General features: G+C 45.2%; 6 protein-coding genes and 1 long non-coding RNA gene across 23 annotated transcripts; 2 read left to right on the top strand and 5 right to left on the bottom strand.

Annotated features, from left to right (window-relative positions):
- Positions 1-20,105: 20,105 nt before the first annotated feature.
- AFMID (arylformamidase) lies at positions 20,106-33,811 on the bottom strand. 2 transcript variants are annotated; one of them, XM_078603389.1, is made up of 11 exons: positions 33,651-33,811; positions 30,720-30,831; positions 29,976-30,080; positions 29,777-29,825; positions 28,874-28,959; positions 26,270-26,342; positions 25,590-25,693; positions 25,084-25,162; positions 22,646-22,781; positions 20,985-21,089; positions 20,106-20,434 (listed from the first exon to the last, which is right to left on the bottom strand). In XM_078603389.1, exons 1-11 carry the CDS (start codon positions 33,699-33,701, stop codon positions 20,396-20,398), a joined length of 939 nt encoding a protein of 312 aa, XP_078459515.1. In that variant the 5' UTR covers positions 33,702-33,811; the 3' UTR covers positions 20,106-20,395. The 2 variants fall into 2 exon arrangements, with proteins under 2 accessions (XP_078459515.1, XP_078459514.1); XM_078603388.1 differs by having other exon boundaries at positions 29,777-30,080; positions 33,651-33,800.
- An 8,986-nt stretch (positions 33,812-42,797) lies between these two features.
- LOC144724337 (dnaJ homolog subfamily B member 14-like) lies at positions 42,798-50,340 on the top strand. The gene is made up of 8 exons (XM_078603382.1): positions 42,798-43,111; positions 43,949-44,162; positions 44,339-44,484; positions 45,758-46,027; positions 46,532-46,608; positions 47,359-47,468; positions 48,344-48,585; positions 49,500-50,340. Exons 1-8 carry the CDS (start codon positions 42,979-42,981, stop codon positions 49,622-49,624), a joined length of 1,317 nt encoding a protein of 438 aa, XP_078459508.1. The 5' UTR covers positions 42,798-42,978; the 3' UTR covers positions 49,625-50,340.
- Positions 50,341-50,412: 72 nt separating this feature from the next.
- On the bottom strand, positions 50,413-69,875 carry LOC144724338 (LIM domain-binding protein 3-like). Of its 4 annotated transcripts, none has more exons than XM_078603385.1 (10): positions 69,783-69,875; positions 67,829-68,022; positions 59,068-59,219; positions 57,415-57,481; positions 57,257-57,273; positions 56,086-56,283; positions 54,531-54,551; positions 53,649-53,812; positions 51,054-51,090; positions 50,413-50,831 (listed from the first exon to the last, which is right to left on the bottom strand). In XM_078603385.1, the coding sequence occupies exons 2-10, from the start codon at positions 67,922-67,924 to the stop codon at positions 50,735-50,737; spliced, it is 849 nt and encodes a 282-aa protein (XP_078459511.1). In that variant the 5' UTR covers positions 67,925-68,022; positions 69,783-69,875; the 3' UTR covers positions 50,413-50,734. The 4 variants fall into 4 exon arrangements, with proteins under 4 accessions (XP_078459511.1, XP_078459509.1, XP_078459512.1 ...); XM_078603383.1 differs by having other exon boundaries at positions 69,690-69,849; XM_078603386.1 differs by lacking the exon at positions 54,531-54,551 and having other exon boundaries at positions 69,690-69,844.
- Positions 69,876-70,850: 975 nt separating this feature from the next.
- Positions 70,851-94,279, bottom strand: LOC144724333 (SWI/SNF-related matrix-associated actin-dependent regulator of chromatin subfamily A containing DEAD/H box 1-like). Of its 6 annotated transcripts, none has more exons than XM_078603371.1 (23): positions 93,608-94,279; positions 89,946-90,277; positions 88,995-89,156; positions 88,649-88,753; positions 88,436-88,523; positions 88,102-88,295; positions 87,830-87,991; positions 86,390-86,635; positions 85,129-85,343; positions 84,366-84,456; positions 83,693-83,792; positions 82,613-82,672; positions 81,647-81,722; positions 80,650-80,785; positions 80,060-80,197; positions 79,835-79,930; positions 78,224-78,338; positions 76,778-76,899; positions 75,695-75,883; positions 75,143-75,261; positions 74,380-74,562; positions 73,543-73,652; positions 70,851-71,476 (listed from the first exon to the last, which is right to left on the bottom strand). In XM_078603371.1, the coding sequence occupies exons 1-23, from the start codon at positions 93,717-93,719 to the stop codon at positions 71,412-71,414; spliced, it is 3,216 nt and encodes a 1,071-aa protein (XP_078459497.1). In that variant the 5' UTR covers positions 93,720-94,279; the 3' UTR covers positions 70,851-71,411. The 6 variants fall into 6 exon arrangements, with proteins under 6 accessions (XP_078459497.1, XP_078459499.1, XP_078459495.1 ...); XM_078603373.1 differs by lacking the exon at positions 93,608-94,279 and adding an exon at positions 92,643-92,663; XM_078603369.1 differs by lacking the exon at positions 93,608-94,279 and adding an exon at positions 92,412-92,602.
- WAPL (WAPL cohesin release factor) lies at positions 91,225-122,538 on the top strand. Of its 3 annotated transcripts, none has more exons than XM_078603367.1 (22): positions 91,225-91,421; positions 97,098-97,795; positions 97,925-98,848; positions 99,515-99,831; positions 100,562-100,694; positions 101,002-101,129; positions 101,574-101,666; positions 101,805-101,993; positions 102,690-102,884; positions 104,719-104,855; positions 106,181-106,292; positions 107,928-108,227; positions 109,555-109,666; positions 109,806-109,909; positions 110,067-110,143; positions 112,309-112,478; positions 114,944-115,059; positions 115,770-115,922; positions 117,743-118,145; positions 118,964-119,052; positions 119,764-119,859; positions 120,327-122,538. In XM_078603367.1, exons 2-22 carry the CDS (start codon positions 97,117-97,119, stop codon positions 120,390-120,392), a joined length of 4,593 nt encoding a protein of 1,530 aa, XP_078459493.1. In that variant the 5' UTR covers positions 91,225-91,421; positions 97,098-97,116; the 3' UTR covers positions 120,393-122,538. The 3 variants fall into 3 exon arrangements, with proteins under 3 accessions (XP_078459493.1, XP_078459492.1, XP_078459494.1); XM_078603366.1 differs by lacking the exon at positions 91,225-91,421 and adding an exon at positions 94,841-95,011; XM_078603368.1 differs by lacking the exons at positions 91,225-91,421; positions 101,574-101,666 and adding an exon at positions 94,841-95,011.
- On the bottom strand, positions 111,617-113,741 carry LOC144724336 (uncharacterized). Its single transcript, XR_013586467.1, has 2 exons — positions 113,195-113,741; positions 111,617-112,606 (listed from the first exon to the last, which is right to left on the bottom strand). It is a non-coding gene; the product is annotated as an uncharacterized LOC144724336 (long non-coding RNA).
- On the bottom strand, positions 115,615-142,997 carry LOC144724334 (deoxycytidine kinase 2-like). Of its 6 annotated transcripts, XM_078603377.1 has the most exons (11): positions 142,843-142,997; positions 139,589-139,673; positions 134,671-134,769; positions 133,507-133,622; positions 133,058-133,230; positions 130,797-130,872; positions 128,861-128,932; positions 127,340-127,455; positions 124,315-124,414; positions 123,958-123,999; positions 115,615-122,923 (listed from the first exon to the last, which is right to left on the bottom strand). In XM_078603377.1, exons 3-11 carry the CDS (start codon positions 134,738-134,740, stop codon positions 122,897-122,899), a joined length of 792 nt encoding a protein of 263 aa, XP_078459503.1. In that variant the 5' UTR covers positions 134,741-134,769; positions 139,589-139,673; positions 142,843-142,997; the 3' UTR covers positions 115,615-122,896. The 6 variants fall into 6 exon arrangements, with proteins under 6 accessions (XP_078459503.1, XP_078459506.1, XP_078459502.1 ...); XM_078603380.1 differs by lacking the exon at positions 123,958-123,999; XM_078603376.1 differs by lacking the exon at positions 139,589-139,673.
- Between the last annotated feature and the right edge of the window lie 379 nt (positions 142,998-143,376).

The raw sequence follows: 143,376 nt of genomic DNA, 5'->3' as shown, positions 1-143,376 counted from the left end.
ATCCCTCACATTAACATAGCCACTTCCGTGCCCTCGTCTAGGAGGCCGCTCTCCTATCTGACAGTTACATGCTAATTTCTCACATTAACATCACTAGCCCCGAACCACTTCTTTATAACCCTTGAGCTACTCCCATTTCAAACCTTTTAAAACAGTCTGACTCAGCAGCAGACCATGCTTTCCCACCTGATGATGGACGCTTGTGTTGCGCCTGAAACGTCGTGATTTATTTTATTTTATACCTACGTGACTTTACCGAAAGAACCAAAGCGTACAGAATGCACTTCTTCAGGAAATGGTGTTTTTGTGTGTGTGTGCACAGAGGCTGAATGCTTTTCATACATTTGTGCATCTTGTTTTGAACTTGTGGTTTTCCAGTTGCACTATTATTCTGTTAGGATGGGGTTTTTGCTCATCATTTACAGATTTTCTCAGAAGATAGGGACAAAAGTTATCATACATTCTTACCAAGTACAATTTTTATATGCTAAACAGGAATTTCTATTGGAACATGGGGATTAAAATAATTAGACATTTTAACATATTATGTTCGCTACACTTATTTAAAATGTTTAAACACATGAGGTAAATAAAAGGGTGACTAAAAAGAGCTTGAAAGAAAAAAATAAAAAAAAAATTGCAAGATGAGTTAAACCGTATCTATGTTCAAATGTGAATTCAGATCAAATATCAGTGACAGGCCAATATCTCGCACTCACGAGTGATGATAGAAATTAGAAATGCGAAGAGCCAGGGATGTGTGGAACTTTATTGGGGCACATTCCTTGGGTCACTAAGTTGAGTGGAGAGTCAGGGATGTGGTTGTCTATTGGGCCACGTCAATGATGATACCTTAATTATCATATAGTCAAAATTTTTACGATACTAATTACTGGATTGGCTTTGTGAAAATAGGGTTTGGAAAACTAACACTCCGGTCATCAGTGTTGTGCTGTTAAATTCATAATAGTGTGCTTCTGTAATATGGTGGCTTAGTTTTAACTGCTGAGCACAGATGGCATGTGCATATGTTAAACCTAAAACGCAACAGCCATGTCCATTAAACGTTAAACCATTTTAACTTCTCATGCAAAGATAATGCCTTTAAATATATCCGCATCCTTTTAAAACTATTTTCCATCAAGTGCCCATCTGGTAATAAAAACGTCGCATCATTATTTTAGCGTTCAGTGGCTAAGATGAAAAACGCATAAAACATTTAAATGTGTACAAAAAACAAGTCTGCCCTCATGGCTTTCACATCATTTACATAAGAGTGGCACATTCACGGAAATAAATAACTACAATAATTTTCCATTCTTTATGAATATGTTATGAGGTTGAGCTGCAATACAGGAGTCTAGGCATAGTTTACACGCCTGCATGGTTTTCATATACAGCCAATGCATCATGTTACGTTATAAAGATATATTGGCACAGAAGATTATATAACTGATGATAAAAAAAAACACAGACATAACAATTTCAAACACACGATGCTATGCGAAAAGGTTCGCATGAATTGTATTTATTATACCTCTGGCCTGGTAGACCGCATAAAAGGGGATGTTTGAGCAAAAAAGCTTGCAACACCACAAAGAGAAATAAATACATCTCGACATCACCGCATTGCCAGGGCTGGGGGAAAATGCAACCTGCATTAATGCACAACAGTTGCATCGAAAACTGTATGCCCATTCCCTTCACCACCCCACATTGGTGGTGGTCATGCAGGTTTAGGATGTGCATAAATAAATATATATAAACAGCTCTTTGATTGGTGGAGACCTACTGCCGGGTACGGAGAGGAGAGGTGCCTAAGGGAGGAGGGTCAGGGGAGGGGCCTAACGGAAGGGGGGTTAGGGGAGGGGCCTAAGGATATGGGGGGTCAGGGGAGGGGCCTAAGGATATGGGGGGGGTGGTCAGGGGAGGGGCCTAAGGATATGGGGGGGTGGTCAGGGGAGGGGCCTAAGGGAGGGGGGGTCAGCAGAGGGGCCTGAGGGAGGGGGAGGTCAGCGGAGGGGCCTAAGGGAGGGGGGTAAGGGGAGGTGCCTAAGCAAGGGGGAGGGGCCGATAGTTAAGGGAGCTGGCTACCTGGCTGTCTGCCTGGCTACCTCAAGTCAAGTGATCTTGTATACAGGTAGGAACACCAGGTCCCACACTGCCCACCAGGGATTTTTTGTCTGTCTGTCGTGCATATTTGTCTGTCGTGCACGAATACGCTGCCCAACCAAGTTCCTACCTGCCCACTCCGAAGGAACGTATTTTTTAAGGCCCTGGTTAAAATCACATTACGTCCCTGAAATTGTCCTACATGGCCTGTCCCTGAGAGGTGACTGTCCCTGCCATGCCTGCGATATGTACTGGGTTAAAATATATATAACTAACTATATATAGAGAGAGAGTGCTGTATATTGCGATTGTTACGTGGGATATCGATAGGATAAATGAAAGTTAGTATGTCCTCCACAAAGACTGAGCATATTCGCAAACAGGGCATATTTGTCTCCGTGCTGTAAATGCATTTGGGATGCTGCCAAAGTGGAATGGTCAGCACACCAGACTTGCAATCGAGGTCGCCCATTCTATTCGATCTCCCGATGCGGCACTTGAGGCAGTGAGGACAAGTTTCTTGAATCCATCCGTCTCTGTCCACCCAGAAGTGTAAATGGATACACCAGTTACTCAATGGGCAGCTTGCATGCGGTGGGGGTAAAGTGCGGGTACTCCCTCCTTTTCCAAGACATCTGGCCAGTGTGGAAGAGTAGGCCAACTGCAAGTTCTTGCTTACGCAGTGGCATTAGCAAGAAATTGCAGGGCTGCACCTTTACCTTTTACGGCTATCGTTGGGATGCTGAAGAAATAACAACGCATGAATCATAGCGCAAGACACCAGAAGAGGCCATGGAAAACAGGTACTCAATTTGGTCTAATACATAGAGGGCTATTTTGGCTTCCATAAATTGTTATTTCTCTCACTTCTTTATGCAAACTAAAGTGAAGGAACATTCTTCTTCTTAAACCCATAATTCACGTGCTGAAACTGTGTTGAGCGGTGCCACAGTGCTTGTTGCAATGCACTCTGACCCCGATGACCTGAGTTTCATTCCTAGCCGTGGCTAACATCAGTGACTACTGACATCTGATCTGGTGCTGGGGCCACCGTTCGCCAACCCACACTGAGCAGCACGGCGAAGTATGGTCAAATGCCCGCGATTGATGTGGCGTGGGGAGGCTTGGATTGACAAAGCGCCATAAATATTCCTTTAAATGAAAACGGTGTTCGAGTAATACACACGCAGCAGTGTAGAAGTAGTCGTGTGTAGAGAACGCTATAAAAGGAGCTCAGCTGAACAAGCTGACGACTGTGATAGAAACATTGAGACACTTAACTGCATCCGATTTTGATGCCACTCATTTGCAGACATGCTGCAGTTTGAAATCGAGCAGAGTGAGCATTAAAGTGTCCTCCGAAAATCCATGGGTGTAATTCACGTTGGCACAAGGCTACACTCTGAGAATAAACCATGAAGAGGCATAAGGATTAGAATTGGGTTTGTATCACCCAGGCAAAAGGAAGCCCAATTAACATAAAGCACGTCACATATCCGACTCGCTAAAGGCAGATATGTGAAAAGGTCAGATGTATAAACATCAGTGATTGCATGCACACAAACTGCTCTCATTGTCGGCAGCTAATTGGTCAGGATGTATGTCTATCAGTCGGATATGCAGCATTGTAGCTGCTTGGATGCGCCAAGAGGGTGTCTTTGCTGAGCCCAATTCACATCTCCCAAGAGTTAAGGCTGGCAGATGTTTGAAAATATTTGAATAGCATTATTGCACCAAAAACAGCGTTCGATTGGTGAATGAATTCCACGACAGTCAAGTCGTCATTCATCATCATCACGATTCATGGGCAGGTAGCCCGTCGGTGTCCACTGCACATTGTCACATTGCGTCATTCAGTCGTAATTCACATTAATTCTAGATTTGAAGCTTTCGTGACTGCAAGGATTCACCTGAAGACGGAAGCTTGTGTTGCCTCCGAAACGTCGTGATTTTTATTTTATTTTACTTTTATTAATTTTAATGTTTTACCTACGTGACTTTACCGAAAAAAACCTAAGAATACGTAATTCACATCTTCGAAATTCATCATATCTAATATTGGAGGTCACACTATGATAGCTATTGGATCCAGGGGCTCAAGCATCAACTTTGGCTTTAAAGAGTGAGGGACGACCTGCAATTCAGACACAGAGTGGCAGATGTAGGCTACTGGCAAACAGCAGCGAGAATAAAATATAGGGGGTAGAGAGAGACAACACACAGAGGATGCAGGAAGAGCCAAAGAAGAGACACACGGAGGTAGAGATTGCAGATGCACACGGAGCATAGCAAAGCAAAAATACATTTTGATACAAGAATAACAACAGCAGCAGCATCATTATGAATAATCGTAGCAATGAAAATGATCATCATTCCTGTACCTCGTAAACAAAGGCACCGTTAGGAAGCACAGAGTACTGTATTATTGGACGGTGGTGGGATGTTGAAATGTCTCATTAGGCACAAGCACGCCCCAGTGGGCATGCCATGCCTCACCGTCTTGGGCTCCTGGCAGCAGGACGTGGCTGAAGACACGATGCAATGCCACCCAGCTCACGACTCTTGATGGGTTTCAGCCACTTTGGTGAATCCAGCATTTGCTTATACGTACATGTATTGTGTAGGATTGTTGCAACGCAAATGTTTAATCTTGGTCGGGGGTTGAATCAGTCCATAATCCCGCCGAGGTCGATAAAATTAGTATCACTTTGTGGAGAGGTCAACAATAGTCATACTATAGATAGACTCGTCCTCGCCATAGGAATGGGGAATTTTCACCACTGGCTCAGGGCTGAACACAGGATATGAGTACCACCTAAATGCTTATTTGAGTAATAAATCACTTTGACTTTAATAAAAATGAGACAAAAAATATATTCGATTCTTGAATCATATCATACCCCTGAACTGACAAATCATTGAATCGCTGGAGGGGAGGCGGGTAATTGGATGCCTCATGCTAAATATAGCATAACTTAACGTATTTAACAAGCTTCTAAGCACAACAGAAGTGGAAATTTCCAGACTCAGATGTCCCAGGCTGATATGTCCGAGCTGCAGGCTGCTCTGCATGGGAGCTATGCGGCTTTCATTTGGGTTTCTATACTGTACACAGATACTGCCTTCAAGGCCTTCGTTAATGGCCCCACCTTGGTGTCAGTTTGACACACAGTGAAGGCACGCCCAAGAGACAGATATTGATGACTATACTGTCCTGACGAGTCTGAATAGGCATGAAGCCAGGCCACAGTTTTTAATCTCTGCATCACCACTACCAGCTAGTCGGTCACATTTGCTCAAATTTACTTTGGAGCCTAGGGGTCGTCCATAAATGACGTCACGCACCTATAGGGGGGAGGGTGTTCAGATATTTGTGACGATGTGTGACGAGGGGGAAAGGGGGTTTGAGAAATGTGACGTCCCATCAAAATGCGCAACTTTAAATACATATTTATTAAATAGAATTGTTATAACAACACTAACTTGGATTCATTTTCATTATTAACTATATGATTATTTAAATTTACTAAGGTCACCTTTATTTATTTCATGACGGAGCATTTTGCTTCTCCATGGGAGAATGGAGAAGCATACATTGTAAATTTTTTGAATGATTGTTATTAAACATTTTTATTCTAATGATTCTACCAAGGCTTTTCATTCTGTGGAATAAATATGTGGTTGTTATAATTGTAGTATCCATTTTGCTTCGTTCTACTACAAAGTTTAATGTATTTTTTATAGTCTTAATTACTTTTAATATTTTATAATTCTAAGAGAATTTCAATATAATATTCTGAACATCTGCAGTTTTAGTTCTTCTTCTTCTTTAGTGCTGCCTAACGGCGTGTGCGACTTCACGATGACATTGGTCCCGGTCTAGCACGGCGTGTAGAGTTTGTGCTGCTGTTGTTAATTGTAGCCATGTTTTGATGTTACTGAGCCATGTCGTTTTTGGCCGTCCTGGTCGGTTTTTCCCTTTGATTTTTCCTTCCAGGATTTGCTTTAATAGCTGGTATTTGTGGTCGTTTCGGGCAATGTGGCCTAGGTAGTAACACTTCCTGCTAATGATGGTCTTCAGCAGTTGCCTGTCAGTGCCCATATCTTGCAGAACTTGTGTATTGGTGGTTTTGGCTGTCCATGGGATTTTCAGCATTCTTCGATACAGCCACATCTCGAAAGCTTCGAGCCTTTTTGTTGCTGTTGTTGTCAGTGTCCACGTCTCTACTCCGTACAGCAAAATTGACCAGATGTAGCATTTCAGTGTGCGCAGTTTCAGTGATGTACTCAAGTTGCGGTCTGCAAGGAGTGTTTTCCATTTAATAAATGCTTGCCTTGCTTGTTCAATTCTGCTCTTGATTTCGACTTCATGGTTCAACTGATCGTCAATGATTACACCAAGGTATTTAAATCGGTGTACTTGTTCCAATTTTTCGCTGCCAAGCTTGATTGTTATTTCGCTTGTAGTTCGGCTGACCTTCATAACCTTTGTTTTCTTTTTATTAATTCGTAAGCCCCATATTTGACTCTCTGTGGCAACCTCGTCCAAGATTTGTTGTAGGTCTTGTTCCGAATCGGCCAGCAGTGCAGTGTCGTCGGCATACCTGATGTTGTTGATGTATTGTCCATTGACTTTAATACCAATGTTTTATCTCCTAGTGTTCGATCAAAAATCTGCTCTGAGTAGATGTTGAAAAGACTGGGTGAAAGTGGGCAGCCTTGTCGTACACCTTTTTGTATTGGTGTTGGGTCTGTCAATTCGTTGTCATATCGGAGTTGGGCTGTTTGCTTCCAATAAAGAGCAATGATGAAGTTGATGTCGTTTTTATCTAGTCCCAGTTGTTTTAATAGAGCTGCTAGTCGGTCGTGGTCGACTGAGTCAAAGGCTTTCTCGTAATCTATGAAGCAGATGTAAACTTCTTTCTGATGTTCGTAGCATCGCTGTAGTAGTATCTGTAGACAGAAGATTGCTTCTCTTGTGCCTAGTCCTTTGCAGAAGCCAAACTGTGTGTTCTTCAATGCATTTTCGCATGTGGAGCGTATGCGCTGTTGGATCACCTTCAGGAAGACTTTCAGCACGTGGCTCATCAAGCTTATCAGTCTGTAGTCCTCGCATTTCCGGCTTGTTGCTTTCTTTGGTATGGCCACAAAGATGGATTGTAGCCAGTCGGATGGAATTGTATTGCCATTGTATATTTGATTGTACCAATTAGTCAGTTGTCGTATGTTGTTACTGTCTAATAGTTTGAGCAATTCTACATGGATTGTGTCGGGCCCGCACGCTTTGCCTGACTTAGCTGTTTTGATTGCATATTCTACTTCTGATGTTAAAATGTGTAGAGCGTCTTTCGACATCTGTAGGTCTTTTTCTGCAGGTGTTCTCGCGGCGCCATAGAGCTTGTGTATATAGTTTGTCCAGGTGTCCATTTTTTCTTGTTTATTTAGGATTGGTTGGTTGTTGTCCGCATACAAGGTAGCTGTTGGGGCTGGTCTGTAGATGTTACCAGCTTCTTTGAGCTTCTTGTGCAGAGTAAAATTGTCATGTTTTTTAATTAGTTCTTCAATCTCGGCACATTGTTCTTCCATCCACTTTTCTTTTGCCTGTCGGATTGCTTCTCTGATCTTCTGTTGCATTTGTTTGTACTTCTCCAAGTTGTTATTTTTGTACATTCTTCGTTTGCTCATTAGATCGAGAATACAATGTGTCATCCATCGTTGTTTCTTTTTCGGTGGCTGATGTCCCAGCATAACTTCTGTTGTTTCTGTGATACATTGTTTGAACGAGCGCCAGTACTCCTGAACATCTGCTGTTTCTGTTGTTATTGAGCGGATGCTATCGTTGAGATGTTGCTGTACTTGTCTTTTATCGGCGCTGTTCTTCAATTTCTCCAGGTCTGCTCGTCTCGTCTTTGTACATTGTATTGATCGCAATTTGAGTGTTATTGTAGCTGTTACTGGGTTATGATCTGACGATATATCGGCTCCAGGGTAGGTTTTTTCTGTAATCACCAGAGGTGTGGACTCGAGTCATGTGACTTGGACTCGAGTCAGACTCGAGTCATGAATTTGATGACTTGCGACTCGACTTGGACTTGCATAACAATGACTTTGTCCCACCTATGAGATGTGGACTCGAGTCATGTGACTTGGACTCGAGTCAGACTCGAGTCATGAATTTGATGACTTGCGACTCGACTTGGACTTGCATAACAATGACTTTGTCCCACCTCTGGTAATCACACTGGACTTAAACCTGATGTTAATTAGGATATAATCGAATTGGTTCCTGACGATGTTGTTGTCGGTAGGGGTCGGCACGGTTTGGCTCAAACCACCAAACCGCGGTTTGAACCGAACCAAATCGGTTTGGTTTGGCTCTGTTTGAACTGGTTCGGTTTGGTTTGGGGCTACGAAAACCGACTCGGTTTGGCTCGGATAGGGTGGAACCGGCTCAAACTAGTTTGGTTCAAGCCAACTTAAGAGGTTTGGTTTAGCTTAGTTTGGTTTGGTTTTGGTTTGGTTTGGTTCAGTCGTCGCTGGTTTGGTTTGGATTGCTCAATTTGAAACCAGTTTGAGTCGGTTCAAACCGTGCCGACCCCTAGTTGTCGGAGTCTTGCGGCGAGGTCCACGTGTACAGTCGTCGAGGTGGTAATTGGAACCACGTGTTAGCAATACTGAAACGTTCTTCTTGGCAGAATTGGACCAGTCTGTCGCCTCGTTCATTCCTTGTTCCTAGTCCGTGTTCTCCGACAATGTTCTGCATTCGACCGTGGCCAACCTTGGCGTTGAAATCGCCGAGGATTATAGTGATGTCTTGCTTCTTCAGCGGCTTCAGCGTGTTGGTTAGTTGCTCATAGAACGATTCGATTTCATGATCTTGTTTATCTGCTGTTGGAGCATAAACCTGTAGAATGTTCACGTTGACTTTGTTGCCTGCTAATTGTAGTAGTGCTATTCGTTTTGATACTGGGGTAAAGTTGTTGACTTTATTCGCTAATTTCTTGTGTACTATAAAGGCGACACCGTATGTTTGTTTGGTGTTTTCTTCTCCTCCGGAGCAGAAGATGTGGTGTTCGCTCGATATAAACTTTTTTGTTCCAGGCCATTTAGTTTCGCTTAGACCGATTATGTTGATTTTAAGTCGATCCATTTCTTGTATGACATTGGCTAGTTGTCCTGCTTGAAGTAAACTTCTAACGTTCCAAGTTGCTACTTTGAAAGGGTTCTTTGACACAAGCTCGGAGATTCTTAGCACCCCTGTCCTATTTAAAGGACGCCGATACTCAGGGCCTTTGTTGATTTTGCTTATTTTCAAGTTAATTTTATGCTGAATATCAGCTTTCCAACGCCTCCTTTTTAATACGTGTTTTCTCCTACAACATCAGAGCGCAGCGCCACATTAAATACGCACTACAATGACAATAGTTTAAAGAGATTTGAAGCATGTTTTATTTTCAAAATAGAAATGTTTTTGGGGGGAAGGGGGGCAAAGCTTTGTGACGTCATATTTGAGGGGGGGTCTGACTTTTTGTGACGCCATGTGACGAGGGGGGAAGGGGGGGTCAAAAATCGGCCAAAATCGCGTGACATCATTTATGGACGGCCCCCTAGGACAAAAATCCCAGAATGCACGTAGCCCTAAAAGGCTTGGGACACATCCCGGCAGACGTTGCTAGATCTGAAATCGCTGCTATCCTCAAAAACGCTCAGAAACCCATTAGCAACATCAGCAAGGACGAGCGTTTTGAACTCTCTAAATAAAAAAAACAGATGACATTGTCATCCTCTCAACCGACAAGGGCAATGCTGCTGTCATCATGGCTAAAACCACTTACAACAACAAAATTCAGGACCTTCTTAATGATGGCAGTCATACCAAAATCAACAGAGATTCCACCAACTGCCTAGCTACTAAACCCAACAATATCATCACTAAATCGACTTCTCTAATCGATCAGACCAAGCAGAGCTCCCTAAAACCTTCGGCTGCAAGACCACCCAGATTTTATGGCCTTCCAAAAATCCACAAAGTAGGTACCCTGCTCCGTCCTATCGTCTCCACCATTAACTCACCCACCTACAAACTGGCCCGATTTCTGTCTGAGACTCTGCTTCCTTTCACTGGCAAGTCCACCTCAGCTGTACTTAGCTCAGCTCACTTGATTTCTCTAATCAAGGAAACTGTCTCCAGATGATTTGCTTGTCAGTTTCGATGTAGTCTCTCTGTTCACCAATGTACCTGTACTTGACACCATTGCAATCATTGAAGACTTAGTCCAACAAGGACTGAATCCAGATGTACCAACTTTGGTAAGGCACTGTCTTACCAACACATACTTCACCTGCAATGGTACATTCTACAGACAAAATGAGGGTACCCCAATGGGTTCTCCCTTATCGCCAGTGGTAGCGAATGTTTTCATGGAAAAATTTGAGACAGATGCCATCCAGACATCCACCCTACGTCCTTCCTTGTGGAAGAGATACGTAGATGACACGTTTGTCATCTGGCCACATGGCCTGCCAGCACTGAACCAATTTTTCAACCACATAAATTCCAGACACCCGTCTATCAAATTCACCATGGAAGTGAAAAAGGATGGCAAGCTACCATTCCTGGATGTTTGATCGAGAAGAGACCTGATGGCTCGTTGGGACATTCGGTCTACAGGAAAGCCACCCACACGGATGCCTATCTAAAGCCTGACTCCCACCACCATCCAGCCCAGAAGAATCCCCTCATCAAAACACGACACCATAGGGCCTCTTGCATCTCCGACCAGCACCACCTAGCCAGTGAGTTGGAGAACGTACATCAAGCCCTCAGGATGAACGGATACTCAGACCGTACAATCCGCAAAGCTGTCTCCCCAGCCATGCGGAGACAACCTTCTGAGGATCCAACCAAAACCATCACTTTACCGTACATAGCAGGGGTTACCAAAATTTTTTTCCAAAATCTTAAACAAACACAAGATCCAGGTTCGTTTCAATACAATACACAAAATCCGTGATCTAATCCCATCTGTGAAGGATGCCATTCCTGGCATGCAATATCCTGGAGTCTACAAACTGAGTTGTACCTGCGGCAGCAGATACATTGGGGAAACGAAACAACGTGTCGGACCGCGTCCGTGAACACAAGGCGGATTTGAAACACGGTAGGACCAATACATCTGCCGTTGCCGATCATTGTTTTAACGCTGTGGTCTCACACGAAATTGATTTTTCCAAGACGGAGGTACTTTGCAAACTTACCGGCTACCTTCAGAGATTTGTTCATGAAGCCATCCAGATATATAAACACAGACACAACTTCAACCGAGAGGATGGGTACAAACTGAGCAATCATTGGAAGGACGTTATTAACCAGGTAAAGTCTTAACTGACTGTGATGTTTCCATTCAACCTGCATATGTCAGCTGTTATTTCGACTCTCTGTGTCTCTCTCTTTATGCCTCTCTCTTAGATCTCTCATGCTCAATGTCCGTTGCATTGCACTCTCATGCCTTTGGGTTGCACTCTCATGCTCACATGTCTTTTGGATCGCACTCTCATACCCACAGGCCCTTCGGATTACACCCGTTGGGTTGCACTCCCTCGTCGAGGAGGCCACTCTTCTTATCCTTATTTTCTACAGTTACATGCTAATTTCTCACATTAACATCACTAGCCCCGAACCACTTCTTTATAACCCTTGAGCTACTCCCATTTCAAACCTTTTAAAACAGTCTGACTCAGCAGCAGACCATGCTTTCCCACCTGATGATGGACGCTTGTGTTGCGCCTGAAACGTCGTGATTTATTTTATTTTATACCTACGTGACTTTACCGAAAGAACCAAAGCGTACAGAATGCACTTCTTCAGGAAATTGTGTTTTTGTGTGTGTGTGCACAGAGGCTGAATGCTTTTCATACATTTGTGCATCTTGTTTTGAACTTGTGGTTTTCCAGTTGCACTATTATTCTGTTAGGATGGGGTTTTTTCTCATCATTTACAGATTTTCTCAGAAGATAGGGACAAAAGTTATCATACATTCTTACCAAGTACAATTTTTATATGCTAAACAGGAATTGCTATTGGAACATGGGGATAAAAATAATTAGACATTTTAACATATTATGTTCGCTACACTTATTTAAAATGTTTAAACACATGAGGTAAATGAAAGGGTGACTAAAAAGAGCTTGAAAGAAAAAAATAAAAAATAAATTGCAAGATGAGTTAAACCGTATCTATGTTCAAATGTGAATTCAGATCAAATATCAGTGACAGGCCAATATCTCGCACTCACGAGTGATGATAGAAATTAGAAATGCGAAGAGCCAGGGATGTGTGGAACTTTATTGGGGCACATTCCTTGGGTCACCAAGTTGAGTGGAGAGCCAGGGATGTGGTTGTCTATTGGGCCACGTCAATGATGATACCTTAATTATCATATAGTCAAAATTTTTACGATACTAATTACTGGATTGGCTTTGTGAAAATAGGGTTTGGAAAACTAACACTCCGGTCATCAGTGTTGTGCTGTTAAATTCATAATAATGTGCTTCTGTAATATGGTGGCTTAGTTTTAACTGCTGAGCACAGATGGCATGTGCATATGTTAAACCTAAAACGCAACAGCCATGTCCATTAAACGTTAAACCATTTTAACTTCTCATGCAAAGATAATGCCTTTAAATATATCCGCATCCTTTTAAAACTATTTTCCATCAAGTGCCCATCTGGTAATAAAAACGTCGCATCATTATTTTAGCGTTCAGTGGCTAAGATGAAAAACGCATAAAACATTTAAATGTGTACAAAAACAAGTCTGCCCTCATGGCTTTCACATCAGTTACATAAGAGTGGCACATTCAAGGAAATAAATAACTACAATAATTTTCCATTCTTTATGAATATTTTATGAGGTTGAGCTGCAATACAGGAGTCTAGGCATAGTTTACACGCCTGCATGGTTTTCATATACAGCCAATGCATCATGTTACGTTATAAAGATATATTGGCACAGAAGATTATATAACTGATGATGAAAAAAAACACAGACATAACAATTTCAAACACACGATGCTATGCGAAAAGGTTCGCATGAATTGTATTTATTATACCTCTGGCCTGGTAGACCGCATAAAAGGGAATGTTTGAGCAAAAAAGCTTGCAACACCGCAAAGAGAAATAAATACATCTCGACATCACCGCATTGCCAGGGCTGGGTGAAAATGCAACCTGCATTAATGCACAACAGTTGCATCGAAAACTGCATGCCCATTCCCTTCACCACCCCACATTGGTGGTGGTCATGCAGGTTTAGGATGTGATGGCATTCTCTGGTCTGACACTGGTGAGAATAGACCATGGGCAAGGCTGTCTCTGATGAAAGCCAATTAGTCTCAAAGACAATGCATATGGTATTAGAGCTTGTTTACATGTTTACCGTGGGTGCGTGTGGTTAATGCAGACTTGATTCCTTGCTAAATGTATCTACCCAGGGAGGGTAAAACCCTATCCTCATTTTCCCCTAGATTTATAATAATTAACCACAAGTCGTGAAGCGAGAGGGAACAAAATCGCATTTTCTGGCAAAAGCCGCTTCTGCAAGCCGCGGATAATCTGCATGGCTCTCAATGAAGGAGCCGCGCAGAACGTAGAATGAGAGGGGATTTAAAGGAATGGAAGCAACACAAAGAAGTGACACGTGGTGTCGTGCCCAAATGCATGTAATTTGTTCCAAAAAAAGAGAGAGCACATGAGTGCCTATAGTGTAATTCAATTAGATGAAGTGGGTTTTTTTTCTGTAGGAGTGTTCTCTCGGATTGGATGTGCAGATGTACGTTTCAAGCAGCCCTTTCCTCAAGGCAACATAGCATTACTTATTCATGTTTTCTGGGAACAGAAAAAATATATAATCCTGACATCGTTTTAACAAAAATAGCCGCACAAAAATAGCCCTTTACCACCTTCAACTGTCGATTTTATAAATGTATCCTCAAAGGCGTTTTAACAGCTGCAAAACGCCAAAATTAGCACCGTCAGTCACACTCAACTTTCAGTGCAATGGTGCTAATATTTTATAGCATCATTTGACTTTACAGGAACTATACAACTTTTAAATGCAGGAAGGTCAAATAATTTCTATACTTGTTTGCTGTTTAGATTTGGCTATATGTTAATATTGAACTAGTGCCATATCGTGTAAAGAAACACGTTTCCAGCCAAGAGCGATAATTAAATATACTATGAGAACTATTGTAACGTATGGTGTTGGAACGAATACAACAACTAATATTCGATATTACTATTGCTAACTTTATTTCACATAATACCGTAGCATAACTGATTCTGGGCTCACGTGGATCATTGTTACGTGGAAAGTATCGTACCAGAATCCAGTGCGTTTTCTGAAATGTATTGCAAACTCGCCAGTTGTCAGCTCACTCTACTTGATTACAGATATCGTATATAAATCCAGTACTGTACTGAAGAAGCATTGAACTGCCCATATAGGACCCACCACTGCGATCTCTACATTGCGTCAAACTTAACATCTCTTCATGATCGACGGCTTGTGCATCAGATCTTATTTATTCACGATGTAGTTACAAAAAAAGCAGCATACTACCTGCTGCATCTCCTCACTGTTTCGAAGAACAAATGTGACCGAAGGTCTTCGCTCATTTACCAGCTTCACATTCCTTATTGCCGTACAAATACTGGAGGAAGGGCCTTTGCTATTGATGCCCCCAGGGTCTGGAATGCTATCGCCAATAAACTGCAACTTGGATCACTACCTGTGAGATCTTCACTCAAAACTGCTCTAGAGGAGTTGTACACCCTTAGCTGCCACTGCTATTCAGTGGCCTCAAATCAAATGTATCGCTCCGGATGACCACTGCAAAGTATGATCTGGAGTTTTGATTATAGTGTGCTGGTCTTTAAAAGGTGCATTGAAAAATGTTGCTACTCCTATTGATACTCCTGCTGTTATGTAGTGACTCATGCCGCCAGCAATGACATGGCAGCAGCTATGGCAGAAAAGTTTGGTTGTAGATATTATGTAAATCGTTTATTGTTAGATTTGAATCACAATTCCTATGATCACTGTTACATTGTTTTATAGCTTTATTTTGATTTCGAAAACGTTTTGGTTTAGCCATTTTTGTTTGTTGTAGTACAGAGTTAGACTGATAACTTAAATCTAAATTGTCTTATGGTTGTTATTGTTTGACTTGCATCCCACTGGGATTTTTGCACACAGCATTGATATACGGTGCTTTTTCTTGAAGGCTTTGTTGTTTTTTCCTGGATTTTTCTGTTGTGCATAGTCACTTTAAGATGTTTCTTGTTCATGTTTTGTTTGTTGCAGTTGCACCCGATTCAATAGCCGCATGGCTCACAGGACTATACCTAATAAATAAAACTGAACCTTGCCACCGAGTCGGTTGACTACTTTGACGGTTCCATTTCCAAAGGTCACTTTGAAGAAGCAGTCCTGTCTGCCTCGTATTCCTTTTGATTACCAACACCACGTGGTGGTTTAAAGAAGTACGGGTAAAAAAACACATCTTTTTGAGTTCATATTAAGTTATAAGTTACATCATTAAACCACTCCTGTGGCACGTGTAGCAATAAGACTCAAAATGAACAGCACTCACCACTTATACCAACGCTCACACATTTTCACTGTTTCTAGGCCCCCATCTGGCCTGAAATCAGTGAACCAAGACTTCCACGCAGATGCTAAATGATCCGTAATCACCGCAACCCACTGGGTTGTACAAATCATCAACGTTTGGCACATTCCGCTCCATTAATTGGACAGATAATCCTGCCGGATCCACTCGCTGAAAGTGTTTTTTTTTTTACCACGATGGAGTTTTCCACTTCCCCATTCGCTTTGACGTCCATTATGCTCGGACACAAGGGATGGCCGCAATAATGAGAAGCATACCGTGGCTGGGCTGGAGGTGGAAGCATTGCTCCCGCGTGTGTGAACGTGAATGTGAATGCACAGCCACGAGAAGAATCCCCCCACAATGCTCCGTCTCCAACCGCCGCCACAAAATGGCGTCGGTCAAGTCTTTCAACTGGCAACAACGCTCATAACACCACGAAGGGGAATATGAACTTTCAAGCACTTTTTTTTTCTTCTTGGTTCTTTCGGTAAAGTCACGTAATAAAATAATAAAAATAAACCACAATAAAATAATTCTCACGACGTTTCGGCCACAACGCAAGCAGCCGTCCTCAGGTGAAAACCAGGTCCGTCGAGGCGACAGAGTCTGAATGAAACAGCACACGAGCTTGGAGCATATATATAAGCTGGGCGCCTTGACAAAGGAATTAACTTTCAAGCACTCTCGCTCGCCATGGAGTACTTGCCATTAACGACACGCTATTTTTACTTCGTTAATTTGCGTCTATACGTTCCAAAGTGTTATCACAATTACGCTCAACGAGAGAATTAATGGCTTATCACTACAGGGTCATCCTTATGCCATCCTAACAAAGACAAGAACGCCTTTCTCTGCGACAGCATCTCGAGATGCAGTTTCGCCGAGAGGCTAAATAAATACAATTTGTATTGTACGGATTAAATGTAAAGCACCCTTGTGTATTCAAACGCATTTTAAATGAACACAATAACACATTGCTGCGGAGCGAGCTGGTAGGAACGTTGGGTTGCTCGGTCAATGGCCAGGGTCAACGGCGGCGTGGTGTATTCCGCATATATGCCCGACTGTGAGGGCGGGCACAAGCCGGCGTGAGTAGGTTAAACGTTGAGTTTTATAAGGGCACCACGGGGTGACCAGCCCCTCCCCACCCAGCCCCACCCCTCCCACGCCCCACCCAGCCCCATCCTCCCCACCCAGCCCCTCCCCACCCTCCCCTCCCCACCCAGCCCCACCCTCCCCACCCAGCCCCTCCCCACCCTCCCCCCCCACCTGTCCCATCCCCACCCAGCCGCTCCCTGCACGACGGACGGACGGACACAATAATCCCATGTGGGCTGGTGTAACTAGGAGGTTCCTACCAGTAAAAGCCTTGCCTTAAAGTCATTATGTATATCGCAACCCAGTAATTCACAAAACGAGTGAAGCAGCGCTGGTACCCTCCCGTGTGTTCTCAAAGCAGTGGGGTCCCAAGAGTTTTCAACACTTGTCTCAAAATATCCCGAGAATAATAAAAAAAAATGTTTGAGGTTAATTTGAGTGAATATGTTGTAAATTACATGACGTGTTAAATTGAATTGGGGAGAGGTGAGGAGGGTGGTTATTCGTGGATTTTCACAATGGTTTATTTTTGTAATTTTATTTCAAGCCCAACAAAACTAGATTATTGATAGATTACGTCTGGAAATGCTTCCTGGTAGACCAAGTGTACTATCCCAATAATTGTGCCACAAAATATTCAAACCGTTCAGTTAATTTTTAGATGTAAAGCTTTCGTGACTGCAGGGATTCACATTCTTGGTTCTTTCAGTAAAGTCACGTAGAAGGGAAATAATACAATAAAAAGAAAACAATAAAATGTGACTTTACCGAAAGAAGCAAGAATACGTTCAGTTAATGTTTATTCTATTTCTGTATATAATTTGTATGTATCACTTAATTTTTTTTTATTATGCACGCTGCACTAATCCAGTAATCATACATTGTAAAATGACATGAAGGGTTGCATAAAGAGTTGGTTTCCTGAGGGGGTGGGGCGCGGGTTGGAACATATATCAAAATTGGAAACCGATTCCAGAATCGACTCCAAAAGTCTTAGACTCAGCCATCTCTACTTGGGGGCCGTTCATAAATGACGTCACGCACCTGGGGGGGGGGGGGTCAGACATTTGTGACGATGTGTGACGAGGGGGGGTGAGAAGTGTGACGTCACATCAAAATGCACAACTTTAAATAAATATAGACAACACGTTCTACTTAATTAAATAGACTTTAAATACATGTTTTCTCCTACAACATCAGAGTGCAGCGCCACATTAAATAAGCACAACAATGACAATAGTTTAAAGCGATTTGAAGCATGTTTTATTTTCAAAATGGAAATATGGTTTTGGGGGGGAGGGGGGCAGAGCTTTGTGACATCATATTTGAGGGGGGGGTCTGACTTTTTGTGACGCCGTGTGACGAGGGGTTGGATCAAAAATCGTCCAAAGTCGCGTGACGTCATTTATGGACGACCCCTTGGTGGTCACCCATGCAAGTTCTTAAAAATGAGACAATCCGGCTTGGTTTCCGAGATTGTGGCACATTTTTTTGAGCGATGTGCTTACACCGAGGAAACTCTCGTGGTAAAATAATAATTTGTGAATAGTTGCAAGCAGAAAGTCCAACAATTCTCGACCACAGTTCACTTTGTTCACAGGCAGAGGTCGCAACCGGGTACCCGATACCCGTACCCTACCCGATACCTGGTGCGGCCGGGTACGGGTAGACCGTGAGTCACTGGTGAGTCACCATTTGTCACTCATTTCCCAACGTCTTGTCTCTTCTTACAATTCAAGTTCCTAGAATCAACCCACCCGCGCCTGCAACATGGCTTCATCCCAGAGGTCGCAATCAGATACCCGTACCCGGCCGGGTACGGGTAGGGTACGGGTACCCGTTTGCGACCCTGGTGCGTCCGAGTACGGGTAAGGAATCAAAACCCGTTTGCAACCTCTGGCAGTGGGTGGCTAAATGCTGCCCTCTGTCGCTGCAGTGTTGTCTCTCAGGACGTGCAGACAATGTACTGGGGCCCTGAGCACCTGCCTGGTATCATGAAGTGTTGTAGCCCTCTGCAATGTGTCCTCATGTGAGTAACCCAGAGTCAGCCACGACACCAGGATACAGTGGCGAAGCGTTCTATTTTCGTTCACAATTCCCCAGAGCCGTTATACCACCGCTTCCCAGCTGCAGGGAGATGACCTTTTGCAAACATTGATACTCTTCAGTTACTTCAGGGGTGGCGTTAACTGCGGAGTACAGCAAGTATCAACCCGTGGGACACCCCACCCCCTGGGGAGGCACCAGAGGTCGCAAACGGGTTTTGATTCCTTACCCGTACCCGGCCGCACCAGGGTCGCATTCGGGTACCTGTACCTGTACCCTACCCGATACCCGGCTACCCGTACCCGGCCGGGTATCGGGTAGGGTACGGGTATCGGGTACCCGATTGCGACCTCTGGGATGAAGCCATGTTGCAGGCGCGGGTGGGTTGATTCTAGGAACTTGAATTGTGAGAAGAGACAAGACGTTGGGAAATGAGTGACAAACGGTGACTCACCAGTGACTCACGGTCTATCCGTATCCGTATCCGGCCGGGTACGGGTAGCCGGGTATCGGGTAGGGTACGGGTATCGGGTACCCGGTTGCGACCTCTGGGAGGCACGAAAGCCTCTTGGGGTGGGGAGGGGGGCGGAGGATGTGGCATGGAGACTGTGCAGGAGAAATGTTGAATGTGCGTGAGTGGGGAACGTCAACGCCATGTTGAAGAACAAAACACCCAAATGCACGTGAAACAAATGCCTTACCAACACCGCGTCGACTAGAAGCGTGGACGTGTGATCTGTCTATTTTGGCCTTTGTAACTTTTGCATGGGGAAGGGGGGATGGGAGTGGGAATCAGTGGACTTGATCGGGGGGGTCAACCATGCCATAAGGGTTTAGTAATGTTTAGCTCACTGCACTTTGAACCAAGATGCCTAAGCTTGATTGCTGGCGATGGCCAATATCTGACCACTGACCAGTGGGAGCTAGTGGTCGAACAAACCCACGACCGACACATCTTGGAGGGGCCTTCATCCAGCAGTAGATTCAGGTCATACATTAACAAAAGGTTACTCCAGCTTTCAATAGAAACAATCCCGTCAATAAGTCATTGACACTTTTGCTATGAACTATAAGCCCACCACATACTGAATACAGGGTGTCTGTAAAAGTGTCTTCCACTCTTGAAGAATTGTAATTAGTTTGAGCTGCATCCAAATAACGACACACACTTGTGAAAATTAAGATTTTATTGAACTAGATTTGTTCAACTAAACCTCTACATGCATACAAAATAACGTAAAACTCGGAGTTGTACATGTCCGATATACTTCGCCTTCAGAAGATTAGCAGTAAGTAATTATATTGTAATGCAAGGCGAACATTGTTCTCTAACGGCTTACAGTATATCATGCAAATACCGCTGTTTTTTTTTTGACAGATGCACATTTATGTTTGCATGCCCTCAATCTGCTGTTCTTTAGAGTAATCATATTTCTGACAAAGCGATTTTAAATCATTCGCCTCATGGTTTCACTCCACCAAACATCACTTCCTTGATGACCTGAAAATAACCAGAGCAAGCCAAAAGATATTTTAATGCAATTCAGAGTGCAATATAATCCATACTTAAGCCACACTTATTAAAATTACCCTTAAAGAGCCATCAGTAAGTGGACAGATGAATATACAGTAATAGGCAGATTGATCAATGATTATCAAGACACATACAGTCCAAAGATCGATACCATTACTTTGCTCAGCATTTGCCATACAAAATTAGAAACATACGAGAACACTTAGGCCAACATACAAAATTGAAGTAAACTAAATGAAGATACTGCCTTAACACTGGTGTGCAAACACAAACCACAAACACCACCTATGTTGGGTGGAGTTGGGTTTACGACACATTTATATTTCCAGGATCTTACCCAAAACTTTTACTTTATTATATAGTCAGTAAAACTATTTTAGTATTTTCCTTTCTTTTGCCCAGGCAATGTTAATGACAAAGTTGGCAAGTGTTTGTTCGTTTTCACAATGAAAATATCCACTTTGCATACTGACAAACATCCACACCATTCGTCGTCATCGTAATCAACATCACCAACCTGAGTGAGTTGGTACTCCTCACCGCAGAGCTTCTCCACCAGGTCAAAGTGATCCACGTTAGGCACATCCAGGTAGGTGACATTGAAGCCGGCGCCCTTTAAAGACTTGACAAATAGAACAATAAGAAAGGCTCCATCAGAGCAGCAATGGGGGCACAACTGATTTGGTTTCCCATTCTCTTGAACCACAGCGAGTTTTTTTCTTCTTGGTTCTTTCGGTAAAGTCACGTAGAAGGGAAGTAATAAAATAATTAAAATAAAACATAATAAAATAATTCTCACGACGTTTCGGCCACAACGCATTTGACAGACCTGTTCTCCACCTGAAGACGGCTGCTTGCGTTGTGGCCGAAACGTCGTGAGAATTATTTTATTATGTTTTATTTTTATTGTTTTATTACTTCCCTTCTACGTGACTTTACCGAAAGAACCAAGAAGATGAATCCCTGCAGTCACGAAAGCTTTCAATCACAGTGAGTTTGTTTAAGGGCATCGAAGCAACCTGATGTAACCAGTGTAAGCAGTGTTGGATCATAAAGGCTGACATTCCATTTAGTGGACCACAGAAATATTCCTTAAAGTGAATTTAGACGCACTGAAAGTTGCTTACTCTTTCCCTTTGAATGATTATCATTCAAAATGTGAGTTATAACTCCCTGAGACGTTACTAGCAGGTGTGAGTACATGTTCAAGAGGGCAGGTTTCGTTCACTCCGTGCACAAAGCATGAACACACACCCACTGAATGCATCATATCACACCATCAAAGACACGTTTCCCAAAAAAATCTTTCGTTTTTTGGGGTCATGAATAAGTTACCGAAAGAACCAAAGAGTATGGATTCCTTTAGGCACGAAAGCTTCAAATCAAGAATCAAGACATATTTATTCATAATTATTCAAAATTATCGACCAAATGCCAACATTAATCCTATCATTTTGAATGAGTGTTACATAAAGTCAAATATTTAATGCAGCCTAATATACAGGGTGATCCATTTATAGAAAGCCCACTGATTTATGACCCTTTTAATGTATTCTCAACAGGTGAGTGAATGTCGTGAAAGCAATGGCTCCATATCTTACAGAGGAACAAATGAAGATAGTAGCACGGATGAGGAGTATCATATCTGGGGCTCACACATATGTCTAATTTGTGTATACGCCACTGCAAAGAAACATTAAATACAGATTGTATCGCAAATTATATAACACAGGTCCGATTAAAAAATAAAATAAAAACAGAACAACAATTGTAAGAACTGATGCGATTGCGCTGACATGCCTTGCAACCTTCAAACACAACCCATAATGAATGCTTTTTCCACGTTGAGTGGATATGTATAATGGGATCACCCTGTTATTGCAGACCCCACGGCCACAGATAATATAATTCAACGTTTTAAAGCTTTCGTGACTGCAGGGATTCATCTTCTTGGTTCTTTCGGTAAAGTCACGTAAAAGGGAAATAATAAAATAGACGCTGTCTCCCCGACAGACCTGGTCTTCACCTGAGGACGGCTGCTTGCGTTGTGGCTGAAACGTCGTGAGAATTATTTTATTAATATTTTTTTATTTATTTTACTTATTTTCCCTTCTATGTGACTTTGCCGAAAGAACCAAGAAGATAATTCAACGTGTGAATGAGAGCAATCAACTCTACCTGCTCAAGCTCTTGGGACTGGCGCTGAAACTCGGGCGTGTCATGCTCCGCCACAGCCAGGACGATGCGACAATTTCCAGCCAACGGGGCCATCGCATCAACTTTTAACATCGGGCTGTTACGTGCCATGTCCTCCCTGTCAGCAAACATGTGTGTAGCGCAGCACGGGCAGCTCAAAGGTCACGTAAATGTGTGTGCAAGTCTTTTTTGGCAAAGGCAAGACTTCACCGTAATCACCAGCCCCTCCGTAATGCGTTTCTATCCTGGACAGAGCGAGGGGCAGGTGCCTGTTAGGTTACTAAGACTGGCGCAGTGCACAGTCGTTTCGTAGAAATAGCAACAAGTCTAGTAGCCATTTTTTTTATCGAGTGCTGCTATTGCACATCCAACCAATGCATTTTTTGCCTTGGTTGACCCATGAGAGGCTCATGACAGGTACAGATATACATTGGCAATGAAAATAAAACTTGGTTTAAAGCAACAAAAACTCGCCCTAAAAATGCAATGTGAACATCACACATTATTGGGCTGATCAACATTAAGTCCGTCAGGCACAAAATACAGCAGTCAATCATGATGGCCAAATCCTCATAAAAATTAAAGCAGTACACAACTGTCTTTGTCTTTTTGATGCCTGAATATTAAAAAAATGCTACAATCTTCGCTCACATGAGCCAAAGTCCATCACAAGACTGTACAGTGCAAAAACACGCTACGATATCTTGATGTGCAAAACATGCCGAAATTATTTAGTTGAAGACAGCAAAATTATATCGGGTAAATGTAGATAAACAGGGTTGGGACACTGTCTATAGGAAAGCCACCTACATAGATTCCTATCTGAAACCGGATTCCCACCACCAAGGCCGTAGCCATGGAGTCAACATTGGGGGGGGCCAAATCTTCCAGGGGGTCTGGGGGTTCCCCCCCCCCCCCCCAAAAAAACTAAAATTTGAAAACGAATTTCCTGCCTAAAATATAAAAAAATTCACTTACACATAGGATGGACTTTTTATTTATTTTTTACAATAATGTCTAATAGTGTCTTGTATTTATTACATTGCTTTGTTTTTTCTTTTTTACCTTTTTTGTTTAATTGTATGTAATGGCAGAGATTAGGGATTAATAAAGCACAAACATAACCACAATCATATAAACAGAAATCTATTTTATACCAATATATTTGGGGGGACATTTTGAGAATATTTGAATATTGGGCACAGAAGAATTCCCTCATCAAAACACTACACCATAGGGCCCACTGCATTTCCGACCAACACCACCTAGCCAGTGAACTGGAACACGTACACCAGGCCCTCAAGATGAATGGGTACTCGGACCGCATTATTCGCAAAGCTGTTTCTCCAACCATGGAGAAACAACCTCCTGAGGAGCCGATCAAAACCATCACGTTACCATACGTAGCAGGTGTTACCAAAAAGATTTCCAAAATCTTAAACAAACACAAGATCCAGGTCCGATTCAATACAGTACACAAAATCCGTGATCTAATCCCATCTGTGAAGGATGTCATTCCTGACATGCAATATCCTGGAGTCTACAAAATGAGTTGTACCTGCGGTAGTAGTTACATTGGGGAAACGAAACGACATGTCTCGGACCGTGTTCGCGAGCACAATGCAGATCTGAAACACGGCAGAACCAATACCTCTGCCGTGGCTGACAATTGTTATAACGCTGTGGGCTCGCATGATATTGTTTTATCCAAGACCAAGATACTCTGCAAACCTTCTGGCTACTATCAAAGGTTTGTTCATGAAGCCATCCAGATATATAAACATAGACATAACTTCAACCGAGAAGATGGATACAAATTGAGCAATCATTGGAAGGATGTTATTAACCAGATAAAACCTTAACTGTTTATGGTTGTTCCATCATATTTGCCGGGTACTAATCTATTTTTCCAAGTTAATTTCCCCCCTCCCGCATCCCCAGCTCTCTCGGCCTCCCACTTCCAGCCCCGCCCGCCTTCCCCTGTCCAGCTTCACGTCCCTCTCCTAGCGTCCACACAACGCTCCCCTCCCCCTACCCCACACCCCCCTCCTCTCTCTCCCCCCTTGCCCCTCCTCCCTCTCTTACCTATATAATCTCTTACCACGGCATCTCTCTCCCACTTCAGCAAAACAAATGTTTCTTGCTGTGGTTTTCCCACCTGATGACGATTGCTTGTGTTGCCATCGAAACGTCGTGATTTGTTTTAATTGTATTTTATTTCTAACTACGTGACTTTACTGAAAGAACCAAAGAGTATGGATTCCTGCAGTCACGAAAGCTTAAAATCAAGATTAGGGTTTACTAACGTCCTATTTAGAGGATATGGCATTGTCCAGTTAGTTTACCCACTCATATTTTAGTACTGCTTTTTGCATATATAGAATTAACATTATTCAAAAACATTATACAATGATACTCACAAAGTCATTTTGAGATGCTCATTCACGTAAGTTTCCACTAGGGGCCGGAGGTCAAACACCCCACTCAGTAGGAAGCCACCTGGGAACAGAAACAAAGTGTGGATATGAGGCACTTGTCTGCTGTGGCCGGATAAGTTGCATGATTATTTCGTATGGCTCATTGCCCACATTCGACACGCCATTTTGAAACAGGCCTCAAACAATGTTAGTCTGTCACTGCAAGCCACTTCACATATAATCAGGTACTAGAGGGAAATATTTTCTACCTGTTTCAAAGTGTTGCATTGTCATTCACCTATTGCTTTTCAAGTAGTGCTGAGTAGACAATCAATGCGGAATTCCTAGCTTGATCAAACTTTAAGTGTCAACTAATGTGTGGCCCGGTATTTAAAAGTTCTAATCGGGCCTCAGAAAAGAAAAGCATGCGCCACCACTGTTGAAGAAAAACGCTCAAACGCCAAAACTAGCAGGTGCCCATTGGTAAGCGAAACCCTGGGTACATACACCTTTGATGTCAGGGGTCACACCATACTCTGGAAGCGACCAATCGGTGGCGAGGACCATGGCAGCCAGGTGAGCACCGGCAGAGTGACCACACAGATACATTCCACTGCATTCCACACAGCAACAGTCATCACCATCATTAAAGCAGTGAAAGCTATAACTATTGTGTTGACATCTCTGTACAGAAGAACCCTTTGAGGGCAGCACATTGTGATGTAAACGGCCCTTTTGTTCATCCAGTGATTGAGGAGGGCCTCCACATTCCGTGCAGGTCGTGGGGGTTATTTTACCATACTTTACCACGCTAGTCAGCGCGGGTTGGTGAAGGCAGGCAGCGTGTATATAGTACAGTACAACAATGTTGTTGCTCTGCCCTCTATTTAAAATGTCACTCTGTAGCAGCCTACAACACCTGTTTTAGTGCAAGGTAGTTGCTGATCCAAGCACTATACAGACTCAAACAGCTTAGCGTCAGAGATCTGATATTGGGCGCATTATAGGTGATTTGGGTAAAGGCATTGTGGTATAAAATTGTAGCATTCCTTGAATCTTACTTTAAACAAATTTCCAAAGGTCAAGAACTCTCATCAATTACTTCAGTTACCACTCGCAGTATGATTACATTTCGTCTTATACATATTTAATTCCATATTTGATAATATCTTGCCATGAGAAAGATTACCTGAAGTGTGAATATTGTCGAGATATGAAGGCAACAGCTCTCCGCATCTGGTCAACCATGAGATCCATGCTTCCTACAAAATATCATAACTCTATCACATCATTAATCAGTGTTTACTGTGTATACTTATTATAACCAATGTATGCTACTTTTTTCAATGTGCCCAATCTCATCATATCTTGGCAGGTAAGAAGGGTTGAGCCTATATAATGCTTGGATGGGCCAACAACCATGCATAAGAGGTGTTACAGGCAACGGGGTCAAAATGTAGGCAGCAGAGGGTGGTACAACAATATCCGATGTACTTCTATACTGTCAAATATATGCTCTGCACCTTTGCCAATCTGCACTAACCAACGTAGTAAAATATGGTAAAATTAACCTCACAACCTGCATGGCATGGGAGGTCTTCATCCAGCAGTAGATTGGCAAAGGTCTGCACATGTAAATGTACATTCTGACAGATACTAATTATAAGCAGTGCTTACTCTATAATATAAAGCCAATGAACAAGTTTGCATCAAAATCTCTGTTCTGTAAACAGTCTGTGTATTTACAGTCTTTGGTGCAAGATGTTATCTCCTTCGCCTGGTATGCAAACTCACCTATATATTTGTGAGTTTGCATGTTATCTCCTTGGTGGTAGTGTGGATTTTCTCCGGGTCCTCCAGTTTTTCCCTCCACATTCAGAAACATATTCTTAGGTTTTTTCGGAAAAAGTCACGTAGGTAAAAACATTATAAAGTAAAATAAAATAAAAATAAAAATCACGACGTTTCGGAGGCAACACAAGCATCCGTCTTCAGGTGGTACCGTCACAGCCACGACAGCTGTATCAAGTAAATGAGAGATTGCAGGAGTTACCACTGCGTTTATATAATGGTTGGAGAAGGTTGTGGGGCAAGGGCCGCATACTTATTATTAATATGGTAAGGTGAGGCTTGAGACTAAGAATAGACTGCATAACAAAGGCTGAGAACAAAGGCTGAGCCTTTGTTATGGAGAGGTGCGGTTTGTGACTCAACCTGTAACAAGAAGACCACCACTAAACATGGTAAAACAGTAATGGTTGTCTGTCAAATAAGATTGGCAAATAAGTGTAGTTAAATCTTTTTTGCATGGTTAATCACATCTTTCCAATGATTACTCAGTTTGTAACCGTCATCACGGTTGAAATTATGTCTGTGTTTGTATATTTGTATGGCTTCGTGTACAAACCTTTGATGGTAGCCAGGAGGTTTGCAGAGAACCTTGGTCTCGGAAAATACAATTTCATGAGAGCCCACCGAGTTGTAGCAATGATCGGCAACGGCCGAAGAATCAGTTCTGCCGTGTTTCAGATCTGACTTGTGCTCGCGGACACTATCAGAAACATGACGTTTCGTTTCTCCAATGTAGCAATCACCACAAATGCAACTCAATTTGTAGACTCCAGGATACTGTAAGTCAGAAACGACATCCTTCACAGATGGAATCAAATCACGGATTTTATGCACTGTACTGAATCTTATGCTTGTTTAGAATTTTGGAGATCTTTTTGGTCACGCCTGCTATGTATGGCAACGTGATAGTTTTGGTCGGCAGAACTGATTCAGAGTCACAAACCGCACCTCTCCATAACAAAGGCTCAGCCTTTGTTATGCAGTCTATTCTTAGTCTCAAGCCTCACCTTACCATATTAATAATAAGTATGCGGCCCTTGCCCCACCACCTTCTCCAACCATTATATAAACGCAGTGGTAACTCCTGAAATCTCTCATTTACTTGATACAACTGTCGTGGCTGTGACGGTACCACCTGAAGACGGAAGCTTGTGTTGCCTCCGAAACGTCGTGATTTTTATTTTTATTTTATTTTACTTTTTAATGTTTTTACCTACGTGACTTTACCGAAAAAACCTAAGAATATGAATCATTGCAGTCACGAAAGCTTCAAATCTAGAATTTTTAGAAACATGTGTCTATAACACATTCCTGCGGAGGGAGCTGGTAGGAACGTTGGGTTACTCGGTCAATGGCCAGGGTCAACGGCGGCGTGGTGTATTCCGCAAATATGCCCAACTGTGAGGGCGGGCACAATCCGGCGTGAGTAGGTTAAACGTTGAGTTTTATAAGGGCACCACAGGGTGACCAGCCCCTCCCCACCCAGCCCCACCCCTCCCACCCCCCACCCAGCCCCACCCTCCCCACCCAGCCCCTCACCACCCTCCCCTCCCCACCCAGCCCTCCCCACCCAGCCCCTCCCCACCCTCCCCTCCCCACCCAGCCCCACCCTCCCCACCCAGCCCCTCCCCACCCTCCCCTCCCCACCCTCCCCTCCCCACCCCGCCCCTCCCTCCCCACCCAGCCCCTCCCTGCACGACGGACGGACACAATAATCCCCTGTGGGCTGGTGGAACCAGTGGGTTCCTACCAGTAGTATTATTTGGCTGCTACTATACATTCCAAAATATGATACGCCACTTTCATGAGGTATCATGTGTGGCCAGTTTGCCTCTGAAATATGTCTCACAGCTGAGTGGACTTTGCCTGCTAAAATAAAATAGTTTAGCTCAGTTTGTAAGGTCATGTTACAGACACGCACACAAACACGACATCTCCTGACCTTTAGGACTAAGAGTGTAGCTCAGAGCCACCACCACAGCTCCAGATTCGACCAGGGGAGGCACCATATATCCAGAAAACTCCTTCCTAAAAAAAGGCACGCACACACACACACCAGTCATCAAAGTGGGGCACTGCAATATTTTTGTGGAAACTTTCTCGACACCGTTGATTCTGCATCAGGATGAATCCATTTCATAGACTGTACTGCAGATAAATGATTCACCAGTGCCTCATAAGAATAATCTAGTGATGGCCATTCAGGGATGTGCTTTCACAAAGATAGACGAGTACTGTTGTCAATGTTTTATTTACACATAATTAAACATGATAAAGTTTGGGGAGCTAGATTTGAAAAAGTGATGAAGATCCATTTATTTTTCGATTTAAAGCTTTCGTGACTGCAGGGATTCATCTTCTTGGTTCTTTCGGTAAAGTCACGTAGAATTGAAATAATAAAATAATAAAAATAAAACATAATGAAATAATTCTCACGACGTTTCGGCCACAACGCAAGTAGCCGTCCTCAGGTGGAGAACAGGTCTGTCGAGGAGACAGAGTCTGAATTAACTCTGTCTGTCATTCAGACTCTGTCTCCTCGACAGACCTGTTCTCCATCTGAGGACGGCTACTTGCGTTGTGGCCGAAACGTCGTGAGAATTATTTTATTATGTTTTATTTTTATTATTTTATTATTTCAATTCTACGTGACTTTACCGAAAGAACCAAGAAGATGAAAATATCCATTTATTTCACCGCCCATAACCTGTATGAGGAGACTGTAATACATTGCTTGTGGGCGTAAACACTCCCCCAAAGGGGGAATTTTGATAATTTCATGAACATGGCTAAAATATATATTTTTTTAATAGTTGCATGCATGTCGTGTGGTCAGCGCTCATACCCAAGGATACGCCAGTAGCCTCCGTGAATGTAAACGAAGACTGGGGGAGCTTGCCGAGGTGACGTGAGGCCATCAGCAGGAATGTGTGGACATGAGAAACGCAGACATAAGATACACAAACATCCACCGATTAAAACATATATACTGTCAAGCGTGTACGTAAATACATAGTGAGAGTGCAGGCTATTTGTAAAAGCACCTGGGTTTGGTTTCAGAGGCATATAAATATCCATCTTTTCGTCATCTCCGGGGCCGTAGGAGACGTCCAGAATTGTTTCTGCGACAGCTTTCCCACGAGCAGTCCCTGATGCACAGTGGAGTCAATGGGGGCAGGTGTAAGTCGCATGGCAGCCCAACTCCACAGAGCTTCGGGTATGGAATGTACAGGGTGAGACAAGGGAGTGGTGGATATTATACACTTTCTGTCTCTCCTCTTAAGCAATTTATATATTTTTTAAATATATATATGGTTTATAGCATTTCAAATGTACAGGGTGAGACAAGGGAGTGGTGGATATTATACACTTTCTGTCTCTCCTCTTAACCCAATTTATATATTTTTTAAATATATATATGGTTTATAGCATTTCACTCCACATCTTCTGGCTAACTCCTAAATGTAAAATTGCTCAACGACAGAAGAGGTGAAAATAACTAAGCACAACTAACCTGAAAAAAGTGTGAATACTCAATGGGCCATTTTACTTTAAATATATTAACCAATTGCATGCAAATTATTTGACAAAAGCATTACAGTATTGTAAAAAAACACATTAAAATGACATGCAGTGTTTCTCCGCCTTTTATTAAAGTGTTGTCAAAATTTGTCCAATGTATTTTTTTTATCAGAGCCCCATTGCAAGTGATGTTTAATATCATTGCACTCAAATTTATTTCAAGGTGACCAACAATGCTTTGGAAATAGCGACTGATTTCTGCATACCTTCCTGCAGGGCTTTGATGTGTGCATCAACCACGGGATGTTCATTGCTGCCTTCAAATGGCTGGATGATCCTCTTAGACCACAGGGTTGGAGAAAATTGCCTGTTGCACTCCTTTGGGGCATGTGCAGAAACGAACATGTTATACGACTCTGTTGCACTCCTTTGGGGCATGTGCAGAAACGAACAGGTTATACGACTCTTCACACACTTTTGCTATTCATAATAAATTTGGCACACATCCAGCCTCTTATTTTTTTATATCACTGCAGCAAATGCATCGTAGTCATCATCAGTGTGAAATTCCACACCACATTAGGCTTGCGCAGGCTTAGAAAACATAAATAACGAAGTGCCGAATGAGGAAATATTCACAGAAAATCACAAGTTTGCATATTATCAATTTGCAGACTCTAAATGTCATCCAAGTAGACTTTAATCATACACTGTATATACAGTGTACAAAAATGTCCAAAGCAGTATGTGTCAATGTGCACGGGGAGCGGTGGCGCAGTGGTTAGGGCACTCCACGACGAACCTATGAAGCTGGCCACCTGGGTTTCATTCCTGGACACGCCGTCAGTGGTGAAATTTAAACAGGTCCTGGGGTCTTTTCCTTAAGCAACCCGCATTGACCAGTCTAGTGAAGTATGGTCAAACAACCACAATGACCAAACACGATGTGGTGAGTTTTCCATTAAGCAACTGATTGACCAAGGGTCTGAAATAATTATGCGTGCACATACTGTATACCCAACACGCGTTACGTTAACATATGGTACACGGTCTATAAAATATGCGCAGTGCACGTATCAAATACACAAATACACGTGCAGAGATACATACAAGTGTAGTGTGTCAATTCAGACAAACTAATAGTAGGAGGCATACACGTTTATTCTACACTTCCCACAGTATAGGGGATAACTATATATGGGTGAGGACAGCCAGCACGCTGCCTGACCCAACACGGACGACGAGTTGAAGACGGGGACGAAGACTTGTGAAGACGACAGGTTCTATTTCCAAACCGCAGCAGCCCCGACCCAGCGCCGAGGCCTCCCTTTTATCCTCCCCAGCGTGGCCTGGCTCCACCCTCGGCCACGTCCCCCTTTGGAACCCACCAGAAGGCTCTGGCTCTACCCCACGTGTTCCCTCTGCTGCCACCTTTACCCTACATTCGTGTCTACCACGTGACCTACTGGCAGACCGGCCGCTGTACCCTAAAATGCCCTTCACTGCCAGCAACCGGCGCTACGTGCTCCAGTGCCACACTTCACCTGCCCTGCTTGTAGACTGGGCTGTTACACCCATTTAGTGCGTACGCATGGAGGGGGTTTAACCCAAATGCGTATGCTTGCGTTTGGGGGGGGTCTACTGACAATGTACATACGCATAGGAAACGGGGGGGGGGTGAAGCCTTGATAAAAATTTGTCTACATTGGCCTTCAAATGAGCCACAGTTCAGTTCCTTTAGCTGTCAGACAAGAAGTGGGACTGTGGGATACGTGTCACTTCGTGTGCCACCGTGCCCCTGCCTGCAGCTATCACGCAGCTCAGCAAAATAAGTGGCCAGGGTACCGCAAACTTAATTGGTTAACGTGTTTGCTTAAACACGTTAATATTATTAATCCTTGATCGTTTCTGCGTGGATTAAATATCGGCCGTTCTATAGGATTCGGGGGGGGGGTAAAAAGTCTGCGAGCGTACAGGGAGGGGGGAAGAGGTCAAGTTTTGACAGATTTTTGCGTACGGACTAAGTGGATGGCCCCTAAACCAGCTCTGCGCACCGGAGTGACCCATTCTATGTCACTACACAAGTACTATATAGTCATCATTATCAGCCATGATCAATACACTGTTGGATTAACCACACTTCCCCCTTCCCATGCTACCATCTTATCGCAGTCCTGCAGTGTAACAAACTATAACATCCGTCGGTTTAATTTGCAGCTGAACGACCCAGGCTGTAGATGTTTAGTGTCTAAATTTAGTTGTTAACAAAAAAAACAAAAGAACCCGCATTCGTTTCGTGATCTACATTCAGTTTTCAGTTTCATTTATTAGGTGTAGCCCTGTGAGCCATTCGGCTCTTGAATCGGGTGCAACAGCAACAAACAAAAAACTAAAACGTGAACAAGTAAACATCTTAAAGTGACTATGCGCAAACAGAAAAATCCAGTGAAAAACAGCAAAATCTTCCAGAAAAGCACCGTACACCAACTCTGTGTGCACAAATCCCAGTGGGATGCAAGTCAAACAACACCAACAACCACAAGACAATGTAGATTAAAGCCATCAGTCTAACTCCGTACTACAACAAACAAACATGGCCAAACCAAAAAACTTTCGAATTCACCAAAATAAAGCCATAAAAACAATGTAACATTGATCATCGGAACTGTGACCAAAATTTCACAATGAACGACATGCACGCGGATTACGCGAGCGTCGGTTGAATCGAGTTCCTTTGCAACATCGTCCAGTCGTCTAAAGTCCGTGTTTCTAATCAGCACCGCTGCGTTTAATTACGGCCGCGTCCTCTTAGGCAATAAAGCAAACAAACACTGAATCAAGAGCCGAATGGCTCACGGGGTTACTCCAAATAAATCTTAAAACTGAAAAACTGAACTGTCAAGTGCGAGCACGAACACACAACGATGGCACGACTACTCCCTATTAGAAGCCGAGTGTTTTACTTATGAACGCCGTTCGTGGACTTTCACTGGACGTTTGGGGATGTGTGTAACAACGACGTCGTAAACCCTCGGGGTCAATCCCCTGCCGCACGAGCTAGAGTGGTGAAGTATGGTCAATGCAATGCACCGCGTGAAGAGCACCCGCACGCAAATGTTGCTGACAGTGGCACGGTACAGTCTTACAATTTGGAACGTTACAATGAAAGTGTTGTTGCTGCTGTTGTTCGCACTTGCCTCCTTGTCCATAGTCTCCCTTGCCTGCGTTGCACCGCTGCGTTGAGCCATGACCACGAGGTTTCTCTCTTGAGAGAAGACTAACAATACCCTGTATACTGCAATTTATATGCTGCTAGCAGCAGTAGCAGCCAACTCAGTGTGGGAGCACAGCGTGTGATGGGGTGGTGGGTGGGCAAGCTCGGATTGTCACGACACGCCCAGTGAACTTTGTTTACAATGTGTCCAGTTTTGCTTTTACATCACTGGATACATCTTCCCCTGCGTGTGGATTGCATCGCTGTGAATCCCTTATCAAGTGCCTTAGCTTATTACACACCAATTCAGACCTTATCGGTCACACCGTGCCCCTTCTAAATCTCAACGTTTATCCTAAAATTTCCATCATAAGGGAGAAACACAAACAAACTAAAATAAATGTGCCCTTATTCAAACGATATCTGCCTACCCCTCCTTATTACACACCAATTCAGACCTTATCGGTCACACCGTGCCCCTTCAAAATATCAACGTTCATCCTAAAATTTCCATCACAAGGAAGAAACACAAACAAATTAAAATAAATGTGCCCTTATTCAAACGATATCTGCCTACCCCTTATCAAGTGCCTTAGCTTATTACAGACCAATTCAGACCGTATCGGTCACCCCGTGCCCCTTCTCAATCTCAACGTTCACCCTACACAAATTGACACACATAAACACGTGTTTGTGTCCATATTTAAACGGCTGTACGCCGCATGGACCTGAAAACTTAATTTCCCTGTACAATATTCATATTTCGATTTAAAGCTTTCGTGACTGCAGGGATTCATCTTCTTGGTTCTTTCGGTAAAGTCACGTAGAAGGGAAATAATAAAATAATAAAAATTAAACATAATAAAATAATTCTCACGACGTGTCGGCCACAACGCAAGCAGCCGCCCTCAGGTGAAGAACAGGTCTGTCTGTCAGACCTGTTCTTCACCTGAGGACTTTACCGAAAGAACCAAGAAGAATATTCATATTCTTGGTGGTTCAACGCGCGCACATTCGAGAACGGCTGCATGTCCCCGCTCGGCATCCAGAAGAAGGTGATTGGTGATCATTATCATCATGGGATCGTCGAGAGCAGCCAGGGTCAGGGTGACCTTTGGGGTAATTCCGTTGGGGTAAATAAGGGAAACGGAATTCAAAAGACCGGTATCTGATAATCATCGAGGGATCTTCTGGAGAATGTTCTGGAAGGGGTCGCGATGGATATATAAGGGGGCCGTCCATAAATGGCGTCATGCGATTTTGGACGATTTTTGACCCCCCCCCCCCCCCTAGTCACACGGCGTCACATGAAGTCAGACCCCCCCTCAAATATGACGTCACAAAGCTCTGCCCCCCCCCCCCGCCAAAATATATAAAACATGCTTCAAATCGCTTTAAACTATTGTCATTGTAGTGCGTATTAAATGTGCCGCTGCACTCTGATGTTGTAGGAGAAAACATTTATTAAAAGTCTATTTAATTAAGTAGAACGTGTTGTCGATATTTATTTAAAGTTGCGCATTTTGATGTGACGTCACATTTCTCAAACCCATCCCCCCCTCGTCACACATCGTCACAAATATCTGACCGCCCCCCCCCCCCAGGTGCGTGACGTCATTTATGGACGGCCCCATAGAGACGCGGCGAGCGAGGGAGCGAACGAGCGACGGACGGCGGATCCTCGGCATAACTAGAACAAGTGTGATATAAACAGACAATAAGTTTCCGTCCGCCTTTATTTACAACACTACACAAGAATACGGGGTAAACCATGTGGGTTGACAGGTATGGGATTGAGTGGTCACTTCGTGTCCGGTTTTGGATTTTAACGAACCAGTCACCCCGTGCCCCTTCTCAATCTCAACGTTCACCCTACACAAATTGACACACGTAAACACGTGTTTGTGTCCATATTTAAACGGCTGTACGCCGCATGGACCTGAAAACTTAATTTCCCTGTACAATATTCATATTTCGATTTAAAGCTTTCGTGACTGCAGGGATTCATCTTCTTGGTTCTTTCGGTAAAGTCACGTAGAAGGGAAATAATAAAATAATAAAAATAAAACATAATAAAATAATTCTCACGACGTGTCGGCCACAACGCAAGCAGCCGCCCTCAGGTGAAGAACAGGTCTGTCTGTCAGACCTGTTCTTCACCTGAGGACTTTACCGAAAGAACCAAGAAGAATATTCATATTCTTGGTGGTTCAACGCGCGCACATTCGAGAACGGCTGCATGTCCCCGCTCGGCATCCAGAAGAAGGTGATTGGTGATCATTATCATCATGGGATCGTCGAGAGCAGCCAGGGTCAGGGTGACCTTTGGGGTAATTCCGTTGGGGTAAATAAGGGAAACGGAATTCAAAAGACCGGTATCTGATAATCATCGAGGGATCTTCTGGAGAATGTTCTGGAAGGGGTCGCGATGGATATATAAGGGGGCCGTCCATAAATGGCGTCATGCGATTTTGGACGATTTTTGACCCCCCCCCCCCCCCTAGTCACACGGCGTCACATGAAGTCAGACCCCCCCTCAAATATGACGTCACAAAGCTCTGCCCCCCCCCCCCCGCCAAAATATATAAAACATGCTTCAAATCGCTTTAAACTATTGTCATTGTAGTGCGTATTAAATGTGCCGCTGCACTCTGATGTTGTAGGAGAAAACATTTATTAAAAGTCTATTTAATTAAGTAGAACGTGTTGTCGATATTTATTTAAAGTTGCGCATTTTGATGTGACGTCACATTTCTCAAACCCATCCCCCCCTCGTCACACATCGTCACAAATATCTGACCGCCCCCCCCCCCCAGGTGCGTGACGTCATTTATGGACGGCCCCATAGAGACGCGGCGAGCGAGGGAGCGAACGAGCGACGGACGGCGGATCCTCGGCATAACTAGAACAAGTGTGATATAAACAGACAATAAGTTTCCGTCCGCCTTTATTTACAACACTACACAAGAATACGGGGTAAACCATGTGGGTTGACAGGTATGGGATTGAGTGGTCACTTCGTGTCCGGTTTTGGATTTTAACGAACCAGTCACCCCGTGCCCCTTCTCAATCTCAACGTTCACCCTACACAAATTGACACACGTAAACACGTTTTTGTGTCCGTATTTAAACGGCTGTACGCCGCATGGACCTGAAAACTCAATTTCCCTGTACAATATTCATATTTCGATTTAAAGCTTTCGTGACTGCAGGGATTCATCTTCTTGGTTCTTTCGGTAAAGTCACGTAGAAGGGAAATAATAAAATAATAAAAAATAAAACATAATTAAATAATTCTCACGACGTTTCGGCCACAACGCAAGCAGCCGTCCTCAGGTGAAAAACAGGTCTGTCTGTCAGACCTGTTCTTCACCTGAGGACTTTACCGAAAGAACCAAGAAGAATATTCATATTCTTGGTGGTTCAACGCGCGAATATTCGAGAACGGCTGCATGTCCGCGCTCGGCAGCCAGAAGAAGGTGATTGGTGATTGGTGATCATTATCATCATGGGATCGTCGAGAGCAGCCAGGATCAGGGTGACCTTTGGGGTAATTCCGTTGAGGTAAACAGGGGGAACGGAATTCAAAAGACCGGTATCTGATAATCATCGAGGGATCTTCTGGAGAATGTTCTGGAAGGGGTCGCGATGGATATATAAGGGGGCCGTCCATAAATGGCGTCATGCGATTTTGGACGATTTTTGACCCCCCCCCCCCCCCTAGTCACACGGCGTCACATGAAGTCAGACCCCCCCTCAAATATGACGTCACAAAGCTCTGCCCCCCCCCCTAAAAATATATAAAACATGCTTCAAATCGCTTTAAACTATTGTCATTGTAGTGCGTATTTAATGTGCCGCTGCACTCTGATGTTGTAGGAGAAAACATTTATAAAAAAAAAAAACTATATTTCATTCAGTAGAACGTGTTTTCTATATTTATTTAAAGTTGCTCATTTTGATGTGACGTCACATTTCTCAAACCCATCCCCCCCTCGTCACACATCGTCACAAATATCTGACCGCCCCCCCCCCCAGGTGCGTGACGTCATTTATGGACGGCCCCATAGGGACGCGGCGAGCGAGGGAGCGAACGAGCGACGGACGGCGGATCCTCGGCATAACTAAAACAAGTGTGATATAAACAGACAAGAAGTTTCCGTCCGCCTTTATTTACAACACTACACAAGAATACGGGGTAAACCATGTGGGTTGACAGGTATGGGATTGAGTGGTCACTTCGTGTCCGGTTTTGTATTTTAACGAACCGGTCACCCCGTGCCCCTTCTCAATCTCAACGTTCACCCTACACAAATTGACACACGTAAACACGTTTTTGTGTCCGTATTTAAACGGCTGTACGCCGCATGGACCTGAAAACTCAATTTCCCTGTACAATATTCATATTTCGATTTAAAGCTTTCGTGACTGCAGGGATTCATCTTCTTGGTTCTTTCGGTAAAGTCACGTAGAAGGGAAATAATAAAATAATAAAAAATAAAACATAATTAAATAATTCTCACGACGTTTCGTCCACAACGCAAGCAGCCGTCCTCAGGTGAAAAACAGGTCTGTCTGTCAGACCTGTTCTTCACCTGAGGACTTTACCGAAAGAACCAAGAAAAATATTCATATTCTTGGTGGTTCAACGCGCGAATATGCGGAGAACGGCTGCATGTCCGCGCTCGGCAGCCAGAAGAAGGTGATTGGTGATTGGTGATCATTATCATCATGGGATCGTCGAGAGCAGCCAGGGTCAGGGTGACCTTTGGGGCAATTCCGTTGGGGTAAATAAGGGAAACGGAATTCAAAAGACCGGTATCTGATAATCATCGAGGGATCTTCTGGAGAATGTTCTGGAAGGGGTCGCGATGGATATATAAGGGGCCGCCCATAAATGGCGTCACGCGATGTTGGACGATTTTTGACCCCCCCCCCGCCCCCCCTAGTCAAACGGCGTCACAAAAAGTCAGACCCCCCCCCCTCAAATATGACGTCACAAAGCTCTGCCCCCCCCCCCCCAAAATGCTTCAAATCGCTTTAAACTATTGTCATTGTAGTGCGTATTTAATGTGCCGCTGCACTCCGATGTTGTAGGAGAAAACATTTATATAAAAAAGTATATTTAATTCAGTAGAACGTGTTTTCTATATTTATTTAAAGTTGCTCATTTTGATGTGACGTCACATTTCTCAACCCCCCCCCCCTAGGTGCGTGACGTCATTTATGGACGGCCCCATAGGGACGCGGCGAGTCAGGGAGCGAACGAGCGACGGACGGCGGATCCTTGGCATAACTAGAACAAGTGTGATATAAACAGACAAGAAGAAGTCGCCCGCCTTTATTTACAACACTACACAAGAATACGGGGTGAACCATATGAGTTGACAGGTATGGGATTGAGTGGTCACTTCGTGTCCGGTTTGGTATTTTAACGAACCGCAAGTGGCGGTGGTGGGAGGAGTTGGGTGGGGGGGGCCAGTGAGAATTTCAATATTTTTAGTCTGCACTGCGAAATGTGAAATAAAAACCAAAAATTGGTTTAAAAAAGCTAAGTTTTTCAATGCACGCACTATTATGGACCACTGTTTGATTCGCCGCGTCCTTGAACAAAGTGTCTCGAGGCAAAGTTAATACATTTCGGTCAAGATTGGCCTCTTCCGGATTGAGTTATTGTCTATCTTTATGCCACCGTTAATGCACGTTTAAATATTCGCATCAGTGCCCTCTACTATTGAATTTAATTGCATGGGAGAGAAAATATTTATAAGATCAAGAGCAACCCTCACAGGGGGGCTTTGAAGGGGGGGGGGTCATGAAGAGACACGTGTGGATCCAGAATGTGCCAACGTCAGCAATTGGTTTGCTTGGATTAGTTATTTGCGCAACAAAGGGCTGTAATTTCAGCCAGTGTTTACGTACTGATTTCGCGCATTTTTTAAATGCACCTTCTGCCAAAATCAGCATTGCGGTTCGTTTGCTGTGACAGATGTATTGAAAATAAATGCGTGTGTTTTAAACTTTAAAAACATGTTGATGCAACTATATACTTTTAATTGGCATTGCAAAGGAGTCCTGTCATTGCAAAAATATATATTTTACCCAGGAAAGTGCCCGCATTTCCTGACTGAATTTCCCAGCATGGTTCTGCGTGCGGTTTTGAGAACATTCTTTGGTTCATTTCAATTGCCAGTATTTATAAGCTGATAGACCAATAAGACCTCATTTGCAAGGAAAATATGATATAAAATCACACTACCTAAGAGCAGTATAAACAAGTATGCTCCTGACACTTCCAAAATTGGACAAACCTAGCCATTTGCTAGGCAACATTGCGAGCCAATGTTAGCTTAAGTTTCACGAAAGAGTACTATATTTGCCGATTGAGATCAAATATTTGCAGGCCAGTGTCTGTAAACAGTGCTTTACAGTACTGAGACCAAAACATATCAATGTTTAAATCACTCCTTTGTGAAGCGGCAATGGTAATGCATTGGAGCCATCAATGTATAATGCTGAAATCAAATGCATGTGTGGTACTGGGGTCAGCTTGTTTATGGGGCCAAAGTACCCTAAAAAACAGAGTTGACATATTTGGGAAATGAAAACCGCAAAACCGATGTACAACACTTCTCGATCTATAAATTAAAAAACAGTTGAGGGGTTTCTTAAATGTTAATGGAAAAAAACATTGGTCCTGAAGGCCCAAATAATTATAATTATTTAGATGTATAAGGTGCTCTTAAACAATAGATCTCAGATTGCCAATATAATAGAATGGCATGTTTTACCTGGTAAAACCCACTCCTGTCTGTTTATTGAATTAATTGTATTATTTACACTTCAGCTTAAACAAATATCCGAAATCCGTTCTTTGAGCAGAAAAGTAAATGTTTAAAAAACTCATTGATAATAGTTCTTAAAATGTGTGTTCCAACCGCTGATCTGGAACGAGTCAATATGAATCTGCAAATAAATCCCATCATCAAGACAACAGACATAAGGCCCCCTGACCTAGCTGGTGGTAACACAAATACGCCGTAGTATAATGCTAGAAGTGAAACTACGCCAGTCTTACATGATTAACTTTACATCTGCGGGTCGTCATTGCAAGGCCCGTGGGCCACTCGCGGCCTTTAGTGCGGCCCCTGACGTGCAATACACAACATGTGATAACCCCCATAATCACATCGTGCTGCTGTCAAACTCACACATATTCTTGGATCTTTCGGTAAAGTCACGTAGAAGGGAAATAATAAAAAAAATAATACTCTCAGGTTTTTTTCGGTAAAGTCACGTAGGTATTTTTTTTTTTTACAAAACAATAGGAAAAAATATTTACTTAATTTAAAAATATTTATTTTATTTCTATTATTTTTTATTATTTCTTTTTATTATTTATTTTTTCCCTACGTGATTTTACCGAAAAAACCTGAGAGTATGAATTCTTGCAGTCACGAAAGCTTCAAATCTAAAAATAATAATAAAACATAATAAAATTCTCACGACGTTTCGGCCACAATACAAGCAGCCGTCCTCAGGTGAAGAACAGAGCTGTCGGAAATCCAAAACATCGTGAGAATTGTATTAAATTTTATTTAATTATTTCCCTTCTACGTGACTTTACGGAAAGATCCAAGAAGATGAATCCCTGCAGTCACGAACGCTTTAAATCGAAACCCATACATGTTAACCCCTTAGCAGTGCCCCACCTTATTACAGACCATTTCAGACCTTATTGGTAACCCCGTGCCCCTTACATATCTCAACGTTCATCCTACAAACGTTCCTTCCTTCCAAAGGGAGAAACACAAACAAAAATACACACTTTAAACTAAATTTCCCTGATTTTTGTTGTTGTTTAGAAACTCCTTTTTTGTTTTCCACATAATGCACTAGCTTGATACGCGGTGGTTTGGGCTGTTGCAGTTCTTTATTATTAAAATGTGCCTCCCTTTATTATTCCTAATCCTACATAATACACTAGCATAATGACTTTGAGACCCCCCCCCCCACCGCCTACACATTCCACAAGGAGTGACTAATCCCAAATCTGCATTAGTCATCAATATGCTAAATTCCTCTGTTGATATGTAAACTCCTTTGTCAAGGCGCTCTCCTCCCACCCAGCTTAAATATACGCTGCCAAGCTTAGCAGTGTTCATTAGGACGCTGTCTTTTCGACAGCTCTGTTTCTTCACCTGAGGACGGCTGCTTGCGTTGTGGCCGAAACGTCGTGAGAATTTTTTTTAGTATGTTTAAATTTAATTATTTCATTATTTCCCTTCTACGTGACTTTACCGAAAGAACCAAGAATATAAATTTCCCTTCTAGATTTGAAGCTTTCGTGACTGCAAGGATTCATACTCTTAGGTGTTTACGGTAAAGTCACCTAGGTAAAAAATAATAAATAATAAAAATAATAATAAATGAAAATAACTCAATAAAATCACGACGTTTCGAAGGCAACACAAGTCTCCGTCTTCAGGTGGGACCGTCACAGCTAATTTTACTGTATCAAGTGAGGAGAAATACAAGAGACAAGATCTAAATACACCTGAAGACGGAGACTTGTGTTGCCTCCGAAACGTCGTGATTTAATTGATTTATTTTCATTTATTATTATTTTTATTATTTTTACCTACGTGACTTTACCGAAAGAACCAAGAATATAAATGTCCCTGTACAAGAATACGGGGTAAACCGTATGAATTGACAGGTAGCCAAACCCCAACGGTTTGAAATGTGACGGCCCTCGCACTGATGATGTCTTATAGGCGAAAGTGCTCCACTACCCGTCCACATCTCCGCAAATGAGTGCAGAACTGGGCTCATAGGAACACATTCCTGCGGAGGGAGCTGGTAGGAACGTTGGGTTGCTCGGTCAATGGCCAGGGTCAACGGCGGCGTGGTGTATTCTGCAAATATGCCCGACTGTGAGGGCGGGCACAAGCCGGCGTGAGTAGGTTAAACGTTGAGTTTTATAAGGGCAACACTGGGTGACCAGCCCCTCCCCACCCAGCCCCTCCCCACCCAGCCCCTCCCCACCCAGCCCCTCCCCACCCAGCCCCTCCCCACCCAGCCCCTCCCCACCCAGAAACGCGTTTGGTAAATGCGCAACCGCGTCCCCTATCGGCTCGCCGTCGGTAAACACCACTCAGCTGACACAACATGGAGGATCTCCCCACGCCGGTCGCGTTCGCTCGCCGCTACCTCTCGCTCGTAACCCGAAAAACGCCGATGACTTATTAACTTGGCGACTCAGGTACGCGGCGGCTAATGTCGACGGTGTCCACGTCGTCGCGCTGACCATGGAGGGGAACCGCGACGAGGCGCTCCGCTGCCTGGGCCTGGCGCGGGCCGCGCTCAGCCGTGGCGATTCGGATCGAGGCCGCGTGTTCCTCGCGAAGGCCCAGCGGCTCTACCACACGGCGCAGGCGGCGGGTGACTACATTCAACACTCTTTGCACTGTTAACATATTAAATACACACGCGTAAGCGATGTCTGCTAAGCCTACGGACCGAATGCTTAAGCCTGAAAGCATAGTCATGGTCCTGTCACGACTTGAGGCGCGGTGCTCATACCGCATAGCACATTTCATATCTTTCATACTATTTTGAACGAGTGTTTACTCATTTTCAGAGGGTGGTCACTTTCGCCAATAAGACATCATCGGTGTGAGGGGCTGTCACGTTTGAAGCCATTGTTGGGTTTGACAGCAGCACGATGATGATGGTGGGGGTGCTTTCACACATGTAGTATCTAGTGGGGGGCCGTCAGTAGCCCGCGGGCCTTGCAATGAAGCGCATTGGTTTAAACTGTTCATCTATTAAGCATAGATCAAAACATTTTCACCAAAGAAGACAGCCTTAAGCCTTAGTCTGTTCACGACTCAAGGCCACAGGCCTAGTCCTGTTTCGACTCGAGGCGTGACAGGACTAGGTTTCTACCAATAGTACAGGATGGCTATCAATGATTACACGATGAAAATGGTTAAACATACACATCAAGCACAGACCCATATAGCCCCAGCCATAACTCTTAAGCCGTGGACTAAATGCTTAAAGCGCATTGTAGTTATGGTCCTGTATTAACTAAAAGCGCAACGGCCCTACCATATTGCACAGGCGCCGGGTGACTACATTTGACATTCATTCCACTGGTAACAATGGTTTATATTTAAACCATCAATAATTGTTCGAACCGTAAACTATAGACCACAGCTATAATCACAGAGCTTTAACACCGAGTACTGTACTTTTTTCTCATACTGATGGCAGCTCTTCTGGTGGAGCTGGACAAGGCTGAATGGAAGAATCGCCATTGGGAAAACCAGAGAGCCTTTCACCACCACCACTACCACACAGCTCCCTCTGGACCAGACCCTGCCAACCTCCACGGAACCTCTGCCAAATCCTACCCCAATTGCAGGACAACTGGGGAGATATCTACCGAGCGCAGCTACACGGCTGAACAGTTGTATGGCGTCCAGAGGTATGAGTTACCTGACTGGCTAGCGCTTAGGGGAGCTCTAGGCCACATGTTGCTCATGCAGACAAAGATGCTTCCACATATCCAGTACTGAACTGTGAAGAGCTGAAAGCAGCAGATAGTAGCCCTGCATTATATATTCCCCATCCAATGTGGTGTGAATGGGTGATGTATTTCAGGATAAATGGCTGCAGGAACATGTACGAAGTCTTGGGTGTCAGCAGGGATGTCTCGGACGATGACCTCAAGAAGGCATATAGGAAACTGGCACTCAAGTTCCACCCAGACAAGAACCACGCTCCTGGAGCAACAGACGCCTTTAAGGGTGTGCACTTGCTCATGCAGTCCACGTTTTTTAGAAGCGAAGCAGAAATATAACCTGTACAGGCTTGAAATAATGCATTGTGTTTTCACTTTCCTGGCGAGCATGATTTGTTTATATGTAGTCTTTAAGGTACCATAATGAGTACATAAACATATAGGAGATTGTACTTTGTCACATGAGCATTTCATCTCATCTAGTTCTAACCTATGTGAATAATGTATTTCCAAGCTTTACTTTGCAATATATGTTGGTCATACATCCACAGGAAATGCTAATTTCGACTTTTAATGATGTATTGATTCATATCAATGTGTATATTCGTAATACATGCATCAAATGATTGTGGAATATTGCCGTTACTAATTATATGCAAGTTTTTATGTTTAGACTAATAGAATGACTGAAACAGAAGAAGACATTCTATGGGACAGGCAAACCAAATCAAAACGAATTAAGGCTTGAATCAACTGTGAATGTGAATCATGCTAATTGAATCGTGGTGGGGTGTGAAAGAGGTGGTTATTCATTACTAGTTCTAGATTTGAAGCTTTCGTGACTGCAAGGAATCATATTCTTAGGTTTTTTCGGTAAAGTCACGTCGGTAAAACATCAAAATTAATGAAAATAAAATAAAACAAAAAATCACGACGTTTCGGAGGCAACACAAGTCTCCGTCATCAGCCGAATTAGCTGCATCAAGTGATGCAGCAAGTGATGCAGCTAATTCGGCTGTGACGGTCCCACCTGATGACGGAGACTTGTGTTGCCTCCGAAACGTCGTGATTTTTTGTTTTATTTTATTTTCATTAATTTATTTTATTTTCATTAATTTTGATGTTTTACCTACGTGACTTTACGGAAAAAACCTAAGAATATTCATTACTAGCTTTACTACCCGGCTTTGCCCGAGACTTGGATTCTTGTCTTGGATTCATTCACGGCCTACGCTGAGGATGGGGGGGGGTGCGTGACGTCAGCAGGCACACTGCGTGACGCCGCATGTGACGTCACCGCTCACTTGCCGTGCAAAATATATCCATTATTGCGCTCCCCCCCCACCCCAAAAATACAAAAGTCTATTTTTATACTTTTTGCATTGTGTACAGTCTGGAAGCTACCCACATGCCAAATGTAAAGTTTGTTGCATGTTGGTAAATATGCTAAAATTTCGAACAGACACACATTCACAAATTTCCCTTTTATATATATAGATGTAACCACTCAGTGTGTCCAACACAATTGAACTATGCTTCCCTGCGTCTGCTTTATCCAGCGATTGGCTGTGCGTACTCCCTGCTAAGCAGCGCGGAGAAGCGGCATCAGTATGACCTGCGGGCCAACGAGCGAGAGAAGCGCGTGGGAGCTGAGGATGGGGCCGGTGGTCCGGGTTCTGCGGGACGGGCCAGCCATGGAGCCAGCTGGGGGGGGAGATACGCCGGGAGCGGGCGACACAGCGGGCGCCCGCGGTTCAACTATGATCCCGACCCAGACATCTCTCCCGAAGAACTCTTCAACATGTTTTTTGGTCACGCCTTTCAGAGTGGTGAGGAAGCAGTTCGGTGTCTATTAATGCATTGGTTCTTCGTATTAAAGTATGACTTAGTGCGTTAAGCATCAGCTTCTGTCAAAGGCGGCGCCTGAGTGCTCTGATGATTCATTGGGTTCTACTTAACAAGACATCCATGACAGGCAACTCCCCCAGATGGAGTCTGCCAATCTGCATGATTCAGCATGGTGCAGTGTGTTGTAAATTTCATAAAAGCTTCCTGTATTATAATGCAATGCTGGGACCTCGAGGGTGATTCCCTTCTTTACATCTTCATTTAAATCATTGTGCTCTTTGAGGTTGGCTTGGTCATTGTACAGGCCATTAGTTCCCCTTCGGAACTATCATAATGGAAACACCTGACAAGAGTATATGATAGTGGCACATAGATCTTTGATGAATATTTTGACGGAGGAGACCTCTGACATTTCTGAATGCGAATACAATTTCACCAGCATAGTTCGATATGTGATTGTTATAAGATGCACCTTGTCTTTGCAGCTCGGAGCCAAGCTTATGAAAACAACCGGCCTCGTCAGTCGGCACGAAACCCTCCCTCTCCAAACAAGCGTAGTTTGGTATGTCCATTTGTTTAAGCAGTCACCCAAGCAGTTAATTAACCCACTAGACTATAAACCAACCAGCACTGAGACTGGGACGATGAAATGCAGAAACAGACGTTCTGTTCTAAACAAAAGTAAAAATCTTGATTTGATCTTGATCTGAAGCTTTCGTGACTGCAGGAATCCATACTCTTTGGTTCTTTCGGTAAAGTCACGTAGGTATAAAATAAATCACAAAAGTAAACAATTGTTATATTACCAGCTAAGGCCCACTGAAATGTATAGCTCTTTTTCAGAAGTGACCTGGACACAAATGATAGCTCGATGAAGTGGCTTATCGTGTGGAAATGTATATTAGCCAAATACTCTAAAACGCATGTTTCTAAATGTGGAGGGAAAAACCGGAGGACCCGGAGAAAAATCCACGCCATCACGGGGAGAACATGCAAGCTCCAAATATACAGGCGTCGGGGTCGGGATGGAACCCACGACCTCTCTTAGTAGTTAACATCTCGCCATCGTGGTGCCCCTGTTCTGTAGTGGCACCATTGTACATTGTGGAGCATAAGCTGGCAGTGGATAAGAGTAGGAACACTATGTTCAGGTTGCTGCCGTGTTTTGACTCAGTTCAGTCTAAGCCAATTCCCTCGATTTCAACAAAGGCCTTTTGGTGGATATAGTGTATAGAGCATTGACAGATTTCAATATCAGAGACTATGCAAAGCATTGACTTTGATTGTGTCCTTGTGCCTGTGTATTTGACAGGGTGACATGACAGGCGTGCTACAGTTTTTGCCACTGGTGCTGCTGATAGTGGTTTCTGTACTTGGGCAGTTCATGGTCTCGCGACCCACTTACAGCCTCGCTCCTAATCCGTAAGTATGCACCTTTAAGAAATATAGCGCTCCCGTTAACATGTTATGTTTGTAATCTGTAGCTAAGATGCTCGCAGGGATGGATAAATATTGTTTTTACATGTTTTGAATTGGTAGGCCTGATTGGCATGGGCCCGAGGTTCCCGACCACTAATTTATAGTAAAAATGTTGCCGCAGTATCATTTTAACTGCCAGTGGTGGAAAAAGTTAAAATGATAATTCAGAACAAATAATATACGGCCCTTAATCAATCGACGGCCAAATTAAGGCTTCCCAAACGTTTAATTATGGAGATTGTTTAACCATAATTCATGCTAAAGGAGGTTGGGGAGGGGGAGGTGGTGGGCAACCAGGGCCATTTCAGATGTTGCTCACCACTGATTTCAGCCATGGCTGGGAACCGGAATTCGATGGGTTCTTTACGCAGTGTGCTAATTGCTGTACCACTACTCGACACGATCTGCACCAAAACGCTCCTTTTATAAATGAGTACTGCTTTGTTATACTGGATACTAAACGTTTTAACAAAATACCAAACTGGCTTCCTAACAAGCCATATCTCAATTACAAAGACAATGACCCCCCAGATAGCCTGAACAGACTGTTAGGGCAAGGGCTGTTAGCGAGCACCTATAAAGACCAGCATGGCACACGAGGGAGTGAGTGGCCAGCACCACGCCCAAACGCCTTTGTCTCACTAGCAATGTTTACACAACACACCAGGTACTTATTTGAGGCTGAGTCAACCTAGGGGAGGCCCAGGACCGGTTCAAATAACCGTCACTGGTGTTGGCCGTGAGCGGGAATTGAACTCGGGTCCCCTCCGGGTTCGTAGCACTACCGCTCTCAATTGCACCCAATTGTCAACACGCAGCTCGCTGGGACACACAGTCCACCGGCGCACACAGAGACTGGGCGTGAGTTACTTTGTGGGCGACGACGCGCAAATTCACACGGACAAGAGGACACCAGCGGTGGCGGAGAATGACGACGAGGGAGATGAGGCGTGGGGTCGGGGCAAAGCCATCCCAGAGGCATGGCGACGCTTGGAGCAGAGCGTGGAGGACGATTACGTCGGAGGACTGCGCTCATCCTGCCAGCGCGAGCGCCAGTACAGTGCGTACAGAGAGCACTCACACGAGCACTCACACGGGCACTCACACGGGCACTCACACGGGCACTCACACGGGCACTCACACGGGCACTCACACGGGCACTCACACGGGCACTCACACGGGCACTCACACGGGCACTCACACGGGCACTCACACGGGCACTCACACGGGCACTCACACGGGCACTCACACGGGCACTCACACGAGCACTCACACGAGCACTGCATGTTTGCTTTGGGGCGGTGGATCTTTAAAGGTTCTCTCATATGTTACTGATGTCATTGTGTCCAAGTAAAGATGATGTATAGTTTATGTGCAAACATTGTTTCGTGTGAAAACCACAACAGCTATAAAGCTTGGGCTGGCAGTGTGTCGACACAAAGGGAATAATAATCATGATCTTATGTAAGCTCACATTAGGAAAGGAACAGTATCATAAGTATAAACCTTCCTCTACTTGAATGTATAAACACATGGGCAATCATAAATTCACAATCCTGCTAAACAAAATGCAAAGAAATGGACCGTACAAGGTATCTAAGTTTTTCCATATTTTGTAAAGTGCAATTTGTTAAATATAGTGAGTTTATTTCTCAGCTGTTAACAATATGAGCACTATATTATTTTAAATGGGGGTGTTTACTTGATTCGGCTTATTCCAGTCCTAAAAATGTTAAATGTTAGTGTTACTTGAAAAGCAACAAAAACAGTTTCCAGGACAAAATGGTATAGATTATAGATTAAGGTCTAATGAAGTTGCCTCAGAAGCAGTTCTGTGGTGAACATCAGTGACGTGGTTAACGAGTGTGCAGGTGGTGCATCTGCAATGGGGCCCACAGGCCAGATGCTAAGCCAATGGTGATCGTAACAGTGTCTGTGCTGATTAATGCGTGGGCTTCCCTGTTGTTTCTTCAGAAAGCGAACTTCTCTACAAGGCGAAGGTGTACAGGGACGAGCGGTACCTTGCCCTGGCGGAAAGCATGCGCACAGACAGCTGCGACACGCTGGAGCGTCTAAGTCAGCACTTTCGGGGCGGCTGACACATACCCCGCACGCTCACACACGCAGTCCTGCCCCGACCAGACACCCAAGCCAGATCACACCTCGCATCCTCTACCTTACCGTGGCAGGGGGACCAGTCGCGCTGCATTAACAAATACAAATTGAATGTTAATTTTATTTTTTGGTGGCAAGAGTTTGGGTGCTAGAAAGGTAAGCAAGGTTTACATGAAATAAAATTGGTTTCACTCGGTTATTTTTGCAAATAGAGTTTGTGCAATGAAGTTGGTCTTTTGTTAGATTTCTGATGGTAATCTCTCTTGAGCTAACTTGAGCTAACCACACAAGGCAGTATTGATATGTTTTCACCTGTGATGTGAAATGATGAAAGCATCCTTATCTCTGGTCCATTTTAAAGCTTATCATGGGTTTGTGTGCAGATATGCAAACCAGTCGTTTCCATCTGCAGGTTTTGGGTGCATTTGCTTTACGCGTTTAATGGTAAAGCTACTGTTGACAGCAGTGAAGGAAATAGTGATGGTTGATGTTAACAGTGACCGAGATGCTGGAGACATATACGTAGTATTGCTAAGGATGATTGTGTTAAAAAAAATCTCGTAAAGTATTCTCCCTTTGTATATTGTGTGAAAATGTCCTTGAAATCTGTGTGCATATTGTTCGTATTCGTATTTGACCTCCTTTATCTTATTTATTCCAATATCCAGTTAATTTATTACAATAAATTCTAATGCACTCATTCATGTTGTGTAAGGTATGTTATATGTATCACAAATGTGTCTTGCATCTAATGTGTAAGGCTACAAAACTGTAAGCTTCATTGACACTTTATTGAAATCTCCATTTCTTGTGCAGCAGGTGGACAGAAGAAACTGCAGGTAAACTGAGGGCGCTTGCAGCACACCACAAAACACCAATATACAATCGGGGAAAAAATAAGCCAGAAGAATAGAAGGAAGTTGGCACTCCGTAAGGCAAATTTACCAACAACACACGTGGATGCAGTTAATGTGTGTTTCAAAGTGCATTGGCAAGAGAGGAGATGTGAAGCCAAGCCGGCTGACAACTGGGGTCGGCCTCCTGCCCTCTCCTCTGCTCGCGCCGCCACTTGGGAGATGGGCCACCCTTCCCTCTCAGCTCTTGATGTGCAGAGAGCTCGCGGACAGGCCGTGGTGCCACTCCTTGAGCTTGTTGAAGCGTGGCCCCTTCACCTGACTCTCAAACTTCTCTCTGCGGTCGCAGCAACAACAACAAGACGAGACAGGTTCATATTCTTAGGTTTTTTTCGGTAAAGTCACGTAGGTAAAAAATTAATAAAATTAAAATAAAATATCTAGAACGAGACAGATTGGAGAACAGGTGCATTGCAGATGATAACATGGGGAAACCGATTAAATGTTCTACCAACAGCTTTTGAACGGTGAATTGAAGGGTTATGGAAACGAATTGTACCTGGTTCTCTTTAAAGCATCTTCATCAGGATCTTGCACTAGAAATATACACAAAACAATTAGTGCTGCTAAATAATTCTACGTTTAGTCGATGAGCAATATAATTTAGAAGCGTACATGTTAAAACATTGCTTTAAAAGTGCATTAGGTAGCTTTAAAAAGGGACTTTTAAAGGTATGTGTGTCATTTGTTTCATGTAATCACACCAAATTCACTTAGCTTTTAAAGAAAGTTATTTCCAAACATTTAGCATAAAAATCTATCTTCAAATTAATATAGCAATAGACATCCTTTTCACACGAATAATGTTTTCAATTGCTCATCTCAATCACAGCTAAGTAAAACTATCATTGCATTCAGCACAACATAAGCAACTACATTGGCAGTGGTGCATGTATCTATGATAAAAGCCTGGTGTTCAGTGTCAACTAAATTGAGAAGTTATAGAAAGTGAGCCCCCCATCCCCAGATGTGGGGGTTAAAAGTAGATTTAACAGGTTTCTGAAAATTGTTGACCCCCCCCAAAAACATTATTTTGTAGGCATATATGCCTACACACCCTACATACAATAGAGTCAGTAGTATCTGCACGCATTGAGGGGGGGGGGGGGTGACGGGCGAGGCGCAAAGCACTGAAGCCCTCTGTAGGAGTTAGTTTGTCATTACTACTTAAGTTTTGGGCAATGACACTTAACAGAGAAGGACAGACAGCTGAAGTGTTAAACCTGTCAGCTTTAAAGGCACCACCGTGGAAAAGGTCTTCAACCATAAGTCTGAAAAGATCTGCTCTGCTCTGAAGAAGCAACTCAGGATAGTTGGCCAAAGAGGTTTCAGGCTGACATGCTGGCACCAGTCACTGGCGAGTTCTTTAATCGCTGCTCGGAAAACTTACCTTGTGCAAAATTGTCCATTTACATATGGGTGGAAGTAAACACTAAATAAGAGAATAGCTATGATTGTTGATCGCAGTGATCACGATGCTGTCTGTAGTTTTACACTGAACTAGGAGCTATATATATATTCACCAGCATTGATTCAAGCAAGTTTGACTACTGATGAGACACCAAATATTGAAACTCTTAGTTTTTTCGGTAAAGTCACGTAGGTAAAAAATGAAATTTAAATTTATAAAAATCACGACGTTTCGGAGGCAACACAAGCTTCCGTCTTCAGGTGAAACCGCCACAGCAAAATATCTATCAAATTATTCAAGGCTTGATACAGATATTTTGCTGTGACGGTTTCACCTGAAGACGGAAGCTTGTGTTGCCTACGAAACGTCGTGATTTTTATTCTTTTATTTTATTTTTATTAATTTTAATTTCATTTTTTACCTACGTGACTTTACCGAAAAAACTAAGAGTATGAATCCTTGCAGTCACGAAAGCTTCAAATCTAGAACCAAATATTGAAACCAGTCTGGAGGCTGCTTGTACTGCTGCGATTATGCCTTCCCAGAAGGCTGTGGGATGATGGGTTGTGTAAACATTTTTTTTTAATGTGGCCAGACATGAAAGAGACATCGCGTATCTATGATACTCGAGAATGTTATATTGCCAAGGATGACTTATGTGTATACAATCTGAATGTCCGTGATGTATATTTTACATTAATACCATTATACGTGTTTTGATTATAATACTAAAATAACGTAAGAATAACCTTACAATAGTTACATAGAAATGGCAGTAAAAATAGTAACAAACATTTCATTAACATAAAATTACGTTTTATATAGAGATCGGACTTTAATCGGTTAAACTTGGCTTCACCGGGCACCAATACAACCATGTGAACTGTGGGCTTGGCTAACTCCCAATTGGTTGGACGTCAACTGAGTTGATGTTCTCCTAAAGTCCAAAACTCGACGTTCTCTGGGAATCAAACATCAAGAGTACTTTGGGCAGTTTATCAGATAATCTTTGAGCTCTGAAACCACTACAAGTTCAAGGTTATTTAAATAGAGGCTTCATTAACAAGCCATGATGATGAAGTAGACCAAATATTTGAAGACATTAACCAACGACTAAATGAGGGCAAAACGCATTACAACAACACAATTTATTAGAATATGATATAAGTTAGAGTGATGGAGTTGAGAATGAGGTGGGCATCTAAATAGAGTCATAATACGTGATAATTATTAATACCTTTTTCAAAATGAAGGCATCTCGGAAGAAGATCCAGAGATGGTGAAATTAGGAACGAGATTGACTGATCTAACAAGCGCAAGATTGTTAGAGATATTTCTGTCCACAATAAATTGAGCACAGGAATCGATCGCAAAAAAAATTGAACAAAAGCTGAAAATTATTCAAGGATGCGGAGGTGCATTTCAAAGCAGTGGTGGTCTTGGGCAGAACACGTTCCTAGAAGGGATGGCCGGCTGGTGGTCACATTGCTCGAAGACAAAAGAGGAGGAAACGCACCTAAGATGTGGAGCAATTAAATCATCTCACGTGCAGGAGCTAGACGAATTGTTGCACGCGCAAGACGGCAATGTATTTGGGAGGCTTTCATCTCGCGTTGAATCGTTCGTGGAGTTTAAGGTCCCGATACCCTCTCATCGCATGGTGTTGACCGTGTGGACACGTACTATACTCGGTTCCGGTGAGCTGCGCGAGCATGCGGAACGTGCGGGACTGCGCCTTGCCCAGACGCAGCATCTCCTCCTCGGAGCGGTCCGAGTCCGTGGCGGTCTTGGCCACCGCTTGATACACGTGCGACGTGGTGTCCACCTGTGGATTCTTGGCAATCAGCCTGCCGCAAATAGTGGGTGACCACTCGGGTGAGATTGCACGATTAAGGGTCAAACTTCCTGCCATGAATTACACCACCACCACTACGATCACCACCACTGTTTTAAACGTTGGAGTTTCTTTTCCTACAAAATCCCATGCGCAGTTTCAGGCATTAGAACATTTAGTATGTTTAGTACATTTCGTTCGAAGGCAATGGATTTTATTAATAAAACAAAATTATCTTTGATTAATAATATATTTTTGGGTCAGATTGTGTAAATAAAATGTGTGTCGTACACCCTCCTGCACCCAACACAATAAAGTTGTCACGTGGACAAACATGCCAATGTATTGCTACTTCAGCACACACGTGTGTTGGAGAGCAATCCACACCATTTAACAATGTGGTATAACGTTTAATAATATGATATGACGTTTCACTGATGCAGTAGTGATTGCCAGCAGTACGTCATACCAAATTGTTAAATGTTGTGGATTGCTCTCTTAACACACCGGTTTGCTGAAGCAGCAATACATTGGTCACGTTTGTTCATCACGTGACAACTTCATGAATCGGCTTTGCCAGGTGGAGATGGATGTACAACACACATTTTACTCGCGCGGCGATCTGAGCCAAAACTCAATTATGAACCTTAATATTGTTCGCGAAAAACTACAACGTGTTAAATGTAGTTTCTGTTAAAAAACAATCAAACAAATAGTAACATTTTACTTACCCCCCAGTGGCCTCAGAGGAACTGTAAGAAGTAGCGTGTAAATGTGGTGCACCATAGACATTTTTTGAGAGTTTTTGGAAGACGGTGAAAGGGGTTGGCGAGGTATGTGCATCATGGTTAGAAGAGAGAGGAATGGAGTGCGGGTGGGAATATTGTAATGGAGGGTATGGGGTTACAGAAACACATGGCATCATGAAAAACAGCACAATTACGAAGCACTTTGCCAACACTCAAAGCAAACAGGTACATGGGTCGCTCACTGGCATTTGAAATGTACCTTTGGCCCATAGTCGAGTGGTTGCACGAACCAGTTTAGCGTAAAGGTTAACAAATGCTGTGCTCTCATTACTGAATGAGATAAGCAAATGGTAGGCGCATCACTCACTGTGAATGTATGCACACAAGCACATGTTGGTAATTACACGCAGGCCCACAAACAACAATTATGCAGATGTAGCAGCTTTGACATTACTGCTTTGGTTGCCTTTCACGCAAAAAAAGCGACAAGTCTTCTCAACCCAAGTCACACTCAGATTTTGCTAACACTGTTAGTTTTACAAGATGTCTAAATGTGGATTTTTTTTAAATGCAGCTGTAAAAAAATAAAAAAATCCAGTATGGGGTAGGTGTCTCATCATCAGTTGGACCACAGTGTAAATAAGAAAATCGATCGAGGAGGGAACCAAAGAAAAATTATTGATACCGAGATGTGAATGACATCTCTGAGCATGCATCTCACTAGAGACGCAACAAAATTGGGATGGGGCCGATCCACTGATCGGCAGTGTCCTGAAATAAACCGCCGCCTTATGTGGGTGCACACCACTCATCTGCCAGGTCCTGACAACCACCAACCACACACGCTCTGAGCTTTAGCCATATAACGATGAATGGATTTTCAAATTGATTCTCATGCGTACTATACATGAATCATGCGTGTAAAAAATCAACTGTTCCCCCCCCCCCTAATTTAATTTCAATTATATTACTGGCATCTTGTCAAGAGTAGTGCAACCCTGATTTTTAGAGAATGACCCACAGAAGCAGTTATCACGGGACTACTTCTGAAATCCCTTCACGTGCAAACTATCCCACATGTCCTCCTACTACACAGAAAGGTTTCCTGCATGGCAGTCAAATCGATATCATTAATCCTCAGAGTTGCGATTTTACCAAAAATAAGTTAAAAACTGAACTTATTGTAATTTTATCCGTGCAGTTATTGGTGACCGAAATTAACACCGTCGCTGCATTTGACCAATGTTAATTAATAAAAGGTGGCCGAAACCCAGATTTGACCTTTGGATTTCAGTCGTGCCGGGGACAAGCCAGAACGAACGTACGAGGCTGACGAAAGAAACGCTAACGACACGACAAAATCAATCGAACGAATGACGAAAAGGAATTCACACCAATTGTGATCCCAAATTTGGGAGGAGGAGCGAGGTGCTTTGGGTTTTAATCTTTGCACGTCTACTTAACCCACACGTCACTCGGGACAACACAAACAATGCGCGCGCGCACGCACACACACACAAGAGGTCATCGCGCTTACCCGTTGGGGACATCATTGCCGTGCACGTGCGCCTGTCCAGCGATGGCATCCATGATGGCATCCTGCGAGTACATGCTGATGGGCGTGTTGTACTGCGCGTGGATAATGCTGGCCTTGCCGCCGGGACCCCTGACCTCGATGGGCTTGTGCGTGGACACCGCCGAGTCCTTGATAACCGTGGGGTTAATGAAATCTTGGCTGTCGGTGGAAGATCAAGACAAACGAACAAACACAAAAAACAAATCCTCGTAACGAAAAACTCCCGAGTTGTCCGTCGGTTCGCAGCAACTTCTTGGGAACATTTTTGTTGTACGTGAAGAGTCGAGCGAGGGCTCCTTTTGACCATAAAGAACTAAGGGGCTGTGGTTATTGATGATGAGCTATGTAGGACACAAGGCCTTTGACCTTCAGATCTAAAAAAAACTTGACTTGATATAAAATAGTTGATGCCATTAAACCAACACGAGAGGGCAGCATACAATTTTCATGCTAATATGAACCTTATGGCATTACCCCGGGGAATCATAGGACCCCGGCTCTCGCATAATGTCCGTGATGCAGTCATTTTAGTCTGTTGATAGTCGGCGATGGGGCAATCGACTCATCTCGACGAGCTGTACACGATGCACCACCACGGTGCGTACGCGAGCGTTCAGGGTTTCAGCGCAATCGTCCTCGCTGCGTTTCGACATCGCGGAGTGGCACCAATTTCGGATTGATTGGTACCCCAGTCGCGGAGTTAAGTACACCCCTAGAAAAAATTGTGTCCCAGAAATAAAGTATTTAATTGCCTCGGCCATTTAGTATTATTTGGTACCCCGGGGTACCGCCATAAGGATCAAATGTCGAATACAAGCCAGTACTGAACATAGGTAAGATACAAGCCCCAGTGTCACTCATGCAATGCATTTTCATGAAGGATTATAGTTTGGAAAAATAGTGGACCCCCATCGGTAGGACAGGCTTTTACTGGCTTGTAGTGTAATAATGAATTACGTTGATGTCGTGATTCTTGTTAAAATCCACGCGTCATTCACACAGTATTCAACTGCCCATCATGCAAATTTGTCTCGAGTGATTAAAGTTAAGCCAATGACACTCATCTCACAGAATGTGCTCAGATTAAAACATTCTTTATTAGAAAGCCACACTTTTTGTTTACTGCACTCACCCATGTGGAGATACAATCTATAGAAATGCAAGAAATAAAAAGGAGTAATTAAAACGGGGGGAAAATGTCTCTGTTACAAATTGTTGATATGTCCACAGAGTACAATCAGCGATCACAGGCTTTGATTTTTATTTAATTTCAGGAGATTAAGGGCTCACCTTCTGGTGTGCGATGGTGGTTGCAGCATCAATCACAGGGCCGTGCATAGGCAGGGGCCGCTTGCATCTGTGTGGAGGCAGATTTTTCAATTAAATATTTTTATGTTACCAGGCGAGGCCCACTGAGCTTGAAAAAAAACTCTTTTTCAGAAGCAACTCAGCCATCACTGACGATATCTCTACGAAGTGACTTATGGTGTGGAAATGTATATCGACCACATACTCTAAAACTCATGTTTCTAAATGTGGAGAGGCCCGGAGAAAAAACAAACGCGACCACAAGGAGAGGGACATGCAAACTCCAAATACGCCGGTGTCAGGGTCGGGAGCGAACCCACGAACTCCTGTATACCAGACGAGGTAGTTAACATCTCGCCAATCTGGCGCCCTTAACCGAGCTTCCATTATCCATTGAGTTATAACCCAGTCAAATGAGTCGCAATGTCATGCTTCAGGAACCAGTTGCGTTTTCTTAAATATTTTTTTTATCGTAAACATGTACAGCCCTTTGTCAATCCGAACTGCTGAATGAGGGCCTCTCCATGGCGTGCAGCCCATGTCGGGTTGTTTAACCCAACAATAACTTGGCCATGCTGGCCAGTGCGGGTTGGTGAAGGTGAGGCGCATAGATGTAGGAGCATACGAGTACAGTACAACAATGGTTTCTATTTCTAGATTTGAAGCTTTCGTGACTGCAAGGATTCATACTCTTAGGTTTTTTCGGTAAAGTCACGTAGGTAAAAAATAAAATTTAAAGTTAATAATGGAAATAAAATAAAATAATAATGACTTTTAATTTTATTTTTTACCTACGTGACTTTACCGAAAAAACCTAAGAGTATAGTACAACAATGGGTTTTGCTGCACTGCCCCCTGCTGCCCATGGCGTGGTGTTTGGTTATCATTTATGAATGATACTGTGAAATTTATTGAATTGTATTAAAACACATTTTGTCATTTTGCTTAGAAAACTGTGGTGAACCCCGTCCTGGGGAGTGGACAAACGTGTTTAATGATTGTGGTTGCTCGCTAGAGACACCCACTGATGGATGGGTGATCTACAATATTTTTTTACAAATACGCATCATAAGAATGCTACCCTATTGATTTTTTTTTAAGTTTGATCATCATAATCATCTGTCTATTATTCATATGTTGAAAGATACATGTATTTTTTCATATACTCAAAAAATGGTACAATTATGTGCCCCCTTTGTGCAGAGTAGCCATCCCCCTGTGCACAGCTGTAGTGGGCAAGATGGCATAAAATGTCAGGGCAATTTGCCCACAAAAAGGGCATCTCGTAAAAGAGGGCACCACAAAGGGCCTGTTACTTTTTTGTCGCTAATGAATAAGGGAGGTCCCTTCAAACTACATGAAATTCGGTCCTGGGCATCCAGCCCCGGGCCTCCAGCAACATCTGGGCAGCCCTGCCAAAAGGCACTGCCGAAGCTTGTGTTCGATAAAAACATAAATTCAGAACGTATTTTTACTCCTTCAAAAATCGATTTCCCGTATAACATGGAGTCCCCGTTCATCAATCCCATGGGACTGAAGATTCATTATCTGAGTGCTCATGAGAAATTACAATGAGGGGTCAGAACGCAAGGGTGTTTTTCAGGAGCAGACGTGCTGAATGCGAGGCTCCCTTACTTATGCAGCGTCATGCGGAGCGACCCCACACAGTTCTTGATCTTGGTCTGCGCCTGCACGTGCGTGAGGTTATCCGTGGGCACCCCGTCGATCTGGTGCACGGAGTCACCAGCCGAGATGCCATTCTGGGCCGCCTTGCTGCCCGCACTCACCTGCGACACGCAGGCAGACAACGCACAGTGGCAGCAGCAGCAAAAGCATCAGCAGGAGTGGCAGCAACAGCGAAGAAGCCTACAGGTTGTCATGTTTCATTGAGCTGGAAACCCTTCCCTGTCATATGCACGTGTAACGAAAAAAAATATTGTATTCCAAATGTACCGATTTGGTGTCGAGTCGTGAGATGAAGAATTCATTCAGATCTCTCTAAGATTTTCACAGAATGTGTTCCGAATTTTTTTAAAGTGACAAGACGATTTCTCACACGCTTGACCAGCACAACCAATATTGAAATATTTTACGGCAAATTTTGTTATCAAATTAAGTGAAAAATACCCTCTAAAACTTGAGAACCCTATGAATCATTGGTGGCTGTGACGCAGGATCTCAACGATTCCAGCACGATAGTCTGATCCCTGAACCTCCCAGTCACCTCCAAGATCCCACATTTAGGATTATAGACTGTTGGGACATGTGCTGTTATGAAGCACCTATTTAGCCCAGCAAAGCACAAAGAGGAGTGGAGTGGCCAGTGCTAATGTTCACATACCACAGCATGTACTTACTTAAACCTAAACCAACCGAAAGGAGTCCAAGCACAGTTTCAAATACCATGTGCCAATGATGTCACCCATGACCAGGGAACAATAAGTTGTATGGATGTTGAACTTCTTTCGAACCGTACGTAGCTAATAGCACAGGGCACTAAGCACTACTCCACACGCACATTGTCACCCAACCACGAAAATATAAAAATACAAGCTAGTGCAAATGAAGTCTAAATATTATAATGTATTTGTGTATATTTGCCAATTGTTGCTTCGATATGTTCATCATCGTCACATTGTCTTGTCTAGATGCACAATTGACCAGTCAAACCGTATCTTTTAGAATTGTTTGGTTATAGAATTTAGAACACAACCTCAATATCATATATAGTCTTGGTTACGTAGAAGGGAAATAATAAAATAATAAAAATATAAAATCCTCACGACGTTTCGACTGCAACACAAGCAATCATCATCAGGTGTGAAATCCACAGCAAGAAAATTTGAAAAAAGTGGTGTTTTTTTCTTCAAATTTTCTTGTTGTGGATTTCACACCTGATGATGATTGCTTGTGTTGCAGTCGAAACGTCGTGAGAATTTTATTGTTTTATATTTTTATTATTTTATTGTTTCCCTTCTACGTGACTTTACCGAAGGAACCAAGAATATGAATCCCTGCAGTCACGAAAGCTTTAAATCAAAATTCAATATCATCTGTCCAAATGTGATGACGGTATTTTTAAAAAAGCCGTCGCAACATTAAATATAATTTACTTAGGAGCGGATTAAGCAGACGCGGGCTAGCAATTGAAATGCGCCGACACTCACGCGTGCACACAGGCACCGATAAACACTTGCTTAATGCAACACTTCTGGGACCAATGTCACTCACAGACACGTGTTAAACAATTAAAATGTGCTAAGACTAAAATACATTTGCTTTCCTATTGTGGGGAGAGATTACACACGCTGGCCGAGAGCCAGGAAAACTCAAGAGTAGCCTACATCGACGTCGCGTCCGTGAATCACCGCTGCCGAATGGAAAGAATTTACAGCAGACATTTGAAATGTGGCTTTGCAGCGGGCACGCCATCTACCCGCCTTAGAGGGATAACGTTTACAAAGTCAAGCTCAACGACAACCTTTGGAAGAAAAATTGGACTTGACGGACAAGAGTGCAGCTTTGGCTGCAGGATGTCAAATTCAGATAAAGCCCTCACACACACCTGGCACCGAAAACAAAATAATGGCCTGCAAAATGATATATTTCACATCCCTCAATATGTCCGTGAAAGTCATCTGTGCTTCATTTATAACGTCCTTTATAATATGGTCGATGTGAATAATCGTTACACTGTAAAGACAATGATTGTATCTGATTGTTCACCGGTGACTTATCTACGAGCAACCGAGAACTCAAAGAAAACATAAAATAATGTCTACACACATTCATTGTGGGTTATTCATTATGGTGAAACGACAAACACTTTGCTATAGTAACCCATTGTGTGCTGGTCTTATAGCCCGAATGTAGCTACAATTGAACACTACCTGCAGCTTGTACATGGACACGCTCTTTGCCAAATCGTGACTGGGTGACGACTTTCACGAACTTTGCGAGCTGTGGGGGTTCATGTCCATACTTCACCATGCTGCTCAGCGAATGTTTATGCAGACAGAGAGCACAGCAGTATTGTACAACTATGGATTTGGCCGCACTGCCCTCTGCTGCGCCGCACGTACCCCGCAGCAGCCTATAACAACCTGTTATGCAAAGTGGTCGCCCGTGCCAAGCACGATCCGGGCCCAACTCTGCTTAGCTTCAGAGTGCCGACAAGACCGGGTGCATACCAGGTGATTTGGTCACAGGCACCCGTAATTATAACGCAACAAAAAAAAAAATATATAAAATCAATCAATTCGTTGATTATATGCGTATGAAATTGCGACATTGAAAAGCCTATAAGCTACACCAGGCAGGGGGGCTGGGGGTCCCCTCGCCAGCCAAACTGCCACAGTGCAATATAACTGGGGTAGAGACGAATGAGACCCCGTGAAGAGTGTTGTTCACCACAGAGCCATAAGTTCATGTGGGAGCGCACTGCGCCACACAGCTCACACAGCTGTGTTCATCGTTCAAAGCGGCACGCCATGCCGATAGGCCGTGGTGGCAAAAAGTGTGGAGGTCTCGGTGTAATGCTATATTATTGGCTTACGTAGACAGAAACATGAGCCTCCGGGGCAGTGTCGGGCACAAGGTATCCATCCTCCTTTGTGCTGTGTGAGCAGAATATTTGTGAGTGTGCACACGGAACGTGTAGCTGCAGTGCCACGATCAAATGAGGAAACATTTCATTGTGTTATGACACTTCTAAAACCCATCGGAAATGATCGCCTCGCCCGTTAATTCGATGGCTTCAGAATTTTTCTTCCATTACAGCTTGGCCATATGGCTAAGCATTGCAATGAAGTGCACTCATAAGTCGATTAATGAGCATGGGCTATTTGAGTCCATTGTGTTAATGGTGTCACCCATGAGGTCATAATGTTCTGTGAAACTTTAGCTCTGGAGGAGATTGCATTTTCCATGTCGATGCAAGATATATCAAGCTGGTTTGCCATGCAAGCAGTTGGGGTTTGCTTCAAAAATGCAAGATGGTGCGCAGGGAGCGGGCTATAGCAAAACCCGACCAATCCCTGAATCCCCGTCCTGAAGAAGCCAAGGATAGCCGGCTATAAATAGTCTGATCTCAGTGCACACGTCTGGCAGAGTGGGCATGGAAGCAGCAGACATTGTGTTCAGGATGTAAGGTGACAACGCGGTGAAGTGGGAGAGGCGATGAGGGTGAAATGGTCACAGCTGGGACAGCTGAAGCGATGAGAAGCCGTCACATCACTTGCACGGAGTAAAGTATGGAACTGTTATTTCAGGTCCCGTTCACTTGCCATTTAAATAAAACGTTCCACCATCCCAGGCCCCCCATTTATGTCGTGTTGATAATGTGTTGTGGAAACATGGACCGATAAGCATTCCATCCCGTTGAGACAAGCGTTGGTTTTAAATTGTGGATTTAAAAAAAGCCTTTGGGCTATCGTATACCATGGCTTAAATGAGTGTGGAAACAATTCACAGTAACTACCAATTTTCTTCATAAAGGACACAGTGCCACCTTGGAAAAACAACCTCATCCGGCTCTATAGAGATACAGCAACAAATAATGATGATTGTCATTAGTCATTAGTCATGATCAATCTAAAGCTGGATGAAGGCCTTCCCAAGCAGCATTGGGGGAGAGATGTGACCGCACTTCGCCACACTGGGCAGTGCACATTGGTGAAGATACCGGACGTGTGGAACAGACTGATCACACTCGGGTGACCCCCAACCGCTTGAAATAAGTGACGAAAAGTAAAAATTATATCTATGTTCCCACGATAACAAACAACATTGAGTGAAGGATTATTAAATAATTCTGCCCCATACAAGCCTTTTTGTTCTGCCCCAATGCCCCAGCGTCCACCTGTAAAATGTTTAAACACTCACAAATGTTGATGCGCAACCCGTGGTCATTATTTTCCATTGTTATGAATATAAAATCCTGACTCTAAATACACACAGCGTGAGTGTTTGTTCCAGTGAATCGAGCGTACCGGCAGGTTACACCGCGGGGTCAAGGCCCCTAAATCTACACCTCACATCCTTGAACGCGAACATTCCTTCCGTGTCAGCCAAGCGACTGCTTGAAGGATCTCCTTTTAAAGCGCGGAATGAGCCGGATCACGTGGCTCAAACGGCAGAAAGCACTGAGGTTCGCAACGTTCGCCCCAACTTGTAAAGGATCACAGATACCGCTCGTGACTGCCGTTAAAAATCGCACTGCCGTTAGATCCCATGTAAACAATGTTCACTGCAGAATTCGTTTTTTTTCATCTGCACAATCATTTTCAATACAATTATTTGAAGGGCATATTGAAATGTAAGGGAAATTCTGCCAAACAACCTTATTAAGCCGGTTGCCAAATGTCACATCTAAGATGACCTTTAAGTCACGAGGATTACAGACTTTGAACTTAAGCAGGGCTCTTGAAATTGCCCTGTTTTCAACAGCTACAAGCTCTCACCTCGTCTCAACCAGAAAGGGCAACACCCTCGGGGTCGTACATGTATGACAGCAAGCGCAGGTTTATCTTCCGATGTCTTCGACTTATAAGATGACAACAGGAAAATATCTAATACCATTTGTGTGGAATCTGACCGCCCCTTCTTTCTGTGCATCGGCCTATTCCAACAACGGTGTTGGGTACAAACTGACCACAAAAAAAATCGAACCCTGCTCACAAAGTGACAGATGAGCTGAAAGAAGGTCAAACGAAATTTTGGCCATCGCAGTAAATGGTCTGTAGAAAATGACGTTGGCCACTGAGACACATTTATTTGACAATCCGAAAAGTGCAGCAAGGGCTGTTCAACACAGCTGATCCAGAGACTGCCTTTACTCAAATCAATCGTATTGAATTCCAAAATACTGTACAAGTCTCATTTGTTACTTGCTTTACAAATTAGCTGCCATCCAAAATGTCATGCGAATTACCAACGTCATTCCCCTACACAATGGAACCTTTATAATATTCACCATATTATAAATAAATAAATGACACGCTATGTAAGCTTGCATGTACAGTATATAAAACACAATTTGTGTAATGCTTCAACGCTAAAAAATAAATACTTGAAGCCTACCAACGTGAATGGGGGTGCAGTAGTGGCACAGAGGTTGGCACACTGTGCAATGAGCTCGGTGACCAGAGTTCAGTTCCCAGCCAAGTGCAGATCGATTTCCTAACTGGCCACAGTGCCTCCTCTTCACCAACCATCAATTAACCACCATCGAGAAGCACGCTCAAACAATCCGCATTGGGAGGAAGGCCTTCATCCAGCAGTGGATTGACACAGGGCTTTGAACCTTTAATTATACAAAGCAGGCACACAACGTAATGGGCTCGCGTGCAGCAGCACTGACTCAAAGGTCGCAGAGTCACCAGGGAGTGTTGTGTAACGCATTACAAAGTTGCTTTTGAATGTAGCGAGGGGGACAGGTGGTCCCCTCCAACATGGACATGCTCACTAGCACACACAGTACAAGCTCTTTGAAAATGTCGTGAAGCCTCATACCCTGCCGTTGACGTAACGACGGCAAATTTAGGGATGCACAAAAATATTTCGGTCACCCAACGCCCGCGGGACCCCCCCACCCCCAGCCCCCAGCTCTCTGGCGGTGACGTGAGTCCAGACCACTCTGCCCGCCGCTATTTTTGTTTAGACATGCACGCAGGAAATTCAATACAGGCGAGCGCCAGCAACAAACCCCCGGCAAACATCACGGAATCCGGCCAGGTCCAACTTGGGTTATTTATGCTGCCTCCTAATTCATGGCTCTAATAAATGGCAGCTGTGTGGAATAAAAAAAAAACACTACAATTAGAATTGTTAATTAAATATCATGCATTGTTTCTGTGTAAAGTCGGCAATATGGGGCAGAGCAGTAAGCGCATCTATGCAGACGTGCGTTCTTTGAGGATTGCTACGAGTCCAGAGACCTGAGTTCGATTACCGGCCGTGGTTGGCGTCAGTAGCGAGTGACATCTGAAACGGTCCTGGGGCCTCCCTCTTCACCAACCCGCACAGACGAGCGTGGTGAAGTACGGTTAAACAATCCCCAATGACGTACATCGTGCGGGAAGGCCGTCATCCAGCAGTAGATTGACAAGGGATTGTAAATTATGGTCATTATTATTATGATCACTCGGCCCTTTTTCCCCAATGAGATTAGGCCGAGCGGTCTGTCCGTCACATTTTTTTATACTTAGCCAAGACAGTGGAGCAAGTGAGATAGGGGCTGGGGGCGTATTATGTATGCAGAGGTACTGGATGTTCTGGCCTTTGCCATGGGAGGTTGGCATTTGCACCGCTGACTCAGCTCCATCAACGGAGATCAGTACCGCCCCTCGCTTGCGCACGTATGCACTTTCACTCGACTCATTAGCACAATGAAGCGGTACATCCACTAAGTTATGCTATGCTGAATTGAAAAGAAAAACGTTTTTAGCCTTCCCTCCGATTGTATCCGCAGTGTACTCTCGGCATCATTTCACGAGGCAAGGAATCCATTCGTAAATTTTGCCAGAGCAGTGAGCACCCCGAGTTCTCGCATAACTTCATAAACACTTGTCAAATTGTCTTGCTTTATATTTACACACTAGGGGGTGCACTCTAACACACTCTGCTATCAGAACGGCATTTGTTGCATGACAAAGAAATATTTTAATTAATTAGGGATGTAATTTAGCACAAAAAAACGTAATTATTAAGTGTTTTTTTCAGTGGTGACCAGGCTGAAGTGATCAACTTGCTAGACTTGAGAATCAGTTCTCCCATCTGAGCCACCCAGCCACGTCAACTACACTGCGTTCTTGAGTATGCCTCAATTTCACGTTGTGAGCAGCCTAACAATGCAAACGATAATACAGTAATAGCAATCCTTACAGTTCAAGAGTGTGCCCTGTATTTATAACATGATTAATGTGACGATACTTGTGTTTTCTAAATCGATCACACAGCACTGCGTAACGAAAATGGAAGTGAACACACAGAGCCGAACTTTACAGTCAGGCTGATGATGAACAGTGGTAAAAAAAAGTATTAAAAAAAATCAACAACAGCAGTTAGCCCACCACTGTGGAGAGGCAAAGCTTAGCTGCGAACTCGTGACTCATAGGCGAGAGAAGATTCCCATCTGCAGGTGTTCTTAGCATTTCCGTGGCAGTCTAATTTCTGCAGGCATGAAAACGCCACCGGACTGTGCGCAATGAATGCCATTTTAAATGTCAGACCCAGCTTTGTTGGCAGCACGCAAAGTCTCGAAACCCCAAGGAGTCTCGATTTAAAGCTTTCGTGACTGCAGGGATTCATCTTCTTGGTTCTTTCGGTAAAGTCATGTAGAAGGGAAATAATAAAATAATAAAAATTAAACATTATAAAATAATTCTCACGACGTTTCGGCTACAACGCAAGCAGCCGTCCTCAGGTTAAGAATGAAACACCACCAAGCTTGGAGCGTATATTTAAGCTGGGTTGGAGGGGGAAGAAGTATATAAATATACGCTCCAAGCTTGGTGGTGTTTCATTCTTCACCTGAGGACGGCTGCTTACGTTGTGACCGAAACGTCGTGATAATTATTTTATTATGTTTTTTTTTATTATTTCCCTTCTACGTGACTTTACCGAAAGAACCAAGAAGATGAACCCAAGGAATCTGTTTTGTCAAAAAAATTAAAGAAACGCAATATGTGTATATTTGTGTCAACAACTATTTTCTGCCAACATTTTGATTGGGTTTTCATCATAGGGAAAAGGTTGCAAGCTGCCACGGTAATATCTTGAGACTCTTACGGCATTTCCCAAAATATCACGATGATAAACATTGGTGCAGCTACTCGTTTTCTCCTCTGCTGTTTCCAACTTCTGGAACTTCCTTCCCTCCGCCAGTGCTGTCGGACCCTCTGCCCCTGTGCAAGTCCAGGTTCAACTTTCCTCTTTACCTCGGACTGACCAATTGACTGCCCCGAAAATAATCCATGCATTGTTTTATGTGCAAGCATCTTTAGATCCAGTTGCAATTTCGATGCTATGCAAATCCATCGAGTTTCGCGGGCCCCTCCGAGGTATAGGTCAAGAACAATCGGTGGTCCCAGGTTGAAAGTGGCCGAGGGACCAGTACTAAGGCCGCTGCATCAGAGGAACAAAAAAAAAACCAGGATATTTCATGAGAAGTTTATCTCACAATTACAGAAAATATGAGGGCTACATTTAAACGAAGCGTCTTGAGCGGTCTATTATTGCGCAACTGACAAGCCAGGAGTGTCCCTGGAAGACTTTACTGGTTTCCCCTTGGAAAGAGAGCTACCTCAAAACAAACAAAATAAGAGGAAAATCGTGGCTTGGGGTGGGGGAGGGGGTGAACCCAGGACAGGTGGCAACCCAAAAACGGGAAGCTAACCCGGGAGATGGTGAGCGGCATGTTGAAGTCCTTGCCGCCTTGCAGGCGAAATCCCCAAGGGGCCGGCCCGGGCAGGGTCACCGAGTAGCTGCTCATGGTTCCTCCGCTGTTGCTCAAAAGCGTCACCGAATCAGCGCCTCAGTTCTCCTCACAGACAGATGGTTGCTTTCCTCAGGCCTGCCTTGGCCAAATCCCTGTGGAGAAGACCGCAGGAAGGAGGGAGGAGAGACGCTCGCAACGAGAAATATTTATCCGAGTTCGTGTGAACTAAGTAGACGTTTTGCCTTGGACAACACCGCATGTAAAGTGTCACTTACCGCCTGCCAAAGTGTGAGAGTGCCCTTTGAACAGAATAGATTCCATTACAGAACATAAAGGGGCAGCCCAGCAATTGCTTGTTCACACTACTGCTGGCAGAAGGGCCTCCACTAGAGGAAGCTCTAGAGAGCTCCTCTGGAGGGTATTTTGTCATTCCCTTCCCCACTGAAATAGGTGGTAGTTCTCCACACTTTACCGCACAACACATGACCTGTCGACCATCTGTAGGGTACCCATGTATACTGCTGAGGCAATGGGATTTAAGAAACTTGCACCATTGGTGCAACTGCCGTGCCGAGAGATGAAAGATTGCGCGAGTTGCGTTACTTGGGATTTCATCATTTTATTTTAAATCTGGTGACAAGGTTGCAAGCGCACACTCGGCTGTCAGTAAACAAGGATCAATTACCGGAACTCCAAATTACTGCTGTGAACAAAGCATGGCGCCCCTTTTTATAATGCCATTTGTTTTATATTCGTCAAAGTCAACGACAGTGTTTCAAAGCCAAGTCCACGGTGTCGGCAAGAGCTTAAGGATGCCCCAGCAAGACAGAACGTGCGCCACGGTGTTACTTAATGTGACTATCGTGTAGCTGCATCAATTACAGTACAATTAAAGGGCTTCTTTTATGACGAATGATAGATTGCAAGAAGGATGGCCGCAGAACGCGGCGAGTACGAGGTACTTCGCGCGTTAAAAATAGGGGCGCTATATTGGGCTCGGGGAGACATCCCTCCCGCCAGCCTTAAAAGGTACCGAGTAGCCTTTGGAGCATTTGATAAAATTAACAAGTACACCGATGTGCTCTCACGCACACACAGAGCAATTGAACGGTCAACACGAACAGCCAAGGAGATTCACGCCGAAGCTTTGCAGGTTTTAAGTTTCAGGGCAGCCTCGCTCGCGTTTTTTGCACATTCACAATTTGACTGCAAGCGTTAAGTATTTTCAAAGCCAAGTTACCGTGTCAAATGACACTTGTTAATACCGACTTGCCATTGCACTTTGAAGTCATCAAACATATTTAGAATTTCGCACGGAATTAACATGTCAAATTTAATCCCATAAGTTGATTTTCATGGAATTTGAATCGTCTAGATTGCAACATTAATAGGTTTGGATTGAGATAATCACAAGAATGCCATAAACCTCATGACAGCAGACCAGTTTGAACACAAAAACAATGATAAATCTTACACTTTGAGGACTAATTGAAACCGTACATGCACTCAAAAGAATACCATTAACCTGATATTATGGGGACCAATTTAGTGTACTTCGGGGAAAGAAAGAAAATATCACAAAAAACACCCAACACTGCACGCACAAAACAGTCCTCGAATACCAATTTGTTATAAAGGTGAAATTCAATTAATGCATTTTCCTCCACCGACATCGATGACTAAAATAACATCTGCATTTAATATCTAACAATTAAAATAATTTAAGATACACTCATATCGATAAGATACTCACATTGATAAGATACACTCACATTGATAAGATACAAACACTTCATTAATGTCTGCTGCATGCACTCACCAACAAAAGAGTCTTCTGCAATGGAGCACGCAAACACTCCGCGTTGGGCGAGAGTTTAGTGCAGCTTTGTAAAGTTGTCCTGCCACCGCTTACCCGATTGTCCGCCTTCCACTCACGCCTGCACTCTCTCCTGGAGCCCGCACTCATTTAGCCACAAGCCGTTAACGTCACCAGTGTAGTATGCCACACCCACTGGGTCGTGTGACTTAGGGAAACCACAGCCCCCCCCGAGCCCCCCACTCCCCTTCAATGACACCCTTGCCATGTTCGGCCGCTGTCAATACATTGCTGGATGAAGGCTTCCCCCACACCGTGTCGGTCATAGGGGTTGTGTGACCGTGTTTCACCGTGCTGGTCAGGGTGGATTTGTAAAAGCATCGTTCGTATAATAGACAGTTGCCCCCCCCCCCCACCTTCTCGCATGTACGTTGAACTTCTTTTGCACCGTACGTAGCCGGCCATGCTAATCGGAAGCGTGGGAGGCGCACGTGTGGGTTTTCTCCCGAGTGCTCCGGCTTCCTCCCACACGTAAAACATTCATTACATTAATTCTAGATTTGAAGCTTTCGTGACTGCAAGGGATTCATATTCTTAGGTTTTTTCGGTAAAGTCACGTAGATAAAAATTTCAAATTAATAAAAGTAAAATAAAATAAAAATCACGTTTCAGAGGCAACACAAGCTTCCGTCTTCAGCTATCGTGCTGCGACGGTTCGAACTGAAGACGGAAGCTTGTGTTGCCTCCGAAACGTCGTAATTTTTATTTCATTTTACTTTTATTAATTTTAATTTTTTATCTACGTGACTTTACCAAAAAAAACTAAGAATATTCATTACATTGTTTGGAAACATCTTAATATGTAGGGGACCACAGAGGCGAGTAATTTTTTGGCGTCGTCTCACCGTGTGGCTGCCTTCCTGCTCATCTGCGATTGCCCGCACCTTTACGTTGTTGTCTCCTCGAGAGTGAGCGAATATTGCTGTGCTGGTTACGAGTTGCAATTATTATAATTCGAAGCATATATCTATTATGTAGGCACTGAGGATGTCGTCGCTTTTTCAGACTTTAATGGACATAAAAAGTTTCAGCAGTTGTGCTTTTCATGTATGTGTGTGCCCATTCACTTGTTCGAAAGGAGAAAGAAAATGCAAATACAAAAGCTTTTGTCGGTTCAGCTTTATTAAATGTAGACTAAATATATAAAGAACTTACAATGAAGAAAAAAGGCAAGGACTCAATTATCAAGGTAACAATTAGGACAACACAATAAAGTTCGACATCAATAAGCAGTGTTTTTTGTTTGGTTTACTCAGGCCCTCCAAGTATTTACAGGCAACTACTGTCATTAATTCCACATATCACAGGAAACGGGGCATCAACCCCACTTTAATGCCACTACTACAGGGACACAAGGCAATGCTGGAGTACAAATATAAGCCGTTGGAGTACATGGAGCAATGGACCAATTACAAGCACATAATGAAGCAACTGATGTCTACTGACAGACAAAACTCGCACGGGTTTTGGTCTTGGCCCACAGTTCTGGCACTTTTATCCAGAAAAATACGATAATTAATCTGTAAAAATTGTATGTATAAGACACATATGGACTGGCGCACACACACACACACACAAGACACCCATGTGCACTTAGATACCAGACATTTCATTGAAGACTTTGTTTCGACTCCCATCGGAAGAAAAGCTTCGTAGTTAATCTCTTCATTGGCCCAGCATTTGCTTTAGCAGGGAGGTAAGCTCTGCTGATAGTTCATTCTCTCTGCTCTCTGTTTTTTCCCCCAAGGGTTCAAGGCAAGAAGTTAAAAAAAGAACAAGGGAAAAAACAAACATCAGGGCATGAGTAATATACACATCACTTTAAATAAACTGGTAACACATACGAATGGTGTGTACATTAAAAGACTCAGCGGCAAGTGCTTTTGGTTTAAAGTTTATGCTATAAAAGCACTTTAACATGTACAACCCTCAGTAAATATACTTCTGGATGGGGGCCCCTCGATACGTTGTGGTTGGTGGGGGTTATTTTGTCAAACGTCATCATACTGGTCAGCACAAGTTAATGAAAATGTGAAGCATAGATAAAGGAGTACAGTACAACTATTCATCTTGCTGCACTGCTCTCAGTTTCCCACCACAGCCCTCGATGCCAAGCAATTTAAAGCAACATGAACTCATAAATTCGAGCCACATGTTGAGATTTTTAGGCAATCTTGTTGTCTTTGCCAAATGCACCTCGATATTGACTATGGGATGAAGTCATGGTATGTGTGGCTATTGACCCATGATATGCTGCATTTCGATTTAAAGCTTTCGTGACTGCAGGAATTCATCTTCTTGGTTTTTTCGGTAAAGTCACGTATAAGGGAAGTAATAAAATAATAAAAATAAAACATAATAAAACAATTCTCACGACGTTTCGGCCACAACGCAAGCAGCCGTCCCAGGTTGACAGGTTCTCATTCTTTACCTGAAGACGGCTGCTTGCGTTGTGGCCGAAACGTCGTGAGAATTGTTTTATGTTTTATTTTTATTATTTTATTACTTCCCTTCTACGTGACTTTACCGAAAAAACCAAGAAGATATGCTGCATTCTTTCTCTTTATCCCGTAAACAAAATAATGAGCATGGCAGTGTCATTGCAAGTCCTCAAATAGCTGTATCTCTGTGATATCTGTCTGCTTATGTGTCTGTCTATATGTCTCTGGTTCTGTGTTTTATCTCTCTCTCAAATTTAGAATTCTCAGGAAGAACGTAATCAACCAGGTATGGTGTTGACTGTTATGTTATCCGACTCTCTGTTGTATTACATTACATTTCTAAGTATACTAGATTTGTGTTTCTATTTCATTTATACCTGATGATTGCTTGTGTTGCAATCGAAACGTCGTATGCTAGTATTTAATTTATTATTTTATCTTTATACGTGACTTTACCGAAAGAACCAAAGAGTAATTCCTGCAGTCACGAAACAGTCTTCTTTTAACACTTCATCAACACTAATAATGGAAGGCACACTAGACATCAATGTATTGTTTTGATGCCACACATTCACGATGTATTCACCATAAAAAATACTTTCTGTATTCACCCTCCCCCCCCATTGTAATTCACATGCTATCAACATCACCTGATGAGACATACGTCCATTAGAACTTAAGCAGAGCAGTGTAACCCGCCTGCGCCAGCAAGCCACACACAAAAGGTGATGTCACAGATCTATTTCTGAAATCTATTCAGAGCATCATTCACACTTAGGGGTCAATGCAGTTTTCCAAACACCCAGCTGTATCGATATTCATCATTTGAGTAAAAAAATAATTTAAATTTTTTTAAATCTGAGATTAAAATGTTTGCCAAATTAAGAAGCAAATGAATTTATGGTGGTTTATTTTTTGAGCAGTCATTTGCGATGAAACTGAGACCATAAACGCGCCACAATTGAGAATCCGGTTTAAATCACATGCAGCCAACCGGATGTGAACCCATGGCCTCAAAAGGTAACCACTAAGTGCGCTGTCCGCTGCAACTTTCACAAACTTACTGTTCTTCTTGGTTCTCTCGGTAAAGTCACGTAGAAGGGAAATAATAAAAATAAAACATAATAAAATCATTCTCACGACGTTTCGGCCACAACGCAAGCAGCCGTCCTCAGGTGAAGACCCCCGACAGACCTGAGGACGGCTGCTTGCGTTGTGGCCGAAACGTCGTGAGAATTATTTTATTATGTTTTATTTTTATTATTTTATTATTTCCCTTCTACGTGACTTTACCGAAAGAACCAAGAAGATGAATCCCTGCAGTCACGAAAGCTTTAAATCGAAATTAAACTTACTGTTGTTGGTGACCGTTATATCCTGCTGCAGTTGCAATTTGTGCTTCGACGATTGCACGATGGCCTCCTCCACCGTGCCGGCGCTGATCAGCCGGATCACCTGCACCGGGCTGCCACACGTGTGCACATCAGCTTCCGTTGACGCATTCTAATCAGTGGCGCAATGTTCAACGCTTCTCAACTGTGACCTAGCCTCACAGTCCCCTTATCAGCAAAGGTTCAATGTTGTTGACAGTCCAAAGACATTCCCCACGTGCAATGATGTCAACACTAGAATTTAAAAGGAACTAAATACAATCTTCAAAGGTTAACCCAGCCAACTCACTGACTCACCCCACCTCCAGTACTTTTTCAGGTAATTTATCACTGTTTGTTTGCATTTAAATTGTGTTTTTACAGCGCCTAATCCAAGTAATCGGATAATACCTGGTTGGGATGTACAAGACATTACACGGGTAGACGTTTGACCTTTTAGAAACTGTAATAATAGGGAGTAACGAGCCTGAAATTTTCCATAAAATATTAGGCTGAGACCAAAGTAGTAATGCACTATTAACAGCCTGAATGAAAGATCGGTTTTTTTTACTCAAATTAACATGGTTGGCTACGTATGGTCCGAAAGAAGATCAACATACATACGCACATCGGCCAATAAACGATGGTAATGGAATGCAAAAACCGAAATTTTCAGCTTTGTTGCCAACTATAAATGTAACATGTTGTAACAACCCAGCAAGGAAAGCACCTGGCATGTTTGCTCAACATCAACCGCCAATGAGATGCACACACCACATGCAACGCGAGTTTCCGGCAAGCACGTGCGTGAGCGCAAACTACCGTGTCTGTCCCACGCGGTGGCAGCGATCCTCGGCCTGCTGGTCATTGTAGGGGTTCATGTCGGGGTCGTGCAAGATCACGGTGTTGGCAGACGTCAGGTTGAGGCCAAGGCCACCAGCACGCGTTGACAGCAGGAACACAAAAATCTCGGGCTCCTCATTGAAGCGGTCGATGATCCCAATGCTTCGCAGCGCATACGCACGCACACACAACCACGACCAAAAATTGTAAGAGAAAATGGGCGCGCACGGTGATAACAAAAGCAAAGTGGGAAAACTACCATGTATGTATTCTATAAACGCTGTCCAACAGGTGTTTGTCCTTAACGGTCATTCAATGACCAAAAATGCCGGTAGCGCTATTGCCAGGTACACATGAAGCGGTACGTGACGAGGCAGAAATATAACGGGACTCAAATAGCCGCTCCGTTGGGGAGAAGGGTCAACCATTTGTCAATATGTCCTGTTTTATCTAATAATAAGTTTAATGCATATGGGATCATTTGTTAGTTATCGTATCCCTCTGGTTACAGTCAGACAGATGGAGAGAAGAGACACATTAATAGTTTCAACTTGGGTTGAAAAGTATAAAAAGAAAAATGTAAACTACTGTTTGGAATGATGCATTGATTCAGCAATGCATATTTATTCGTAAGTTCAAGATACAAGCATCGATTGTGTACGAGAAACCAATTATTTCGTTCCACCCCTAAATTGGAACTACTCATGCGAAGCATCTAAAAAGTTTAGCGTAATTTTCTCACCGCTCTGACACTTGAGTGCTGCCATCCATACGCACGTAAGAGTAACCGTGATAATCCAGGAACTGTACCAGGATGTCTAAAATCATGGTGAATTGGCTGAACATCACCACGCGATCACCCTATCCACACAAGAGCAAACGAGACAAAAAACAATACACACGAGTGGCTTATGCATGCTGATCAGACCACAGAACAGTTGTCAATGAGAAATGTACATATTAATCCACCCACAATTTTATCCCGATTGTGGTATGTGTCACAGTAGGAGACTAAGTGTCCATACGGATCTCTCGCACGGGAGTGTAAACCTTCGTGTTTAGAGAATGGCCCACAGAAGCAGACACCACAGAGCTACCTCAAATACATTTCAAGTAGCCTCTGTACATAGTAGAGGGGGACAACAGCATTTTCCCATCCAATGAGCAATTGTCAAAAACACTGTGGCACCCAGTGGGTTGATGCAAAGACAGAGCAGCATCAACTTTTCAGCACCGACAGCCTGTGACCCAGGGCAGAGTGCGTGATGTGCGCTCAGCACGCGCGCGCTCTCACATTGCTCTTGAGGGCAGGCAATAGCGTTGAGAGAAACTGCAGTTTGCCGGAGCCGAATACGACAGAACACGGCAGGCTGTGAGAAGCCAGCGAGGGGTACTGGAGGCACAGACGGTGGAGCTCCAGGTCGTTGAGAACCTCCATGTCCTCCTGCACCAGCGCCGGGTCTGCATCGTAGTGGGTCGGCTCCTGTGAAAAGTTCAAACAAAACCAGTTACAAATTCAGGCAGCTGTCTAGCAATTAAACGTGGGTCACCAACGATTGCACAAAAAACAACTCGTGTTTAATTTGGGTCTGTGCCTAAATTCAGCAAAATCTCCGCTCTGGGAATTAAAAACAGCATTTTGACTTTGTCATGAAATGAGCAACAAAGCTAAGCAGGGCAGGTACAACAGTGCCCCGACCCCCCCCCCCCCTTTTTGTGCTGACCACAGAACATCTGAAGGGGTCTTGTAAGTCATTCTTTCAGATCCACTCCGGTAGGCCGTTCTTTTAACGTGTACGGTTGCACTGCTCTACGAGATATCCGAATGAATTCGTAATTTCAGTAGACGACATCATTAGCACAGCTGAGATAAAATTGGGGGGAAATAAATAAATAAACATGAATAATCACCAATGCAACCATGTGGCTATAATATGCAGCGCTTACTTGTGAATTATAGCATTAATACAAAACATCACTAAACCACACACGGGAGATGCATTTACTACTGTCATAATATTTCGTTGAAGGATTCACAAAATCCCGAGTGTGATCAACTTCCCAAGCATGTGGTTTGATGTATAATTAAAAATTACCTCTAACACCTGGATTTTAAACTTCAGAAGACAACTCCGCTACTACTCCACAACTCATACGAAAGAAACAAATTAAATAGACAATATGCCTCCTTCCCATATTCGATGGTCATGGTCATATATATATATGGCTACATATGTATTTAGATGACAGACCCCTTTATTTTTTAAGTCATTTGCAGCCTCCAGGAAACACTCAGCTAGGCTCCTGCCACCGTGACTATCATTCAATGCTCGCAAAAAACAATTGCACATGATGTAGCCCACGTTAAAGGTAGCACCTTGAGGATGAGCTGGGACATCTGCCGAATTTTATCGTCTGTATACATGTGACGGTGCATCAGCGGGTGATTAGCCATCTTCCTCAGCTGCATCATGATGTTGCGCAGCTCTGTCCTCTTAACTGATGGGCAGAAAGGCAGTGACACAGTACATGAATTCATATATATAGTGTATACATAGTGTATGTGGATTACAAATATATATATATACACACACACATACCCCCACCCACTTGTTTGGACAAGCGCTGTTAGCAAGTACCTATTAAGAATGAAATAGCACACTAGGGAGTGCAATGTGCTCAAATGCATTTGCTTCCCCGCTGCGGATGTTCCACCTCGAACCGGGTACTCGTACAAGGCCGAGTCAGCCTAAAAGAGGCCCAGAACAGGTTCTGATACCACTTGCCACTGATGTTATGCATGGCCAAGAAATTAGCTCAGGGACGCACACATGCAAAGACCGTTATCCCATCTGTAGGCTGGTTGCATAGTTGAGGAACGCCTCTTACTTTCCAAATCACTCCTAAGTCTCTTCACAAGGACGACTTTCCTCTCATAAACCCCCGAGCTAAGGTGTCCCACAAGGCTCCATTCATGGCTCCCCCCAAGCAATCTCTCATTTGACAAAAAAAAAACAATTATGCCAAGCATCGCTTCTATGTCCGAAGACACTTGGCTCCACATCGCCATTGGGTCGATGAACCAAGCCTCACCATCCACACTTTACATCCTGCCTTGACACCAGTCTCATCTTGGATTAGTGGGAAAAGTGTTCATGCTAATTGTTGCCAAAACTGAAGTATTGCCCCATCACAAAATGCCACTCCGTAAAGACTTCGGGTTTGACTGTATACCTCCTAAACTGACATTATACTGGCGAAGATTGTGCAAAAACATTGGGTAGTCATTGATGCTGAGCTCATGTTCAGTTCCCACACATGCCATCTATCTCAATTGGCACATCACCGCTGCCACTCAGACCCTCATCCATGCCTTCATCTCACCTTGAGGGGACTCTCACTCTGCGACCTCTTCCTCAAATCCCTCATCCAAACTTTGCTGCTGTTCCTTGCTCATAAATGAGACATCACCCCAATATTGTGACCCCTTCGCTAGCTCCAAATCAGGTTGTGGAACTTCAAATTTGCATTCACCGTAATCAAAATCCTGCCTGGCTTGCCCCTGCCTACCTCTTACCTCTCATCTAACTCGACTTCCCTCCACACAATCTCCGCTCCAACATCCAAGGACTATCTATCGGGATATATCATGTGGCCCATTTTGAATAAGGCCATGCTTCCTGATTACCGACACAATTATGAAATTGTGACGAATTTGGAACAGCTAACAATGTACAACTTCCATTCATTATCTTGTGCAAGAACGAGAAATGCACGTGGGCAAAAACATCATGTGCATGCAGGAAAAGAAGTGAATGCCTACCTCCGTCACTGGATTTTTTAAAGCTCTGCACAAGCTGTGTGTACAGCGGAGCCTGGCGTTCCGACATCGGGCACATCTCCATTCGTTCAGACTTCCTCGGCAGATGTTGCAGCACCTGTCCTCGCATGCGTGAGACCGTCGGACGCCGTTACCTCTTTTCCACCGCACACCTGATCTGCACTGGGGCCGTGGCAAAGCCAAGCCCGGTGTGGCTCATGGAGGTGCCAAAGTGGTTTTTCCACTGCCGCTGTCACACGCAGTAAGTCGAGACGAATGTAGGCGTCACGGTGGTGACGCCACGTCCTCACGGTGTACTCAATGCCATCACACAGAATTAATGCAGTCAATGGCCCCACCACCCCTGTCCCTAATTATCCCCGAGCCACATTCAGATGTCTTGTCAGGCGAGCGCATATCATGGTTTGATCCACGGCTCAGGATGGCAAATAGCCAGTGGGAAAAACAACTCGAAACGTGAGCGCCACATGCTGGCTCGGGCTCAGCTGCGACAGAGGATAAGGGGTGCACACAGTAAATCTGCATTTTATAAACGCACGTTCACACGAGGCGTTTCTGCTCCAATGTGATTTTTCTTTCGAGGGACGTTTTCCACTTAACGTGCACCGCACCCGCTAAAACGCGAGTCTGGCGCGCGACAGACTACTTTTCTGAGCAGCGTGGGTGTTCAGCAGCGTTGTTCGGTGATGCCGGTAGCTGCTAGCGATGCTCGCTGTGATACACGGCGGGCCTTCCTCTTCCTCGCTCTTTGTTCCAACATCTTTGAGTAGGTAGCGTCATCTCACTTCCTAATTTTTTTTTTCACTCGCCATATCTCTCTCTTAAATATATGACCGTCACACATGGTGTATTTATAGAAATACTATATATACACACACAAACACATTTAAAAAGAAACATGTAAAACAGTTTACCGTCAAATAAAAACTAATTACAGGCCGGAACAGCACCCCCACCATTACCATTACACTCCATATGGGAAAAGGACTCCCGCTTAACGCAAATTGGATATACGCAGCAATTTTCAGGAAAGTAACCCCTCGATTAGCGGGGACTTGATGTATATAACGCCTTATGTCCATGACCAAAAGAAACTGGGCCTCGCACCAGCACAGGTCTGACCCAGGAACAGCACCAGATCCTGAGCCCAACTCCCCATGCTGTGGATGCCTGTGTTGCCCAATCCTCTCTCTGCCCTTCACCATAATGGGGTTAGGGTCAAGGAACAATATTATTTTGTAATTTTCTGCCACATGTTTTTTAACACCAATGTAACCAAGAAGTTAGGCAAATCAAGCAATGTCATCATTGATACTTGTCACATTGTATTGTGGAAGTGAACCTGCAATGCCTAAGTAAATACATATTTTTGTGAATTTTTTGTCAAATAATTAACTTTTCTCAAGTATTATCGTATTATAATCCTGTGTATTGGTCACTATGGTGGCATCTGTTGAAGGGAAAAACAATGACATGCTTTGTCCCAATTAAGAATGGAAATTTCTTAAGCCAAGAGCATCAACACGAAACACCAAATACAAATTATAACGGCGGTAATGTGCGCGCGCGGTTGACAGCCATAATTGTACGCACGTCTATTTTGAGTCGGCGGAGGATGAACGGTTTCATGATCTGCTTCGCCTGATGGATTCTCTCCCTTTGGAACTTGCTCTGCTGTTGGCCCTGTTTCTGTGGCGCACACACGAGGATGCACGGGCGGTGTTCCGGCAACAACAACGACACATTCACAACCGGAAGAAAAATGCGAGTGCTTGCTGCGAATGTGGCAGGGTAGCCAGACTTAAAGAGTTCTCGTACTTTGGACGAGGCAAACATTCGCCGGATCTCTTGCGTGCTGTTGCTAAACATGCGCGGCATCACAAAGTTGAGTAGAGACATGAGTTCCAGGAGATTGTTCTGCACCGGAGTACCCGTCAGCAACAGTCGCCTTCGTGCCTGTGGGAAGAGCAGCAATGAAGGGTGTCCGCAACAGACAATGTGCTTCGGGATTAAGACACCCGGGATAAAATCATCACCTATGTAAGGCAAGCACAACTACTATGCCACACGGGACTCTTTTCAGAAACATGTTAACTTCTTCCACTCGTACGCGTGAGACACTGTTCAAATATTAGCTTTTGCTGTCAGGATTTATAAGTAGTTTCCATACTTGTTGGAAGGTTTCCAAACATGGGTTTAAACCGCACAATTCTTTTTAATAGTTTACTTAAGAAAGTTTAATAGAGAGTGACCATGTAAAAAAAAAGGCTTAGAGTTGCCGCTTTAGGTGATTATTTTTTTTCTTCTAAAAATAATAACAGGTTCATTTAACAAACATAAAGGGCTTTTGCCACCGAGAGCGAAGGAAGATGACGACACATTGACATTCTCTCACGTGCTGCACTCACGTTGATGGTCATGAGGTGCTGGTAGCGCTGAGAGGCCATGTTCTTGAGCATGTGGCCCTCATCAAACACGGCACAGTTTATGCGCAACCGGCGGAACAGGCTCCGGTCGTCCAAATTGGTGATGGTAGCCTGGTACCTGTGTATCAAACGACAAAGCAGGTTGCATTATGAACGCATCAGCAGCAATAAAGATTGTCACTGGGTTTCCATTGAGGAGAAAGAACTCTGCGTATTTAAATCAAAACTTATTTCAAATGAGTCGTCCGACTCCAATACGAATTTTTTTTTATTCAAGTCACTTCGGTACTGGCGTCGTGCAGTTAATTATGCACTGCTTTTACAAGTTTGCTCCTAATTATACGTTTCTGCCTTTGGATGGAATGTCACATGTAACTTATTTCAACTTGACACTTAACCAGTGACCCTAAATACAAGATTGGAAACCCAGCAAATGCCAAAAGTTCAATAAAATTCGCTATAGCACGTTTACTTCAAGCTTGCAGAACTTTTAAATAATGAGGTTATTTAAACTTATAAGAATGTAGACAAAGCAGCAAAATATTCACATCAACAGTCTAATTGTGGCATGATAAAAACACAATAAGTATAGGTATATTTTTCTGAAAACACGTGAAGATAAACGGTTAAAAAACAAATGAAATTCTTGCCAGGACCACCACGGTGAGACAACAATAATACTTTTATTTTACATAACGTCATTGATGCTAAAAGCATCCCACAACGCTGTTCATTAATTATATATAAGAACCAAATTCCATATAGGCGGTTAGCTACGTATGGCGCTAAAACAATCCCAAAACACACACACATAATAAGCAAATGAAAACCCTACCAAGCAAAATCAGCAGTGAATACACAAATTAAGACATGGAACGAAAACAAAAAGTACAAACGACAAAACAAGTCATCACAACAACGAACTGCGGTTCTTCTGGGGCGGCAGCCAGTCCACTGTTGTCACGTGGTGGCGACTCACGTGCTGACAATGACGTTGAAGTCGACCTGCTTGTGGAGGATATCTGTGCGGAGTTGTCGCCTCTCCTCCTGGGACCCTACAGATTATTCAATAAAAAAAAAATTCAACTTTGTCACTCATCGTTTGAAGGAGTAAAAATAATATAGCACAATTATTTCTGCATTCTAGGACTAAAATAGTAAAAAATAAACAGTCCCCTGCCAATTTACTGCTGGATCAAAGATTATCCATGCCATGCCAGACATGGGAGTTGCTTGACTTGACTCATCACACTGTCCAGAGTGGGTTGGCGAAGTGGAGAGGTGGCCAAGGAGGCCCATCTCGGATATCATTCGTCCCTGGTGTTAGTCATAAACTCAGGTCGTTGGGATTTATAGAGCAACGCGTAACCACTAAGCATCGCTTCACCCGATGAAAGATAACCCAAAAAAGCAATGACTCTTATTTTACGGAAATAAACTGAGGTTGTGGGTCCCATCATTATCCACTGAGTTTGACGCTTCGTGAGTGAGAAAGAGTCTAGCACTCCATGACATGACTTCAACATCACTCCTAAACAATGTAAAACGTAAATAAAGTGATGTCACTAGAGCATTAAAACAAGTTCCTTCACTGTAACTTCAACTTTTTTTAGGTGGCATGCAAAAGCTAGCCGTTTTTTTCCCCATCTCAAGACTTTGGAGGCCTTAATATATAAGATAAGATTATGATTAATGACACGCACCGATATCACATTGCCGACGACCTAATGCAAGGCTGTGGTTGCAGGATGCTCATCCAATAACCATAAATGACACGTGTTGGTGAAATCTCACTCTTGTCCGATGATTGGTGAAAATGGCCCGATGCCTCCATTACATTTTACAGGTCAAATAAGCAGTGATGTTTCAACCACTTTCTCAATATCGGACTTCTCAAATACACTTCAGAATGGTAAACAGCCCTGCGACTGCAATGTGTCATTACCGGAGTAAAGCAACACCTTCAGATCAGGACACCACTTCTCTAGCTCTCTTGTCCAGTTGTCTAAAGACAAAAAACACATTTTTCTCACTCAACAATACAAATTGCTCAAATATATGTACACGTGTGTTAATGTTACGCTCAATAAAATAATTATTGCTGACATGTCTATCGTAAATGGCAAAGGTCAATGAAAACCGCGAGAGCAGGTAAGAAGATGGATGTTATGTAAACATGTAGCAATGCATACAAAGCAGCAAATGAATGATATCAATACACTGTCTAACAATTGCATACATATGTGGAACAGATTATTGTTAAAATACATTGGGTGAATTTGTTGAAAACAAGTGAAATAAATGGTCGCCATGATGACAACTATAGAGACAAGAGCTGTGTGCAATTTATAACCACAAACACCAGACAGATTGACGCAATGGAAATCATTACCCAACAAACATCATGCAAGATATCGCATGGCAAAATGCACAAAAGCACTTTGCTGCAAATAAAAATTCGGGACATCATTCTACCCAAGTGGCTGGGTAGGTACCGACGGGTTCCTGGGCTTGAAGGTTTAGCCGCCTGTGGTGAACGTGGGTTCTTAGGTATAGCGAGTTGATAAACTCAGCCCCGGTCACCAGTGAATGCACAACAAAGTTATGCTGAATTTGGTTTTCCAACTTCATTTGTAAGAATTCCAGCTCTGAGAATTAAAATACTTAAAATACATCAGTTTGACTGTGTCAAATCATCCAAGTCAGCAAAACTTTAGTACGACTGAATGATTTATATGGCTAAGAGATATTTATTTGATAACAGGCTCATTTGAAATGGTTCACATAATTCACCGTTATTAGCAACAAAAATACATTGAAACCGCTAAAGTTATGCCACCTGCAGTGCTACCAAAATGTGAAATATGTGGTCTGTGCTCATGCAGTAGGCTGTTGTGAGATTCTGAATGGAGTCTTCGTCTCATAACATGATGCAGAAAGCACAATTCGAAGACAACTTCGATAAAAAAATTATATACAAATAACCAAAACAAAAACTCCAAAAAGTAAGAAAAATGGAAGTTACCCAATGTCGATGATGGTACAACGATGACATGTGGATCTTTCTCGCCCCGCTCTACCAGGTGGGCCAGAAATGAGATGGCTTGCACGGTCTTACCCAAACCCTGTCGAGAACCACACAGACCGCATACTGAAAGCACTTTAAAGCAGACAGCATTTGCTTGTTGGCGTTTTCAAAAGGGTACCATGCATATGTTAATAATGGTACAGCAACATCTGAACTCATTTCACAAACATTCCAACAGTAGTAAGGAGATTGAACTTAAGTTGTTTTTGGCAATATTTCGATTTAAAGCTTTCGTGACTGCAGGGATTAATCTTCTTGGTTCTTTCGGAAAAGTCATGTAGAAGGGAAATAATAAAATAATAAAAATAAAACATCTTTTCGACAGACCTGTTCTTCACCTGAGGATGGCTGCTTGCATTGTGGCCGAAACGTCGTGAGAATTATTTTATTATGTTTTATTTTTATTATTTTATTATTTCCCTTCTACGTGACTTTACCGAAAGAATCAAGAAGATTTGTCAATATTGTTTTTGTAACCAGCCAGATTTCTATGCAAAGTATATATGTAAGCAAAGTACAGATAAGCTAATATAGGAAGTCTAGACATAATTACAGGGGTAAAAGATACAGCATTATACCAATATGCTTTCAGATATACAAAAAATACTACCATTTCATCAGCTAAAATTCCATTCACATCTTGCTTATGAAGAAGTGCCAGCCAGTTTAACCCAACCAGCTGGTAGGACTTCATCTTGCATCTGAAAACATCAGAGAATAAATCAGGAACAGCAAAGCCACAATCTAAATGAAAAGGAAATCTTCTTTGAATTTATCCTCAGCCCCTGATAATTCGTCAACAATAAAAATGTAATCTTAATTTGGGAGCTTTCGTGACTGCAGGAATTATTCTTTGGTTCTTTTCGGTTAAGTCATGTCTAAAAATAAAATAATAAATCAAAATAAAACAACACATTACGACGTTTCGATTGCAACACATGATGATGATTGCTTGTGTTGCAATCGAAACGTCGTAATGTGTTGTTTTATTTTGATTTATTATTTTATTTTTAGACGTGACTTAACCGAAAAGAACTAAAGAATAATAAAAATGTAATTCATTGCATCGCTACTTTTTTGCAAAAACACACATTAATGCACTGGTGCATGAGAAATTTGAGGAATCAAATTTAAACACATTATAAAATGCACCCACAGCACTACAGATAATAAGCTGCTTACAAGACATTTTAACCAGTCAACAACATATTAATTATGCATGACTGATGATTATTCAATTGATGAATCATTTCGGCAATGACGGACGGAGGGGGCATCATTACACCCCTTGTTAGGTTACACGACTGTGAGCCATACATCTTGATTAAAGCAGGCGACGATAGGCGCCCGAGTGACTGCTAATGGCAACTCACGCGGGGTTTAGGATGGGGGGCTGCCGCAGCATACGATGCTGCTTGCCATCGTCGGCCAACTCCTTCCTGCGAAGGCGGTTCACGCAGCTCTCCAGTCCACCAGCCACATCGCTGCACCTCGCCATGAGACGCAGCACCACCTCGTGCTCCTTCAGCACAGTGTTTGTTTCCCACACCAGCTCCAACAGCCCCTTCTTGGTTGTCAGCTTCCTCATCTAAAACAAGGGGGAGGGGGTGAACCGTTTCATTACGGACAGCAGCTTAAAGACTTTTCAAAATACTTTTGGTAGACCACAAAAGCACACATTCCTGCACCACACTTCTGTCACTGCAAGGGCCTCGTGCACCAACCAAAGCTAAAATTATAAACACAATTCTGTCAGGTCGAAAACATTCCCCTCTAGTAAACCAATTGGTGCAGCTAAGATGCTTTTTGCGGGGCGTTTAGAAGAGGTAGGGTTGGTGTGGCCACAGGTCATGTGAAATAAAGTTGTGGGTCCAAGGGATGCACGTTACTCATCCCTGATCTGTCACTGCAGACGGTCAATATCGCGCGAGTGTAGATTTTGGGCAGATTAATTAACAATAATAACAATTATAATGTATATAGCGGAAAAGCTATATACAAGACTTTTTTAGGGTGCTCCTGAAATATAAAGTTTTATTAATTTAATTTTATGGAATGTTATGTATGGGCTATAGTAGTTAGCTCATTGCGCTGTGAACCTAATTACCTGAGGTCAATTCCTGGGCATGACTAATAGCTGAGGCAATTGACGTCCGAAATTATCCTGTGATCCCCCCACCATCCCGTCTGCTTCACAAACCTCCACTGACCAGCATGCTGACATATGGTCAAACAACCCCCCTTCCGGCATTATATATGTTGAACTTTTTTCGCACCGTACGTAGTCAACTTTGCTAATCGGAGGTGCAGGGAGGCCTTTATCAAGCAGTGCATTGATCAATGAATGTATAGGGAAACCAGAGGACAAGGAGAAAAAAACAAAGATGAAGAACACTCCGAGGTCCACACACAACAGGTCAACAAACCCACTTGCTATACTGCCACCTTCTGGCCAACTCAAAAGTTTGCAAGGATTGGGATTCTCACAAGGGCTAAGCAATACAACAACCCTTGCCTCCGTAGCACTGGTTAAAAAGCGTTTTTGGCAGACAAACACTTTTTCGAATCGCCGCTTAACGTGCAAGGGCGGCCAAAAGAGCAAATAAAAACACTCGCGCATGCCACTGGCCGTACCAGGTCATCCCAGCTCGTGAAGGGCCGCAGCTCCACAATGTGGTCCGCTTTCTTGTGCGAGCAGCCTTGCACGAGTATCAACTCCTCAGTGGTCGCATCGCAGAAGAATTCCAGCACCTTTGCCCTCTTCTCAACGCTGAGACCACAGTCGTCGTTATCGGTAACCGCGTCCTCATCACCCACGTCGTCGTAGTCCGTGTCGCTCTCCATAGTCACTGGCTTTTCATCATCATCCTCCGATCCGGACTGGGTTGTCGTACACGGAAAAAAGAAACCAAAGAGCCTTCAAATAGAAAACAAGACTGCCTGGACATGTGCTGTTATTGAGCACCTATTGAGGCCAAATCAATAGCAGGAGGGGTATGTGTGGTTAGCACCACATCTGGCCAACTTTGTTTCCCCAAGTGCTTGTGTTTAAAACTGCCGATAGTGATTTAAGAGACTGAATCATCCTTAGTGAAGCCCAAAATAGCTTCGTAGTCTAGGCACGAAAGACTGCACGAGGATGTACACTGCCAGCAGAATTAAAATCACATTGTGTTAAGCATTGAGCAATTTTTACATCTTATTTTCAATTAAATAATACATCGTTTTTCAAGAACAGGCTTTTTACAATTTTTTTCATCTAAAATGACCAATATATGCAATGTTTACTCCACACCCTGAGGCACGCATGTATTTACTGTAATTTTACGAAACTATAGTAACTCATAAGATCCCAGGAGGATTTAATAACATACTTCTGAAGATACATTTTAGGCAACAGAAATATTAATATCAAATAACTGATCATAATGCATGCGACTATTCAACCCACTCTCCCCCCTCAGGTGATTTCATTACTCTGGGTTCCAATTCAACTCAAGAATATATCTTTTATCTCATTTGTATTGTTTACATTTTTGACTTATTAGCATAGCTCTGTTCAATCCATTAGCCGAAGTATAAAACAAGTATATTCTTACATTCAAAATGTGATCCTTATGGCCGTACCCCGGAGTACGAAATAATGCAAAATGGCCGAGGCAATTAAATATTTTATTTTTTCCAGGGGTGTACTTAACTCCGCGACTGGGGTACCAATCAATCCGAAATCAGTGCTACTCCGCGATGTCGAAATGCCAAACATTAGCATTAAAAAATCCGTTATTGAAAATTTCAACTTTTAACAGTGCATCGTATACAGCTCGTCGAGATGAGTCGATTGTCGCATCGCGACCATCAACAGACATTATGCGAGAGCCGTGGTACTATGGTACCCCGGGGTACCGCCATAAGGTTAATTTAAGGAATGCATCGATATCGACCATGGCTTAACGTCAATCCCGTGATATCTAAAGCAACTGCCCAGGTCCACAGGTGTCTACAGCATACGGGGGGCAAGGAGATGGTAAAATAAACACCACAATGCTCGAGGCAAGAGTGTAAGCGTTAACTCACGGAGGAAGACATTTTACGAATGGTGCAGGCCTTTGCTTTGGGTTTGCAAGCCTCCTTGATGGGCTGCTTGGCCCGGCTGCCTCCTTTAACCGACTTGGAATTGGCCTTGTCCGGTGCTGCCCCTCTACTGAGGCTGCCATTCTTGGCAGTGCCGTTCTGTAGCTGCATAGAGAAACGCAACGAAGGGAGATACGGACACCATGAAACACGAAAAATTGACCGATGACTCAAAAGAAAAAAAGAATGAAAAAAATTACGTAAACATTCCTTACGATTGGCCCCGACAGGAAGTTTTTGGAGGAGGCAGAGGACATGGGCTTGCGTGAAAACATGGCCAGCTTCTGCCGAGCACGCTCTGCCATTACGCTATTGGGCTTCACTTTATGGACAACTGCTGCCTCTTCAAACTTCTCTTCTTTCTTCTCAACTCTCATCTCCCTCTTAACTATGTCTTCATCGTCAGAGTCTGTAGAAAGTAAATAATGTAAGAGCCACTTCGTAAATACTTTTTCCGGTCACGTTAGATGCAGCATATTCAGTTGCAATAATAGATTCGTTCGGAGCTTTTGCCCAGTGTATAAAGAGAAGCAGGGTGAAGACAATTACCAGATTCCCCATCACCAGCAAACACTTGAATAGAAATTAGGGCATTTTCATATGACCAGCCATGTTGGCGGAGCACCTCCCGCAGTTCCTGACAACACCGACACAAAAACACAATTCACATGAAGCTTTGTTTAAACACTGTGTAGCAGTGAGTGAGTGCTGCCATGCGATGAAGTTAGGTGAAAAAACATAAGCCAATCTACTATCACTGACCTCTTTGTCCAGGTCAGGGAACTTGGCTTGCAACCTACTAACCATCTGGTTCCGGTTCTTCAAGGACTGTGCACCCTTTCTGCCCGAGTCTGAATCACCACTCTTCTGCATTTTACAAAGGGCATATCACAGAGAAGAGAGCACAAATCAAGTTATGTGCACAAGGTGCAACAATTCAGAAATATTATTTACTATTGTAATGTAAAAATAACTAAAGGAGCATCACATGTATGCGAATAAGCAAAGACCCCCAAGGTTATTTTGAAAGCTTGTCCACAAAGTTCAAAACCATAACCAAGACCATGCAATGCGCGGCTGTGTAAAATGGTTTAAGCAGAAGCGATACCTTCATCCGCTTGCTGGAGGGCTGTGAAAACTTTGTGTGGCTGTCCATTGAGGTCGACTCCTGGGAGTTGGGTTTACGCTTGCGGTTTGACTCCTTATCCGGGGGGAAAATAAGGAGGGCAGATGCCACGGCTCCATCCAGTGTAGTTGTAACCTTGATCACCTGCGAAGCATTAGGATGCATTGAACCACGATGCACCGCAAAACTTTAAACAAAAACATTTTTCCGACTACGTTAATTACTCCTACATAACACTTTCACTTTGTATCTCAATGGCTTCTCATCTAGGTCAATCAAGAAAACTACAAACACAATTGCATGCATATAGATGTCATACATTTTGCAACTTCAAGCACAGTCCCTTTAAACTAAAAGCAAGTGCTTGAAATGTACGACAGAAATTTTTAAATAAACGGGGAGGATCAAGTCGCCCACAGTTGACGTGGACGCGCAGTGTTGAGGTGTACGTCAAACATCATGATCTCTTGGGCTGTGCTCAGCGTGGCCTCGTGCTCAGGATATGATCACCTCGTAGTGTCTCGTTGGGGCTACTACACTCCAGCCAGTCGCAAACGGCTGATGATGGTGATCAAATTGTGGACATCTAATATCACAATTTCAGGCAATTGCGTCAAGATTAAAAGCTCATTGGCAGTGAGAGAAACTTGATCAACATTATCTATTTTGAGAAAGTTGTTTTGTTTATCCACAATTATGCTATCAGCATCAAATCATCACACAATTATCACAGCTAGAAGTGCATTTCGATGGCAGCTTTATGCTAGAAAGGTACCAGACTAATTATAAATACAATTTACTTGACTTACACTACCCTGTCAGAAAATAGGCCCCAGAAGATATCGTCAAATAATAACTTCTTTAATAAAATTGGAGGAGAAAACATTTTTCGTTAAGAAATAAAAGTCCCCATTTCCACGCCACCGTGCCCACCTCAAGCAACTCGTCGTCGGTGCGTTGAGGGAACATCTCCCTCATCTTTAGCAGCTTGTACCGCACGCTGTTGGGCTTGGGAGCCGTGCAATTTGCTGTGGCAGTGGTGTCCGGGGCATCGTCTTTTCCATCGCTGTCAGAGTCGGAGTAATGTACTCCCTTGGCCGAGTGGTGTTGGCCTGTATTTTTGGGCTTGCAGAGCTGGGATGCCAGGGGTCTCCGATTGTTCTTCTCACCGTTGGAGTTCGAATGTAACGCCTTCAGAGGGCTCTTTAAGGTTTTACGTTTCCAGCCTTTTCGCTCCGACTCTGGTGTGTCGGGTACGCTGATCACTGCAAGGAACAAATATATAATTCATGAAATATTCACATTTTGGTTTATTGTTTTTACCTCTCCCAGCAATATTTGAAATCTCCACCGTTCAACTAATTTCCATTTTTTCTTTTAGTTTCAGGATGGTATGCTATCTCTCCCTCTCAAATTCTCCGCCCAAAGGCATTTCCATACCTCAAGCTCCCTCGATCCCATCCAATCCCACCAACCTCTTGAAGTTGGAAGGCCACACTCTAATTGAGTTCTTAAGTCATAACTCGGGACTTCAGGCTATGCTACACTGCAATGAAATGCTTTTTTGGGGTTTATTCTGTTGTCACTTATTGACCGTAGTTACTCCTGCATAACACTCTCACTTTGTATCTCAATGTCTTCTCATCTAGATCAATCAAGAAAACTACAAACACAAATGCATACATACAGATGTCATACATTATACAACTTCAAGCACAGTCCCTTTAAAGTCAAAGCAAGTGCTTGAAATGTACGAAATAGTATGGAAGTAAATATTGCATTGAATTAAGCATAATTAGACAACATACACAATTGGTTCAGAAGCCCCACGATGTGATGAAGTTAACTATGACAGAACAGAATTTTATTCCGTTGTTAACAAAATTGGGCTTTTCTACTTACTCCAGTGTAGGGTTACATAACACAACAGGGACACGGCAACCTGATGTCACACGTGTCTCTGTACTGGATGCAATACGCACATCAAGAATAATACATTTACTCAATCCATTAAAGGTGGCAAGTTAGCACAACTCTGCCCAATCATCCCAAGCTGTTTTTTTGGGGGGGGGAAATTGTGATTCTGAGAACCATCGGCCCAGGAAACGTTTGGCATGGGCAAGGGCAGGACGGTGGTTTAAGAGCAACGCAGTACAATACACCCACGCACTATGTAATAGCATGAATCTCACTTCACTGTACAGCTAAAACATCACCCCGTCACCTCCAGGCTCCCCAATCTAATACCGGACCAATTTCAAGATCGCACTCACCGTTTTAAGGCACTCTACGGGTACTCACTCCTGCCCCAACTATCCTCCCACATTCTCCTACACGTACTCTCCATTCGAAACATCGCTTTAGGTCGAAGGTACCAGCCGACCTTGATTCAACCGAACATCGCCAAAGGTACTGTCAATGTTCTGCCCATGTCAAGGCTCAAGACCTTCCTGTTTTTTTTTACTTCTGCCTCCTCTGAACCGACTGCCTCTCCCACACATGAATATGACCACGTTACTGCACATCGCCTTGAGCTGTGGCTGCATATACAGTATACGCCTTGTAAATCCGAACTGTATGCCACGTCGGCGGCGCTTTAAAAGTAACGTCCAAAGGCAACGCTGTCGTCGTTGCTTATATGGACACAAACTTACACAACACAAACTTATGACCGGACAATTCCAGGAATGGGCCTTCGGCTTCATGGCATAGAGAGAGGAGAGGGATATTAAGTCGTGTGGCGGAGTTGACGAACCTTATGGGGCTCTGACCAGACACCAATTGCATCAATGACATGCAGCGATTGCTTTCCCTTCACTTACCACCACCATCGGGGGCATGATCGATTCTCTATTGTACCGGATGAAGGCCTCCCGCAAGCAGCCATCCCTCAAGATACCGTAATGGCAGTCGACTTAATCGCTCAGGCTATGTTGTGACCGTACATTCATTTGTACTGTCTCTAAAGAGAGAACGAAATGGTTTAACCAATTCAAGTGTCGAGATAATGTGCTTCACTTGTAACAATAAGAGAATACTTCGCGAGCGGTTAACCATTTACAATTAGAGTAGTGAGTTATCAAGCGTTATTCAACACACAAATACAATCACGACAGCAGCACATGGACGACAACACGTCAATCGGGCATATCATATTAAACTTAACACAAACCATGGGTCGAGAGCATGACGGCCGATGAACGAAACTGCTAAAAGGAATAACAGCGAAAAGGAGCTCCCAAAAGGATTACAACCCACACGAAGATGGAGCGACGACACTGTATTATTTTACGTACACGTGTAAAAAAATAAACAACGTGGATGTCTACGTGTCAATAGTACAGTTATACGTGATCTAATCCACTGCTGGATGAAGGCAATCATCCCCAAGCCTCTCACTATCCATCCAGCGCCGGACGCGCGCCCCGATAGGATGCCTCCGTATCCGCGGCGGCAATGTCCCTTGCCTCCTTCCTTCGGCAGCCATTCCTCCTCCGCTTGCTAGGATCGACCACCGGCTATCAAACCCCATAATAGAACGCCGCGTCTCCTCTCAGTGCCAATGACTCTTCTCGACGGGGAAATCAACGACGGTGCGTGCGTTCTCGAATCGACGCGAACGAGTTTTACTCGTTTTGAACGCGAGCAAACGCCTTCATCCGGCAGCAGACAAAGGATAATGCTGCTACCCGATGGCGATGACACCGTTACTTGCGCCTCGTGATGATGGAATGACTGCCGCGCCGAGTAATGAACAAACCACGCCGATTGTGGCCCCCCTCCTCGTTCAAGTTCATTCATGTATTTGGTATAGCCCTGTGAGCCATTCGGCTCTTGAATCGGGTGCAACCACAACAAACAAAAAAACATGAACAAAAAACATCTTAAAGTGAATATGTGACTAAGTGCAAACAGAAAATCCAAGAAAAGACAGCAAAATATTGCAGAAAAAGCACCACACACCAACGCTGTGTGCAAAAATCCCAGTGGGATGCAAGTCAAACAACAACACCCACAAGACAACTTAGATTAAGGCCATCAGTCTTACTCCGTACTACAACAAACAAACATGGCCAAACCAAACAACTTTTCGAAATCACCAAAATAAAGCCATAAAAGCAATGAAACAGTGATCATAGGAACTGTGACCGAATTTTCACAATAAACGACAAACAACATGTACTACCACCAAACTCTGCAGCCATAGCTGGCAGCATGAGTCACTCCACAACAATATTTTTCAATGCACCTTTAAGATCAGCACACTAAATCAAAACACAGATCATACTTTGCAGCGATCATCCGGAACGAAACATTTGTATTTTAGGCCACTGAATAGCAGTGGCAGCTAGGGGTGTACAACTCCTCTAGAGCAAAATTTTGATTTAAAGCTTTTTTCAAATTTTCTTGCTGTGGATTTCACACCTGATGATGATTGCTTGTGTTGCAGTCGAAACGTCGTGATAATTTGTATTGTTTTATATTTACATTATTCCCCTTCTACGTGACTTTACCGAAAGAACCAAGCATATGAATCCTCTAGAGCAGTTTTGATTTAGTGTTCAGACCGACGGTGTCACCGTTACCGACCGTACCGGCCTCTCGGCATGGCTTCGTAGTCCCGTCGGAGTCCACGGGAACCCGGGGCCTCGTCTGAGGAGGGCTCCGTCCCTCGAAACGAAACCTTTGCAGGTTAAAGGTGCTCATCGCCGCGCCGAAATCAACAATTCGGGGCCTCCTCCTCCTCGACTACTACTACGGGAGAGGCGCAACCCCCGTTATGCTTGTTTAAATGTTTCGCAATTGCTGGCACAAACCCAACAACGTCGACTTCCGTTTGCCTCGTCTATCAACTGCGCCGCTTAAAATTATTGGGGTGATTACCGAAGGCGATTTATTTAAATTGCAACCGTAATTGCGACGGTGGAGATTGAAGCGACGTTAGTAACAATAATAATATTAATTTCCCGCGAAAAGTTAACCGGTGACGTTGCGGCGTGACGTCACCGCAGTGAGGCGCGCGCTCATTGGTCGTCGGGTCTCCGAGCAACGGTCAGTGACTTGCGAGATATTTTATTATATCAGAAATTTTTACAGTTTTCCCTCACTGCGTGAATTACACGCAGCTATTGTTTTATTAACGCTAAATTCGCATTCAAATACATTTTACGTCCCCAGTCATTCATTCTTAGGACAACCAACCACGCGCCCGCGTCGCGCGCATCCAATGGCAGCGCGACTCAACCGACCCCCCCCCCCACCCCAGCAAGGCGCCTCGCGATTGGTCCGCTGGACTCCACGTGCTTGTTTCATCCGACAAATCACGACACGCGCGGGATCCGATCACGCGAGACGCGAGATGCGATTGGTTAACAGCACCTCTCACGTGACGTATTTCTACTTCCTTTCTGCTCTTGCCCCTCCCACACCCCGCCCCCATGCTCTTGACCTCTTGGGGTAAGCCACGCCCTCTCGCCCCCGGTCCCGCCTCCTCGACTCTAGCTCCGTCCCTTCTTGCCAACGGCCCCTCCCTCCACCGCGCTAAGCTCCGCCTCTCTCCCGATAAGCTCCGCCTCTCTCCCGATAAGCCCCGCCTTACACCGCGTGACCCCGCTCCGCCCCCGTGGCCCCGCCCCCACCCGCGTAACCCCGCCCCCACCTCGTGGCCACGCCCCCTACCGCTGTAGCCCCGCCCCCTACCGCCGTAGCCCCGCCCAGCCCCGTGTAGCCTCGCCCCTATCACCGTAGCCCCGCCCAGCCCGCGTAGCCCCGCCCCCTACCGCCGTAGCCCCGCCCAATACACCCCGAGTCTCCGCCCCCTCGCCGAGCCCCTTACTTTTTCTTGGAGCGGCCGCCTCGAGTTGGCGTCGCTCAGTTTCGTCGTCGTGAAAACAACTGCAGCTTTGGCCAGCGCCTTCCCTCTCTCTCTCTCGCCAGCTCTCGTCGCGTTCCCCCCCCACGGGAGCGAAGCCTTGATGGGCGCGCAGCGTCCTTAACAAGTGAGCGCACGCAACTTGAGGGTTTATTATTGTGAGTTCGTAGTCGCGTCAGTGGTTGGCGGCGGCCGCGGCCTAAAGCGCGCGTCGAGTCGAGGCGCTGTCAACGCGGGGCCCCCATTCATTCCTATGGGGGGTGGCATTGGGAGTGAGGGCCCCAGCGGGCCCCCGCGAGATGAGGGGGGCAAGGAGCCCCCCCTCCTCGGTGTCTTGAGGGATGAGAGCCCCATGCGATGCCGAGACACTTTGGCCGGGTACCGTAGCCACGAGGCCAAACGGCGGCGGGGTTCCGTTGGTGGTGGGGGGGGGAAATAGTTTAAAGTTGCGGTCGTGTGGCCGTCTTCTAGTTGATGTGTTGAAATGTACGGTTCGTGGCACGTCGCTAAAGCTGAAACCTTTGCAAAGTAATCACTCGCTATCCAGACCCAGTGAGGTTCGAATACAGTTGTACATTGTGTCGTACGTAATTGATTGAAATGTCATCGTAATTGCAGTTTCAGATGAAAATGCTGCTGTCATTGTAGATGTTAATGGCAACGAATCGCAAATCTGCTCGTATCGCAGTGTACTCTTCCTCGTTGTTACAGTAACATCACTATAGCAATGTATATATGTGTGTGTCTGTACGGAGTACGTTGTTTGTAAACGCTGGGTTTAGGTATAATTTTAGAGAACCCGGGGCCCCATTGCGTCGCTTGAGACGACGCGGGGCGAACAGTTTCCACGAACTGCCCCGTGGCCACACGACCGTGTGGAGGGCGAAACTGACTTGAGGAAGAGGCATTTGGGTGTGTGGGGGGGGGGTGGTCCTCCGGTAAATGTCGAGAAGAAGAAGCAGCGACTCTTCAAGTCGTGGTCACACTTAGACCGTGCGCGTCTTTACTGACGGCGCCGCGTTGAATGCTGTGAAATGTACGTGGTTGGGTGGGTGACTGCGTTGATTTTTGATGGGGTCGTTCAAGGTGATGTCATATGTGCAATGTCATTTATAGATGAGAGAAAAGAAATTGGTCTGCGCTTGCAGATGATGGGAGGGGACGCAACATACTGTGTTCGTAACCACCAAGCGGTGGTGTCGTACGTTTTGACCGAGGAAATATTTTTTTTAAAACTTAAGATGTGTGGTTTGAGATTTCAAACATAAGTTTTAAGCTTTGGGAATGAGAAAAGGTTTAAAGTCGCAGCCAGCTTGCAGGATTACGTATATCAACACTTTTCATGTATGTGAATGGGACATGGACTTGGGTTGAAACGAGGTGGTACTAATAGCAGGATGTATTTATTTGGCAAGTAGGCTTACGACAGTCCGTGCAGCGGAGTCTGTGCTTCAAACATATGCGGGAGATCGCTCGGAGCTGTCTTACTCGTACAGCAGAAATACCCAGAAGAGGATTTGGCAAAACATCCCACAGCAAGATCCATCCAGGAAAAAAAAAATTCACTCAAATAGGCTTTTCCTGGTATCTAACATAGGATTTATTTGTTGTGTTCACAAGGAGATCAAGCGAAGCGGATTACAGCTGTGTTAGGTCAGGTCGTACATGTTTGGTTCGAATGTCAATGCAGCCATTGGTGTTTAAAATTTAAAACGACACAAATGTTGCGGACTTGGGGGCCCTCCCACGGGAATGTGTAGCAATCGTGCCAAGTGTCGATCCTGCAGTTAGCACATGCATTGTCATACAGACGTGCAGAGGGCTTGTTTTTCTTTCAGATTTGGTTTAGGAAATCATCACTTTTTTGTTTAAGATGAAGATGTTTTGTGTGCAGTGGTTAGCACACACTGCACATTGCTTTCGGCGACTGAGTTTGATATTAATTTGCGGCTCACATCAGTAGTAAGTGATGTCTAAAACGGTTGTGGGCCCCCATTTACCAACCCACACTGATGAGCATGGTGAGGTATACATCAATAATCTTTACGACAAGTACCAGTACAGCATGGGGAAACCCTTATCTAGCATTTATTTGACAAGGGCTGTAAGGTACATCAAGAACAGTGTCCTGTTTCCTGGAGTATACTGTGAGCTGCATCTGCTGGTGATATTAATTCTCGTGTGGTTTTGCCGGTGGCGTCTGGTGCACGCAGGAGTCGTGTGGTGTGCACGATGGCGTCGCGATATGGACGCACCTACAGTCGCAAGCAGCAGAGTCCCGGCGCCCCATCGCGTTTCGACGAGCTCCTGGGGTCCAAGGTATCGCCCGAGGCCGGCGGCTGGCGGGAGCGTGCGCTCGACGCCTTCACAGACGACGAGACCTCAACTCCGTCGGCGGCCACCGCCCTCGCCACCGCCGTGCCGGCGAAGCGTCGCCGCCTCGACTCGGGCGACAGCGACTCGTGCGAGGCGTCCGTAGCGGAGGCCGCGTGCCGCCCCAAGTCTCGGCGCGGGAGAGGCGGAGGGCAGCCCGCCGCCGCGGCGGCAACCCCCACCGCGTCGGGCCGTGGCAAAGCGGAGCAGAAACACGAGGCGAAGGTTCCGGGGCGAGGTCGAGGAGCCGGAGCCCACGCGGCGAAGGCGGCGGCAGCGCCGTGTGGCAGCAAGGCAGAGCGCGGTGGCGCTGGGGGCGGCGTGCAGGCGGCGAAACCGAGCGGAGAGGCGCGGCTCAAGCCTCAGCCCAAAGCCGCGGAGCCAAGCAACGGGGGTACCCAGGGCGTCGGGGACAACCCGGGGGCAAGAAAAAACTCACGATTCTCCTGCATGAAAGACATTTTTGACAGTGATGAGGAGAATGAGAATCAGAATGGCCTCTTGTCCTGGACTGATAAGTATCCGAAAGCCCTGTCAGGTTGGTGTGCTTTTAAATACGTTGCTGATGTATAATAATTGTTTAAATTTCATGATGTCAAATGTTGTGGAATTTTTATTTTGTTTATATGCTTGTAATGTTTTCCTCCGTAACTGTTTTTGTCCACAGGCAAGGGAAAGCTGTGGCATGCAGGAAAGGGCATTACTGTGGATGCAAAAAAGGATGAAAGCCCAATAGAGAAAGATAGGCCAGTCGATGATATGGAGATGACAGATGAATTAGCATTGGAGCCGGACTCTCAGACTGTCACGGAGCAGAAGCCACCTGCCATCTCTCACGAACGACCGTCGAAGACATTAGATCATACCAAAAATCTATTAGATGCAGCTCGGCAAGAAAAGGACAGTTCGTGCAATCACGTCAGTGTCGCTTTGAAATCCACTAACGTTCCGGAACACAATGCTACAAACAGCACAAGATGTAAAGTTCCAAAGTTGGAAGCAGAACAGAATCTCGCTGATGGTGAATCAGAAACGAACCTGAGCAGTGAAAGCAAAGGAACTGCCAAAAGGGGAAAAGAGAGTTCCAACACGAGCCAAACTAATTTGAAAGAACCTCCTGAAAAGCCATCCAAGAAGCCCCATGCAGGGGAAGTGGTGAAAACTGTGACTAAGGGAACTAAAGGTTCAAATGACAAAGGGTCCACGGCTGGTAAACAAAAGCCAAAGCCTGACAACTTTGCGCAAGGTGCAAATGCCGACACGGAGAAAGCGCCTGCAGCATCGAGCGCGCCTCCAAAGGCGGCCGAAACTGCTGTCGAACCAGATGAGGATCTCTCGTTCCGTGCCAGCAGTTGCCGCACGTACGGCCGTGCGGGCCGCAAATCAGACTCTCCGGTGGATGGCCTGCTCGGAGACCCAAAGCTCCCACCGCAGTCGCAGAAAGATTTGACGTGGAACCCCCAGGTGGAGGTGGCGTTTCCGAAGGCGTGCGCGAGCCGGGACCCGATCACGCTGCCCAATTCGTTCTTTTCGCCAACCGGCGTCACTCTGCAGGACGTGGGAGAGCCCCCTAAGCCGTCCACCGCCACGGGTGAGGCAGTGCGGCGTGTTTGGCATGATGTTGTTACGATGGGCCCAGGTCTTGTCTTGTATTGTTTTTGTACAACATCCCACGATTCCGAGCCACATCTAGCATCTGTGGGTGAATCATGTCTGAACCGATTCTGGGGTCCCGCGCATCACCAACCCGCACTGACCAGCATGGTGAAGTATGGTCAAACAACCCCAATGAGAAAAAAGCAGCGGATTCCTTCATTCAGCAGTTGATTGATCATGGATAATGATGATTCCATGAAAAATAATTTTGGCCAGTTGTGATAAACAACTTATGTGACCTTGGTTTACACTGACCTAGATGGGAAAAATATTTTAAACAAAAATTCCAGTTCTCGGATTTTAATGTTGTAATGCTCACGGCTTATCACAAGTAGCTAACATTTGTTATTTTGACAATTACAAAATGGTCGAATTTGACAAATTACTGAACTTTCATGGCATGTAGTGGCATAACTATCGAGTGTGCAGTCAGTGCAACTGCACCGGGGCTCACAGGTTGGAGGGGGCCCATGTGTTGTTTTATTACGCAGAGAAGGGCCTCATTTAATTGAATTCTTTGCACGAGGGCTCAAGCCAACCACATTATGCCAGCGACGTGTTTTCACGTCACGCGCACGCCGTGCCCCTGTGTGCCGTGCAGCTCCGCCGGTGGTGGCTGTCGACTCAGCCCTGGCCGTACGCAAGACGAGCGCAGGTGCAGCTGGGTCCGGCGCCGGTGGTCCCGCATCGGTGCGGGGGGTTGGCACCGCCGCTGGAGGCGCCCGCCGGCCCTCAGGCCGTGGCGGCAGCAGCAGCAAGCGGCAGGCAAAACTGGAGATGTTCGGCTTCGAGGACGACTCCGACGGAGAGGAGGGGGGCTCCAGCGAGGGGGCTGCCCCGTGCGCCGCCTACAAGATCAAGTACTTTGGCTTCGACGAGATGGTGGAGGAGGAGGGGGAGGACACACCCACAGTGGAGGTACATGGTCCCGCTTTGCTCCTTGAAATTAGTCCATGGCTTCGTCTTTTTTTTGTTGGACGCTGGTTTTAATTTTAGTGAGGTGGCAAAGCGCAAAGGGCATAACCACTGAGATCTGCAGTTTGTATTATGTACAGGTAATTTTTGGTTGTATTAATGGCCACAAATGGTCAGATGTATTCTCAGTTTTAGTGGAAGGCCATTATCTGAAATCTCTGTTACCAAAGTAATTTTAGGTAAAAGATTAAGTGATTTATTAAGTGACTAATCAAAAAATAGCCTCATTAAAAACACGAGTTTTTGTATACAGAAGTATATTAAAAAGCTAATGTTTTGGGCAGTGAACCATGTATTATAAAAAAAAAAAGAGAGAAAGAGAGCAACGTTGCGGCACAGCCCTGAGCCAACGTGGCAAAGTACAGGGGGATCGGCAACTAGGGCTCGGGAAGGCCCGGGACCATTGCCAACGATTCCCAGGTAACGCCAGAACAGCACCAATGAGTCTCGGAGCTAAGTTTGGACAATGTCAGTTATGGCTTTTTGTCAAATATTATTGAGTGTGTGCAGAGCTCGTATTAAGTACCATACGTCCCTGGGTCCCTCCGGTCATAATGATCCATTATTCAACACTGATGAAAATTACTCATGTGCTCGGACTGACGAGCTGACGCAGGCGATGCTGTAATGATATCGTGGTTAGCACACATTGAGCACCCACTGCCGTCCTCAGGTGAAGGCGAGGGGAGGTGCAGGGGACTGGTGGTGCAGCAGCACCGATGCAACCGAGGAGGCGTCGAGCACTGTGGCTGCGTCGCAGGACTCGCTGCAGAGCTCGCAGGAGAGCACGACCTCCAGAGACACCGGTTCGTGTCTTTGCAGCATGTGCTGCTTTGTCGTGGGGCGAGTGGTGTGCAGTGCGTTTTATACCGGGCAAGGCTGTTAATCTACGTCATGGGTGGTTTTAAGTAAAGGCTGTAATCCGGTCATGTGTGGCTTACGCTCAAAAATAATGCCAGCATTTCCAGAATTTTGATATTGGCACAAGACGTATGCTGCAGTTGAAGTAGCTTGCATTTGAAAACTGCCTTTTTAGCAGAATGGCTTGAAGGGTTCCCCGCCACACAAGAGTGGTTTAGAGAGCTGATTGTGTTGTTTATGCTGCGGGTGTAGACATTCTTGAATCGAGCAGCGAGGAGGGTGCTTGGTCCGCATGCTCCCGGAGCGGCAGCATTTCCAAACACAACGCCGAGAGGAAGAACGAGGACAGCAAAAAACTCATCTTTCACAGCCCCAAGAAGGTGAGGCCTCTAGAGGAAGAAACAAACCAAAACACACACACACACCATTTGTATTGTACCTCGTTTGTGTCACCAAGTTGTTAGACACAAATGTAAACCCATGTTGATGAGAGAAAAGTTACATTCAAGTTATGATCTTATTTGGCTTCCATCTTCCCTGACTACACACAACACAGCCTCATGGCAAGAAGGGCCTGGGTTCAATTCTTGATTTGGATGCTTTTCTGCGTGTAGTTTGTATTTTCTCCCCTTGGCATTGACTCATCGCCTGGCTGCTTTCCTGCTTGTCTGCAATTCCTCATGCCTCCGAGTAATTCTCACCCTCCGAGAGTCGGAGAATACTGTGAAATTACACATCGTATATATATCCTCGATGAAGATACTACGGTGTACACACCCATGGGTGCATATTGCTCGTGTTGCTGTGCTCGCGCGATGGTGCAGCCACTTGGGAAGGCGGTGTATAACGCACGGCACTGGAACCATCCCGAGGAGGAAATGAAGGCGCCTCGGCTCGACCGCGCGTCCAGCGCCCCCGTGAGTGTCTCTCGTGCGGCAACGCAACGTTCGGGTCCGCAAGCCCCCCCCCCCCGCACACTCGATAACGGCAGCGTGCGCGTCGGGAGTTGCGGCGTCGCCGGGACTCATGTCCGCCGTCTTGTCTCTTGCCCGAAGGCTTCCGTGGGGCGCGAACGAGAGAGGGAGCGCGAGAAGGAGCGCGAGCGGGGGGAGCGGAGAGGCCTTGGCGAGCTCGAGAGCCGGCGGGAGGGCGAGGCTCGGCCTGGCAAGGACGGGGAGAGACGCGCGGACGCCGCCTCCCCAGAGGGCAGCACGCGCAGGGGGGAGGAGAAGCAGCACCCAGCGGTCATTATCTCACTCGCCCTTGATTTTCTGAAATGCATCGCATCTTCTTCAATCGTCAATTTCATTGATAATTTATTTTTGTCGTGGATGGTGTTAGGTAGCGATGTTCATTTGACAAGTGTTTCTTTATACTCTGATATTGCAAATGTAGCGTATATTCACACCTAAAGCCAATGTCATTTGCACATCCAGTGACCTATCGCATCTGTGTGTTTAATATTTATTATGGCCAATTTGGCCTACAGGGTATGTTCCTCACAAGCCAGCACAAGCAATTGTATTCCCGGTCGAGATTTTGTTAATTTCTCCAAAACTTGGTATAACCATGTGGACACGATGTCTTTTCACCGAAAAGAGTCATGAAGTATATATTTCCACACCGATTGGTAGAGGCACATTTAATTGCTGGTGGTGCCATAGCCAAAGGAGTGAAAATTCTCCCTATCACGGATATGGAGCGATGAAATTGGCTTTATTGCAGTAGCTATACAGAATTTGTTTTTCCATCGCAAGGCCACCGGAGGTGCAAACGTCTTGGCGAGTTCTGCATCCGGCATCGGATAGATCGTGACGAATTATTATGGTGCCATAATAAGTGCGAAATGGACTCAATAAGAAAAGCCACAGCACCTTCATCTGTGGGCAGTGGCTGCGTGGAGCTGTCGACTAACCCCACCGGCTGTGCGGCCGCTCCAGGAGGCGACTGCTCCGCACGGCAACGCCGAGCAGGTGGGAACGGTGCCCAGCGGCGGCAAGACCGAGCAGGGCGAGGGTTCCGTGTTCAAGGAGCCGCCACCGCCGCCACCCGCACGCCTCCGGCGCATCGCCTGGCCCAGCCAGGACTCTGACGAGGGCGTCTCCTCCCTCAAGTGCCACAAGGAAGACAAGGAGGTGAGGGGGGGAAGGCGCGCGCACGCGTGGCACTGACGAGAGAGAGACGGGTCTCCTCCGAGAGCCTGACTCTTGTTTTGGGCAATGCAAGTAGTATTCTCGTCGTAAATAATGTTAACCCTTTCCCGTTCCGGTTGACATACGTGTACGTCATCAGTTTTTCTTCTAATTCCGAACGGAATGGAATTGATTTCGAACAGAATCGGAAGTAAAAAGTCATGCGGGAGGGCGTGTAGCACAGTTTTGGCGCCAGCTATCATGGAGCTTAAATGTATTTAAAAGCAGCAGCACTATTCCTCGAAATAAAAGAGCGCTAACCGTTTGCGTGTTCCAAGATTCAGCAGTGAACGGGACCCACCCTGCAATTTGCAGACATCTTGGAACGGGAAAGTGTTAAATATGTGCTGCCTGTCCATTCTACAATTGCATGTGTGGCCATGTGACTGTATGAAGTCACGAGGCAAATGACGATGCTCTTTTGGTTTGTCTATCTTAAATATTTGGCGTGTACCGATTTAATCCCCCTCCCACCCTCCACCGATTTGGGGTTGCGATTTGCAGATTCACTTGTCTCGTTTTCGCAGCCTTTGTATTGTTTGTTATTACGGCTTTTGTAGTATTTGTTCGCTCCATTAGCCTAAATATTACACCATTTCCTTTACATATAATTTACATACATTGTAAATGTTTTTCATCTGTACAATCATTGCGTATATTGTGATGGAGAAAAATTGCTTTTAAATTATGAATCAATGCACTGTTACTTGCCTAACTTGTACGATACGAGAGGGCAGCCCGTCCTACAAGTTGGGGTTATCTTCCCCATCGGCTCGGGTCCCCGTTTCAGCTCGGTCTCAAATCCATTCTTACCTCCTCCAATCATTCATTCTCATCTTAGCTCATCCAATCACGCATTCCTCATTCATACTCATTAACCCAATCTCATTCTCCATTCAATCAGTCATTCTCATTCTTGCATCAAACATTCCACTAGGCTCTCTGATGCTCCCATATGATTTCCGGCAGGCCCAACCATTGCTAGGGATGCCTATTGCTCGGCTGATGGTTGGTCAGCACACATTTGATCTTTTAGTCTACATAAGTATGTAAGCATTCCATGATTTTGAAAGTTGTGGTCCACATGAGCACGTTTTTTGTTTCGCTCCCTTAACCCAGCAAAGAAAGGTCGTAGAAAAAAAAAAGTTGTCTGCTTGCATGTGGGTTTTCAATCAATACCAAATCTATATATGTAGCCTCAAAAATATGGATTTGTATAAGGTTTGTTCAAAGTGGCACATACCGACATAAAGACATACAACAGAAGAATTGTTTAAATATAGCGACCGTATCAATCTGATTATGTATAGTGAAATATGCCGTTTTATAATGTAGCTATAGTATGGTATATTCAAGTTGTTTACTGGCAATCTCTCGGACATAACTGGAAGGTGCCTTAAGCTAGTTGTGTAATCTAGCACTACGGATGCATGGGTAGGTAGCTCACGTGATTTTGTGTAATTCCCAATCCCTCTGGGTCGCATGGTGCCCAGATGCTGGAAATAAGCAACCAGGTTCATGACCCCATCTCTGCAGATACTGGAATATATTATCCCTTTTTATATGCACGATTGGTTTTCTCCGGGAATTATATTTGCCTCCCACACACAGAACACTTCTTAAAATAGAATTGACCAAACATGTAAATCCAGGAACCTCCTGGAGGAGTATTGAGACATTATTTTATTTAAATAGAACTTCAAGCCAAGGTGGCTTGAATTTATTGCGCCTTGCCCTCCTTGTAATGTGCACCCCCTCCCCCCCCCACAATGCACAGCTGTACACGGTGGTGCGGCAGGTAAAGCACTTCAACGAGGTACTGGAGTTCGGAGAGACGCAGGAGTACACGGACGACGTCGAGTACTTGATGAGCGGACTCAAGCCACGACAGCCTCTCAGCACCCGCTGCCTCAGGTCGGCCCAACGCCACCGCATGCATCATCCCACCACTGGCGCTCAGCCTTGCGACCATTGAAGTGGACTTGTGTCTCCACAGACCAGGAGTGTGCAGCCTTTTTTCAAAGTGGGGGGGGCCATGATACGGATCTCTTAGCACTCCCCCCGCCCCCCCGCCGCGTGACGTCAAATTAGCGAGGGGGGGGGCATCACGTTTGACAACTGCAACGTCAGCGTTCGTGAACGGCGGTGGGCGTCATAGCTTGCGCGCAGTGAACAGCCCCGCTGAGTCGTTTGCAGAGCTTTCGCGGACTCCTGCTGCTCATGGGTCAGGAACGGCCCCACATGACCTTGGGTTACGCAGCCTGACTTTAGATGCATGTGTAGGGGGATTGTGACGCAAAACGATTTATTGTCTCCCTATTATAAACATACATCTGCCTGCCCACCGTACCTCTCTTCATTATTGACAACTTGCAGCTCCGCACACGGCAGATGCCTGCGCAGCGTGACTCACGACCTCCTCTTGATACCAAGATCCAGGATGGTCATGTCTATGCGCCGCTTCTCGGTGGCAGCCGCAACAGTCTGGAACGCCATCCCTCTGCACATTCGCAGCATCACCTTAATCGCCTCCTTCAAGAGAGACTTAAAAACTCACCTCTATAACCAGGCGCTTTTGAGCGACTCTGAGCTTGGCTCCGCGCCTCTGAGTTGTGGCTGTTATGTCCGCAAATTTGCGCGCGTTATAAATTGCATTATTATTATTGTTGTGGATGAGTGATTCAGACTGCTTTGTGTCGAAGCACTTAATCTGTTTAGTGTTCGACATGAGGTATATTAAATTATTTTCGCTATTGTATGAGATGTAAGGGGCAACTTGGCTGGATTGCAGAAGTGCAAGCTGACAATACTTTACCACCAATGTTAATATCCTCCTGTAACTGAAATATAGAGACTTCGAAAAAGAATTGCATTTTTTTATGCTTTCCAACTCAGGTTTTATGAATTAGCCCCGTTTGTAACATGAGGGCACTGATGTGTAAACTAATACAAACAAAACTTGAATATCAAATTGTGTTGTTCTGAGGGACTTATTGAAAGGAGTGCCCAAAATCAAGATTAGTGGACTATTTACTCCTCTGCAAATGCATTTTTCCCTGAGTCAGCTACCTCTATTGAACTTCCATACTGCTAATTAAATACTTTCAAAGACAAATGCACATTGAAAAGTGTTACATAATCCACACCCATGCATGATTTTTCAGAACTTTTTTTTTCACATTTAAAAGGCTGGATGTTTTAATCGATTTCTGCTAATATTTTTGTAATGTGCCCTGCAGTGTGATCAGCCTGGCCATGAAATGCGCAATGCCTGGCTTCCGCATGCATCTCCGTGCTCACGGCCAGGTGGCCAAGGTGTTCAAGCTGCTCATCGACGCGCAGGAGAATCAGGTAACCCGCGTCCGTACCCTCGGCCGGGTAACCTCCCATGGTTTCCGCGTTTTTATTTTCTGGTGTTACAAAGCACATAAGCACGACCCTTTTGGTCAATCCAGTGCTGTAGGAGGACAGCCACAATGCGGCGCAGTGCATGGGCGTTATTTTACCGCGCTTGCCGCTGGTCACTGCGGCCTTGTGGAGATGGACGTTGGAGCGGAATGCAAGGCAACAATAGATTTTGCTGCACTGCCTTTTGCTGACAATGTGGCCCCACAGCAACCTACAGCACCTGTTTTATGCATGGCGGTCGCCCATCCAAGCACTGCCTGGGCTCAACCTTGCGTAGCTTTCAATTTCCACTGAGATTGGGTGCATCATGGTCGATTTGGTTGTCGGCGAAAGAGCAGAGCATGATCTAAAATAAGACTCGATCCAAAAACAATAACTGCCTGTGTCTCTGGCTGGCCATCACAAGATCTTAGGGCTTCGTTAGCGAAACAATAAAAAAACTATAAAAAAAAGCACGGTCAAGCGTGCCGGGGTGATGTCAATATGGCGTCACTCCTCGTTCTATTTTTATGAAATCATTGCAATGACGTCATTATAAGGTGGCTGAACGATAATAATTGTTTCCATTAAGCTGAAGGAGACCGAGCGATAGCATTGTCTTGTGCCAGCTGCTAGGTGGATTGATACATGGGAGGGACCACTTGAGATGGCGACAGCTTTGGGGGGAGGCCTTTATTCAGCGGTAAATTGATCTTGGCTCATGATAAATCTCCACACTTGGTTCAGACAGGTATTAGCCATGTAATGAGGCATTTATTGATTAATTAAAATTGACTTTTGTACTCGCAATAAATGCATGAAATTGTGACGACGAGAATTAATTATTTACGATCCATACAAAGTGTATGCAAATGATATACTCGTGTTGAATTTAAGTTTAATGGAGCAGACAAAACTGTACAAATGATGCATTTGAAAATGAAAACAAGTTTAAAACATGACAAATCAGTTTGCATTGAATTGTGACATCTTCAACACACCTCATTACCTGCCTCCCAGCGATGCTTTAACCTCGCGTATGACCGCCCATGACACAGCCAATGGCAGTTATGTTCATGTATTTGCTCTGGCCGTCTGTAATGGGTTGCAGTAAGCCTCTGTAAGATGATCCTATACGGGCAAAACTTTTCCGTAGAAAGTTTGGTCGCTCTTGGGGACTTGACCAATTGAAAAAAGATGAAAAATTTATTAAACAGTTGACCAAAATCTGGAGACGAAAATGAGAGCAAAATGGCACTTTGTAAATATGCAAATGTGTTTCGCACAGACAGTTATGCCCCTGTATGCCACTGTACCATTCTTGTTCTGTTGTAATGTGCACCGATGCCCACTTTATTGAGGGCGATATTGGCACGTAAAATAAAGATTGATTCAGTTACCCGTCAGCTTTTATAATACCATTTATACACTTCCAAATACAAACGCATGTGGGAAAGCCATACAGGAACCATGCATGTTCGTGGTTTTTCTTCCCCCTTCTTTGGCTTGTGTTTGGCTTGTGTTTGCTTTGAAATTGACATTTTCCGTTCTGTCACCCCTTGACGCCTCGCACGCTGCGCCGCGACCGTCGCGACACAGAACCTGGCACTGTGCACGGCCGCCCTCATGTACGTGCTGAGCCGCGACCGACTCAACATGGACCTGGACCGCGGCTGCCTGGAGCTACTCATCCGCCTGCTGGAGATGGAGGGTGGTGGGGCCGGAGGGACGGCCGAGGAAGATGCGGGCGGGAGGAAGGGAGCAGTGGCGGGTGCGGGGGGGGCGGCGGCGGCGGCAGCTCGCGCAGCCGACATCCGCGAGGGCGACCGACTCCGGGAGAGGATCCGCAAGCTGTGCGAGAAGGTGCACAACCGCCACCTGGACCTGGAGAACATGACGGTGAGAGTCGGAGCCAGAGATCCTCGCAAGCGTGTCCGCTCTGTGGATCTTAAAACTAAACAAATTTTTTTTTACCAGGTGTGTGTGTGTGTATGTTGTATGTATGTGGTGGGGAGCGGTAGTGTAGCAGTTACAAACCTGGCGACCCGGGTTCAATTACCACTCACGGCCAACACCAGTGACGATTATCTGAACCGGTCCTGGGCCTCCCCTAGGTCGACTCGGCCTCAAATGAGTACCTAGTGCGATGTGTAAACATCGCCACTGGGGAGACAAAGGCGACTGGACGTGGTGTTGGCCACCCACCCCCTCGCGTGCCGTGCCGGCCTTCATAAGTGTTCGCTAAAGGCACTTGCCCCTACAGTCTGTTAAGGCTATACGGGGGATCTTTGTTTTTTTTGTATATTGAACTTCTTTTGCGTCGTACATAGCCATCTATGCAAATGGGAGGTGCAGGTAAAGCCCACTGAGCTATGTAGCTCTTTTTCAGAAGCGACCTGGCCACAAAGGTTAGCTCAACAAAGTGACTTATCGTGTGGAAATGTAGAGCAGCCAATTACTCTAAACGCATGTCGATTCTACTTGTGGACCACGGGGAGAATGAACATGCAAACTCCAAATATACAGGAGTCAATGTTGGGATGAACCCACAACCTCCTGCATACCAGACAAGGGAGTTAACATCTCGCCACTTGTGACTGTCATCAAATTCATGTTTTGAGACCCGGGTAGTGATTTTTTTGCACCTTTTTTTTACATCTCTGCTAAATGAAAAAGGAATTCTGTTGATGGTAGTTATTGATTTAATGTACCTCTCCACGCTATTGATTAAATTTGTTGTATGGTGTATTAAGAAAGACTGAATTTAAAACAGTATAAAAATATACTTATTTCATTGGCCATTAAAATAGGCATTTAACTGTGAACATCCCTCACGATTTCAAGAATTGTCGCAGTTTGGAGTCGCACGATAATTCAAGAATTAGTTATTTGTATGTACGATGTCTGTTGTACTGTCGTACCATTTAATTTCTGTCTTTCTCACACAAATTTTCTTTGTCATTCCGTCCGTTGCTGACCATGAACCTCATGGAATATTTGCATAAAATGTTAATAAACCAAGTATAATCAATACAATCGATTCTTTAAACGAACTGTGATCGTAGGAATTGATATTAACGAGAATATGAATTATTACACGCCTGGTTTAAAACGAGCCGATCACAGTCACGGTGAAAGTGGTCGTGATTACGTCCGATTACGGAGCCGCCAACACATCTAAACCTTGCTGCCCTGGACACCCGATGTGCGTCTGACGACGGTGCAGACAGGACACTTGGCCATGGAGACCCTGCTTTCACTCACCTCCCGGCGCGCGGGAGACTGGTTTAAAGAGGAACTCCGCCTCCTCGGAGGGCTCGACCACATAGTGGACAAAGGTATCGCGTCGCCGATGAAATGTTAACATGGGGCCGGCGGGGCTTTTTGCGCACTTTTTTGTCACGGGTGTTTGCGGTGTCGGGGGTCACGGCCTCTCGCCCAATTGTTTGCATTGCCCCCCCACCACCACCCCCACAGTGGCGGACTGCGCCGAGAAGCTCAGAAGCGCGGACCGTGCGGCGGAGGAGAAGCTGGTGGATTCCCTCCGGGGTGCCGAGCGGTGCCTGCGAGTCCTCGAGAGCGTACGTGTTGGATGGGGGGGCGTCCCTTCTGCCGGCGTTTTTTCTCACTCTACACGCCGCACCCGTTGGGTTGAAAGTGGCGGTGTGTGTTAGCGGTGCGGCGGGGGGGGGGGGTACCACCGCTTTGCTTGTTTGTGAACTGTGGTGTCTCCCACAGGTGACCGTGCACAATCCGGAGAATCAGGGATACCTGATTGCGTACCAGGACTCGCAGCTCATTGTCTCCACAGCCCGGTACGTTCGAACGTTCATATTTTATGCGTTGCAGCCAATGCAGGAGGCAGTGGTGTACAACATGGCCTGTGATTTTAAGGATTTGGCGATTGTAGCGACCAAAACAAAACGCGCAAGCTTGCTCGACGATCAATGCTTGCGCATTGAGATTCAGCCGTTTAGGAAGGTTAATTTCCTTGTGTTGTGGAAATGGTGCGCATGACTGCAATGCACTCATTCAGCAGCAATGTACGTATGCTGTGGAATTGCACACGGGAGCATTTTTCGGAAAGCATATCTCTCCTGACTTCACACCATTAACACAGAACCTGAACCCAATGGAAGGAGTCACTCAGGATGACAAAAACAGTACACACACACACAGGGGTTGGAAGGAGGAAAAATGTGAGTGGTAGAGTTTTTTTCCGAGACCAAGGTGCTCTGCAAACCTTCGGGCTATTATCAACGGTTTGTTCATCTAGCCATCCAGATATATAAACATAGACATAACTTCAACCGAGAAGATGGATACAAATTGAGCAATCATTGGAAGGATGTTATTAACTAGGTAAAACCTTAACTGCTTTATGGTGTTGCCTTCATATCCGCATCTCCAGTTTCTTCAGCCTCCCACTCCCAGCCCCGCCCACTTTTGCCTTACTCGTTTCCTAATCCCTCGAGCAGCGCCCCACTCCCCCTACCCCACACCCCCCTCTCTATCTCTCCTCACTGGCTCCTCCCCCCTCTCTTACCTATATAGCTTCTTGTCACAGCAGCCCTTTTGCCCACTTCAGAAATTGTTTCTTGCTGTGGTTGTCCCACCTGATGACGGACGCTTGTGTTGCGCCCAAAACGTCGATTACATTTATTTTATTTTATAATTACGTGACTTTACCGAAATAACCAAAGAGTATGGATCCCTGCAGTCACGAAAGCTTCAAATCTAGATTGGTAGAGAGTTGTTTATCAGTTCTTGATTTTTTTTATAATAATTTACAAATCGATTATCGATTCCGCTAACCAATCCAATCTAATTTTAGTAATGATCCATTACTAATTGGCACGTGTTTTAAATTGCCCTGCATGGCGCGCTCCAATATAATGAGTCAAAAGACAGCCCATTCCAAAGAGAATATATATATAAGTACTAGCTTCTTTGCCCGTCCTAGGACGGAAGCTGTAATATTTACGAAAAAATTAAGCAGAGTATAATTGTGTCTTGTGTAAATTTAATGGCAGTGAATCTTGCACAAAACGTCATAAAACACCTCGCTTCATGTCACTGTAGCACTGTATATAACTGACCTTCAATTTGTTCAAATTCACTGCTCTGATACTTTATTCTCTTCTGCTTTCGGTCGCTGGGGTTGAAATAAATTGGAAATCGATACAAGATCTGGAAAATTACCGATGTCTATTTTACCATAATGTAAAAGCATAAATTAGACTTACCTGTTGTCTCAAGTGCTGAAGAAATAAAGACACCAAATCCACTTTGTTGCTGCGTAGAATTATTTATTAGATTCACTTTCAATAAAGAAACGTCAAACTTAAAGCGAATTTGCAAAAAAAAATATTTCCGCTTGACCTTCTGCGCGAGTGTAAAAATCCACTCGCTCATGAATATTAATGACGGGGGGGGGGGGGTGCAGCATGTGGAGTGATGTCACGCGCGGGACACACAGACATTCTTGGCTCATTATAGTAGTAATATGTGTATATAAAATACATTTACAGCCCATTGTCAGTCAACTGCTGGATGAAGGCCTCTTTAAGCTCGAATATGTGTGTTTGAATACTTGGTTACACTGGTTACAGTTGGTAAACTAATAATCACGTTATTCGTATCGATAATGCAAACAAATTGATATTGAAAAAAACATCCTGTGGATGTCTGTTCTATGGGGAAATGGTCCAGTGTTTTGTACACTGCACTCCAAACCGGGCAACCTGGATTCAGCTCCCGGCCATTTGAATAATATTGGGGCAATTTGTGAGAATTGGTCTGGTCTCTTCATAGTCAACTTGGCTGGTGCGGGGGTGTAAGCACCAGCACTGGGTAGACAATGGTGTCCTGGTGTGGTGCCGCTAACAGCACCCTCAGTAGGTGGTCATCAACAGCCCTTGCCGAAACAACCTTGCAATTAGTATACGGGGGGATCTCTGTCCCCGGTGTCCGTACGCAGAGTTCTGGGCCTGTGCGAGGTATTGCTGCTGCGGAAAGAGAGAGCGGAGACAAGGAATGAAGAGGGGACCGTGAACAATGCTGGCGCGGAGTGGAGTCCCCTGCTCAAAGCCCTCGAGGGTTGCCTGCGCGCATCGTTCGGGGTGCTCCTCAACCTGACGCACGACAACGGTACGTCACGCCCGCACGATTTGCCGTGCCACGTGACGGCCGGCACGCCGGGCACAACGTGATGCGTGGCCCTGGGATGGGGCCACGAAATATGCTGCATGTTTCCAGTGATTGTGGTCTGGAAGGACCTGTACAAACAATAACACTGTTTAAATTTCGATTGTGACTGCAGGGATTCATATTCTTGGTTCTTTCGGTAAAATCACGTAGAAGGGAAATAATAAAATAATCAAAATTAAACATAATAAACGTCGTGAGAATTATATTTTATTGCTTTATTTTTATTATTTTATTATTTCCCTTCTACGTGACTTTACCGAAAGAACCAAGAATATAATAACACTGTTTGCTCACATAAGATTGATAGTTAATATTTTATTTGTTTCTAATGATTGGGTCTGGAAGGACCCATACAATCAATATAGCTGTATGTTTGCTCACATAAGATGGTATGTTAAATAAGTTTACGTAATAAGATGTAAATTTCTCTTGTACGTGGGTATCCAAAACACCGCATTGGGTCAGTCTCTTGGACTCTAGGCCTACATTATAGGATTAAACTATTCTTACAATAAACTGCGTGAAGCTGTTTGAAATTGGAACTGCAAAGCTGTGATCGTCCAAAATTTTAAATGGAGTGCCTCCTTAGAAATCTGTAGTGGTTGGGATGTGAGTGTGGCGGTGTTATCACATGTAACCCTGATCCAACTGTTTACCTTATCTGTGCCTGGAGCTTGTCACGAGGTTTGGAGGGCTGTTTAAACAGGCCTTGTGTTCGTGGTCAAATTCTGGAAAATAGGGAAATTGTTGAGAGAAAAGTCAACTTTTTAGTCTGCACAGCTTTATTTAGATGTAATGCCTATGTCAGTTCCTCATTCGTTTGACCAAACATGGAAGCCAATTTACAAAGAATTCAAACCACACTTAAGATTGCTCTATGAGAATGAGCTTAAAGTTATAAATAATCCCAAAAAATCAAATAGCTCTCATACGTACACGCTAGGGTTGTGTTGTGTCATGGGCTGGTCGACACAAGTTAAACTTCAACAATGAGAAATAAACAGTCGAGCATGCCACGATTGCACTCTCACGATAATGTTGCAGTGACCCTGCTTCCATTCACTAGTCAGTGTAGTGACGTCACCATGGCCTGATACTGGTAGGAACCTCCTGGTTACACCAGCCCACAGGGGATTATTGTGTCCGTCCGTCGTGCATCAAAAAATGGGAGGGGTGGGGCTGGGTGGAGAGGGGAGGGGCTGGGTGGAGAGGGGAGGGGCTGGGTGGGAGGGGTGGGGCTGGGTGGGAGGGGTGGGGCTGGGTGGGGAGTGGTGGGGCTGGGTGGGGAGGGGTGGGGCTGGGTGGGGAGGGGTGGGGAGGGGTGGGGAGGGGTGGGGAGGGGTGGGGCTGGGTGGGGAGGGGTGGGGCTGGGTGGGGCTGGGTGGGGCTGGGTGGGGAGGGGTGGGGCTGGGTGGGGAGGGGTGGGGCTGGGTGGGGAGGGGTGGGGCTGGGTGGGGAGGGGTGGGGCTGGGTGGGGAGGGGTGGGGAGGGGTGGGGCTGGGTGGGGAGGGGCTGGTCACCCCGTGGTGCCCTTATAAAACTCAACGTTTAACCTACTCACGCCGGCTTGTGCCCGCCCTCACAGTCGGCCATATTTGCGGAATACACCACGCCGCCGTTGACCCTGGCCATTGACCGAGCAACCCAAAGTTCCTAGCAGCTCCCTCCGCAGGAATGTGTTCTTTGCAGCACTTGGCCGTAATATTTATATATTTTTTTTCATTAGGGAAACGTCAAACTTGTCAGACAGATCTTGATACACATCCTTTGTATGGACGTACAAGAACTCTTTGTTATTTTGAATTTCGTCCATCTTTAATGCAACTGGTTGTGAATGCGATGATGCCGTGGGAAATGTGGCCTGGTGGCTCAAAAGTCAAGAGCACAGATGGCACCACTGACAGCCTGGCCTTGAAATCCAGGCAAGGTGCCTGTGATTAAGCAGGGTTCTCTAGTGTAGTGAGCTTCTAGTCTCAGCCTGGTCACCAGTGACCACATTAATTCCATCATGTCTACATTGGTTCGACACTTTGCTAAATTCCAGCTATGAGCACTAAAAATATCTGTTTTATGTCAAATTACTGTGTGCTACACAGTAATTTGACATTATTGTGTGGCAGGGTGAGTGGGAAAGTGCTGCCACCTATTATGTGGACCAGAGGTCACTAGAATGGACCTCGGAAGTAGTTCCGTGATATTTGCTTCCACGGGCCATTCTCTAACATGGAAAGCCTGCAATGCTGTCCAAGAGTTCCGAACGGATACTTTGCTTAATGACGTGACGTCTGCAGCACAATCAGGATAAAAAAATGGAGTGAAAAGGGATTTTTTTTTTTACTTTGTAGCAAAGAAGTTTCTGAGCAACCAAGGGCCATAATGCCCCCTTTTTTCGTGCGCGCTTGCAGAGTGGGGCAGCACGAAGGCGGGCGAGCAGGACCGACTCGTGGGCTCGGTACTGGGCTGCGTGCTGCACGTGCCCTCCCTCCTGCCCGCCGAGCAGCGCTTCGACATCCGCGTGCTGGTAATCCCCCCACGCCGCCACCTCCAGCCAGCCGCCCACTGCCACAGCGCAGCGCGGAACTTTATTTCCATTTTTAAAAACACGAAGCCTGGGCTGGTGTGTTTGACGGAGGGTGAAAATCTACTTTTGTTCAGCATTGGGCATTTACTTTGAACGCAGCCTTGTTTGCCCGTGCACGTCAGGCATTAACTGGACGGCTTTAGAGTCCTAACGTTGCCTTTTGTAGCTCCGTGAACTTCGCGCATGAACCCCGAACCTCAGGAACACGAAGATTATCTTAGTCTGACTCTTTGAACCTTGGAAATAACATAGAATCTTAAGGTGCTTAGGTCTGGTTTTTCAGAGCCTCGGATACTTAGGCCATTTACACTGAACACTAAAAAAATGTCACGTTTGTCTGATTCTTGTGCATTCATCATTTGCTCCAAGGCTTGTGCATTTGTAATTATCATAATCAGCCATAATGGATGAAGGCCTCTCCAAACTGTTGCTATCTTCTGCCTTTCCGAGCAACGTGCATTAACCTGAACCCTAGGGATCCGAAGCCACACGCTCTCACATTTAGGTTTCGGTTTATTTCGGCAACATTCACGACATTTACAAAATTACCCCGAGGTCTCGCGAGAAGAATCGTCATTTGGACATCGTTCAGTGGCTTGTTTTAAAACCTGCAGCAAGGGCTGAAACCGGACCCTCTCCATGCCCCCCAGGGCCTGGCGCTGCTCGTTAACCTGGTGGAGCTGAGCGCCCGCAACCGTCAGTGTCTCGTCGCCATGGAGACGGAGGGCGTCTCGGCTGACTCGTCGTGCATCGCCGACACGGGGACGGGCTGCTGTGTGCCAGCGCTGGAAGCCCTCGTGCAGGTACCGCGCCGTTTTTGAGTCGCGCTGGCCGTGTTCCGTGTTGGTTATTTTTGTGCCGCGATGGGGACATTCGTGGCAAGGTTGGGTCACCCACATCGTGGTCAAGTCTCGTGCATTCGTGGTTGTCTGAGCCCAGAACAGTGGTTTCCCCCCCCAACCTGCGCTTGACATCTCTAGGGGGTACGCGAGGTCACGTGACCTTTTTTAAGTGCAAATATGATTTGTAACTTTCATCCTTGCCCACATCTCAAGAGTGAAATTGTATTGAGGGGACTGTTGTCTTCGTATGGTCTGGGACTGGTTTTTTTCTGTTGTTTTGCTGAATTTCCCAAGCTTGGGAATCGATGTACTTATGCAATATCAAATTCTTTGGGTCTTTCGGTAAAGCCACGTTGATAGAAAAATGAAAATAAATAATAAAAATATATTGTTATATTTTTTTATTCATTTTATTATTTTTCTATCTACGTGGCTTTACCGAAAGACCCAAAGAATATGAATTCCTGCAGTCACGAAAGCTTTAAGTCAAGATTCATGCAATATCAACTTACATATTTTATCTATTTGATTTATAAAATGTTATTGATTTGCTTTGGTTTCCTATACTTTACACTCTATTAGTTTTTTGTATTGTTCTTTCTGATCCACCCCGACTGGACATCTGTGACAAGCTTTATAGCACATCGGATTTCTCCAGGATAAATATTCAGATTTTGACGTGGGATATGGTGGTGTGAGAATACTAAGTGTTGCTACTGCACGTGTATGCATTAACAGTTCTAAAGCTCGTACTTGCATGGGATTTGTGAACCCATGATCTTGTTCATCTTGGTAATCCATGTGCTCTGTTAAGAGTGCACTCTCATATCACGTATACAATATAACATTTTTCAAGCCGGTCTCAAAATCTCTTGTAGCCTTCCAGATCCAGTGAACTCTGCCTTCTTGCTCTGCTTCACTCATGGTGACTCGGCTTAAACTGAACAAGTGATTTTATTTTGCATTGCTGAAGTGTGGATATTAAATTGTAAGCGGGTTAATTGTTCTTCTTGGTTCTTTCGGTAAAGTCACATAGAATGGAAATAATAAAAATAAAACATTATAAAATTATTCTCACGACGTTTTGGCCACAACGCAAGCAGCCGTCCTCAGGTGGAGAACAGGTCAGAAGACAGTCTGAGTCATTCAGACTCTGTCTTTATTATGTTTTATTTTTATTATTTTATTGTTTCCATTCTACGTGACTTTACCGAAAGAACCAAGAAGATGAATCCCTGCAGTCACGAAAGCTTTAAATCGAGGGTTAATTGTTATGCGAGTGTCACTCAATGTCTTCAGTGTTAATTTGTGTAAATGGTTATAAAAATGGACAGTTGATATGTCTCGTCGGGAGGTACATGAGAACCATTGTCGGGAACCACGAAGCTAAACACAAGGTCATCCGGCGTCAGATGCATTTAGGATGATGTTACATGAACAATTTTAGCGCTCTGTTGGGGTGATTATATAAATGAGGCATCAGAACAAAATGTTCCACTCCTCTGCGCGATGCCACGCCCACAATCGTTAGCCGATGGCCTGTGTCGGTCAAAGCAATGCAAGCCAGTGGGTGGCTGAAGTTGGTTTGGGTTTTAATGTCGAGACCCGAACCACAAAGCGGAGTGTGCTCATGATGGAAGCACCCATGCGCCCTGGATAGGGATTATAGTCGACACACAAAGATCCCCTGTATAGCCTGAACGTTGGGTCGGTCAAAACGCACACACACACACAGGACACTGCCACTCTCACGCCTCGTTCTCTCCCCCGCGTGCACGTAGCTTTACCTGCAGCGGGAACACGCAGCTCAACTGGCCGAGACCCAAACCGACGACATCATCAAGGGCGCGATGAAAACCGCAGCTTCCTCGCAACCCGGCGGAGCGGCAGCGCCTGCCGCAGAGGGGGCGACGACGTCGTCGGCGTCTCTGCCCTCGTCAACAACGACGGCCACGACGCAGCAGGAGCAGCAGCAGCTGGAGCTGCAGCAGCAGCAGACGCAGCAGCAAAAGCAGCCGCACCGCGGCAACGACCCCGACGGAGAGTGGCACGAGTCGGAGAGTGGCCTCGAGTGGGTGGAGGCGTCGCCGGAGCCCGGGAGGACGGGCCGCCCTGGGGACATCCGCTCGGCGAAGCAGGCGGCAGCGGCCGCCGAGGAAGAGGAGATGGACACGCTCAAAAAAGGTTTGACCGCGGCGCGAGAGAAGCACGCACGCACGCAGGTTTCTCGAGCCGAGTTCATTTGTGGCCAGACCATGCAGAGGTCTATCGCGTCAAAGTTCTTGAGCCACATTTGCTTTCCGTAGCTCGACCCAGGGGTTTTTTTTTCAAAACACCGCACTATTCGGTCTTCACGCGCCAGCTATCATTGTTTAGAAACCACCCAATTGAGTGGTATGCACCTGTCGTATTCGCCATGGTGATCTTTATATAGGTCTGGAAATTGGAGGCTCATTTAAGTTTGTAGGATGCAAACACTGGACTTATACTGCTGCCCCGAGCCCACAATGACCTGTTCCACCTGATAAAATAAGCCCTTGCCCTCTGCGTATAGAATATTTCATAAGACCTTTGTCAAATGCATAAAAAACTGATCACAGTGGCAGTGGTCCCTATCACTATGAGCTCGGCTGCCTGTGTAATGATCTCCAGTTACAGCTGACATCTGTGGCGAGTGATATCTGAACAGGTCACGGGCACCTACAACCAGCGAGATTAGATACTGTCAAACAACTTTGTGACGGAATGACATTGGGAGCCCTTCATCCAGCAGCGGATTGACAGGACTGAATACTAAACTAAAACTTCAATTGTATGCGGCGTTCAAATTCACACACACCACCGTTATTTGTACCAAATTGAAGCAACAGCGCCATAATCGTACACGTGGAAACTATTCGCACAAAGCATGACGTAATTGTATAATGCTCTTATCAGAAAGACGGGATAACCAGATGTTTTGCAATGGGTGTTGTAAGCGTTCGCCTTGCATGTCACCACAGCCCTGGCACAAGCGGGCAAGCATATGGAGGACTGCATCGTGGCGTCCTACACGGCGCTAGTGCTTGGCTGCCTGTGCCACGAGAGTCCGGTACGTCCACTCAAGAGCCCCACACACACAAAGATCCCTCCCCTGTGTAGCCTTAACAGACTGTTGGGGCAAGTGCTGTCAGCGAGCACCTATGAAGGCCGGCACACAAGCCTGTGGGTGACCAGCACCACACCCGACCACCTTTGTCTCCCTAGTGGTGATGTTTATACACCACATACTAATTTTAGGCTGAGTCGACCTAGGGGACGCTCAGGACCGGTTCAGATGATTGTCACTCATGTTCGTCGTGAGCGGGAATCGAACTCTGTTCGCCGCAGTGCGCTAATCGCTACACTACTGCTCCCCACATAAACAAAGACAAAGATATCCCGTATAGCCTTAACAGACTATTGGGGCAAGTGCTCTTAGCGAGCACCTATGAAGGCCGGCACGGCACACAAGGAGGTGGGTGGCCAGCACCATGCCCGGCAGCCTTTGTCTCCCTAGTGGTGATGTTTACTACACACCACACCAGGTACTCATTTGAGACCGAGCCGACCTAGGGGAGGTCCAGGACCGGTTCAGATAATCGTCACTGGTGTCGGCCGCGAGCAGGAATGAAACTTGGCGCACCGGATTCATAGTGCAGCGCAGTATCCGCTACACCACCACTCCCACTACACACAACCACACATACATTCCAGCCGCACAGCGGTACGCGTGCCTCCACACGGTAACCCACACCCACGTTCGTTTTCCTGCCGCCACCAGACGACTGTGCAGACCATCCGCGAGTGTCTGCCCAAGGGAGACTTCTCAAGTATGACGGAGATGCTGCAGAAATTCCTGTGTTTCATGAACCTCACGGTGAGACTTCACTATTATTCCCAACCGCGGTTAAATGCTTCTGCTCTGGCAGTGAAACTTCACGTGCAGCTTCTGCACACCCCTAAGAGTTGAACAGACAATGGTGACTTTAGCGCTAGAATGCACTCCTTGCGTGTCTTGCCTTCATTCAAACCGTTTGACGGGCAACAGTTCACTGCCCATCATGTCGTTACCATGATTTAATTTTTTTAAATTGTATTTTGTCGCGCTTGTTGAGCATGCAGAATCGATAGTGCCTGCAAATCAATAAACTTCCTATCAAATGCCCACAAAGGCTCATGGGATTTGTAGCTTATCGCAAAAAAACATTGGCGCGTGTAGTTTTAAGTTAACGAAGCGTAGTAACATGCCGTCGCGCCATCTCCGTGTCCCCGATGTCCCGCGTTAATGTTTTGATTCCTCGCGCGTGACCGAGCGTGCCTTTGTTGTTGTTGCTGCTGCTGCAGAGCACCGTGGGCACGACGGGCCAGAAGTCTATCGCACGCGTGATCGAGTGTCTGGAGCGCTGCTAGCACTCGCCGCCGCCACTGCCGCCGTTGAGCCGCCTGGCCCCCCCCCTCACGTGTCATCGTCGCGCTTTTGCTTGACATCCGCGATTTTGAGTTTTGCGCGGTCTCCGTCGCTAGCGACCAACGAGATCCACGCTCGTGCGAGGTTCCACTCAGTTTTGCAAAGACAGAGGTCCATTCTGCATTTGTTTGCATTAGTTTTTGGAATGTCAAATCTTCATTTGCATGTGACCTACCTGTGCAGTTGATTTGCTTAGAGTAGACTGTGAGTGTGCAATGTGCTGAATTGACTAAATTAAAAGTAATGTGGACAGTTTTTGAAGGTGATATATATCTATGATGATTCTACGTGTACAGCTAAAATAATGCATTGTTTTTCCTTTTAAGACCTGAAAATTGTAAGCCATTAAAATCTATTCTTGTAAGCTCAAGGCAAAATAGTCATTCTATCCCCAAGTTGGTAGCAGATATGTAAAATGAATCCCTTTTTATGTAAGTACAATTTTAAAGAATACCATTTGAGTTCTCTGAATTTATATAAAGGAATTTGTTTAATTATTGCTTTACTTATTTAATGGACGTGTGGCTTAAAGGTATTTAAACAGATTTAGAAAAATAAAAATGCCTTTGTGAGCACACACTTATCTCCCTATGGATCTGCATTGCATCCGGTGATATTGAACTACTGTGTCGCGCAGTCCGTGGTTGTTGCAGTTTTCAGAATGGCCATCTATGATGGACACTGCTATCTAAAAAACAGCCCTGCCTTTTGTGTGAATAGTAGACATGGTGTGGAGTGGACTGGAGATAACGATAACGCTTGCATATAATGGGTTAGTGGAGGGGATGGGGAGATAAATTCTTACTCTATTTGGCCAGTTATTAAAAATAAGTTATTTTTTTTGGAGGTGGGGAAGGGTGGGGGGTGCTTCTGAATCAACTCAGGCTGTTGGCATTCTGATGTTTGTGGGTCTGGCATTAGCGAGACTGAAGAGGCTAAAATGGGACGTTCACGTTTCTCAGCTGCACAGAGCCACACGGCTGCGGGTCAAAAAACAAGTGGGTTCTGCAACTTGAAGGACTCAAATCCCATACTTTTAGTAAAAAAAGGTTTTAAGTGAACATGACACAATGTGAATTTTTCTTGTTTTGCATAATTTATCAGTAACTAAGTTATTGTTGTGAGATAGCCACCACAGTAAATATTGTATCCAGCCTAACATCGCATCTCTCCCCAACTGGGTACAATTGTGATACGATATCTATAGCTGCAGAAATGTTGCGGAAAGATCGAAGTTTATTCCGCAATTCGTTACTACTGGTTTTTCTTATTGATTGCAGTATATATAATATTAATTATTCCAAGAATCTTCGCATTTTTCCACGTCGCGTCAGAAACCCTTTTCCGCTGCCTGACCTCGCCATACGATCTAATCTTTCCAAGTGCCACTTAACGGCGAAGCCAGGGCAAGTCCCACTTAAGTGGTGCCGACCGCTGTACTTGCCGTGCCGGCAATACGGCGCGCAGAGTTCGCTCGGTATTTATTGGTGACCTTTGTGTCGGCGGTGAGCAGAAAAGCGCTCCAAAAATGGATCTTTCCGTTTTGCTTCGAAACATTCTTTCCCAAAAAAAGGGGTGGGTGGGGGTTTCCCCGTTTTTGTACAAACCATATTTTGGCAATAAGAGAACGTTCGTTTTAAGGCGCTCGGCAAGTTTTCACCTCTGCAAATCTCTCTCACTCGCATGGGCAATTTTTTTTTTATTAAGTTTGCTTCTCAAAAGTGTTTATGATTCATCATGTTTTGCTTGTATGAAAATGCGTTTGATCCTATTGCATGGTTTTTATTCACGTTCCGTTTTTCATACAGTTACGTAACTCTCTTCACTTTTACCCATTGACCTGTAGAGGCCTTCCAGAGGCCAAGTTTTGTACATATAGCGTGTTAATAGCTCTGCCAGATAATGGTAATCAATAGAGGTTGGAATTTGGTTTTGGAAATGTGCAAGATTTTAGCTGGAAGCATTTTAGCACTGTACAGTCAATTGACAGACCTTACGGAGAGTGTTTAGCACTAGTGTTGGGATTGCATTTGATTTTCTGTACATATTTTACATTCAATAAATGTAAACCCGTTTCTGCCTTCCTAAGCTGGAAGAGTTCTTGCCTTGCAGTTCCATTAACAAAAGCACAAGCAGTGTGAAATGCATATACAATACACTGAAGCACACTTTTAAGATATTAGAATAAAGGGAATTCAAACAAGTTCATTTATAATATTGGTACACCAACTTGCAATGTCAATGGTAAACTTAACATCTGCTTTTTTTCAAAGGGGGCACTTAGTATAAATATTTTTTTTATTTCAGGAAATATAAATAACTCATCAAGTGCAAATATCGTGTAAATATACTTCCACTTTTGAGAGCGTCCTCAGCACCAGTTGAAAATTTGACCATTTCTTGAAACGAGTTACACCATCGCTGCCATTCTCTATGAGCAGAAATTTCATATCTTGTCCAAAAAGTCTTCAATCTGTGCAAAAGGAAAATCTGTTAAGCGTTGTAATTCACCTTGTGCCAACACAACTCACCACGTAACACTTTAAATCGCTAGCGTGCATAATTATTGTTCGATTGCAACAAATATCAACAAGATCAGATTTTTCCTGGTGTGAGAGTTGCGAGGAGAAGCCTTCAACGGCAATTGGTTCCACGAAACCGATCGGTAAGTGATTTGGTTATTAAGCGAGTATCGGAAATGCATGTCAAAGGCTTAATTCGTTCTGATAGCATCGAAAGTTCACCCAAAACACGTACTTTACAATATTTATATAATTATATTAATACAAAGATACAACAAACAATATTACAAGAAACATGGTTAATGCATTGATGTTTACGCTTCCTACAACAGCCCGTCCTTAGCAGGGGAATGGTCGGTAAGCGAACACATTGGGCTCTATGGAGGCCCGTCGTTAAGCGATTAGTTGTTCACAGGAGTGGTCAAGTACACGATGTCAAGTTGGGGCACATTCAGCTAATGTGATGCAAACAACGCGGTATTATGAGCATCGGCAAGGCCAATGACAATTTCCTCGTTCACCGTTACTGCACTACACACGAGGAAACCAGTGTAAACCTTCACTTGTGGAGCTAACAGCAAAAAAAACTAATGTAACAGCTAAGATACACAAGTAAAATCCATAATCGGTGTTATATCTTGGTTGTTTCGGAAACGTCACGTAGGAAAAAATATATATTACATAAAAATGTATATAACATTTGCATGGACTGAAAATTTCTGTGTCCTTTTCAAAATCAGGGCGTTTGCGTACACAACACGGCAGGGGTGGTGACAAGGCCCAGCTTTTGTGGTTTGCATCCGGCAAGCCACCCTGGTTATTACCGCAGGGTGTGTTAATCATTACAATGCGAGCGCCATCCGTTTCACAGTGGACGTTAGCGATTGCCCCGGTTATAATTTGAAAAGAGAAGGCCATTGTGTGTCGGTGTCGTGGTCTAATTTTGACAGAAAAGAAATTACACGCAGAAAACATCGCCACCTACCGTGGAAGTCCTGCAAACTGAATCGGTGCCTTCGTGATAGCCCTGTGGTATATGTACAGCGCAAATACGAAATGTACTCAATTATATTTTTTACATTAACGCTGCATTTCAATGTAATCGAAAGGGCCCATGATTATCTGCTAAGTATGAAGAACGTGTGTACGTACATGTATCCTGTACAGTACGTAAAACTCAAGGTCAGAAACTCCTTCATAAATACGACTGCAATCAATGTTTTGACAATGAGGACGCAACAAGGTAAACACTCGGGGGCACAGTTATTGAGTGCGTACACAGTGCAAACTACCTGGGCGCCGGGCCTACAACGAGTGGGAAGAAACATTTGAAGCATCTCACCTGGTTGATAAGCTCAGCCTGAAGTTCCTCGTTTGACTCAAAGTCCTGGCTGGCATCGAGCACCAAGACGGGAGTGTCGCTGCTGCACGGGTGATGGACCCTGCAGAGAGAGAATTGTTGAGGTGCCAGTTAGTTAACCATCCACAGCTGTCAACCCATACGGTTTACGCCGTATTCTTGTCCAGGGAAATTGAGTTTTCAGGTCCATATGACGTACAGCAGTTTCAATACGGGCAAAAAAATGTTTTTTGTGTTTCTCCCTTGTGATGGGACTGTAGGATAAACGTTGAGATGTATAAGGGCACGGGGTGACCAATAAGGTCTACATTTGTCTGTAATAAGGTAAGGGCACTGATAAGGGGGTTGACCGGTCGGTATGGGAGCAAATTGTCGTAACATCGCGCCGAACAACACGCGGCACGACTGGGAAAAGGAATCCGAGAACTGTGGCACAACCGCGAAAACCGAACGCAGCAGAGCCACACCGCATTGTTGTTGTCATCTCTTTATCTTCCCCCGGGTTTAAGTTACGCTGCCTTGTCTTCCCCACTCCACAATGAATATCGTAATGCACTTTCCCCGTCGTCCAAGTGATAACGGCATTTCTTTGTAAAAGCAACAGCAGAGCACAATTGTGCCGGGCCTTGCTACAATTAAGATATATTAATGGTTTCTTGACAATTGAACGGAACAGCACATGGCACTGGATAATTGGCTAAGAAGATTGCATGTTGCACAATATGCACAAGGTCGAGAACAGGGGAGAATCCTGAATGAATTGTATGATGGTGGGCTGATTCGCAGACCACATAATAATAATAAGTATTATCAGCCACTCGTTTCTATTTGACCATAATTCACCACACTGGTTAGTGTGGGTTGACGAAGACTGGGACCATATAAATACAATCTTCATTTGAAGCTTTCGTGACTGCAGGAATCCACTCTCTTTGGTTCTTTCGGTAAAGTCACGTGGGTAGAAATAAAATAAATCACGACGTTTCGGGCGCAACACAAGCGTCTGTCATCATCTGATTTATTTTATATTTATTTTATTTTATACCTACGCGACTTTACCGAAAGAACCAAAGAGTACGTATAAATACCGTGCAATCACGGATTTTTCTGCACCGTTCTCTGCTGTCCACAATATTGCCCCGTAGCAGTCGCCCATCCAGGCACTGTCCAGGCTCAACTCGGCTTCATTTCCGAGCTCTGAAGACCCGGGAGCATCCCGACGAAGCTTTGCAAATCTAAACCCAACAAGAGAACTCACCCTTTGGTTGCTCATGTTTCTAAGGGATCCTCCTCGCATGTGTAAATTTAGCAGATGTTTGGCAGCCCACCGTTTTCCACCAGGGATATAGGGGCCATGGAAACACATTAATCAGAACTTAGCACGTTACGGGAGAGCAGACACTTGTATATTATTTAACTAATCATGGAAATCATTACGAGAAATTATACTCTATTGTGAATGTTTTGGCTGTCTTGTGCATAAACATGCCGCTGGTATAGGAATGTAAACATTACAAAGCTGGCTCAGGCCTGTAAACAACACGAGCCGTGATGCATGCTGATTTAAGCTTGGAAATCAGTTTAATTTAAATTTCGATTTAAAGCTTTCGTGACTGCAGGGATTCATCTTCTTTGTTCTTTCGGTAAAGTCACGTAGAAGGGAAGAAATAAAATAATAAAAATAAAACATAATCAAATAATTTTCACGACGTTTCGACCACAGTGTCTCCCCGACAGACCTGGTCTTCACCTGAGGACGGCTGCTTGCGTTGTGGCCGAAACGTCGTGAGAATTATTTTATTATGTTTTATTTTTATTATTTTATTACTTCCCTTCTACGTGACTTTACCGAAAGAACCAAGAAGACAGTTTAATTTAATTTATATTTCCTCATGTTTTCGTTCTCATCTTATTCATCAATGCAGCAAAGGTCACCTTCACCAAATCACACTGTCCAGCGCAGTGAAGTAGAGGTCAAATAACCCCGATGACCTGCGCGGCATGGGGAAGGCCTCGTCCGGCGGTGGACTGGCAGTGGACTGGCCGATCGGCAGAGGTCGCAACCGGGTACCCGATACCCGTACCCTACCCGGCCGGCCGGGTACGGGTACGGGTAGCCGTTTGCGACCCTGGTGCGGCCGGGTACGGGTAGGCCGTGAGTCACTGGTGAGTAACCATTTGTCACTCATTTCGGGTAGGGTACGGGTAGGGAACGGGTACCCATTTGCGACCCTGGTGCGGCCGGGTACGGGTAAGGAATCAAAACCCGTTTGCGACCTCTGCCGATCGGCAAGTTAACAATAGAATTGCAAATTCAGTGTCAGCGTGGCAGGGGGGAAATGCTTGGGCATGTGTCATCAGATCCAAAATAGCAACGGCGACCGCCACTGCAGACAGCCCCCGTAGACAACTCCGTTTTCACTTCACTTCCCCCCTCAGCAGTTGCGCCCAGACTTCCAATCGGCTAAAGTCTGGCTCGATTACAGCAGCTTTTTTCATTCACTGCTTGATGAGGGCCCTCGCTACGCCATGCAAGTCGTGAGGGTTACTTGGCCACACGTCATTGTGCTACTCGGTGCGCATTGGTGAAGGCGAGGAACATAGAATTTGGGCATAAGTATAGTCCAACAATGGATTGCCCTCTGCTGACAATGCAACCCCACGATGCAGGACTGTACCATACTCCGCTCCCCACTTTCACCAACCCACCAGACCAGAATGGTGAAGTATGGGCAAACAACCCCGACAACCCGAATAGAATAAGGGAGGCTCTCATCCCAGCAGTGGATTGACAAAACCGATGACCAGGCAGAGAGAGACCACATGCTCACTGCACCTAAGAACCAGATTTCAACACGCGCTGAACCCGGATTTGAACGCGTGCTCTCAGCAGTGCCGATCCAATGCCCCGACCTGGTGTTATCACCAGTGGACCCGCACCACCACTCTTGTCAAGATTCACTTAAAATATCTTCGCCAGCCCCCCGCTCGGCGACCTAGCACGTACACGGTCGTGCGATCCACCAGCCAGTCCTCGTGCCGCCGGTGCAGCGTGTCAAGGTACTCCAGCCCCACGCCCCGCTCCTCCTCCCGATTCCGCACTCGCATGCGCGCCAGGCAAGCCTGCGCACAAGCCGAACATCCCGCTCAGTTCGGTCGCTCCGACTGCGTGGGCAAGTGCTGCGACAGAGATATGATGCTGCTCTCCGACGACACGACCCGGGAGATGTGCAAGGTTTGGGCCAAGGTTGGCACGTGGTTGGAACCGTTTTTTGTTTGTTTTTGCACAAACGTTGGCCCAATGTTCCATGTTTACCCGGGAATATACCGGTGCCGTACGATGTGTAAGCATGCTGAACTTCTTATTGGTTCTTTCGGTAAAGTCACGTAGAATGGAAATAATAAAATAATAAACATAAAACATAATAAAATAATTCTCACGACGTTTAGGCCACAACGCAAGCAGCCGTCCTCAGGTGAAGAACAGGTCTGTCAGACGCTGTCTTTCCAACAGACCTGTTCTTCACCTGAGGACGGCTGCTTGCATTGTGGTCGATACGTCGTGAGAATTATTTTATTATGTTTTATTTTTATTGTTTTATTATTTCCATTCTACGTGACTTTACCGAAAGAACCAATAAGATGAATCCCTGCAGTCACGAAAGCTTTAAATCGAAACATGCTGAACTTCTTGCACGTCTGAATGTAGCCATGCACGCTAATGGTAGGTGCAGGAAATCGGAGGTACGATATTGCAGTGTCGCCATACCGCTTGATTTGGATCGTCATATCATGATTATTTTTTCTCACAATATTGTTGCTGCTCATAATGTATTACATTTTACTTCCTGACAAACGTTCTAAGCAAACAGCCATTAGCTATTTTCTGGAGTATTTTACAGGATAGTGGTGACATCACATTGTTTTTACAGTTTGTATAATTGTGTAATTATTTACTGTCTGACAGCGTTTGTATAATAATAATAATAATGATGATGATTATAAGCGATAAACTTGCAAGATTAGAAGACTGATGGTTTGCATCGTATGTTATTCATCCTACTCACAAAGGGAGAAGTTTGATTCCCGGCTTCGGCTTAAATAATTATAATGAGTCGTAGCTAAACCGATCTTTGGCCCATTGACCAGCATGGTGAAGTATGGTCAAACAACCCCATTACTGACACAGCACGGTGAGGCCTTCATCCAGCGGGTGAACTGTGAAATGCATATAAATTCGAATTATTATTACAATGAAAGACCCAGTGTAAATCAAGATAAAGATAACATCTGATGCTACAGGAACTTTCTGTAACGATTGCATAATGCATATTGCATACGTGTGCTTCGTGCAAATTCTCAATTCGGAATGTCAAAGTCCAAAAATGTGCACGTAACTGAAGATGATGGCCCTTACAAGGAACAAGGTGACATCGACGTTACAAAAGGTAAAAGGTGAAGCAATGTCCCTCCTCCGCTCGCACGCGTATCCGACTTGCGAGCATGTCGTGTTCGTGGAACCGCTGACCTCTGGCTCGGCGCGAAGATAAACCATTCCATCCAGCTCGACGCGCTTGTCGAACTCCGAAAGCAGCCAGCCCTGCCCAACGCAAACAACACGCGGTGGAGGGACAGCGCCCGGGGTACAGGGTTCACGTGACGCGGTTTGCACAACGGCTCCCCACCCCCCCCCTTTCTCCCGACCTCGGGTTTTCACGACAAATAATTGACAGAACTGCACTCCGAACGAAAACCTTTGAACCTTTCCCAGCAATTTGCTGCTACGACGTCACTGGCATTGTCTCGTACTGTGCCGTCATTACGTGCTTGATTAATCGCAGGACGGCAACAAAAAAATGGGGACTCCACCTGTTCCGTTCGGTACGGGATAGTTGTTTCCCTACGCACGCGTGGGGTTTCTCCAGGTGCTCCGGTTTCCTCCCACGTGTAAACATGCATCATACGGGCTGATAATACCGTTATATACAGAGAACTGCAGAGCTTGGGCAATTGTTGGCACCGGCTAAGCTCATGACGCCTTGCTGCTTGTCCGTGGTTCCTCACGCCTCTAAGTCGTTCTCGCTCTCTCTCTCTCTCTTTGAGGGTGAGCGTTGTAAGTTTATATAATTCATATAAGAATAACGTGTTTTTTCTCAAGAGGCGTTACACTTGTGTCAAATGTATATACGTCGTCGTACTTATGTCAGACAGGCTGGAACACAGAGAGCCCCAGGTACGAGGCATGGAACGTTGGATTTATCCATGGAATTATGGCTTAACTCTCGCACTCACGACACACCAACTGAATCGTTGAAGGATCGAGTCTTTTAAAATCGGCGCAAAATGTGTGCACATTGTATTCTGCCACGTTGAGGCTGATGGCGTGGATGAGACCATCTCACAACAAAGAAGAAACGACATGGGATGGTAAAAACAAACAAGACGAAAAAATACGATTCTTGAAACAAATCACAACTCCAAATTGTGACTGCTGTTCACAACATCCTCGTTGGGGAGGAGAGGATGGATCTTCTTCCTTTTTTATTCTTCCTCAGTGCCTTGCTCTTCGCGACTGTGGGGCAGAGGTCGCAATCGGGTACCCGATACCCGTACCCAACCCGATACCCGGCTACCCGTACCCAGCCGTGTACGGGTACGGGTACCCGTTTGCGACCCTGGTGCGGCCGGGTACGGGTACGGGTAGGCCGTGAGTCACTGGTGAGTCACCGTTTGTCACTCATTTCCAAGCGTCTTGTCTCTTCTCACAATTCAAGTTCCTAGAATCAACCCACCCGCGCCTGCAACATGGCTTCATCCCAGAGGTCGCAATCGGGTACCCGTACCCTACCCGATACCCGGCCGGGTACGGGTAGCCGGGTATCGGGTAGGGTACGGGTACCCGTTTGCGATCTTGGTGCGGCCAGGTACGGGTAAGGAATCAAAACCCGTTTGCGACCTCTGCTGTGGGGACACAACTGCTCTTGCTGCCTCCGTGCGTCACCGCCTGCAGGTCCTGTTCTGCTCTTATTCCCTGATCTGTATCTAGGTCGGATCACTACAAGCCCAATTAAGTGAGCTTCAACACCTTATAGCAACATGAGCGCATTGAGTTCCCTCTCGGGGCCTCAAGATAAGCGGAGAAAGAAAAAAATGGACCTGCTTGTCGATTACATTTATGACCTTTGCAGCAGCAGCGGCTTTTGGCTCGCCATCGAACAAAGACAATCACCGCATCGCCCGCACTTTCAGATGCGCTTCTGCGGCCGTCTGGAACGCTCTTCTTTTAGGAAACCAATGGAGCTATGCATTTTTCAGTAATCTAGATTGAAAACTAATTTCTTCAGAGCTGCTTTTTGTGTTTAGTTTGTTGTCCTTCCCCCGCACCTCTGGTCAGCACGGTTGGCTACGTTACGGTGCGAAAGAAGTCTAACACACATAATACACAGGTGCACTGCGCGCCGTACCTGCCACTCCTGGTAGACAACCCACTCCGTGTCGTTCATGCTGCCCTGCTCATGCAGGCTGGCGGCGAACACGTACCTGCCACGAGGGAGCACAGCGGCAGCTTGCAAACCGTTCCGTTTACGCGGCGGAGCGATCGACGACGCGTGGCGTGATGGCACGGGCATCGGCGAAAGAAAAATAAAGTTGTTTTTGTCGGGCGAGAACGGAATGCTGTTGAACCGCAAATTGTGGAATATTTGAATTTTTTTTTTTTAAATTCAATGCGCAGCACATTCATCAAATCTGCGCACGTGTCCTTATTCTTAAACAAGTGCGGGGGGGGGGGGTTCTTTTTAACAAAGTTAGTTGGGGTTTGTAATCAAGTTGCACGCATTCTGAAATATTTCCCACAATTTAACGAGTTATTATCTCAAGGAATTATTTGGTTTTGGCCAAAAAAGTTTATGTTTTCAACTTGCGTTTACTGGAAATGAAAACACTGGTTTGCGCTGGACACAAATTTGTGGCTGCATCACGGTAAACGAACGTTAAGTTTACGGAGTTAGAACAACAATAAAAATATGGGGTTTTCATAACAGTTCAATTTCATAAAAATCCAATGCCGCCTTTAAAACATTTACAGTTGGTTACGTAGAGCATGAACAAAATAAATGTACACGCCACTTATGAAAGCTGTCAGAAAACTCCACGCTGCTCATTTTGAAGTTTTAATATAACCTTGGGGGCACAAAAACAAAAAGATCCCCCTGTATAGCCTTAACAGACTGTTGGCGCAAGTGCTGAGCAACAGTCGCACACACACCACTATCTGTATTGCAGCTCAACGTTACAGCACATTCTCTTGGAAAACAAAACACCAAATACTGTTAACTTCCAAAATGTCCAAGAAATTTCAGTTAAATTACCACCGTTTCAAAATTCTATAACTTCCATGGTATAAAACGGACCACGATGTACTCAATTGCTATGACAGAGCGCACTCCCAAAGTTGTTTTCCCGGTGCGGCAGGTAACCCGAGCTTGACTTCGTTCTCATGACAACGAGTCGGACAGCAGATATGACACTTGAGGGACGGTGAAAGATGTGAAGTGGCTTTTGGAGAGCAACATCTCCCTGGGCTGTGCAACGTCGTTGCTTTCGCAGCGAATAATTCAAGTGGTCTCGTAGTTCTCGGCAGAAAGTCAATTAGTCAAAACGCTCGTCAATATGATTCCGCGGCGACTGGAAGCGTGTTCCGGACGAGCATAACAAGCGGTGTGTACGCATCTCCAAGCCCCGTCATCAACAAGCACAGAGGTCACACTGAGTACGTGGCTTGCACGGATCCTGACTTGGAAATAAAGGACTTTTTAGAGTGTGCTCTGAAAGGTCAAAAATATGATTATGCAGCCCTGCTTATACTTGCTCATGCCAATGTGGACGGAAGGACCGCCACTGGAGGGAGCTCTAGAAAGCACCTATAGCGAGTATTTGGCCTACTCTTCCCCACTGACAGATGTCTTGGAAAGAGGTGGGGGCATCCACACTTTCGCCCCACCGCATGTGTGACCTGCCGATCGACTAATCGTGGTGTACCCACCGCTGGGTGGACAGAGGCATGAAGGAATTTAGAAAAAATACTTGTCCACTGCTACAACTGTAACGCTGTTTCAACTGCCATGGCTGTATCTGATCACTGGAGAATATAATAAACATTGACGTGCGCCATATGCAACGGTAAATCAGTTGCCGCGGCAGCTTTTTATACTTTATGAATCATGGAATTTAGAAAAGGTGGAAAATTGGCTGAAACATTCTTTATAATATCATTCATTATTATTACCATGCTTTTCTTTACCTAGGAGAGCCTTACGATTGAGTCTCATGACGAGAGTCCTGGCAAGTTTTCACGGTAAGGGGGGGGGAGATAATTGCGACGTACAATCCCAATCGAGTAATTTAAAATATTTTAAAGTAATAAATTAACCAACTCGAACACGCCGGAGGTGGCGTGCACGCGGGCACACACCTATCGCTGTAAATGGACCGCTCCAACACTTGCACTGGCTGTGCGGAGGGCGGTACGCTCAGCTGCGCGCGTATTCGGCCCATCGCTGACAGCGTCTGGAAGGTGTACGCCCAGCGCGACGCGTCCGAGTAGAGCATCTGCAGGAGATTGCCCCCCACATCCTGCCACGGCCCAGGAGCGGGAGGTGGAGGAGGAAGAGGAGGAACCGACAAGAGACAACCAATGGGTTGAGCCAGCGGTCGGCTCCCGTACCGATTGCTGTAGACCGAGCGCTCGTAGACTGTGTGACGCTCGGGAGGGTGGCTGGCAGCGAGAGCGATTTGCAGACGGCTCAGGGTCACCCACGTCTGGAACGTATAAGCCCAGCGCTTGGGGTCGCCCAGACGCAAGCCCAGGAGGTTAGATGCCGCCCCCATTTCGGCCGGCTAGCGGGAAGGGCAGGTGAGGGCATTATAACGTTACAGAGTTTAATATTCACTTTCTTGTTCGTACTGTTAACTCCTTCCAAATGCAACTTAAGAGATAGAGTAGGACAAACTAGACGACTTAAGGAAAGCTGAGCATGAACAAAGTTTGGTTAAATTATGCACGAGCTGCAAATCCAGTTTGACCAGTTGCATCCTGCAGTGAGAGGGGTGCTTCTCCGCTCCCGTGAGCGTAGGGACCAGGATTTCTGGGAAGTGGGGGGGGGGTCACGGTACCATTGATCCGGACTGTCCGCCCACCACGTTCTGCCACTTCTCCAGAGGCTCTGGGACCACGTGCCAGTTCGGGCGTAACTTCTGCAGCACCTTCACGAGCGTCGACTTCCCGCACGCTGGAGAGAGAGAAAGAGCAGCGACGTCAAGCATCAGCCACGTCAGGCGTCGTTCACGTGTATCGCTCCCACGTGGTTTTAGGGTCTTGTGGTTGTTGTTGTTGTTGTTTGACTTGCATCCCACTGGGATTTTTGCACACAGCGTTGATGTACGGTGTTTTTTCTGCAATATTTTGCTGTCTTTTCTTGGATTTTCTGTTTGCACTCAGTCACATATTCACTTTAAGATGTTTTTTTTGTTCATGTTTTTTGTTTGTTGCGGTTGCACCCGATTCAAGAGCCGAATGGCTCACAGGGCTATACCTAATAAATTAACTTTAACTTGAACTTGAGGGTTGTAACGCGCGTTTTTCTCTGTACGATATCTGACGTATTGGCTCCTCGTGCGGAGAGCTTCATCGCGAAAAAGATGTAGCTCTATATACGTTCGCAGCACGTGGAGCGAAGAGGTCAGACATCGTGCCGAACAACTCGCGCTCCAACGCGTGAACATGCGGAGGAGCTGTGTACTGTGAGAGATTCCTTAATGATAAAAAAGTGACACGTGTATAGGAGGCCGATCAATGACGTTGCCCCCGGCACACATATTGATCACACGCCACACTTGGCACTCGGTATAAAGTTCAAAGGTGATTAACTGTTCAACCGTTTTAGACAAAGCACAGTTGCGTCGGAGAAAATACTTAGACCAAATATTACCGGATAAAGTACTTGACAACCAATGGGTTGAGACAGAATATAGTTTCCCCAAGAAAGTGATATTGCCATTGCAAGTTTAAACGTTGCCAAAACAAAGACGAATGCATTGGCTGAACGTCAGCAATTCAAATACATGACATTCAAAATAAAGCAGGGCTGCATGTTTGATGTGAATTCATTAGAACATGCCAACCGTGGGGATGTATATGCATGCATGTGTGTTATATGCATGTTGAACTGCTTTCGCACCCGTACGTAGCCAACCGCCATAATCGGACGTGCGGGATATTATGCCACATCAGCTGCACTCACAAGTGGCCATCTCCAGACGGTACACAAAACCACTCACCTATGTTGCCTTCCACCGATATCTTCTTGAAGCATCTCTGCCTCACAGAGGAGTCGGAGGTCTCCGCCATGCTCACTTCGGCCGTGCTCCAACGGAGATCTGCGAAGTCAAATCTACATTTCGATTTAAAGCTTTCGTGACTGCAGGGATTCATCTTCTTGGTTCTTTTGGTAAAGTCACGTAGAATGGAAGTAATAAAATAATAAAAATAAAACATAATAAAATCATTCTCACGACGTTTCGGCCACAACGCAAGCAGCCGTCCTCAGGTGGAGAACAGGTATGTCGAGAAGACAGAGTCTGTTTTATTTTTATTATTTTATTATTTCCATTCTACGTGACTTTACCGAAAGAACCAAGGAGGTCAAATCAGCAGTCAACTCTCAAAATATCCCTGGTAATCTGCTTCTTTGCTCTGGATATAAACTACAAACTACTTTTTATTTTACCAGGTCAGGCCAACTGAGCTGCGATGAAGCTATTTTTCAGAAGCGACCTGGCCACAAAATGATAGCTCAACGAAGTGGCTTATCACGTGGAAATGTTTCGCAGCCAAATATTCAAAACGCACGTTTCTAAACGTGTACGTAAAAACCGGAGGGCCGGGAGAAAAATCCATTCATCCACGGGGAGAACATGCAAACTCCATACTCTTAGTTTTTTCGGTAAAGTCACGTAGGTAAAAAATAAAAATTAATACAAATAAAATAATACAAATCACGACGTTTCGCATACGTCGTGATTTTTATTATTTTATTTTTATTAATTTTAATTTCATTTTTTACCTCCGTGACTTTACTGAATAAACTAAGAGTATTAATCCTTGCAGTCACGAAAGCTTCAAATCTAGAATCATGCAAACTCCAAACAAACATACAGGCATCAAGGTCGGGACCGAACTCACGACCTCCTGCATACTAGGCGAGGGAGTTAACATCTCTCCACCACGGCGCCCTCAATATGAATCGAGTAACAACTATAATAATCAATGTCTTGGTTGTGAATCCAGCTGCCAGTTTCAGAGGACAGCAAGTACGTATGTTGAACTTCTTTCACAGCGTTCGTAGCCAACCGCGCTAAAACGGAGGTGCGGGGGGAAGGAAAACGAGTGTGAACCACTCGCGCCCTTGAAAGATCGCCCGCAGTTAACACGGCTTCACGATTCGTTCCACCTGTTTCTTGCATGTTTTTCGAAAGTGCGTTTGGCCGATTCTCATATTTTTCCTTGCTGACATTTACAGTCAGGTGGGCACTGAGTGACTTGAGAGCCCTCAACGATTTAAAGCTTTCGTGACTGCAGGGATTCATCTTCTTGGTTCTTTCGGTAAAGTCACGTAGAAGGGAAATAATAAAATAATAAAAATAAAACATAATAAAATAATTCTCACGACGTTTCGGCCACAACGCAAGCAGCCGTCCTCAGGTGAAGAACAGGTCTGTCGGAAAGACAGCGTCTGAATGGCAAGTGCTGTTACCCAACACCTACTTAAGGCCGCATGGCAGATGATGGGGTGGTGTAGCCACCACCATACTTGACCCCCTTTGTCTCACCGGTGCTTATGATCAAATAACTCATCAGGTATTAATGTAAATCCTCATTGACCTAGGAAAGGATCATGTCAGGCTGAGACACCACCTGCCCACTGATGTTGTGTATCACCGGAAATCTAGCCTAGATCACAGGCAATCATTGCGCTGCATAAACCACTTTGCCCCCATGCACACTCACGTGCTGATACAATCAGGTGATCCTTTGGAGCGTGTCAGGACAAGTGTTATAAGAGAGCACCTACTGAGGCTGACAGTGTCTTTTTTGGTGGGGCCAGGACCATGCCCTCTGGACCGATGACGTGCCCCCATTAGAGATGCTGAACACATAAGACACCCACACTCATTTTTGACTGAGTCACATTGAGATATACAATTGCCCCAAATTTCACACACTGAGCATTGATGACTTATGTATTTTCCTTAACTTAATATTCAGATTTGGTTTCTGATACTAGGCTGTAAAGAGTGTCCCAGACAGTACGAGAATCATTGATACGATTTTAAGTTTTAAAAAAATGGCACAGTACAGCAATTAATTCTAGATTTGAAGCTTTCGTGACTGCAAGGATTCATACTCTTAGTTCTTTCGGTAAAGTCACGTAGGTAAAAAATGAAATTAAAATGAATAAAAATAAAATAATAAAATCACGACGTTTCGGAGGCAACACAAGTCTCCGTCATCATGATGACGGAGACTTGTGGAGACTTGTGTTGCCTCCGAAACGTCGTGATTTTTATTTTTATTTTTATTAATTTTAATTTCATTTTTTACCTACGTGACTTTACCGAAAGAACTAAGAGTATAGTACAGTAATTCTTATTCGTAATTGTATATTGGTTATTTATTTGTTCAAATCATGGAATATCTACGTCTGTGCTCTCCAGTTGCCTGCGTGAAAGGTGCCGCTATGTCCTTGCTCAATCCTGACCAGCCTGGCTAAAAAAACTCAGTACAACATAAATATATGTACGACTCGTTGTTCATTAATTCATCTCCAGGCTGCTCAGAGCGGGTTGGTAGAATGGGCAGGGGATTTGGACGGAAGAGATATCACTCGCCACTGATATTTGCTTGAATTTTGTTTTATTCATTTTAGCTTGCACATTTGGCGCTCTAACTGTATGACAGTCACGTGTAAAAGCATTCGCGTAGTACACTGATGTTAGCCGTGGCCTGGAATCCAACTCGTATCGCCGGGTCCACAATTCAGTGTGCGACCCCGCTGTGCCACCACTCCACCCCATTACCATCAATACGTAACATTGTTGTTTTATTCGTATTTTTTTTAAGCGTAGTTAATTGTTCACACGAACGATAGAGGGATACCATGCTTGCGTGTTATTTTGCACTGGCAGTGCAATGTATCCACGCTCTTCGACAAGGGATGATGGCCGGTGATCGAGACTAACGACAGAGTGGCAGTCGAAGGAGGGAGCAAGCCCGAGAGCTACGTCTACGGCGGAGATGGAGCGATGACATCAGCTTATGTGCGGGAGCTGGATTTATTCTTGCATTGCGTGACCGTGAGAGTTTGCAACAGCTTGAGGAGGTCTTCGGTGGCCAAATCATTGGGTGCCACGACGGCCAGAGGTTATCCACCTCACCTGGTATGTCGGGGGTCGTGGGTTCGATCCCGACCCTGACGCATTTCTATTTGGAGTTTGTATATTCTCCCCCTGGTAGGGTGGATTTTTCTCCGGGTCCTCTGGTTTTCCCTCCACATTTACAATCATGTGTTTAGAGAATTTGGCTGCTATATAGTTCTACATAACCCAGTTCGTTGAGCTGTGTGGCCAGGTCACTTCTGAAAAATAGCTGTATAGCTCAGTGGGCTTACCTAGTAAAAGTTTAGTTTTAGTTTACCATGGCTAATGAGGATGACGAGTTGATGACAGTCGGTGACATCATCGTTAAAAGCTGCTAAATAGTTACCGGCGCGTTGCACAGACACTCCACGTGGCCACACAAGACAAAAGATCCCCCGTCTAGCCTTAACAGACTGTTGGGGCCAGTGCTGTAAACGAGGACCTATGAAGGCTGCCACAGCACACACACGGGAGTCCGTGTCGCCTGCATCACCTTTGTCTCACGCACCGAACCAGGAATTCAGACACAGAAGTAAGGCCCCGAGATTGGCTGAACTACTTCAATAAATAACCTCACGTTAAAGTTGTAATTACAACATAAATCGGAACGTTCACATTAATAAAAGACACGACTTTAATCTGAACGATAACTTCAATCTCTGCTCCCACCCGGGTCACGACTCTGACCCGTGTCACGTGGCACGCTCCCGTAGCCGTCAATCACCTCGGAGCGAGCGAGCGAGTCATGTGACCCGTCAGCGCACGTGCTCCCCAAATACAAAGATAAAGATCCCCCGTGTAGCCTTAGCAAGCTGTTGGGGCAAGTACTGCATGTTAGCGAGTAGCACATATGAAGGCCGGCATGGCACACGCGGGGGTGGGTGGCCAACACCCCCCACCCCTTCACATCCACGAGTCGTAGGGACAGGGAGGGGGGGGGGTCCTTTGCTCTGAACGTATATTGAACTTCTTTCGCACCGTACGTAGCCAACCGTGCTAATCGGAAGTGCGTGGACGGGGGGGAAAGGACAACAAACTAAACACAAAAAGAGCAGTTCTGAAGCAATGAGTTTTCAATCGAGACGATGACTTAAAAGTTGCTTCTGAATATCGGAAGGAAGAGCGTTCCAGACGGCCACAGAATCAGCGCATCTGAAAGCTCGCTACGCTGCAGCGCTCTGCTTAGCGCGAGCCGGGGCTTCATCCCCTGCAATTCTTCCTTTCCCTTGGTGGACGTGGTTCCAGCCCATCCGTTACAATTGGTCGTGAGCTGCAATCGAAATCGGGCCGCCGGTTTCTTGGTGCAGTGCGGCGCTAACCACTGCGCCACCGCTCCTCACCACGTGGCCACACAAATACAAAGATCCCACCGTATAGCATTGGCATGCTGTTGGGGGAAAGTGCACGCCACGCCAAGGTGTGTGTGTGTGCCCGATTAGCACCGCGCTTCAGATCGGCACGGTTGGCAACGTACGGTGCGAAAAAAGTTCAACATGCGTACACAAAAACACGCCCGGATTCAATTTGTCTCTCCCAGTGTTGATGCTTTGTTTTATTACACACCGCAGCAGGTACCCGTTTCAAGGCATGAATCGAACTAGGTGAGGCCCATAACCGGTTGGGTTCAAATATTCAAAAATTCCCCGTCACTGTCGTGATCGGTCGTGGAACTCTGGTCGCCGGGTTCGTGGCGCGCGCGCGTGCACGTGCACCGACGGCGCTAACCACAGCGCCACCGCTCCCCACAACGTCACAGGGCCACTCTCGCCCATGCTCTTACTGGTCAGGGATGAATGGAGTGGATGGAGCACGCCAGCGTGACACAGGCACAATGAAGCTCCCCCTCCACCACCCCATCATGGACCCTGGCGAAAATGAAAGGGTTTAGGACAGCGTTTGTTGTTGTTGTTGTTCGCTGGTGTTCCTTATTACACGGACATCAGGGCCACTGGCAGGGCCACTGGCAGGTCCATGGTGGCCTTTAGTGCGGCTCCCGACAAGACACCACGAGTGTGTGAAAACACCGCCTCCGACCACCATCATCATCATCACCATCGTGCTGCTCGTCAAACCCAACAACAATGGTTTCAAACGCGTGTCGCCCCTCCTGACACCGACGACCCCTTCTGAGAGTGAGTAAGGAACACTGCTCTCTGTGTTGATGGGCTTGTGGCCGCGTGGTTTGCTCAGCGCGACGATGTCCGACGTTTCGCACCACGCGCTGCTGGCGAGCTTACCCAGGAACGGCAAGCAGCCGCGGAGTCGCTAACGTGCACGACGTTGGCTGACGTTGTACCGACGTTGGGTTGACGTTGTGGACCAACGTTGTTGCGTGCTTACTGGCTCGAACCGTCGGACATCGGGGTTGCTACACTTACTGAAGCTCGCAATCAATCCGCTTGGGACTTCATGCCGAACCCAAAAACACCGCGGTGCGACCCGAAAGCACATCACCAGGCACCGCTCGGTGGCGGCTGATGACTCAATGTCGACACGGAGTACACGAAGCAGGGACACGGAGTACACGCAGCAGCAGCAGCAGGGACACACAGTACACACAGCAACAGTACACACAGCAGCAGTAGTAGCAGCAGTAACAGCAGTACACACAGCAGCAGTACACACATCAGCAGTAGACACAGCAGCAGTAGTAGCAGCAGGGACACACAGCAGCAGTACACACAGCAGCAGTACACACAGCAGCAGTACACACAGCAGCAGTAGTAGCAGTAACATCAGGAACACAGCAGCAGTACACACAGCAACAGTACACACAGCAACAGTACACACAGCAGCAGTAGTAGCAGCAGGGACACACAGCAGCAGTAGACACAGCAGCAGTAGACACAGCAGCAGTAGACACAGCAGCAGTAGACACAGCAGCAGTAGACACAGCAGCAGTAGACACAGCAGCAGTAGACACAGCAGCAGTAGACACAGCAGCAGTACACACAGTAGCAGTAGCAGCAGTACACGCAGTAGCAGTACACACAGCAGCAGTAGACACAGCAGCAGTACACACAGTAGCAGTAGCAGCAGTACACGCAGTAGCAGTACACACAGCAGCAGTAGACACAGCAGCAGTACACACAGCAGCAGTACACACAGCAGCAGTAGCAGCAGCAGTACACACAGCAGCAGTACACACAGCAGCAGTAGACACAGCAGCAGTAGCAGCAGCAGTACACACAGCAGCAGTAGCAGTACACACAGCAGCAGTAGACACAGCAGCAGTACACACAGCAGCAGCAGTACACACAGTAGCAGTAGCAGTACACACAGCAGCAGTACACACAGCAGCAGTACACACAGTAGCAATACACACAGTAGCAGTACACACAGTAGCAGTAGCAGTACACACAGCAGCAGTACACACAGCAGCAATACACACAGCAGCAATACACACAGTAGCAGTACACACAGTAGCAGTAGCAGTACACACAGCAGCAGTACACACAGCAGTACACACAGCAGCAGTAGCAGCAGCAGTACACACAGCAGCAGCAACAGCAGCAGTACACACAGCAGCAGTAGCAGCAGCAGCAGTACACACAGCAGAAGTACACACAGCAGCAGCAGTACACGCAGCAGCAGTACACACAGCAGAAGTACACACAGCAGCAGCAGTACACGCAGCAGCAGTAGACACAGCAGCAGTACACACAGCAGCAGCAGTACACGCAGCAGCAGTAGACACAGCAGCAGTACACACAGCAGCAGTACACACAGCAGCAGTACACACAGCAGCAGCAGTACACGCAGCAGCAGTAGACACAGCAGCAGTACACACAGCAGCAGCAGTACACACAGCAGCAGTACACACAGCAGCAGCAGTACACACAGCAGCAGTAGCAGTACACACAGCAGCAGTACACACAGCAGCAGTAGACACAGCAGCAGTACACGCAGCAGCAGCAGTACACACAGCAGCAGTAGCAGTACACACAGCAGCAGTACACACAGCAGCAGTAGACACAGCAGCAGTACACACAGCAGCAGTAGCAGTACACACAGCAGCAGTACACACAGCAGCAGCAGCAGCAGTACACACAGCAGCAGTACACACAGCAGCAGCAGTACACACAGCAGCAGTAGCAGCAGTAGCAGCAGTACACACAGCAGCAGTACACACAGCAGCAGTAGCAGCAGTAGCAGCAGTACACACAGCAGCAGTACACACAGCAGCAGCAGTACACACAGCAGCAGTACACACAGCAGCAGTACACACAGCAGCAGTAGCAGCAGTAGCAGCAGTACACACAGCAGCAGTACACACAGCAGCAGTACACACAGCAGCAGTAGCAGCAGTACACACAGCAGCAGTACACACAGCAGCAGTACACACAGCAGCAGTACACACAGCAGCAGTACACACAGCAGCAGTACACACAGCAGCAGTAGCAGCAGTACACACAGCAGCAGTACACACAGCAGCAGTAGCAGCAGTACACACAGCAGCAGTACACACAGCAGCAGTAGACACAGCAGCAGTAGACACAGCAGCAGTAGACACAGCAGCAGTAGACACAGCAGCAGTAGACACAGCAGCAGTACACACAGCAGCAGTACACGCAGCAGCAGTACACACAGCAGCAGCAACAGCAGCAGTACACACAGCAGCAGCAGTACACACAGCAGCAGCAGCAGTACACACAGCAGCAGCAGCAGTACACACAGCAGCAGCAGCAGTACACACAGCAGCAGCAGCAGTACACACAGCAGCAGCAGCAGTACACACAGCAGCAGCAGCAGTACACACAGCAGCAGCAGCAGTACACACAGCAGCAGCAGCAGTACACACAGCAGCAGCAGCAGTACACACAGCAGCAGTAGCAGCAGTAGCAGCAGTACACACAGCAGCAGTACACACAGCAGCACCAGCAGCAGTAGCAGCAGGAACACACAGCCCCCGTTCAATTGCCCCACTTGGTTGCACAGAGCAGGCATGTTGGCCAAGGCGGCGGATGCGGTGCAAGTCTCCGAGGCGCCGTGTTTTTCCCCTTTGTTGCTGTTGCGTCTGTGTTGTCGCCTTACCTGCGAGGCGATGAGGTGATGGTGTTGATGGTGAGGAGGAGGAGGGTGATGTTGGTGTTGATGGTGAGGAGGAGGGTGATGTTGGTGTTGATGGTGAGGAGGAGGAGGGTGATGGTGAGACCGGCACTCAGCATGGAGAGCTGTGGGGGTGCCGGCGTTGGGAGGGACGGAACACGCGGAACGGAGCCACCACTTCACGGAGCACGGAGCCGAGTCCATTCATTCGGTCGACCACTGATCGAAGTCTCCAACTCTGATTCTCGACGTCTGTCTGTGGCCTCTCTCGATGCATGTGCTACTTAACAATGGGCATTGGCCGAAACTTCGCCCATGAAATATCGTTTTCATTTTAATGGCACGGTGGTATGGACGAATTTATTGAACGTGTTGCTGCTACTTGCCTTGTGGATCGTGGAGAGATGGCAGTCATCCAGCAGTGGAGTTTTTATTTTATTGCGTCTGCCCACGCACCATTTCCAAACGTAATATTACCGTTTAAAAAAAAACTTAAAAGTTAAAATCCTGAACCTTATG

Source organism: Lampetra planeri, chromosome 20, assembly GCF_965212315.1.
Source record: "Lampetra planeri chromosome 20, kcLamPlan1.2.h2, whole genome shotgun sequence".
Classification (NCBI taxonomy): domain Eukaryota; kingdom Metazoa; phylum Chordata; class Hyperoartia; order Petromyzontiformes; family Petromyzontidae; genus Lampetra; species Lampetra planeri.
The sequence above is the reverse complement of the archived record's forward strand: the minus strand, read 5'-3'. Positions and strand labels throughout refer to the sequence as shown.

What these genes read in the sequence shown, in the direction of transcription:
- LOC144724337 (XM_078603382.1), top strand. Translation starts at nt 42,979, where the DNA reads ATGGAGGGGAACCGCGACGAGGCGCTCCGCTGCCTGGGCCTGGCGCGG. An exon ending in TGGTCACGCCTTTCAGAGTG is followed by an intron (nt 46,028 to 46,531) that starts GTGAGGAAGCAG and finishes TTGTCTTTGCAG; the next exon opens with CTCGGAGCCAAGCTTATGAA. An exon ending in CCAGCGCGAGCGCCAGTACA is followed by an intron (nt 48,586 to 49,499) that starts GTGCGTACAGAG and finishes TTGTTTCTTCAG; the next exon opens with AAAGCGAACTTCTCTACAAG.
- WAPL (XM_078603367.1), top strand. Translation starts at nt 97,117, where the DNA reads ATGGCGTCGCGATATGGACGCACCTACAGTCGCAAGCAGCAGAGTCCC. An exon ending in AGGACACACCCACAGTGGAG is followed by an intron (nt 99,832 to 100,561) that starts GTACATGGTCCC and finishes TGCCGTCCTCAG; the next exon opens with GTGAAGGCGAGGGGAGGTGC. An exon ending in CGCTGGAAGCCCTCGTGCAG is followed by an intron (nt 115,923 to 117,742) that starts GTACCGCGCCGT and finishes GCGTGCACGTAG; the next exon opens with CTTTACCTGCAGCGGGAACA.
- LOC144724338 (XM_078603385.1), bottom strand. Translation starts at nt 67,924, where the DNA reads ATGAGCAGCTACTCGGTGACCCTGCCCGGGCCGGCCCCTTGGGGATTT. An exon ending in CTCCGCATGACGCTGCATAA is followed by an intron (nt 57,482 to 59,067) that starts GTAAGGGAGCCT and finishes GCCTCCACACAG; the next exon opens with ATGCAAGCGGCCCCTGCCTA. An exon ending in GCTCACCGGAACCGAGTATA is followed by an intron (nt 51,091 to 53,648) that starts GTACGTGTCCAC and finishes GTATATTTCTAG; the next exon opens with TGCAAGATCCTGATGAAGAT.
- LOC144724334 (XM_078603377.1), bottom strand. Translation starts at nt 134,740, where the DNA reads ATGGCGGAGACCTCCGACTCCTCTGTGAGGCAGAGATGCTTCAAGAAG. An exon ending in CGCTCGGTCTACAGCAATCG is followed by an intron (nt 130,873 to 133,057) that starts GTACGGGAGCCG and finishes CCCTCGTGGCAG; the next exon opens with GTACGTGTTCGCCGCCAGCC. An exon ending in CTGGTGGATCGCACGACCGT is followed by an intron (nt 124,415 to 127,339) that starts GTACGTGCTAGG and finishes CTCTCTCTGCAG; the next exon opens with GGTCCATCACCCGTGCAGCA.
- LOC144724333 (XM_078603369.1), bottom strand. Translation starts at nt 92,544, where the DNA reads ATGGGGTTTGATAGCCGGTGGTCGATCCTAGCAAGCGGAGGAGGAATG. An exon ending in TCACGAGCTGGGATGACCTG is followed by an intron (nt 85,344 to 86,389) that starts GTACGGCCAGTG and finishes CCCTTGTTTTAG; the next exon opens with ATGAGGAAGCTGACAACCAA. An exon ending in GAAGGTGTTGCTTTACTCCG is followed by an intron (nt 81,723 to 82,612) that starts GTAATGACACAT and finishes AATAATCTGTAG; the next exon opens with GGTCCCAGGAGGAGAGGCGA.
- AFMID (XM_078603388.1), bottom strand. Translation starts at nt 33,701, where the DNA reads ATGGCTCAACGCAGCGGTGCAACGCAGGCAAGGGAGACTATGGACAAG. An exon ending in CATCAAAGCCCTGCAGGAAG is followed by an intron (nt 30,081 to 30,719) that starts GTATGCAGAAAT and finishes ACTGTGCATCAG; the next exon opens with GGACTGCTCGTGGGAAAGCT. An exon ending in AGGAGTACCAACTCACTCAG is followed by an intron (nt 20,435 to 20,984) that starts GTTGGTGATGTT and finishes GGTTATTTTCAG; the next exon opens with GTCATCAAGGAAGTGATGTT.